Source organism: Rhineura floridana, chromosome 8, assembly GCF_030035675.1.
Source record: "Rhineura floridana isolate rRhiFlo1 chromosome 8, rRhiFlo1.hap2, whole genome shotgun sequence".
NCBI classification, from domain to species: Eukaryota; Metazoa; Chordata; class Lepidosauria; order Squamata; family Rhineuridae; genus Rhineura; species Rhineura floridana.
The window spans coordinates 39,859,180-40,003,358 of NC_084487.1; the positions used below are offsets into that span (position 1 = coordinate 39,859,180).

The 144,179-nt window shown below is 42.9% G+C and overlaps 1 protein-coding gene across 1 annotated transcript; it reads right to left on the minus strand.

Annotated features, from left to right (window-relative positions):
* Window positions 1-24,589: 24,589 nt before the first annotated feature.
* LOC133363303 (uncharacterized) lies at window positions 24,590-108,032 on the minus strand. Its single transcript, XM_061582708.1, has 6 exons — window positions 107,855-108,032; window positions 107,473-107,579; window positions 104,203-104,269; window positions 43,388-43,505; window positions 27,830-27,927; window positions 24,590-24,689 (listed from the first exon to the last, which is right to left on the minus strand). The coding sequence occupies exons 1-6, from the start codon at window positions 107,983-107,985 to the stop codon at window positions 24,590-24,592; spliced, it is 621 nt and encodes a 206-aa protein (XP_061438692.1). The 5' UTR covers window positions 107,986-108,032.
* Between the last annotated feature and the right edge of the window lie 36,147 nt (window positions 108,033-144,179).

Consider the following 144,179-nt stretch of genomic DNA (forward strand, 5'->3'; position numbering starts at 1 on the left):
TTCAAGCCAACTTCCATTCTGTCTTGCATCATTCTACAGAAGTGGATTCTTCTCTTTCTTTCCATTGCTTGTGGGTGGGTCATCACCTTGCCCTAATGTTGCATACTGCTAGGCATGGGTAGCAGGAGGGCAAATGTTCTTCTGACTGATCTTGGAGGTTTGTCCTTTGAAACTTCCTGGGGTCTAGCTATGGAAGAATATACAAAAATTGTGCAAAGCTGTACTTCCCAGTAATAGGCTTCTGAACACACACCATAAATGAGCTATTCTTATGTCTCGGTACATAACAGTACATCATTTAAAAAAATAGTATGTAATAGTACATCATAAAAACAATTAGGATTCATGCATGGTGCCCTTCTTAAGTACTGAAAGTGTATACTCCCACCATTCAAAGGTCTTCTGGTGTTTTTTCCTTCCCTCTTGGGAGGAAGATCCACACAAACTGGGTCTTCATGTACCCTTCTCCTTCATGATATTATATTACATTATATTTATGTACTGCTTAACTGATACAGAAAACATCTAAGTGATGTACAATAAATAAAAAATCACAATAAATCTAAGATAAATATAAAAACCGAAAATATAAGAAACTGGCCAATGACATAAAATACATCCAGCTGAAAAGGGCTATTGACACAAGGAAGTCTTTAAAAAACATCTAAAAGTAAGAAGTGTGGATGCTTGGCATTGAGAGAACATTCCACATTGCTGGATCAGCCATGCTCATAGATACCAGTCAGACCTCATCCACAAGGAGGACAGTTGACAGCAGTCCTCCAGCAGATCTTAGCGATCAAACAGAGATATAAAGGCTCAGGTGGCCCTTAAGTTGTTAAGGGTTTTATAAATTAATGCAAGTATCTTGAGCCTAGCCTGGCAGCATATGGGCTGCATATTATGCGCATGCACACTCCTCAGACATGTAAGGATTGCTAACCCAGTAAACATATAGCAAGTTCCATCTCAGCATCCATGATAGTAAAGCAGGTGCAATATCTAATTATTAGAATTTTGTGTATGTGTGTGTTGAGTCCCTTCTATTATTCCAGCCCTTCCATTCTCTCAAAATCAATGCATTAAACTTCAACAAGGCACCTCTTCTTTCTAATTAGACTTGAAGGTTTAGTTTCTGAAAGCAAATGGGATATTACTTTGTCATAATGGGGTTTCATTTTTATATTGCTGGGTTTGAAAGAAATTACAATAGAGAGGGGAAGGGGGAGAAAAAGAAAGTATGTCCCAAATGGTTAATGATCCTTGGCAAACAATCTGCCCCAAACCAGGAACGATTTCTTTTCAGTTCTGGCAATTGATCTATAATCATGTTCTGCTTCATTGGTGTTCTTGGCCCATCCCCACCTTTCCTTGTGGGGTTGCAAGTACATTTATGAAACTGTCTAATATTATTGCTCATCACATCTTCAAGCCATCAGGCAACGCTACTGTTAATTTCCAGTGGTGTATTCTGTTAGCAGTAGAGATAGGGATGCAACCAAGGTGAAAAATGTATGGATGAGATCTTCCTTATATCCCAGGGGGCTTTGCTCTGATAAGCAATAAAAATTGGAAGCAAGGAAGAGTTTCCAAGGGATTCTAAAGTACATGTCTTTCAAACATTCTTGATTGTAAGGAACATCCTGCTCTTCAGAGACATAGAAAGAATCAAAGTGAGTTCAGTTCTCATTTAATGTGAACTGACCAATTCACATTTCCTCAACCAATACATAGACTGAAACACAGTGATGCTTCAAAATATTGTGGCATGTATAAAAATGAATATATTAGAAAAAATGATGTACAAAACTACATTGTATTGGGGAAATTGATAGCAAAATTGTGTACAAAAATATGTGTCTTAGGAGAAATATGCACAAAAAATACAGGGCTGAGGAGAGAAGGGCAGGAGGGCAAAATTCCAGGGCCTGGACCTCTGGAGGGCTCGGGCCTCTGGGGGCCTGAACTGTGAATACAAACAAACAATACTTTACATTAATGTTTTTGGTACCTCATAGGCACTCTCTGGTCTGTGACTAGAACACGTTGGAACATGTCTGCATGTGTCTGACATTGTTTTAAGGCGAAATTAACATTATGGAGGAAAAATATGAGTTTGTTGCTAAAACTCAGCATATCAAAGTCTACTATAAGCCCCAGCATATAGTAATATGATTCAGACATGGCAAAGCACAACATACACCTTGAGAGTCTCAAGCTGAGACCTGAACTACTTAGCCCAGTAATGGGCCTCAGTTCAGTTTCCAGAATTACTAGGCTCCAGTAGTAGGCCCCGGTTTGCAGAATTACTAAACCTTAGTAGTAGGTCCCAGTTCAGTTTACAGAACTACTAGGCCCCAGTTCACAGAATTACTAGGCTTGAGTTCACCTTTGTTCAACAAGCATGTCCTACACCACACTGGCAGATAAAGAGAAAGCTAATACGTGGGAGTGTGTGTCACTTATTATTATTTGGTCTGTGACTAGAACATGTTGGAACATGTCTACATGTGTTTGACATTGTTTTAAGGCAAAATTATCATTATGGACTACAAATACAAGTCTAAAGCACAGAAGAGAAAAGTGAGAAAAATATGAAAAAGCAAAAAAAAAAAAAAAAGGACAGGCAAGTTTATTCAGCCAGGGCTTTGTTTCAAAATCATTATAAGGTGATGAGGGAGACAGTGAAAGCCAGTCATTGGATGCTCAAGCATTATTATTAGAAGAAAAAGCTAATGAGGATTCTGCTGAAGTAGAAGAACAGAGATGTAGTAGCACTGCTCAGGGTAAGGACAGATTTGTCTCATATTATGTTAAGTATTAACATATATTGGTTGTTATCTTAATACAGGAGGGTAAATATGACTTGATAGTGATAACTGAAACTTGGTGGGATGACTCCTATGACTGGACTACACCACTTGAAGGATATAACTTGCTCAAAAAGAACAGAAGGACTAGAAAGGGAGGCAGAGTGGCACTATATGTTCCTGTACAGAAATAAAGGAGGATGACCTTGGTAGTCCCATCTGGATTAACATAAATGGGGCAAGAAATAAAAGGAGCATGCTGATTGGAGCCTACTGCTGACCACCCAATCAAGGGAAACAAGGATTAAACTTTTGAAAAGCAAATTGTCAATGACTCAAGGAGGCATGATGTAATAGTAATGGCGGGCTTCAATTACCCTGATATCTCTTGGGAGACAAGTTCTGCCAAATATGGTCCCTCCAAGAAATTCCTGGCTTGTGTTGCTGCTTTCTCCTGCAGAAAATGGAGAAAGGACTTGATTCTATCCTTGACTTGATTCTAATCAATAGAGATGAATTAGTGGATAAAGTGACAGTTAGGGGAACTCTGGGGGAAAGTGACCATGCTATACTAGAGTTCTTGAATTTAAAGGAAGCAAAAGCTGAGAGTAGCCATAAGTGTATCCTGGACTTCCGGAAAGCCAATTTTAATATGTGCAGAACAATGTTAAGTAAAGTTCCACAGCAAGTGACCCTAATGAGAAAAAGAGTCCAAGATGGGTGGGAGTTTCTAAAAAAGGAAATTCTAAAGGCACAATTGCAAACAATTCCATCAAAGAAAAAAGGTGGAAGATAGCAGAAGAAGCCAATGTGGCTTCACAAAAAGCATAGAGATGATCTGAAAACAAAAAAGGGCAAAGCAAAAACAAAAAAGTGGTAGGAAGGTCAGGCCACTAAGGAAGAGTGCAGAGCGATAGCACAGAAGAGCAGGGATGGTGTCAGGAAGGCTAAAGCTGAGAATGAACTGAGGTTAGTGAGAGATGCTAAAATCAACAAAAAAGCTTTCTTCAGGTACATCCATTGTAAAAGACAGAGAAAAGAAATGGCAAAATAATAGATGACAAAGAGAAGGCAGAAGTGCTCAATTCCTACTTTGGCTCAGTCTTCTCCCAAAAGAGGGTCTATGACCCTCCTGACAAATGTGACGTTGAAGGGGCAGGACTGAAGCTTGAGTTTGATAGACAAATGGTTGAAGAATACCTAATCACTTTGAATGAGTTCAGATCTGCAGGGTCCAATGAACTGCATCCTAGACTATTAGGAACTAGCTGAAGAGCTCTCAGAACATCTATCTATTATCTTTGTGAAATTGTGGAGGATGGGTGAAGTGTCATGGATGACTGGGGGAGGACTAATGTTGTCCCTATCTTCAAAAAGGCCAGAAAGAAGGAACCTGGGCACTATAAACCAGTCAGCCTGACATCAATCCCTGGGAAAATTCTGGAGCAGATTATAAAGTGGTCAGTCGGTAAACAATGCAATGATTGAAAACAAACAAACAAACATTGAAAACAATGCAGTGATTACTTATCTCATTTTTTCTTTGAGTAACTAATGGAGAATTTTTATATATCCACACATATAAACATAGATATTAGAAGGTTTATGTTTATGAAATATAAGAAAATCACAAGGAACTAAGCAAAAGGCACACAGGCCTTTGAGACCCCTAAAATCCAGTCTCACAGAGGGGCAAGTGAAGTTCAGCCTGAACTTCTCAACTCATGAAATGAAGCAAACAGGCCTGTGTGTATGATTAACGTTTGATTAATGAGTATATTGTTTATGAGCAAGCACACATGTAGTGAGAATGTAACAAGTGCTGGATGTGCTGGTTAGATCTTCCAATGGTAAAGATGGATGGTTTTTGTTAATATTATGGGGAATTCATATATTCCTATTCTCATATGTTTCTTATATAGATATAAATATATAAGTTAGGAAAATATTCTAAGAGCTGTAGGAATTAGGAAAATCACAAAGAAGCAACAGGTATGTCTGCCTTGAACTTTTAACAACCCTGACTTTAGCAGTTACAGGTCCATGTATGATTAACATTTGATGGATGGTCATATTGCTTAAGGGAGTAGCTATGTCTCCCTAGCACCAATTGGACTGGGTAAGCTTGACCGATCAGGAGTGATGTAATGTAACGCATGGCAAAGCAACTTTAATATTATAAGGTCCTGTTTGGGAGTACCTAGTCTCAACTGGCCCCAAAACCATCAGTAAAGTGGAACAGCAGAATAGTAGTAACATCGGTCAAGGAGACAGGGGTATATCAGAAATATTAGTCAAGGGGACAGATTGACATTAGTCTAGAAGACAGTAGAACAATGGAATAGGAGATGTTTGCCAATTATGAATATACATGTGCTCATTTTAATAATGTTATCTGATTGGTTTAGAAATACTGCAGAAAGGCATAACCTTTATGTAATGTTTAGAGGATATTGTATGATTGGTGAAAGTATGTCACATGCTGCACTTAGTACTGTATAAAAGAGCCATGCAGACAGTGCCCCATTGCAGTCCTCACCAGGCACTCTGGGAGGCTGACCCTGTGTACGCTTGTAAAAAATAAAGGCCTACCTTTTTGCTTCAAGCCTGTGTCTTCAAATTTCTTCAAGGACCACCAGTTCTAGATCCCAAAATTCCCCGTCATAACCTCCCTGAGGGAATGCTGGGGACACAATATATCCCAATTTCAGCAAAGATTCTGACATATTGCCCCACAATATTCTGATTAGCAAGCTAGCTAAATGTGGGCTGGATGGAACATTAAGTGGATTCACAGTTGACTACAGAATCATACTCAAAGAGTACTTATCAATGGTTCCTTGTATAACTGGAGGGAGGCTCAGCCCTGGGCCCAATGCTCCTCAACATTTGTATTCATGGCTTAGATGAAGAGACGAAGGTAGTGCTTATCATATTTGCAGAAGATACAAAATTGGGAGTGATAGCTAATGCCCTAGAGCAGCCTTTCCCAACCGGTGTGCCTCCAGATGTTGTTGGACCACAATTCCCATCAGCCTCAGCCATTGGCAATGCTGTGTGTTTTTACTTCTTTTTATCCTTTGCTGTAAGCAAAACATTAACAACTCTCTTATGCCATGGGCTGTTCCAGGAAATGGGCATTGTAATCAAATGTAATTAAATGGTATTGTTGCCAGTGAATCAAGGTTAATATCAAGGTCTGCATTGTTTACTGCAATCGCTGAAACTCACCTTCAGATACATAAAGAAAAGCAACTGCAAACCATACTGGAACAAAGTGAATACTTTTTTTAAGGGAAATATTATATTGGCCAAAAATACATTCTAAAAAGCCCCTAAATTTATAGTTAACAGAAATAAATGAAATGTCTTCAAAATAAGCGTGCTTCCGACTATTGTTATTTTCAAGGGGGATTTAATTATGTATCAGCAAATTCAGGTTGCACAGTTAAACCTGATTAGGAAGTTTGCACAACAAATCTGCTTCCCCCAATGATCTGACTTTTTGTGATAAGGAAAGTGAAGGAAGAATGCACTGGAAAGTGTGGGATAATGCAATGCCCCCTAACTTATCACACACACAAAAAATCAGAATGAATGTTCAATATGTTGGAAGTGGGGCAAGAGCAACTCCTATTTTGTTCTTTGTGTTTCAGAAGGGAGATAGAGTTATGGTTCTCCGATGGCTAGGCTTAACTACCTTTACCTGAGATGCTCTGACTGATTTCCTTCCATCGCAGACTGATATGCTTAGGGAAGCTTATCTGCCCCTCCTCCTTCCATCCTTTCCTTCTTCTCTTCTTTGACTGTCCGAGAGAGAGGAGACAGCCCTTTGTCTCTGCTCTCTCCCTCCTGAGCCATGAGGGCAACTCCCAAACCTGGGTGTTGCGCCTCCAACTTAGTTAGTTAGTTAGAACTAGGTATACCTTTCCTAACAGCTATGTATTTCTATAAGTAAAGTAGCTTTTCTTATTTTACTAAATCTTAAGTCTCAGTGATCTCAATGCAGGGTAGAAGCCTGCTTTCTTAGGTAAACGCATACACTGGCGCACAACATCTCAGACCGTTGACAATCTCTGCTAATGTACAGATGTACATAACACAATAAAGAGCCAATATTGTCTAATCTCCCTGCAAACAAAACAGGGTGAATGCTCAACAAACAGGTAATCTGGAAGCATCCTAGCTTTCCAGTCTGTGAAACTATGGATACTGTAACAAAATATTAAACGTAACTGTCACTTCTCTCACTGGGACCTCCTCCAGCCAGTGATGTTGATCCTGGGAAGCACCTTTTGTGACCAAGTGGAGGTGGTGGTGAGAGACAAGGAATGACATCAACAGTGGTGGGGCCACTGAGCTGTGTTTCCTGAGCCCACCCCAAACCACCCTGAGCTATAGTATAGGCCTTTACCAATAACGTCTGAGTAGGATGGTGTGTGAGATTTAGATATTGAATGTCTTTAACTAGGCTAATTTAGTCACCTTTGGGCATGAAGGCATAGAAAATTGCACTGGGAGGGAAATAGTTTTTGTGAGCACGCTTAGGCACTTTTGAGGGTGAGGGACATTTCTCTAGGTCAGCCACTCAAGGCTATGGGACATGTGAGCTTGATCCAAAACATCTCAAGGTTAGCCAGCCATAGCCCACCTGACAGATATGTGGGGGCCAGGAAATTGTGGGTCAAGAAGGTAATGGGTCACCTTAGTGGTGTGGCTCAGGTAAACAGGCAATGACTCATAATGCCCCTTGCCCTGGTAGGGATTGGCTCATCCAAAACAGGAAATTTAGATTAGTTTCCCACACAGTTATTGTTCCTCTGATAATAAATAATAATAAATTAATAAATCCCTCTAATAAATTAATCTTTAATTAATAAAATGTGGCCTTACTTCAGTGTTTATTTAGCCTCTCACTTCCTCATTCTGGTCATTAATGAAGGATCTTCAGCAAGAGAATATCACAAGGTTTTGTAGGGATAGTAAGCTAGTTATCTGAAGGTGGCATAACTGGTGTTAGCAGACACTGAGATCTTGCCTTTTGAAGGCCAAGTGGAGAATGTGATGCCCTTCCCTGGCTCTCCCTGTCAGGTTCCTACCTGCGCGTGGCTATTGCCTGTCACTAGGCACCACCAGGGACTCCACCAGTCCGGACTGTCCTTTTTTATTGTTTCTCTCCCCGCTCTAGTACAGATCTCAACAGATCCCCCTGCTAGGCAACCACCAGTCACATCCTAATACTAGTATTCCCAGAGACTCTGAATACTGGTATTGTTATTCTCTTCACCGCTGCCACCATTTGTTACAGTTCCCCTTCAGCCTTGGTCATTACCTTACCCTCCCTTCTGGTCTGTGAAACCCCAGCCAAGGATCAGGCCTTTGGTAAACCAAATTAAGTATTTATTAAAGATAACAAAGCTAACAAGATTAACAAGATTTCTTCTTAAGGCACATAAGCATATGGTTTTACTCAATACTAATCCGAACTCCACCCCCCTCCTTCTCCACTCTCTCCTGGCAAACAACTCTCTAAACCCCACCAAGCAACTCACTCAGTTCACCTCCACTCTCACTCTTCCTTTTATACGTTCAGCTATTTTAAACACTCAGCCAATCATCTAGCATTCTACTGCCCATTCACTCCCCCTCCTCTTTCACTCCACTTACCATGTATCTTCTAAACAACAACACTTACCATATATACATTAATATAGGAACATCACATTTCCCCCCCCTTAAAACAACGGCAGAGTATTATTCCTGTTCCAGGATTTATACGTCGCGTTAACAAATAAAAGTCTCTATGGGGAAAATGTCTTTCTTTGTTCCTCCGTCTGGTCACGTCACTGCAGTCCCAGCCACTTGCCTGGAAAGTCCATTGGCCAGTACATTGTCCTTGCCTTTTATGAACGGGAAGTCCACTTGATAGTCCTGTAGGGCCCAGGACCACCTCTGCAGCATAGTGTTATGGTTTTTCATAGTCTGCAACCATAACAAGGCCCGATGATCCGTAGTCACTGTGAATCTTCGTCCCCACACGTATGGGCGCAACTTGTTCAGTCCCCACATGACTGCTAGGCACTCCTTCTGGACCGACGAATAGTTTTTCTCCCTCGGCGTCAGCTTGCGACTCAGGTACGCCACTGGATGTCTGGTGCCTTCTCTCTCCTGTAGCAAGACGACTCCCAGCGCGAGGTCCGATGCATCTGTAGCCACGATGAATGGTTTCTCATAGTCTGGTGCTATTAATATGGGTCCTTGGCACAAGGCTTGCTTCAGTAGATCAAAAGCCTTCTGACATTCATCCGTCCATACCACACGCTCAGAACACTTCTTCTTTGTTAATTCATGCAAGGGGGTTGCTATTTCCCCAAAATTTCTCACAAACTTCCTATAAAATCCAGCCACACCCAGAAATGCCCTTACTTGTTTTTTGGTTAAGGGGATCGGCCACGCTTGTATTGCCTCCACCTTGCTCCATAAGGGGGTGATTTTCCCACTCCCCACCTTATGTCCTAAATAGATTACTTCCTTTAGTCCAAACTGGCATTTCTTAGCTTTTATTGTGAGGCCTGCTTTTCTTAAGGCCTCCAATACTGTTGTCAGGTGTTGGACGTGCTCAGGCACCGACTTGCTAAAAATGGCCACGTCATCGCTATAGGCCACTGCAAAATCTGACATGCCTCGCAACACAGTATTGATTAGCCTCTGAAATGAACTTGGTGAGTTCCTTAGTCCCATGGGTAAGGTCACAAACTCATATAACCCATCTGGTGTACTGAAGGCAGTTTTGGCTCTGGATTGCTCGTCTAGTTCCATTTGCCAAAATCCTTTACAGAGATCTAGTGTAGAGATAATGGTTGCTGCCCCCAATAACTCTAACATTGCGTCTACCCTAGGCATAGGATACGCATCTGGGACAGTAATTTTATTGATTAGCCGATAATCAATGCAAAACCTGGTCGTTCCATCTTTTTTCGGAACCAGGACAATACTTGAGGCCCAGGGACTGATGGATTCCCTGATCACTCCTAATTCCAGCATATCTTCCACCTCCTTTTTGATCTCATTCAAAACTTTCCCATTCACACGGTACGGAACAGATTTGATTGGGGCATGATCTCCAGTATCAATGGAATGTATAACTATACTGGTTCGGCCAGGTTTGTTGCTAAAGAGATTCCTATAGGTTTCAAAACTCTCAGAATCTCTTCTTTTACTTCCTCCTTCACCTCCTCTGACCATTCCACTTGATCTACCCCTCCTTTGTCTTTGCTTTCCTGTACCAAATCTGGAAGTTCAGGCCCACTTCCCTCAGGGAATAAGGTAACTTGCAACACCTGTGCATCCCTGGTATGGTAAGGCTTCAACATATTTACATGAACCACTTTGCTTTTGTTTAATTGGTCTGTGGTGATTACATATGTCACTGTGTCAAGCCTTTCTCTGACGGTATATGGTCCTTCCCAGTTAGCCTGTAATTTGTCATGTTTCCTGGGTATGAACGCCATAACCATATCTCCCACATTATACACACGTTCCCTGGCTGTTCTGTCATACCAGTAACTTTGCTTCTGCTGAGCTTGACTGAGATTCTCTTTCACCACTTCCATCATTGATGTTAATTTATTGCGGAATTCCAATACAAAATCTACTACAGATGTTTTGTACTCTCCCAGGGTTCCTTCCCATGAATTTTTTAACAGTTCCAAAGGTCCCCTCACTTTTCTAGTGAACATGAGTTCAAAGGGTGAGAAGCCTGTTGACTCTTGAGGGACTTCTCTGTATGCAAATAAGAAGCATCCCAACCATTCATCCCAGTCTTGTGGGTGATCTTGTACATAGCTTCTTATCATGCCCTTCAAAACTCCATTAAATCTGGTTCTGTATTTGCTAGGTACTATCAATTGCTTCACTGGTTCACATTCATCCTTTCTCTCAGCAGGCATCCACAGTCTATATAAAATCCCATTCTCACACACAACTTGATTCCTCAGTTTGTCAGTGAAAGGAATCTGTTGGGTCAGGGCTTGTTCCTTTATTTGATTCAAACTGGTATCTTTATGCAGCTCTTCCCTGAATTGATCTGCTTCTTCCCCAGAGACCACTTGATACAGTTTGTCTCCTTCAGCAGGCCTGCTAGTGGTTGCTATGGTGACCTGAGCCTGGTTAACAGATTCCACCCTGTTTGTTTCAGCCCCCCTTAATATGGCTTCTTTTTCTCTGCCAATTTGCTGTCTGGTCACTACATATATCTTTCCTTGGGCTCCCATTACATCTCTTCCCGGTATTACTGGTTCTTGTTGCTGGGCATTAATGCCTACTTTATATCGGCCCTCTCGGCCTCTCCAAGTCATTTCCACCAGGGCCACAGGCAAACTTTCTGGTTGACCCCTCACTCCTTGGATAGTCACAGTTTCCTGAGGTAATATTACCTCAGATTTTATTAAATCTGGCCTCAGTAATGTCTGAGCGGCACCAGTATCAAGCAATGCCCAATAATTTGCCCCTTGTACACTCACTTCCTCTCTCAGACTTGAATCAAGGTCTGTTACTTCTGTCCAGTTTATCTGGCAGAACTGAACCTTTTTCACTGTTTCTAAAGCCTTGGGCTCTATTTTCACTGCCCTTGTCTGAGCAGGATTACTAATGGGGTTGGCAACCTCACATTGAAAACGTAGGTGCCCTGGTCTACCACATTTGTAGCATAATTTCTCCTCACTTTTAGGGTACACAGATCCACTCTGGGGTGTCCTGTGCCCTTCAGATTTTACTGGAGGACTCACTCGCTGTGGTACCACATCCCTTCTGCCAGCGTTATATGGTCTGGGTTTAAAATCTCTTGATGTTTTCCCCACCCAGCCAGTTCTGTTGGAGGCAAAGTGATCCGCCATCTCTGCGGCCTCCTGCACCGATGTAGGGGAACGGTCTTTGACCAGGAGCCTTATTTCTGGTGGTAACTGATGGTATAATTGATCCAATATCATGAGGTTTTTCACCTCCTCCACAGACTGAGCTTTTGCACTTGTCAGCCATTTCCCAAATATGTCCATCAGTTTTGCCCCCAGCTCCATGAAAGACCTCCCTGTCTGTATCTGGCAGTTTCTGAAAAGCTTTCTAAAATAATCAGGCCCCAGTCTGAATCTTTTAAACACTGCTTCTTTGAATTCAGCATAGGTGACGGGCCTGTCTGAGGGGAAATATTGGTATACCTCAGCCAATTCCCCTTTAATCAGGTTTGATAAATACTGCATGTACTGAATCTGAATCTGAATCTGAATATTTAGTCTGAATCCTCAGAGTGAAATTTCTCTCTATCAAATTTTAACTTTTCTACTTGTAATTCAGCATCCAATGCTCGTTGCTTCTCCCTCTCCTCAAACCCCATTCTCATTCTCTCAATTTCCAACTCCCTCTGTTTTTCCTTCTCTGCACCTTCCATCCTCAATCTCTCAGCTTCCAACTCCCTCTGCTTGTCTTTCCCATCAGCTTCCATCCTCAATCTCTCAGCTTCCATCTTCAACTTCTCTCTCAAGTACTCTATATAAGCGGGATTGCTTAAATATCCTTCTGGGGTCTCTTCTCTGACAGGTTGTTTTTGCTGGGCAGTTGCAAATCCTATAAGTGCTACCCTCAATTCATCTACCCTTTTACCCTCGAGAGGTAAATTGAATGTTATGCACTTCTCCACCAGCTCCTCTCTTTTCATTTTTATATATTCAGCCATGGTGTTTGAGTTCACTCACTCTTTGCCACACACTCTTTGCCAGTCACTCTCACAAGTAATCTTGTTTTGTTATTTCTGTTTGCCACACCACTGTTAAGGATTCTCTAGTATTCGTACCACTGCTACAGCCAACACCTGTGACGTAGTCTCCTTTGTTCATATCTGGATTCTCTGTTGTTCGTATCCCACCGCTACTGCCACCACCTGTGACGCCCTTCCCTGGCTGTCCCTGTCAGGTTCCTACCTGCGCGTGGCTACTGCCTGTCACTAGGCACCACCAGGGACTCCACCACTCCAGACTGTCCTTTTTTATTGTTTCTCTCCCTGCTCTAGCACAGATCTCAACAGATCCCCCTGCTAGGCAACCACCAGTCACGTCCCAATACTAGTATTCCCAGAGACTCTGAATACTGGTATTGTTATTCTCTTCACCGCTGCCACCATTTGTTACAGTTCCCCTTCAGCCTTGGTCATTACCTTACCCTCCCTTCTGGTCTGTGAAACCCCAGCCAAGGATCAGGCCTTTGGTAAACCAAATTAAGTATTTATTAAAGCTAACAAAGCTAACAAGATTAACAAGATTTCTTCTTAAGGCACATAAGCATATGGTTTTACTCAATACTAAGCTGAACTCCACCCCCCTCCTTCTCCACTCTCTCCTGGCAAACAACTCTCTAAACCCCACCAAGCAACCCACTCAGTTCACCTCCACTCTCACTCTTCCTTTTATACGTTCAGCCATTTTAAACACTCAGCCAATCATCTAGCATTCTACTGCCCATTCACTCCCCCTCCTCTTTCACTCCACTTACCATGTATCTTCTAAACAACAACACTTACCATATATACATTAATATAGGAACATCACAGAGAACTCTGCCACTTTTGCAATATAGAGGACCAGTCACATTTTGTCTTCTAGAATGATGAGTCAGGCTGGAAATAGTTGTATTGGAAACTGGGGAAAAGACATTGTATGGCAAGGAGATTAGGTGTCATTCCTCAAGATCCCATCATATGTCTTATTTGGGGTCATCAGGGGTGCATGAATTTTCCCCTCTAGAGCTATTGCTTATTTGAGGCCTCTGGCTGTTGAATCAGACAGGGGAACCATGAGCTAATTGTGAGTAGGGAGATGATGTTCAGATTTGCCAGCCCTCTGCTCTCCCTTGAAGGTGTGGGAATAGCATGACTCATTCAACGAGTATGCTTGTCCTTTGAGAAAAGAGTATGACTCATTTAGCAAAGTATGCTCTTATCTTTGAAGTCTTACAGAGAGAGGTTAGCTGATCTAGCACTAGGTGTGGCCATCGTATTGGTCTGCTAATTCACTTACTGCTTATAAGGCAAACAAGGCAGAGGCAAGCAGGATTCATTGGTTCATTTATCTTCTTCTTAGGAGGAGCTAAGAGAAGAGGAGAAAACCCCAGACTCAGAGTGTAGTCCTGCAGGCAGTGTTGAATCACCAAGGAGGACACACAACCAGGTTTGGGCTATGTTTGAAAGGGTTTTCCCATAGCCACTGAGACCTGATTTAAAGATGAGTATAAAATCATGCAGCATGACTATGTAATTGTTTTACAACCTGTCAGTTAATCTGGTTAATAGCCAAGATTCAAAATAACCTCTGCTCAGGCTTAGTTACCCTGGGGCAGAAAAGTAGTATGCAGTGCCTCTGGCCTGGCCTGGCCAAGTGTAATGTGAGAGTGCCTTGTACAGCACCCCTGCAGAGATAAATAAAGAAGTAGCTTTATCTATTGACAGCTTAATAGCTACAGCATGCACGTTGATGTAGTAAAGTGCTGTTCAGCTTTGCTAATGCTCTCCAAATGGAGTGACGGTGAAGTTTCAATGGCTGGAATAATCATAATGACTGCTGCTTAAGCATCATAATCTAAAGAACAAGCAGGAACTATTAAATCAGATTGTTTTCACTGGGACAATGTATGACTCTGTACAGGGATCACCAACCAGCTCACCAGCACCTCCTATGGTCCCTGTGAAAAGGCTCAGTAAATATCCCTTGAAAAATCCACAATGCATGAGATGGGGTGGCATACCATTTTGTGCTCCTGTCACTTTGTCTGTTTTTTAAAACATGTAGCAGCCATTTTGTGTTATGCCACACAGCCCACACATAGTAGCAGATGGCAGGCTGCAGTTGAGGAGTTTATCTGACCTCCTGGCAGGTGAGTCGCTGCTGCTTACTAGGGAGGGGCAAGGCAATGAAGAGGCAATGTGGGGCTCAGCCAGTGTGTCTGCACCATGTGACCTTTGCCTCCTCCTCCCTCTCCCGCTATCACAGGGGTGAATAATCTTTTTGGCTCCTTATTAGGATCCTTATTAGCATTGGCCTCACTGACCAAATTTGACAGGTGAGATGGGCTATCCTCCTGTCAATCACATGATGTGATTATGATATGACATGATTGATAGATCCCACCTAAGAGTTCCCAAGTGCCTGACCACCAGCTTATTTCTCCCTTTTGTTCCCACGCCACCGCCAGCACACTGCTGCCATTTGGGGAAGTGCAAAAAAAAAACAGGCATTGTAGAGACTTTCTTTGGCTCTGAGTGCCTGTTCCCTGAACAGATGTTTGTCCCCACTAAACAACTGATGAGCAGCAGTTGAATTCTGCTTAGAGAACAGGCATGCATAACCAAAGAAAGCTTATAAAATGTAGGGTTCTTTCCTCCAGGGGAGGGGAAAATAACCACTTTGCGAACCCTATGATCAGTGCTTCCAAAGGTCCTGAGCATGGGTTAAATCCTGCTGCATTGGCTGGAGACACCTGTTCCCTCTAGGGAGCAAGCACCTGCAGATGATGCAGAATGGAATCTTGCCCTGCCACTGATCAGATGATGTCACAAGCGATGTCAACTGATTGACATGTGGGCATGATTTGGGGGAAATGGCCTCACAGGCTAAATTGGACCTCCTGGATAGCTACGATTGGCCTGTGGGCTGGAGGTCCCCACCCCTGCCCTTCTGGTAAGCAGCCATGACTCTCCTGCCAGGAGGACAGGTAAACATCTCCTCCCATGCCATCATAACTGGCTGTGAATCCAGCTTGCTCCTCATTTCTTGTTCCTGCTTTTTCTTTAGCTGCAATGCTCTGGCTCAACTCCTAGTTCTTGGCTGATCTCGCATTGCTGCCTGAAATTCAGCCTCCTGGTTTAGAAGATAAACCATCCATTGCCGTTTTTAAATATATGACTCACATGACTTGACTTGGCAGAAAATTCTATTATTTTCACTGTTCCTAACTGCAAGAAAGGGAGCAGATGAGACGACTCACTAATTTTTAATCCAACTCATGAGTGATGCGTTCCTGCAGAGGTGGCAACTGTGGGGAAAAGCACTGACCTCTCCCCCTCCATTTCATCTGAGCAAGTCAAGCATGTCCTTACCATAAAGTTGCCCAAATGCACAAACAGCTGTCTGGCAGCAACACTGAGATCTTAACACCAGATAGCCCGGACACACCTTTTTTTTGGGGGGGGTGGCTATCTGAGAAATGTGAGATGGAATATCATTGACTGGGAGGTGACAGCTGCCAATCAAATGCACCATGAGTAAGAAGTCCTTGAAAAGGGAGTAGAAAGGCAGTTCTTTGTCATTAAGGGATCAGAAAACCAGCAACTGACCATCTAATGCTGTGTTACTCATGAGGAAACTAGGAGACTGCTTTCTAAGTAGCCAGGATAGATAGATTTGAGCTAAAATGTTCATTTTATATTCAATACTCTGCTTGATCCATTTGTCCTCTTGCTCTCCCTTTTTATCCTTAACAAACTTCACATAAGGTGGCTGTTGGGGTTCTGCGTGCATTGTTGCCAAACTTACAGGGTCATTGTAAACTCCACATGAGCCTCAGCCACTTGGTTCGTGCTGTAGAAGTATAGGATTGGAGTTGACAGAGAAAAGCAGGTTGCTCTGATCTCTCTGAGAGAGGACCCTGGGTGCTCGCTCTGGGCCCCTTGTAAGCTGAGTGGGACCTTGGCTGAGAAAAGCAAGTTTCTTTTGCCCTAGAGAGAGCAAGTAAACTGGATGCTATCTTGAGGTCCCCTTCTAAGTATTCATTTGTGACATCCCAGAATTCCCTCCTATCTGGGGGGGCTCTAGGTATAAGGGGGAGGGTGGTGGCAGTATTACTGGAATAGTTTGGAATGTGATTGGCCTGCTTTACAAGGGAGTTGTGCCAGGAAGGGTATAAGCAGGCACTTCCAAACTCCCCAGTTTTTTACAGGTATCACAACAGGAGCTTAAGAAAGAATATGAATGGGATACATTGGAAGTCTTTGGTAACGATTTATTTGCCCCTCCCCCCCAAAAAAAAGGGAGTAAGCCAGCATAGTAATCACCCTACTGATGTGACTTCCTGGCATTTCAGGAGTTTGTTCTGTTGTGGAAGGAATGACTCTAGTTGCTTTTACATGTTGCTGTTGTGATTTATGGCTAAAGTTTATATGGCTTACTTGACCCTGGAGATGTCTAAGGAAAATCCCTGAGCAACTCTTGTTCTAAATTTGCTATTGCCTTGGAGGGAAGTGGAGTTTTCTCTCATTTGGGAATTGACTTTGGACTATAGAGTGACATTGAGAGGTATTTATTTAGTTTGTTATTTACTATGTTTATAGAAGCCCACTCAATAGCATTCTTCCCTGGGTGACCCTCAAATATAAAATGATAAAATACCATTAAAATCACAATATCATAAAATAGCAACCTGCAGCCTAAAAAACCTCCAGCAGACAGAAAAGTAAGACCAGATGGCTTAAAACAAAAATATGTCACATACAAACAGTGGCTGAAAAGACTAAAATCATAGGATAAAGACCATCTTAATCTTACTCAGGGATAACTATAAAGAAGATACCAGGTGAGGCTCTCTGGGGAAGGCATTTCATAACTGAGGAGGCCATCTCCCTGGCAGCCACCCATCTCACTTTATTTGGTGGGAGCATCTGGAGCAGAACCTTTGAAGAGGATTTCAAAGTTTTGGTTATTCATCCAATGTCGAGAAGAAAATATCACATTGATGGTATTTGGGGTGTATTTTCTACACCAATGAGATGTCAAATGTATGTCTTGACCCCAGATAACATTTGTGTTTGTGGTGTCAGAAGTATGCTTGACAATGCCCAAACACCCAGAGGGAGAAAAACACTTATTCAGAGGAGGTAAAATACTTCTGGGCATTTAACTCCAGTGCACTTTGTTGACCTGTTCCTGACTGTTTTTCTATGAAAAAATGATGGGGTGTTTTTGCTACCACAGCCAGCTAACATTAGCTGGGGTAGTAAATACACCCCAATGCATTTCTGGGACATTTTATGTCCTAGGTGGTTTTTATTTATGTTTTTGTTTCCAAAAGAAAAATGGTAAGTAGTAACTGGCTGAAATTTGGGTATGTTGTATGGGTGACAATTTGTGACAATGTCATAGAAAGACTACTATTGAACAGCAAACATGATGGCCAGTTAAGCCAAATGTGCTAAATAATATGTATACAATGTACAATAGTGATTCAGATCATCAGCCCTGTGACAACCACAGATCTGCTTTTGCTAATATCTGTCAGGAGATGGAAATTACACACAGGGGGGAAATAGAGAGAGTTTGTCCATTCCTTTTCCAAAGCTAGATCGTCTCATTAAACATAATGAAGATACCATGACAGTCATCCACCTTTGTTCCTACCTCGTCCCCATCTATCTGACTCTCAGGAGAGAATCAGTCTGTATGTGAATGACTGTTCTGCCAAGTCCTTCCCTGATGTTTCTGTTGTTCAGGTCTCCTTGTAACTGTGATAGGCCTGGCCCAATCTTCCCTCAATTGTGGCTGCATCTGGCAAGAGTGTGGCTTCCCCCACTGTACATATTGTATAATCCCTCTCTCACTTAAAGAAACCTATCTCATAGATCAGCCTTTCCCAAACTGGTGTTCTCCATATGTTTTCAGTTACAACTCTCATCAGACTGAGCCAGTATGGCCAATGAGTTGGTGATAGTCCAAAGCATCTGGAGGGCACCAGGTTGGGGAAGGTTGCCACAGAAACATTGTACCCAGAGTCAAGTCCATGGGATTCCTTAGTGGAGGGAAGAGTGTCAATACATTTTGCAGCTTGAGGTGGGGCAACAAATGATGCCCTCATCCCATCAGGTTTAGAAACATCATACTAGGGGTGTGCATCAGATTCAGATGAATCCCAAACAGAAGTAGGCTGCTTTGGGCAGACTGGGGCTTTTTCCACATTGAAGCTGAATTTATTCAAAGCACCCTGAACTCACCCTGAAGAGTGGGGACTCTTGAAGTGCTTAAGGGTGCTTAAGAGATTCAGATGCTTAAAAAAATCTATAGACATACTTTCCCCCTTCTTGGCAGTAAAAATATAATAATAAATTAAATAACTAACCATTTGCTTCTAGGGAGGGAAGGACAGTAAAACGTATAATAAATTAAGTAACTATTTGCTTCTAAGGAAAGAAGAATATGTCATTATCAGTTCTAGTTTCTTATTTTTCCCAATCTTAAATTCAGTTCTCCACATTTCTGCAGCTGTTTGCAATTGTTTTTTTTAAAAATCCTCATGAAAATTATTCAGAATGTTAGTGCACATTTCTCCTAATAAACACATTTTATGCAGTTTTGACTAATGTACACATTTTTGCAAGCATTTTTTCCTAATATAATGCATTTTTAGGGCTATGCTTCCTATTTGACCAAGGCCCAAGGCCCGAGCCAAACAGAGCCTCTTTGGAGGCATTTGGGCCTCAGTTGAGTCGGGCTGAAATAGCCCTGGATTATTAGTGGTTGTGTACATCACCCCAGAGTGATCTGGAGATATCACGGGGCAGGGCACAGGGCAGGAAGAAGAGGCAGGCATGAACAGGAAGATGTTCAGACAGGAAAGGTACCTCTTTGCAGAAGAAGGTGGGTGCCTGCCTTTTCTGCCCAATCTCTCCTCCTTCCCGTCATGTCTCCCCAAATCCTCTTCACAAGTGGCTACGCTACATGCACGGAAGCCTCTTCCAAAGGAATAAAAGCACTAGGGACTCATCTTGCTTATCAGTTGATAAGCGGGAATAATTCATCCTGCATGGTGTCAATTGCTGCTCATACGTGGGTGGCTTTTCTGCATTCAGAGAATCTGCTCACGAAGCAGCAGTGACCAGCAATGCTCACAATGGAATTGTCCTGCTTACCAGCTGGTAAGCAGAACAGTTTCATCTTGCGCTGGCTGCACCCACCTGATCTCAGTTGGGGGGGAAGGAGACGCTACATCTCCTTCCCCCAACCATATCTTAATTAAAAAAAACCATAGCTCCACCTCCATGAATAACTTTGGGGATGGATCCAGGGCAGAGTGGGTGGTCCCATCTTCTGGATAGGGTTGATTGGCCCTCCTCAGGGCCCACAGATCAGGGCCATGAGGCAGATAGGGAGAGCTGTGCACAGCCCTAGCATTTTTGTATGTTATTTTCACTAATTTCATTTCTATGCACAATTTATCCCAATATATGCATTTTTGTAAATCTTACTTGGTAACCTGGTAGAAAAGCTATGTCACAAAATTCGGATTAAGTGCAAAATTCAAAGGATGGCTGTGTCTTGGTTCTCAAAATGTTTTGGAAAGTGTGAATTTCATAGATTTGCCTTTGAATGAGAACTGAGTTTCTCCCCCATCCCTGTTTGCTTCCTTTTCATTACACTCAAAACCCTGAGACTGATGTCTTACTCTGCCTAATGGAAGCCTAACTGGCTTTTCCCCAGTGGCTTGTTCCCTTGCTTCCTGAGGAAAGGCTGTAGTTAGTACAGCCCATGCAAAAGGTCCCAGTTTCAATTTCTGGCACCTCCAGGTAGGGATTGGAAAGACTTCTTGCTTGAGATCTTGGAGAGTCACTGCCTGTCAGTGAAGAGAGTACTGAGCTAGATGAACCAGTGGCTTGACTCAGGTCACATCCACACCATATATTTAAAAAATATTGATGTAGCTAACAGTCATGGCTTTCCCAAAGAATCCTGGGAACTGTAGTTTACCCCTCACACAGCTATAATTCTCAGCACCCTTAGCAAACTACAGTTCTCAGGACTGGTAAAGTGGTACCAGAGTGCTTTAAATGCATGATGTGGATGTGACCTCGGTATAAGGCAACTTACGTTCCTGTTTTGGTTGGTGGATCTGACACTTTGCTCTTTGTGTTATTTAAAGCCTCTCCCCACCCTAGTTCATACACATTTCTCCCAATAAGGAAGTGTATTTATTACATTTCAAATCTGGTCCTTCCTCCAAGGACTTCAAGGTGATGAATGCTTCTTCCTCTCTTCCCTTCTCTGATTTATCTTCACAACTTAATGTAACAGGCTGACAGAGAGAGTGAATTGTCCAAGGTCACATAGCAAGCTTTTTGATTGAGGATTTGAACCTGGGTCTTCCTGTACCTCATCGAACCCAGATTTTCCACACCTAGTGCCTTCCATATCTGTTGGACTACAACTCCCATCATTCTCAAGCCAGCATGGCCAATGTACCAGGGATGATGCAAGTTGTTGTCTAAAACATCTGGAGGGCACTGGGTTGGGGATGCCTGTTCTAACCATTATGATGCACTATCTCTTCAGTTGGCTTTCCCCTCCATCTCTCCTACACATGACATGATGCCTGGCTCCTGAGCACACAGCATTTCCTCTCCTATTTAGGTTCTATTGCCATCGCAAAGCCCCAGGCATTTGTAAACTTTGGATGAGTGTTCCATCTCAGTTTAATCTAAGGAATTCCCACATTCCTTGCTTGAGAAAGAGTATTCAATATGGAGTAGCTTCAATGGCACAGTCCAGATGGCTCTATGAAGTGTTTTTTTTATTATTATAATGCCATGTCCCACTGCAGAAATAGTTTTGCAGAGCATTCCAATGTTATTTGGCCCCAGAGATTATGAGGCATTTGCTTATGCTACTGTCACCTGCTCTGATATCCCCAGGACCACCTTCCTCTTCCCAGTGAATGGTTTGAACTATTAACAGATGGCTATTATGGGATCAGAAATGAACAGATCAGAAGTTCAGCAATCCTAAGGAGGGTACCAAATGGCCCCAGCAGGAATTTGTCAATTGAGCTTTAATTTCCATGCCTATCGTCACTTCCCAGGCTTCACATAAACTGGAGCCTCAGCAAACTTGCAGCAGGATGGGGCTATTGGATTCTGTTCTAAGGCTCAGCATGAATCTGCAAGAATATTAAGTTAATAGCAGTAGTTAACTATCAGCAACTGTTGTAATGAGTCAGTATGTAAGCAGTGGGTATTCACCCCACAGAAGAGGAAATGAGTTCAAGCGAATACAGATGTAACCTGCACTTTTTTTATACTCTAGGAGATGCTAATATTAGCTGGAAACACACCCATGAGAAATGTTGCTAGTTTAAATCCCTATTCAGGTCTACAGGGACTCGCATGATTAGGGGGAAAGGAGGGGTGTGCTCACTCTGTTGCATCCTCTGCCAACTTCCTCATCATGCAGCCCTAAGGTACCTCCATGCATTTCAGGGAGAAGGTCTGAAGCGGGCACCTGCTCTGCACAGATCAGCTCCCCACGTGACCTAGAACTCTGCACGATCAGGGTTCTAAACTGCATGGGGTGTTTAGCCATGTAGAACAGGCTTCTTGCTTTAGATATACATTGGAAGCTCTCTTATACTGAGTCAGGCAACTGATCCATCTGGCACAGTAATATCTACAGTGACTGTGAGGGGCTTTTCATGGTTTCAGAAAAGGGGCCATGCCAACACACCCTAGAAGAAGACTTGAGAGAGAAAGTATTGGTGAAAAAATAATATTTATTCAAGTATAACAATAGAAGATCTGCCAGTCAAATGATCAGCCACCTATGGGCAGGTGGGTCTGAATTAACATCCCTCCCCTGGACATATGAATGGCCGCATTCAGGGGCTACCCAGCCAAGATTGGGAGAAAATTCTTCTTCCTTGCTTGGGTATATGAACCCGACATGTGAACCAGAGCCCTGGTATCCAGATGCATATGCCAGGCCTAAGAGGCACTCCCAAGGACCTCCCAAGATGAAGGCTGTGGAAGGTCACTTGAGTATGTCCTTAACCCAATAATATCTCAGTTAAATTCTTAAATTCCCTTACCTGCCTGAACTGAATGCCAGACAAACCAAACATATAAATAACAACCCTTCTGTGTGGAGTAGGCCAAAAAAACAAAACGAAAAGGAGTCCCAAAGGCCAATCAGGGATTCAAAATATATATTCCTATTCAGCCCCTAGAAAGGGTGACTAGTAAAAACCAACACTGGAGAGAGAGGGGGAAAGCAAGGAGGGTGCTTCTATGAGAAGAATGCAAACAGGGTTACATAGCTGCTCAATCACCCCCTCACATTGGGGACTCATGCACAAATGCTTCATCTGACCCCTTCCTCTTGCAAGAGACCAACTTGTATGTTCTCCCAAAGGTGTGTGCATATATGTTTCAAATTCACCCCCGCTGAAGCAGCATTCCCAGTCCTACCCAGAGATGCTGGGAATTGAACCTGGGACCTTCTACATGCAAAGCAGTTGTTCTGCCACTGAGCTATGGAGCTTCCTGACCAACATATGGAAGGCAGTGACCTGGGCTGTTGGGAAGGTGACAAAGGGGGTGAGGCCAGTAAGTATAGCCTGCTCTTCCCCTCATACTATTTGAATTATATGAAGGGCTGAACGCCTGAATAGGGCTCCTCTTCTTCAGGTATTTTTCCTGAGGAGAAGTCTACAAAATTAACTTTAGGCATAATATCCTTGCATACTGAGACCTCGCTCCTCTAAGAAATGTTGTCTTTTCTTTTAATTCATTCACCACACCCCATGTCTACTTGTGGTGCAAATTTCTCCTTAAGATTTTTTAGAATTTTGGTGCCACCATGTTTAATTAACCTGAATCGTTTGCAGACAAGTTGCAAAACATTATTTTATTGAGTTCTAAGTGTGCTCATAAGAACATAATAAGAACATAAGAAGAGCCTGCTGGATCAGGCCAGTGGCCCATCTAGTCCAGCATCCTGTTCTCACAGTGGCCAACCAGACTACCAAGACTACCCTTAAGAAGCTGCATTCTGAGAGGTTCTTCCGTGAAACTTTCTGATCCATGATTTCCTGTTCTCTTTCCCAAGTGTTTGCCCTCTTTAGATCTCAAGTCTCTCCACTCAGGCCACATCCAACAATACACTGAAAGCACTATGATACCATGTTAACAGTCATGGCTTTCCCCAAAGAATCCTGGGAACTGTAGTTTGTTAAAGTTGCTGAGAGTTGTTCGGAGATTCCTGTTCCCCTCACAGATCTACAATTCCCAGAGGAAGAGGGATTGATTTGTACACAAACCTGTCAATTTCAACTTCTAGTTCTTATTTTCCAAACCTCAAATTCAGTTTGCCAAAACTTTGTATCAGTTTGAGAATGAGTTTGTAAAAAAAAGTCCCCATGAAAATTTTTCACCTTTTTATTGTGCATTTCTCCTAGTATACATATTATTTAGTATGCAATTTTGCCTCATATACACACTTTTGCACTTTCCCCTAATATAATGTATTTTTATGTATTTTCACTAATATTTGCATTGTTATGCACATTTCCCCCAATATACACATTTTTGTACACATCTGTGGGTTGAGTTGCACTGCAAAATTCAGAGATGTGCACATTTCAAAGGACAACTTGTGTATTTTCTTCTGAAGGTGAGAATTAGGTAGGTTCACATAAAAATGCAAGCCAAACTGAATTTTTCTCCCATTCCTACTGATGATACGGAGCTGATCCAACCACCGCACCTCATACACGAGTCCCAGTTTACCAAGTGAAGCAGTGGACAACTGTGAAACTACCATTTTACATTGTCTACAATGCCCTGTAGTGAACTGTCCTGGGGCATCATGGCAGGCAACCTGCAGCCAGTCACTGCAAATTGTGCTAACACTGCTGCTAACTTTGCTAGTAAGCCTCCTTGGAGAGGAGAGGGGCTGATGTTGGAGAGGACTCACCAGAATGCACTTTCATGGCAGCCCCATCACACTAGCTGTGATTGAATGATATCTTCCTTGGAGACAGGTGTCCAAAGCACATAATACCATGATTGCTGGAAGTTGTCGCTTGCTGAAAGACAAAATAAGCCAGACAAGGATTGAAAGAAAACAAGAAAGCATGAAAATTAGACATTCTCTTTCTCTTGTTTTCCCCAGCAGGAAATAATTGCTGGTCAGGCCCATGCAGGAGGAATGCAGTAATAATGAGCAGTGCTGTCAGCATAAGTGACTGCTATTTGCTGCTATTCCTTCTGTTCTGTTAACACAGGAGGGACATTTCTGAATGGTAAACATTACCATTACGATCATTATTTATTTCTGTGAGCTGCTTTCACTGCAAGCTGCAGATACTTGGGAGCCAAAAGAAGCAAAGAGTTACAAGCCTGCATACTAAGTGTGTGTATCGGAATGACAAGCTCTTTCAAAATTGTGCTGGCTGGCATCTCAGGACTTTTAGGAACAGCCTTCTTTCAACATGATATAGGTTGTGCTGAAGGGGGGGGGAGACAGATCATAGAACTCTGGTTTAGTATCTCAAGAATTAAGGCCATTCTTAAATTGGCTTCTTTTTTTATTCCAATTTTTTTTCTTGAGGGATATAGGAAGCTGTATTGTGCTAGGTCAGACTACTTGCCCATCTTGTCCTGAACTGTCTACTTTGACAGCATTTCTCCAGGGTCTCCAGCGGAAGTCTCTCATATCACCTGCTCCATTTAACTGTATATGCTAGGGAATAAATCCAAGGCCTTTTGCATGTAAACCATATGCTCTAAAACTGAGCTATGGTTCCTCCACAAGAGGATAGAAGCAGATGGCAGTGCCAGGGATTCAGAAGCCACTTCCCTCCAACTTTTAACAGACCTGAACCTAAATCCCCACTTCCTTTGCATAGTCATAATGTTGTGTGTCTTGGGACTCTCAAGGTTTGCTCAGAGTGGGCTTTCCCAATCAAAAAAGCTACTCACCATTAGGGATAGGAGAGGAATTCAATTTTGTTTGCATTTTCATGAAAAAAACTATCTAATCCACACTTCTCATACATGAATGAAAACATAGCTATCCTTCTTGCACTCAGGTCCTGCTTGCGGGCTTCCCCCAGGCACCTGGTTGGCCACTGTGAGAACAGGATGCTGGACTAGATGGGCCACTGGCCTGATCCAGCAGGCTCTTGTTATGTTCTTATGTTCTTATGTTCTGAATTTGGACTTCTCCATATTTTGCAGTGCAGTTCTCCAACCAAACAATGTGTACAAAAATGCATATTGTTATAGGATTGGGGGGCTGTCTGGCTGATGTATTTTGGTCCCCTTCCAGCCTGTGATTTTGAATCTGAATAGCTGAAGCTCCCACAGAGAAACCTCCTATACTGGTCAAGTTAGTTTCTTTGTTAAGTTAATGGATCTGTCAAGTACCTGATCTACATGCCTAAAGATTTGGTCAAGAAAAGATGTGTTGCCATAGGAACAACTGGGGTAGGCCTCTTCCCCCCCCATCCTAGCACCAAGCGATGCCTGTGTTTTTGAGACTGATGTGGGAGTGGGAGCTGGAAAGACACACACAGGCTTGCTGAATCCACAGCTATGGCTTTGGGAAGCCTCCCTAGAAACCTAAAGGGGAAGAAAGATCTGTTGAAATGTTAATGCTATGAGCCCCTTCCATCCTACATTCAGGTTGTATATATGTGTAAATAAAACCATATATCCTAAAGACACCATAGCCTCTGCTGACCTTCATTCTAAGGAAACAAACAATGGGTAAGTGTTGGACCCCCTGGAAGTCTTGCACCACTTGGAGACTGGCATGCACACAACTATATATTAGAGGAAATTGAGCATAAAAATGTATACGTTAGTGCAAATAATATACAAAAATGCATTATATTAGCGAGAACTGCATACAAAAATGTGTTTATTTGGAAAAATTTGCAGTAAAATGCTGACAAATTTTAATGTGGATATTTTTTTTAAAAAGTAATTCACAAATTGTTGTGAAAAGGTGGGAACTGAATTTAAGTTTGGGAAAAAATAGAAACTGAGAGAACCAAAACTGACAGATTAATCCATCCCTATTCACCATGCATATGTGGCCTTGAAATCCTCCATATTCACATATGTGCCGAGTATCACATAGCCTTGAGCATCTTTGTTCACACTTGAACTAGACCTGCTTGAGCAAATGTAGGCTGAGTTCTTGTCATTTGAGTATTTATGTAAACATCATTGGCACATCTGTGTAATATCAAAAGTTCTTTGTGAATCTCATTCCCCTTCCTCACCCATCTCCTTAGGCTCAAGCACACTTTTTAAGGGCAGGCAGAAAACAGAAAGTCCTTTGCACTTCTCCTTTTCTTCTAAACTTGCTCTTAAACCTAGAGACATAAGAACATAAGAAGAGCCTGCTAGATCAGGCCAATGACACATCTACGTCCAGCATCCTATTCTCACAGGGGCTAATCGGATGCTTATGGGAAGCCTGCAAGCAGGACCTGAGCACAAGAGCATTTCCCCTTCCTATTGTTATGAGTATAGGGGTTGGAATGGATGATTCCTGTGGGTCCCCTTTCCAGCCTCTGATTTGGAATCCTGTGCCTTGGAATGAGGAACTCTCTGCTGGTCAAATGAGTCTTTTGTTAACCAAATAGAGTGGCCAGGTAGGATAATGGGCCTATCAGTTGCCCAGCAACGGTGAATGGGCCAGGAAGACCCTTTTGTCATTGAAACTCTTCAGGAGAAGCTTCCCCACCCCTCCTGGAGCCTAAGAGAGTTTTGTGTTTGAGTATGTCTGAAGAATTGCTGGGGATTGGAGGAAGGCAGAGAGACTGGCTCTCTGCACCATGGCATTTGAGGTGTCTCCTGTAGCCCTGATGGAAAAGCTGGATATTGGACTGCTGATGCCTTGAACCCCCTCCATCTTAAGCTCAGGTTGGAATGTGTGTAAATAAATAAACCATATTTCATAAAGACACCACAGTCTCCGCTGACCGTCTTCCCAAAGGAAACCAAACCCCGGAGGAGCACAGGAACCCCAGAAATCTGACTGCTCGGAGATTGGGGAGGCGTGCAACACTATGGTTTCCAGCAACTGAGATTTCAAAGCATACTGCTTAAAACCTTGGAGATAGATGAGAGTCTAGTAGACCACTGTGCACTTTTTATCAGCATTTAACATCCATAAAACCTTCTTAAGTGGTTATCATGGTCTCAAAAGTACCTCTGTGAAGTGACGCCTTGGTGTGTCTCGTTATTTCTCCCTACTGACTTCCTTCCACACAAAGTGAGTTCTGTTGACATGTCAGTCAAGGCTTTCACCTATCAGTGATATGAGCAATACAACACAATCAGCTTGTGCGCCTGTTTCATACATCACCAACAACAATTGTGATTCAGAGGTCAAAAGGGAAGTAGCTGGCATTTTGAGGAAACTACTGTTAATAGATGCTGAGGAAAAATGCAAAAACTGTCTCCCAGTGCAAAGGATTACTTAAGGTATCTTTGTATCTTTGCAGCAAATAATCCTCAAATGACACATCAAACACCACTGAGTGACTGAAAAACAGGAGGTTTTGAAAGGTTATTTCACAGATCAACAACCAATCCCTAATTCATGGCAGCAAAATCAGCTCCCAGTGCTGATTTTCTCATATTGGATTGATTCATATGTTGCCCTCCCAATGAGAAGAGCAGAATCTTTGATTCTACATGTGAAGGATGTAAAGGGTAAATAAAGGATGCCTCAGGTCCCCGTAAGCATAGTTGTTCAGTTGAATATGAGGTACCTCCCTTCCCTTCTCTAAGAACCAAGGCTGCAATCTGATAATCCAGAGTGGACATTTCTTTCCTGGTAAGGGCCACAGCTTCTTGGGGATATATTTTTTTGGGGGGGGGGTCATGCTGGTGGGAGATAGGACACTCTCTTTTTGCACCACTTTTTCTCGCAGTCTCCCTCATTCCCCCCCTCCGCTGCCACCAGTGGTAGGTTGCTGGGGGAAGGACTGGCCATTTTTTTGCCAGAAGTCTGAACTGATTATTTGCAGAGGGCCTTCAAAATCAGGAAAGTTGTTCGCCCCTGTTATTCTCATTTGGAAGTTCATTCCATTATGTATTTATTAGGAGAAATTTGCATTAAATATGCTGAAGAATTTTCATGAGGATTTTTTTAAAAAAATAAAAAATGCAAATTGCTGCAGAAATGTGGAGAACCAAATTTGGAAGAATGAGAAACTGAGAGAATGAAAATTGACAGATCATTCCATCCCTACAGTGGAAAGAAGCAGCAGTAATTTTGACTGGATATTTCAGAGCTCCTTATTTTCTTTATTGATTTGCTGCGACTGGGAGTTAGCATATATGGGCTACATATCACCTCTTATTCCTTCACTCACATGGTAAGCAGTACAATGTAAAATGGCAATGGTTCATCTAGAAAAGCGTCCACAGCCCTCTGGTGTTTGAGAAACACACATGCTACTCAGAAGAGAAGTGTAGGTTTCCTGGGATACTAATGGAGCCAGATCTGTCCAAAATTGCCTTTGGGTGGATGAAAACCCAGTCATAAAGGTTGTACAGGTTCAGAAAATGCCCCAATTTCTTTGGCTGAGAAGGAAATAAATGCCCCTGGAAATAGGGATCTTTAATCTCCAAGGAGCAAAAAGTACAGGACCCAGTGCCTGCAGGAAGAGAACATCGCCGCCCAGGGAGGAGAGCCTGCTGCTGCTGTTGGATCACCACCTCCACCACCCTTCCCTGTGGGACTTCTGCCTGGCAGATGTGCATCTTGCAGGACCAGGCCCCAGGTACCCAGCCAGCTGTGACTGATTTCCACCACCTGTCCCTCTTTGGAGGGATACATAAGCCGGCTGGCTGAGGTGGCCTGGGTTTTTTTTTTTTGTGCTGGTTGTGGGTCATCCTTTTTTTTTCTTTTTTCCTTTTGGGGGGGTTGTTTTAAGGTTGGGTGCCTGCCTGAGTGGTGGAAGCCTACATTGGGGCATGTGTCAATCAAAGGGGAGTGATGGGGGAAGGGTGGGAGGCCAATGTATACCGAGGCTGGGCGGCAGATGCTGGTGGAAAGCTAGGGGCAGGTCACGTCAGGTAAGAGGAACTAGGGAGAGATGCATAATATCTGTCCCCTGTTCCGGGCCTGTCCAGAGCCAACAGACAGCTGGGGGATGCTTGACTCCATACTCTGGCCTTCGACTGCTGCTGTGCAATGCCAGGTCTGTTGCCCAAAAAACATCCCTCATCCATGATATGATATTGGATGAGGGCGCGGACCTGGCATGTATTACGGAAACCTGGCTGGATGAGGCTGCTGCTCCTATCCTTGCGGCCATGTGTCCAGCTGGGTTCTCGTATGCACAGCAGCCAAGGGTCGGTAGTCGGGGAGGGGGAGGGGCGGTTATTTACCGAAGGTCCCTGGTTCTCACCAGACCTCCTCTCTCTGAGACCAAGGTGGCAGACTGCATGTACTGGAGGTTGGGCCCAAAGGGCAGTCTAGGGATTCTGCTCGTGTACCGTCCACCCCGCTGCACGACGGACTCCCTGGCCGAGGTGCTGGAGGTGGTCTCGGCTGTGCGTGTACAGTCCCCAAACCTGCTGGTATTGGGGGACTTCAATGTACATTCAGAGGCCATCCTTACTGGGGCACCTCGGGACTTCATGGAAACCATGGCTTCCTGGGAGCTGCACCTTATTACAATGGGGCCCACCCATGTAGCCGGTAATGAACTCGACCTTGTGTTTGTCTCGGGAGAGGAGGGGAGTGATCTGAAAATTGGCGGTACATCCATCACCCCCTTGTCATGGTCAGACCACTACTTGGTGAGGATGGACTTTTCGGTGCCACAAACCCTCCGTGGGGGTGGAGGACCTATTAAGATGGTCCGCCCCAGGCATCTGATGGATCCTGATGGATTCCTGAATGCGCTTGGGGACTCTCTGGAGCATGCACACAGCCACTTGGCTGAGACCCTGGTGGAGGGGTAGAATGCCGCAATCGCTGGGGCATTAGACCGGGTGGCTCCGAAACGCCCTCTCCCCCTGAATAGAGCTCAGACGGCACCGTGGTTCACCCCACGGTTGCGAATTCTGAGGCGGGAGGTGAGACGGCTAGAGCGCCGGTGGCGGAAATCTCGCTCTGACGACGATTGGACACATGTTAGAGCTGCTGCGACAGCCTATCATGTGGCAATAAGGGCAGCAAAAAAAGATTTTTATGCTGCCTCTGTTGCATCTGCAGAGTGCTGTCCCAGGAGACTGTTCCAAGTGGTCTGGAGCCTGGTCAGTCCAGTTGCTCCAGAACCAATGGAACATGCTAAGGCCTCCTGTGATGAGTGTGCTAAACACTTTGCGGAGAAAATCGATCGTATTAAGAGTGCTATTCCGTGCACTGTGGACACAGTGAGCAAGCCAGAGGTGACCAGTGGTGCTCTGGTGGTGTGGGATCAGTTCCAGCTTCTTCCATCTGATGAAGTGGACAAGGTGCTTTCAACCTTAAAGCCAACCACTTGCTTACTCGATCCTTGTCCATAGTGGCTCATTATAAGCTGCAAAGATAGACTGGGTGAGGGGATCAAGATGGTGGGAAATCCATCTCTCGAAGAGGGAGTAATGCCATCAGCACTCAAGGAGGCAGTAATAAAACCAATCTTAAAGAAGCCCTCCTTGGATCCCCAAGATCTGAACAACTTTCGCCCAGTCTCAAATTTGCCATTCTTAGGCAAGGCGGTTGAGCGGGTGGTGGCAAAGCAGTTGCAAGCGCACTTGGAGGAAGCGGATTATCTGGATCCATTTCAATCGGGCTTCAGGCCTGGACATGGGACTGAAACAGCCTTGGTCGCCTTGGTAGATGATATGAGGAGGGCGTTGGATAGGGGCGAATGCACCTTCCTTGTCCTCCTTGATCTCTCAGCGGCTTTCGATACCGTTGACCACGTTATCCTCCTGGACCACCTGAAGAGGATAGGCATGGGGGCACTGTATTGCAGTGGTTCCATTCCTTCCTCTCTGGAAGATACCAAAGAGTGGCATTGGAGGATGAGGTCTCGGATCCTTGGCCTCTCACTGGTGGGGTGCCACAGGGTTCCATCCTCTCCCCAATGCTGTTCAACATCTATATAAAGCTGCTGGGGGCAATCATCAGGAGATTTGGGCTGCAATGTCATCAGTATGCGGATGACACGCAGCTCTATCTCTCATTTAAATCTTCACCGAGGTTGGCTGTAGAAACCCTGTCCAAGTGCCTGGAGTCGGTGAGTGGCTGGATGGGAAGGAATAAGCTGAAGCTGAACCCTGACAAAATCGAGGTACTGTTTGTGGGAGACAAGGGAAGGCTGGGGGATGTGGACCTGGTGCTCAATGGGGTATGATTGCCCCTGAAAGACCAGGTCCGCAGCCTGGGGGTCATTCTTGACTCCCAACTGTCCATGGAGGCTCAAGTCTCGGCTGTGAGCCGGGCGGCGCTGTATCAACTCCATCTGATACGGAGGCTGCGCCCCTACGTTCCCAACCATCTGCTCCCACCGGTGGTACATGCCCTGGTCACCTCTCGCCTAGACTACTGTAATGCGCTCTACGTGGGGTTACCCTTGAAAACAGTCTGGAAGCTGCAACTGGTACAGAATGCGGCGGCTCATCTGATTAAAGGCAGCCGCCGGCAAGATCACATCACTCCAGTGCTGAAGGAGTTGCACTGGCTACCGGTTGTTTACCGGGCCCAATTCAAGGTGTTGGTTTTGACCTTTAAAACCCTACACGGTTTTAGCCCAGTCTATCTGAAGGAGCGCCTCCAGCATCGTCAGGGATGCCGCTCAACAAGATCAGCCTCAGAAGACCTTCTCTCGATCCCACCGGTTAAAACAGCTAGACTGGTGAGGACTAGAGAGAGGGTTTTTTCAATAGTGGCCCCCACCCTGTGGAACTCTCTCCCAAATGATCTCCGCCATGCCCCTTCTATGATGAGCTTCCGCCGGGCCTTGAAGACCTGGCACTTCAGGCAGGCTTTTGGGGTGGGTTAGGTTTTTACTGTTATGGTTTTAAATTTTAACGTTTTAATGTATTGTTTTTTATCTTGTACGTCGCCCAGAGTGGCTGGACAACTAGCCAGATGGGCGACTGATAAATTTAATAAATAAATAAATAAACTGGCTGGTGGGCTGACAGAAGACATGACAGTGTTTTTAACTTCTCCTGCTCAAGCCAAAAGTTGCAAATGTTTTCCTGTCAGAAGCATTTCCCACACCTAACTAGGGTAAGCACACCTGCTATCTATGCTGGCAACACGGCAGAATGTAGAAGGGAGTGTGCATTTAAATCAGAGGTGAGGAACCTCAGGCTCAGGGGCGGAAGGTGGCCCTGTAGTCCTCCCTGTACAGCCCTCAAAACTGTCCCTCCTTGATTCTGCTTCGCCCCTTGAGTGGTTTTGCCTGGCTGGAATGTATTCCTGAACTCTGAGAATGTCTTATGTTTGTTTTAGGGATACCAGGTCTCTCTCACACTCACACTCACTCACACACACACACATTGCAAAGTGTTTATATTTTGCTAACCACTTAGCACAGATACCAATTTCCCCTTCATCTTCATGAATGCAACAAACAATTTTGACCAATGAATGCCTTTGCAGAGCAGAAACAACTGATAGTTGGAGCTTGATAAATAGCATCTTGTTAATATATTATTCTGGATCAAAATCTGACATTTTTGCAACAAAGAGGAAGACACAGCTTTTTACTTGAGGATCAGTAAAACTTACTGAATTTTTAAACATATAGGTGATGACTCCCATCAACTGAATTGCGTGAAACTTTGCATATCTGCTGGATATGAAGTACACTTACATATAAATATATAGTCCAATATAAGTGGAATGGCTATAGAAGCTTTTTTTAAAATGTAAATAGAGAGTGATCACCTATTTTCTGTGTTTCAAAGACTGGACAGTAAATATCATTTTTTATTATTTCAGGGAATGATAAGAACTGGCTAGTTCTAATACCTTGCAAATCTTGACAGGCACTTGAAGATTTTGAAACATTTCTTAATCCATTTCAGCTGCATTGTATTATGCATCAAGAAAAACTCCATTATCATCCAGATTTGACCTTTTAAATCTTAGTATTGACTAACTTAACTCCCATGGATTTCAGTGTGTCTTCTCTAAGTATGATTAAGTCTAGATCCAACCCTGTGAGTATATATTTGAATACTGACTATTTATATAAAATAAAAAAGAGTCTTATGGGTCCTTTAACTCAATTACTATGGCATAAGCTTTTATGGACTACAGTTCACTCCGCCAGCTCTGACAGCTCTGCTTGAGGGTTGCTGCAGATCTCAGTTGTGACCCTAGTTTAACCCATCATTTGTTTCTCTTTCTTATGGTCTGTGGGCACAAAACAGAGAATCCTCCTATTCAGAGGTGGATGCAGTGCCCCCTTCCCACACACATCTGTACTGAGCACACGGAAATGGAAAGAGAATAATCATGTCCTTTCCCAACTTCTGTTTCTGAGTTTCCCAGTGATCTTCTTTTGCAGGACTTTGACAGAGTGTGTCACATTAAATGAGAGGAGACAATGGAAATACAAAGTCTAATTTCCTTGAACCACTGTTTGCTTTGGCAATTAAGAGGATGGTGTTTTCTGGTGGATTCTGCTGCCTTGTCTAAATGCTCACCTCTTGGACTTCATAAAGTTTTTAAAAAAGGCTTTCTCAAGCAAGATGGATACAAAGCGTGTTTAACCAGAAATTCTATGCAGTTCAGTGGGATATTTCCTTTAGAAACCAAGCTTAAGACTGCAGCCTTACACTAGCATGGGCCTTCCAAATGGTATACCTCAGGGCCAAAACAATGTGTTTCCCCTCTAAATAACAGCAGTTGCAAGGGGAGTTTTTCTTGGTTTTTCATTTTTCCAGTCTCAAGCTCAGTGCTTCTCTTTTCCACATCAGTTTACATTTTTGAAAACTCCTCATAAAAATTCATCAGCATTTTAGTGTGAATTTATCCTAATACATGTTTGTATGCAATTTTGCCTAATATACACATTTCCTCTAATATAATGCATTTTGAATGTTAGCTTCAACTATCATTTCTGAAAGTGCAAATTAGATAGGTTCACCTTGAAATGTACTGTAAACTGAATTGCATTTGTGCATCACACACACAAACCCATTGTACTTGTATAAACATCACTACCTACTCTGTTTTCCTTCTCCCCACTCCACTTATTATTATTATTACAAAGGAAGGAGCCAAGGGAATTCTTCCTATAAGCAGCGAGAGCTGAAGGGTCTCATGATTCTACAGCAACACAGTGTTGACCAGTAGGCTCTTTATATCTTTATGCGCATATCACTACTAAATGTATATGCAAAATGCTTTTATATTCTGCTTTTATAGTCAGCCAAAGACTCACTTCAAAACATTGAGTTGCTAGTCCTTTCATTGTGTCTCTCTATGACTGAATGGTTGAATATACTTCCTAAAAAGGACAGTGGCAAAGAGATATAAATGTATTTTGGAATGTGGAGTGCTCTCAAAATCCCTGGAGATCTTCTTTTAATTTGGGGACATCAATGCCTGATATTTTGCACAGTTACATTTTGAGCATAGCTTGAAACATTCACATTGAAACTGATCAAATAAGCTCTCTCCTTGTCTGGCTGCCAGACTTAAAAAGGTGTGTGCGTGTGCATGCATGCATGCGCGTGTTTCAATAGCAACTCTTCTTTTTTTGCAAACTGCTTAGAGGTTTCTCACTATCAAGCACTATATAAATATTGCTAAATAAAACACATAATGAATAAATAAATAAATAAATGCTGATCCCTGGGTAGGTTACAGCAAAATACTGACCTAAACAATGCAGATCAGCCCCAATCATGTTTCTGTAAGCACATTTTTAAAAGCACAGGCAGCATTTCTAAAAGCAGTCCATAATACAGCAAGGTGATACATTCAAATAACAAGTCATAATATGAAAAATAATAGAATAACACAGTTTGAAGGGGCCTATAAGTACATTAAGTCCACCCCCCACCTCAATGCAGGAATCCAACCTAAAATGTACCTGACAGGTGGCTGTCCAGCTGCCTCTTGAATTCCTCCAGTGTTGGAGAGCCCACCACGTCCCTAAGTTATTGGTTCCATTATTTTATCACTCTAACAGGAAGTTTTTCCTGATGTTCAGCTGAAATCTGGCTTCCTGTAACTCGAGCCTGTTATTCTGTGTCCTGCACTCTGGGATGATTGAGAAGAGATTCTGGCCCTCCTCTGAGTGACAATCTTGAAGAATGCTTTCATATCTCCCCTTAGTCTTCTCGTCTCAAGGCTAAACATGCTCAGTTGTTTCAATCTCTCCTCATAGGTTTTTGTTTCCAGTCCCCTAATCATCCTTATTGCCCTTCTCTGAACCCACTCCAGTTTGTCTACATCCTTCTTAATGTGTGGTATCCAGAACTGGACACAGTACTCAAGATGAGGCCTAACCAGTGCCAAATACTTCACTCAGTTTGGAAACTATACTTCTGTTAATGCATCCTAAAATAGAATTTGCTTTTTTTGTAGCCACATCACACTGTTGGCTCATATTCAGCTTGTGATCAACAACAATTCCAAGATCCTTTTGTCTATCAATCTCAAGCTGCAATCCTACCCCTTCAACTTCACATTTGCCAGGATGGTCATAGACCCTCTTTTGGGAGAAGACTGAGTCAAAGTAGGAATCATAGAATCATAGAATAGTAGAGTTGGAAGGGGCCTATAAGGCCATCAAGTCCAACCCCTTGCTCAATGCAGAAATCCAAATCAAAGCATTCCTGACAGATGGCTGTCCAGCTGCCTCTTGAATGCCTCCAGTGTTGGACAGCCCACTACCTCTCTAGGTAATTGGTTCCATTGTCGTATGGCTCTAACAGTTAGGAAGTTTTTCCTGATGTTCAGTCGAAATCTGGCTTCCTGCAACTTGAGCCCATTATTCCGTGTCCTGCACTCTGCGATGACTGAGAAGAGATCCCGGCCCTCCTCTGTATGACAACCTTTCATGTACTTGAAGAGCGCTATCATATCTCCCCTCAGTCTTTTCTTCTCCAGGCTAAACATGCCCAGTTCTTTCAGTCTCTCCTCATAGGGTTTGGTTTCCAGTCCCCTGATCATCCTTGTTGCCCTCCTCTGAACCTGTTTCAGTTTGTCTCCATCCTTCTTGAAGTGCGGATACCAGAACTGGATGCAGTATTCAAGATGAGGCCGAACCAGTGCTGAATAGAGGGGAACTAATACTTCACACGATTTGGAAACTATACTTCTGTTAATGCAGCCTAATATAGCATTTATTTTATTTATTTTATTTTTATTTATTTGTCTTTTTTGCAGCCACATCACACTGTTGGCTCATATTTAGCTTGTGATCAATGACAATTCCAAGATCCTTCTCACATGTCATATTGCTGAGCCAAGTATCCCCCATCTTATAACTCTGCATTTGTTTTCTTTTTCCTGAGTGTAGAACTTTGCATTTATCCCTGTTGAATTTCATTCTGTTGTTTTCAGCCGAATGCTGCAGCCTATCAAGGAATTGAAGACTTCTGCCTTTTCTTTGTCATCTCTTAACATTTTGTTCTCCTCATTGAGTAGCTGTACCACCATTTCTTTTCTCTGTCTTTTACCATGCATGCACCTGAAGAAAGTTTTTTTGTTACTCTTAATATCCCTCGCTAACCTCAGCTCATTATCAGCTTTAGCCTTCCTGATGCCATCCCTGCAATTCCATGCTACCTATCTATACTCTTCCTTTGTAGCCTGGCCTTTCTTCCACTTCCTATATGTGTCCTTTTTTGTTTTCAGGTCATCTCTATGCTTTTTATGAAGCCACCTTGGCTTCTTCTGCTGTTTTCTCCCTTTTTTCCTTGATGGAATTTGCCATTGAGCTTTTAGAATTTCATTTTTCAGAAACTCCCACCCATCTTGGACTCCTTTTCTCATTATTATTGTTGTTGTTGTTGTTGATGATGATGGTGATGATGTTTTTATTACATTTGTATACCGACCCATAGCTAAAGCTCTCATTAGGGTCGCTTGCCACGGAACCTTACTTACCATTGTTCTGAGTTTATTAAAACCGGCTTTCCTGAAGTCCAGGATACGTGTATGGCTATTTTCAGCTTTTGCTTCCTTTAAAATCAACTCAGGTATAACATGGTCACTTTCCCCTAGAGTTCCTGTAACTGCCACTTCATCCACTAAGACATCTCTGTTGGTTGGAATCATGTCAGGGATAGCTGATCCTCTAGTTGCTTCCTTCACTTTCTGTAGGAGAGTTATTTGTAACTAGGGATGGAAAGATCTGTCTGTTTCGGTTCTCTCAGTTTCTCATTTTTCCAATGTTAAACTCAGTTCTCTACATTTCTACAGTGATCTGCAATTTTAAAAAAAACAAATCCTCATGAAAATTCTCCACCATTTTAGTGCAAATTTCTCCAAATAAACACATTTTAGTAGACAGTTTTGACAAAGCTACACATTTTTGCAAGCCATTTCTCATCATTTCATGCCTTTTTGCATGTTATTTTCACTCATGTATTCTTTTAATGCACACTTTCCCCTAATATATGCATTGTTGTAAATGTTGGTTAGTTGGTGAACTGCATCCCAAAATTCTAATAAATGCAAATTTCGAAGGATGGCTGTGTTTTGGTTCTCATACTGTTTTGGAAATTGTGAATTTGATAAAGTCTGCTTGAAATGTGAACTGAATTGAAATTCTCACCCATCCCTATTTGTAACACAAGTCAGGACTTTCTTGGAGGGGGCATGCTTGGCAGAATTGTCTCCGGACAGAAGCGCCCCATTACTACTACATGATGATTACTACATCATGCCTCCTCAAAACATTGGCAATTTGTTTTCAAAAGTTTCATCCTTGTCTTCTCCTTGATTGGCTGGTTGGTAGTAGACTTCAACCACCATTTTCCTTTTATTTTAATTTTTTGTCTAAATTTTGTTTTTAAATATGTTTTCATATTGTATTGTACCCACACCTGTATTTTAATCTGTTTTTATCTTGTTGTACACCGCCCTGAGAGCTTGTCGCTAAAGGGCGGTCTAAAAGTGCAATAAATAAATAAATAAATAAATAAATTCTTTGCCCTATTCATTTTGATCCAGATGCTCTCAGTGAAGCTATCAAGCTCATCCTCCTGTATTTCTGTGCAGGGATATATATATTTAACATGTAATGTGACTCTGTCCCCCTTTCTATTCTTTTTGAACAAGTTATATCCTTCAATTGCTGTATTCCAGTCATGGGAGTCATTCCACCAAGTTTCAGTTATACCTATCAATACATATTTACTCTCCTGTATTATAAGTTCAAGTTCATCCTGTTTCTTTCCCATACTCTGGGCATTAGTATACAGACATCAAAGACCATGTGATTTATGGTCTGGATTCCCTCCTACATTTTTATGAAGACTATTATTGGGCTTCATTAATGTCATTCTCTCAGTTCCTGTGCATACGCCGTCAGTCGTTACCTTCAAGTTTACATGTCCCTCCCTTATAGAATTCAATTTAAAGCCCTCCTGATGAAGTTCTCTATGCTGTAGCCAAACACATTCTTCCCAGTCCTTGTGAGGTGCAACCCATCACTTGCCAGTGGTCCATCTTCCAGGAAGTGTAGCCCATGGTCCCATAATCCAAATCTCTTGTGTCAGCACCACCTTTGTAGCTAGTCATTTACCCAGAGTATTTTTCTTTCCCTTACTACTCCTGTTCCAGATACTAGAAGGATGGATGAGAAGGCTATCTGGGCCCCAAAGTCCTTGAGTTTCCTTCTCAGAGCTTCCAAGTCTGCCGTCATTTCTTCATAGCTCCACTTGGCAGTATCATTCACTCCCACATGGCTGAGAAGAAAGGGATATGTGTCAGTTGGCTTTATGAGTGATGGCAAACCTTTCATCACATTTCTAATTCATCTTCCAGGGAGACAGCATACCTGCTGAGTCCATGGGTCTTCTTGGAATACTTAGATGTCAATCACACACAGTAGGGAGTCTCCCACTACTACTACCCTTTTCTTCTTGTTGTGGGGCTTGGTTTCATTGCTTCTGCTTGACTGAGCTCCAGCCTCTTGTTCGCTGTTGTGTGGGGTCTCCTTTGATTCCTTCTCGATAGACTGAACTCCAGTCTCATCTTTAAGTGCCTGAAAGCAGTTTGATAGTTCTACGGATGCAGGGTGTCTTCTAGCTCTTCGTCTCATAACACAGGTGAAAAGGTATACTTTTAGCCAATACTGAAGACCACGAAGTTGGTGCCATATCTTCTTCTGAGGGGAAGGAATTCCAGCCATGGGGTGTCCCTACAAAGAAGGCTCCTCACTGTTTGCCCTCACAGTTAGCCTGTGATGGAGTGATTTACCTGGGCTAATAAGACTATTTTCCCACCCCCTCTTTTAATAAACTTTATTTTTTTATTTTTTTATTTAATTACATTTCTAAACCGCCCTATAGCAACAAGCTCTCAGGGCGGTGTACAACAAGATAAAACCATAATTAAAATACAAGCAAGTGTAGATTATAAAACATATTAAAAACAAAATTAAAATACAACTAAAAATAAAAAATACAATAAAATTAAATTTAAGATTAACATTAAATTAAGGTTAAAATGCCTGGGCAAAGAGGTAGGTTTTTACCTGGCGCCGAAAGGATAACAAAGAAGGCGCCAGGCGTATCTCATCTGGGAGGGCATTCCATAATTCGGGGGGCACCACTGAAAAGGCCCTAGATCTAGTTGCTGATCTCCGGGCCTCCTTATGAGTTGGGACCTGGAGAAGGGCCTTAGCTGTCGAGCGCAGTGAACGGGTAGGTACATAGCGGGAGAGGCGTTCCATCAGATATTGCGGTCCAATGCCGTTAAGGGCTTTATAGGTAAGAACCAACACTTTGAATCTGGCCCGGAAACATATTGGTAGCCAGTGCAGTTGGGCCAGAATAGGTGTTATATGGTCGAATTTCTTCATCCCAGTAAGAACTCTGGCCGCAGCATTCTGCACTAGCTGAAGTTTCCGAATCGTCTTCAAAGGTAACCCTACATAGAGTGCATTACAGTAATCCAATCTAGAGGTTACCAGAGCGTGAATAACTGAGGCAAGGTTCTCCCTGTCCAGATAGGGTCGTACTTGGGCTACCAGCCGAAGCTGGTAGAACGCATTCCGTGCCACCGAGGCTACCTGAGCCTCAAGTGACAGGAGCGGATCTAATAAAACCCCCAAACTACGGACCTGCTCCTTTAGGGGGAGTGTAACCCCATCCAGGGCAGGTCTGACATCAACCATCTGGGTAGAGTGCCCCCCCACCAACAGCATCTCAGTCTTGTCAGGATTGAGTTTCAGTTTATTGGCTCTCATCCAGTCCATTATCGCGGCCAGGCAGCGGTTCAGTACATCGACAGCCTCACCTGAGGAAGATGAAAAGGAGAAGTAGAGTTGCGTATCATCAGCATATTGCTGAAAACGCACTCCAAAACTCCTGATGACCTCACCCAGAGGCTTCATATAGATATTAAAGAGCATGGGGGACAGAACTGAACCCTGCGGGACCCCATATTGGAGTACCCAGGGACTCGAGTAGTGCTCCCCAAGCATAACCTTCTGGAGACGATTCCCAAGATAGGAACGCAGCCACCGCCAAGCAGTGCCTCCAATTCCTAAATCCGTGAGTCGCCCCAGAAGGATACCATGGTCGATGGTATCAAAAGCCGCCGAGAGATCAAGGAGAACCAACAGAGTTACACTCCCTCTGTCTTTCTCCCGACAGAGGTCATCATACAGGGCGACCAAGGCCGTTTCTGTACCAAACCCTGGCCGAAAGCCCGATTGACATGGATCCAGATAATCAGTTTCATCCAAGAGAGCCTGGAGTTGGTGAGCAACCATGCGCTCTAGAACCTTGCCCAGAAACTATGAAAAAAAATGAAATGGACTGCCTTCAAGTCGATTCCAACTTATGGCGACCCTATGAACAGGGTTTTCATGGTAAGCAGTATTCAGAAGGAGTTTACCATTGCCTTCCTCTGAGGCTGAGAGGCAGTGACTGGCCCAAGGTCACCCAGTGAGCTTCATGGTTGTGTGGGGATTTGAACCCTGGTCTCCCAGGTTGTAGACCAGTACCTTAACCACTACACCACACGGGCTCTCTTAATGAACTATATCACAACATTAAAAGTGTGGACAACATTTTATATAAAATGTTAATTAAAATAATTTGCTGAATATTTTAGTATTATAGATGGGGGGATAATGCTGTACTGAACCTCCACCTCCCATTAAAACTTGGAGTGGATTCCACTGCCTCACTGACATGGAGCCACCAGCAGCCACTGATGTCTGCTGTAAAGCTGTAAAGGATGGGTGGGGAATCTTTTTCATCATGAAGGCCACATTCCCCTCTGGGCAACTTTCTGGAGGCCACATGGTATTGGTGGACAGGGCCAGAGGCAAAAGTAGGCAGAACAATTGATGTAAACTTTACCTTTTGTACAGTAGTTTACTTTCTACACACGCACACACACACATACACACACCATCCGTCTGTCCGTCCGTCCGTCCGTCCGTCCCTCCATCCATCCGTCCGTCCCTCCATCCATCCATCCAGGGAAGCAAGAGGTGTCATCGGAGTTCCAGCCAGAGAAAAACACTTAAGGAGGATATGACTAGGGAGGTGGCTGGGGGTAGGTTGTGGCCTAGGAATAATCCTGGGGGCCAGATTGAGGGGGCTGGAGGGCTGCATTAAATCACTGGGTCAAAGGTTTCATATCCTTGCTGTAAAGGAAGAAAAATAAAGAAATGAAGAGCCCACCACTCAACTACCTTGGTTTTTTTGTTTTTTAGGTAAGGACAAGAAAGTTTTTAAAAATAAAGAATAAGTAAAAGAGTCTAAAGTTAGAAGCTTTTAACACCTGTGAGAAATCTCACTGAAGTTTTCATACTCAACTCTGTGTTTGCAGGACATTTCTTTTCTCCCTTCCCCCATGCAAATGTGAGGGGATAAAAATATTAGCTGAGGTTTAGACTTTTTTTAAGCTTCAAGACTTCTCCAATTTGAAACTCTCTCACACTCTCTGCATATCTATGGATCAAGAATGACTCATCTCTGTTTCTGCACATCTCCCACTTCCAGCAGCTAGCACTTCTTGAAAAGCTCATGCACATGCTATATTTAAAGAAAATAGGTTGCAATTAAGCAAAGTTATTAATCACCATTGTGATTCACTATAATGAGGGTAATTTGAGTATTCATTTTTTTCTCCCCAAAAGCATTAAGACTGTAACTTCGGCAGAGTCTAACTGATGCTCCAATCCAATCTTACACTTACTGTAGAAGAAATCCAAGATTTCAAAAGAAGAGGTCAGAACGTTTAGCAGTGAACCCTTTGTTTTTGGTTGCTTCACAGCACTCATACATTTCTCTGTCGTTCGTTTCCATGTCAGAAACTAGCTTGTTTGGGAACAGAACTATTCGGCCTCAACTGTCATCTACACCAGCTAATTCATTAGGCTATAGGAGAGGGAGTGAGATAGGACTGCAGGGCCTCCCTTATCAGCTTTGCTGAAGACCAGCACCTTTTGTTTGTTTATTTATTATTTGTACTTATAGCCTGCCCTTCACCAACTGACCACAGAGAACCCAATTAAAATTTGTACATTAAAATCATAAAATAAAACCACCAAAAAACAACCAATATCAGAGAAATACAACAGCAGCAACACCTCCACACCACCATAGGCCTGGATAAAGACAATGGTGGTGCATGCAAGACACAACTCAGATGTGATGTCATTTTGGCTCCTCCTCTCCTTGCACTCATTCCATTCCAGCTCATCATTGCAAGAAGTCTGTAACAAAGAAACAAAGTCCAGGTTTTCTTTTTTCGTCCTCCCTCCTGTAACACAAGATCTCATGCTGTGATGAAATCTGTCCTCCAGTTTCTCTAAGTTTTTTCCACCCTGCCAAAGGGGATTGCATTTTTTCTGTCTCATTCTCAGGGCACTTTAGAATTGCTTTAGAATCTTTAGAATTTAAGTGCATGGGGGGGTCTTGAACTTACTTTATCATTTCAAAGTGGGTAAGGGCGCTGAATGTGCTATTCTTTCCAGTAAACATTTCTCCAGCATTCTGCAGCCTCCCTGGGTGCCCACATTTCATGATCTGGAGATGTTCTTTAAGTCTTTCCCACATTTTAATTGAAGAGTGGGCACTTGGGCAAGCTGCAGAATGCAGACCACTGGTGAGATGATTTGTAGAATGAAAGAAAGGACACTCACAAACACTCCTTGGCTACCTCAAAAGAGAAATAAACACGGAAAAAATTCTGCAGCCCACCCATAAGAATTACAATGAAATCTTATCTTCCCTTTGTTAATGTTTGAATGCAATTTATTTTCTCATAATTGGTAGTGAATGGTTGAAAAAAATGCAGAATTTTTCAGCTCTGTACTAACAAAACCTTGTACAGCCCCAAGGGGATGCTAATGGCTGAAGCATTGTCTTCCAAAGGCAACTGCAGAAAGATGTTGTTTTAGCAGGGAGCTAGAGACAACTGAATCCTTATATAGGCTGCTGAAGGCTAGTGTGGGATTGGCTCTGCTTCCTTGAAGGAACTGTCTGGGTAGTTAAAGGTCCTCACCATATTTAGACGTCTGACTTCTGTGAGGCTGAGGACATAGAGGTACTGCAGGGGACGCATCCTCTGTGTCAGAGGATGATGACACCTTCCTCTCCCTGATGAAACCATCTGAACATCCTTAAGAGAACCTTCCATCATGCACTGCAAGTCATGCAGATCATGGGTCATGACATACAATTCATAATGCTTCTGAAAATCAGTGACTGGGGAACAAGAGTGGGACAGTTGTCCTCATGTCCTGCTTTTGGGATTCCAACAGGCATCTGATTGGCCATAGTGGGAAACAGGATGCTGAACAAGACAAGCATTTGGCCTGATCCAGCAGGGCTCTTCTTATGTGTGTCTATGAATTGTTAGCATCAGAATCATGTAAATTTGTAAATAACATTTTTTTTTAAGTTTTGAAGTTTTCACCTATTTATAATGAACACCTTCCTTAATTAAATAAACACCTCATGTAACAAAGATAGATTTATGGATTAGTTTGTGTAGGGCTTTGTGAAAGCTGAGTATAACAGAAAATTAATTAAAAACACCTTCAACTAAATGACTGTGGTGTGTGAGCTCCTAAATATTAGTAAACAAAAATAACTAATAGTAAACAACGAACAAAGTGTAAAATAAAAGAGCTTAAGAGAGAGATAAATAGCTGCAGTGTCCTTTTAAACATTATCTTCATTAATTTTATATCTCACATCATGTAAACAACAGCTGAAGAACCAGAGTTAGGGCACAATCCAGACCAAATAAGGTACTTTCAGGCTACATTGTTTTTAGTGGGAGAGTGGTCCTCAGCATGTGCTTCCCTTTTCCATTGAAATCAATAATCCATTTTTAACTAGTTGCTGGAAAGATTTTCCTATCCCGCAATCTTGGGTGCACATTTTAGAGTATAATTAGAGGCAACAGAGGACGTGGTGCATATCCAGGGCACTTGCAGCCTTCAGTGATGACAGGGGAATACACAACTTTCCTTCTTAATGTATTCATCATTCTTCCTGTTTTTTCCTTGGGACTCTTCATTCAATGAAGTGGTTGGAAAAGAAGCAACAAAATTTTTCAGCTCTGAAAATGATAGGATTTGCTACATTGGTTTACAGCAGAGGTGCACAGCAAAGAACATAAAGAAAGCCTGCTGGATCATGTCAAAGGCCCATCTTGTCCTTGGTTCTGTGCACTCTGTTCTCACAGTAGCCACTCACATGCCCATGCAGAGGCCACAAGCAGAACCTAGCAGAACCTGTGCACAACAGCACTCTTCCCGTCTGTGATTTGCAGCAACTGGGTATTCAGAGGCATACTGCCTCCAATGGTGGAGGTAGAACATAATATTCATAGCTAGTAGCCATTGATAGCCCTATCCTCCATGAATTTGTCTAATCCTCTTTTAAAGCCATCCACTTTGGTGGCCATCACTTCCTTTTACATGAATGAATTCCATAATTTAATTATACACTGTGTAAAGAAGTACTTTATTTTTTCTGTCCTGAATCTTCCAATATTCATCTTCATTGGACTGCACATGCTTAGTAGTACCAATCGTAGTAGTACCAAATTGCAGTATCAGCTGCAAAAGAAAACCAGAAGAGGGAGGAATGGAATTGAGTGTCTCGAACAGCCTTTCCCAAGCAGTGTGCCTCCAGATGTTGTTGGACCACAATTCCCATCTTTCCTGACCATTGGCAATGCTGGCTGGGGCTGATGGGAGTTGTGGTCCAACAGCATCTGGAGGCACACTGCTTGGGAAAGGCTGGTCTAGAAGAAGTAAATGAATGGTGATGGCTTTGTCATCTAGGGATGCTTCTAAATGCTGCTGATCAGCTGCATTTAGAGAGACTACCTAAGAATGATGCTCCCACTCCTCAGTGGGGCAAATTTGCCACACACACCTTTTTTGGAAGAGGAGTTGAGTTGGTCTCTCCCAGGGGAAGAAGGCCTTGGAGAGTTCACAGGCTGGAGTGGCCAATAGGAAGGGGTCAATCAGGCTGCTATTTAAACCTCCTCCATTTCCTTCTCTTTTACAGTGCCCACCCTTCCTCCCTCTATAGTATTTTTTTTTAACTAGGCACCCTTTCTGGGAGCTGAGTAGGAATTTTGGGGGAACCCCTGATTGGCCCTTGGTGCTCTTCTTTTTGCCTACTTCACTCTGTAGGGTTCTTCGATTTTGTCTTGATGTATGCACTTATTTGGTCTGTTTGACATTCAGTGCAGGAAGATAAGAGAATGTATGCACTTAATTGACAGGCACCCCAAGGCATCATTGGGTTACAGACACTCTTGAGTCACCTTCCATAGCCTTTGGTTTGGGGGTCGCTGGGGCTGCCCTTTAGGTCTGGTGTGCACACCTTAGTGAATGCTGAACAGCGGTACTAGGGTGTGCATGTTGGGTTCACATACCCAAGGCTCACTTAGCAGGGAAGGAAAATTTTCTCACAATCTTTGACTGCAGAGCCACAGAATGAGGCTGCTTACATGTCCAGGGGAGTGAAGGGATGCTTCCTTCATACACATTCATTCAAACCCATCGGCCCATACTTATATATTTTGGTTATTGTTTGGCAGATATTTTATTGTTGTATCTGAATAAATATGACATTTCCATCATTACTCTGTTTCACAATGTGTTGTGTTGGCAAAGAAACCATAGGAAAGCTGCCTTATATTAAGCCAGACCTTTGGTCCATCCAGCTGAGATTCATCTACACTGATGTATGTATTCTAACATACCTGGCCACATATCTCAATCCTGGACATTTGATTAGCTACATCCTAGATGTGTGTAGGAATTCTAGTTCACTAAGGCATACACTTCTTTTTTATGTGAAACTCCATTCAGAATGGTTTCCACTGAATACTGATATGTTTCAGATGCAATTAAGGAAGATCATTTAGCACATTATCTGTGATAAATGAGAGCTTTAGATTACTAATGACTTTGTATGAACAATTGGGCTTTGGTAGGGATGTTGCATAATTAAGGTTTTAACCAGGTTTTCTTTATTTTAAACCCTATTTTTTTCAAAGTCCCAATTATCACCTTAATTTAACATGAAGCCACTGCAATGATACTCATCAGCAGGGACAGATAAAAAAAGTTTAAACATTTTCTTCTCTTCCAATGCTCTGAAAGGGTGTATCTATTTCAGCTGTTTATTTTTGGCCAGGTCTGAAAAAAGTTGAAGGAGTCTCTGGAATGCAGAGTTTGAAATTTAAGGCATATTTGAAAAATCCCTCTATCACATTTTTGTCATGCTATAGCCCAAGGATAGTTTGCCCTAGAAATTTCAAGTGTGACTTATTCAAGGGATTTTCTTTACTTAAGGAATAGGACTCCTGGTTGTTGTTTTTTTCTGGGGGGGGGTATTATTAGCTGCTGTGCTAGAGAAACATGAATTGTCACCTGTTGAGATTCAGCATACCTTATTACTCTTGCCACAGCTACAATGGAGTTTACTAGGCTTGAAATGATAGGCTAGTGCAGAATTTTTATAGATTTTTGAAGGATCACTGGTGATTCCCCCTCCCCACCCGAGGACTCCCCTGCTTTTACATACTGCTGCCTGTCAAACAAGCCTTTTGCCTGTGTTTACAATACGCTGTTTTTTTTAAAAAAAAATCTGCTGACTTTCCATTTGGCACACGCTTCTTAATGGCATATTCTATTCATTATTGGCTTAGAATCTGTTCTTCTGCTTCTCCATGGTCTCCAGTTTATCAGGTGCTACTTGATTCTTTTATGTCTACTTGGAAAAGACAGCTAATTGGTAAAATCGGTACTGTTGGTTTGTCCCCTTCTTTTCTCGTGTCCTTGGACCCAGTGCAAGCTAAATCCATCATTAAACAGAGAATAAAAGATATGGATGACCAAGTGCTACATGCTTAGCAAATGGGCCTGGTTCACCACACTCACTGGGCCTGACGTGGTCTGCCTCTAACCAATGTATGCCATACTTCTGCTTTTTTAACAATACTTGTATAGAAAAGCTATTCTGCTGGCACATTTTTACATTTTACCTTCAAAGATGTTAGAGGGCAGATTTGCTAAATTCCCAATTAAGGATAGGTGCTGTCCGTATATTCAACTGGAACTTGAAACAGTTTCCCATTTTTTTTTAACTGTAGATTTTATCAAGGGACCATATAATCTACCCCTTATGAGGCAGTTTCCCGGTTGATTCCTAGAGACTCTTCTGAGAATTTTTCTTGAGGGATACAAACAATTTATTACCAAACAGGTAGCAATATTTCTGAATGTAGTAATATCTCTTAGACATTCAATGATTGTTAGCTTTTATATCCTCACCTTTGCTGTTTTGATTTTGTGATTATGTATTTATCGAGTTGTGTACTCTCTAATGGTTGGTTGACCACAATAAAATGTTGTTGTTAATTCCAATAGTGCAGGGACAGGGAGCCTGTGGCCCTCCAGATGTTGCTGGATTGCATCTGAAATAAGGTGAACTGAATTTAAGACTGGGAAAATGAGATGGAGAGAAACCACCACTGACAGATTCATTCATCCATAGTAACTAGTGGCCATGAGTGGACGAGACGCTAGGAGGACCTGCAGTTTCAGGGCCCAAGAATGATTTGCCTACAGGGAAAAAGTGTTATGCATATGCATTCCACCATGGCATTCACCAATGTATATGAAGAATTAATTCCCCTAGAGCTTGTGAACACTGTACAGAGGATGGGCCACCCTATGCACACTTTTTCTGAATGCAATGCAACCACCAAAGCTGAGCTTACTTTCTAGTATATATGCATAAGGGATTAGGCTACAAGCAACATTGATTTCCTTCAGGTTATGTCCCAACAGTATAACATAAATCATATTATATTGCAGTACCAGCAAACATTTGTTCAATATGCCAACATTAAAATGACGGTAATTGAAGGAGCTGGAGTTTTTATAAAGTGACTGTGTGGCCTGCATCCTGATGCTAGTATGGAGTCCCTCAGAATCTGGAAGCAGAACAACAAATGATCTATGACATGCAGCATTCAGTATCCCCCTAAATTATTTATCTGATGGTACTTTAAACCTAAGGATTGAGCCATTAGGATCTTCTTGTTGCAGTTACAGAAACTGATAGTCCATTACAAGCTTTTTTTTTGACAGTTTGAGTGACGCTGAGAAGAATTTTATGGGACAGGCTTAAGACTGTTTGAATTACTTTGGCGGGCCTGTTCAAACAATACATATTACTAACTATTTTGCATTCACCACAATGCCCTGTACCTAGTTATACAGTCACAAGAGTCGCTGTATACTATAGCCAGCATGGATTTTTTACATTCCACAGTGTTAAATTGAAAATACCCCCCATACAATTCTGCTGCTTCCCATAAGCTCATTTCAAAAGAAAACTTCACAAAATGTATAGTCCTGAATTCAGAACCGCTTGCTTAACACACTCTTAAGTTTGCATGGTGATACACAAAACAGTCAGACAGAATCGAAAGTTCAAAGTTTAAAACAAGAGAAAAAATGCAGAGCCCTGTTGGATTTTTTTCTGTCAGTGGTCTCATAATTTCTTGCAATTAATTAAATCAGCCATGTTCACAGAGTATCTGTAATCCTATTACTGACCTTGCCCCATACTCTGACCCTCATCTTCTGCAGTTTGAAAGTTAAAAAAAATCATGGCTGATTTTTAATTTATTTAAGAAATTTAACATTGAATAGTGTTGGGCATGCTCAGTAAGTACCAACTGTCAGTGTTCTAAAAGAAGTCTCACAGATGGTTGGCTTGGCTTATCCAAGTGGGTGTGGGCTTGGCCACACCCACACCAGACCTTTATTTCACTTTTGACAGTCATGGATTTCCCCAAAGAATCCTGAGAAGTGTAGTTTGTGAAGGGTGCTGAGAGTTGTTAGTTATTCCCCGACAGAGCTCCAGTGGCCAGAGTGGTTTAGCAGTCACAGCCTCTCTTCTGGGAATTACAGCTCTGTGAGGGGAATAGTGCCTCTCCTAGCAACTCTCAACATCCTTCACTAACTATACTTCCCAAGATTCTTTGAGGAAATCCATAACAGCCTAAAGTGAAATAAATATCAGGTGTGGATGTGGCCACTGACAGCTTTGATTTAAATTTGGGTGGGAGCCAACCCAGTGCTGCTGGTGGTGCATTTGCTCCACACCACCCTCCTCCAGCCTCACCCCCCCACCTCTCCCTCCCAGTAAGCAGCAGTGACTCACCAGCCAGGAGGTGAGACAAGTGCCTCTTCCCCACATTATCCACTACTGATGGCAAGTGTCTCTAAATTCAAAGATATTGGGTTATATCCAATGTTTATTTATTTATTTATTTATTAAATTTATATCCCTCCTTATGGCCAAAAGGCCCTCAAGGCAGCTTACAAAAACATGAATATAACACATCATAAAGCATAAATGCAATAATGCAATTCTCAAAATTAAATAACAAACAACATTATTAAAGAAAAGAAAAAACATTTAAATGTGTCACAATAAGAGAACCAAACACTTTATAAAAAGGCCTAGATAAAAATCTTCAATTTCCCAGCAAATAAGTAGCATTTTTATTTTTAACATATAAATATACACAGTATATAAGTAGCCAAACAATAATAATAAACAACAAACTAATGAGAACATCTCAATAAATATACAATTAAACAATCCCCACACACTTCACAACAGTGTTTAACAAAAATATGCTATAGTCCAAATAACAGCAAAAATGAATCTCCAAAATTAAACCTTGACCCCCAAAACAACTAAAAAACAACTAACCCCAATAGTCTATAGACATCCCGAGCAGCTGGTTCACACACACATACACACACACGGTCTCTAGCCCCTTCAGCAGTTGCTGCTTTTGTAGCTGGAGAGAGACAGGGCCCCACCCTTCCAGGCCAGATGGAAATCAGCCAGAAATGCAGGGAGCAGATCTTGCAGAAACTCACACAGGTAGATGGTCTCTGGCCCCTTCAGCAGTTGCTGCTTTTGTAGCCGGAGAGAGACAGGGCCCTGCCCTTCCAAGCCAGGTGGAAATCAGCCAGAAATGCAGGGAGCAGGTCTTGCAGAAACTCACACAGGTAGATGGTCTCTGGCCTCTTCAGCAGTTGCTGCTTTTGTAGCTGGAGAGAGACAGGGCCCCACCCTTCCAGGCCAGGTGGAAATCAGCCAGAAATGCAGGGAGCAGGTCTTGCAGAAACTCACACAGGTAGATGTTATTTCTACTCAGAGTAGACCATTGGCCATGACTAACTTCAGTTCTTTAATTTCAGTGGGTCTACTCTGAGCATATCTTAGTTGGATGCAGCCCATTATATCTCTGATCACCTGGTTTACTCATTACATATGTGCATGTGAAAATACACCAGGAGATGAATAAGACCTGTTTGCCCAAACTGGTCCTGTGTTTCCCTGCTTTCAAGATTATTTTTTATTCTTTGTTATTGTTCTTCACTTGTACACCACCATCAATGTACATGATTAGGGCTGCCACATTGCAGATTGGAGAATCCCCCTCCTTTACATTTACATCTGCTGACGTTTAAATCTGCTGTTGATTCAGGAGATAAGACACCCATGATGGCCTCTCCTGGCTTCAGTCCTACTTGGTAGAGGAGGGTGAAGACAAGAAGAAAATAGTAACCCGATTCTCTAAGGTTGCCAGCTGGCGCTCCTACACTGTGCTTAAGCTGGAAGACCTTCTTTCACAGACAATTCTAATGAATTCCAGTCTCCAACAAACACAACAAAGCTCTGTGGAAAATCTCTATGTTTCTTCCTTATCTGGAAGAAATTTTTCCCAGTCAAAAAAGCCCTTCTGACTGGTTTTAAAACTGAAAAAGTTTCATCTAAGACGGGAGCCCGTCTTAGAGGCAGCACAGGCGGAGCGATCCTCCTGGGAAGTCCCAAGCACTGTCAGTATTCATAAATGAACAAAAAAAGACCTCTGCCCCAAGGAGCTTGCAAACTAAATGCCACAGAGGGAGAGATGACATAGGCTATGGGGGAAAGGGAGAAATAAGTGTTACGAAGAAAAGAGAAATGAGGTAAGGTGACCACTTATACATCACCAAGAAAGAGGACACAGAGTTTCATAAAATTTACATGCACTAAATTGTATGTACAGATGCATATTTAGAAATAATTGCTATAATTAGAAATACAGCAGATCTCACCACAGCGGAGAAGAATGTGATGAGATGACCTGTGTGCCTGCTTAGTCTGCTGTCCGGGTGCTAAGTGTTGGTGGGCAACTTGTCCTCACTTCTTAAGGTTTTTTTTTATCTTTCTTGATCTTTAAACCAGGCTTGGACCAGACAGACTTTCAAATAGATGTCTTCAAATAGGGACTGTCCTCTGACAGCTGTAGAAAGAGAGGACTCACCTCTGTAAAGTAGCACATTTGGCCACCGTAAATGAGAGTGTTAAGGGTGAGGGATGCAAATGAATCCAATTTCATGTGAATAAGCTTCAGTTCATCCCCAGCCCCACCCTCACCCTGAATTTGAGGTTGTTTATGAAAAAACCAATGTAACAGGACAAACTAAATGTTAGAGCACAGTAGACACGTAACAGAAAGCATTTGCAGGAGCTGTAAGGGGAAGAATATTGAGTCTGCTTAATCCTTTCCCCTTTGGGTATTCTTCCACTCAGAATTGCTCCTCCCAGGCTGCTGTTCCATCTACAGAGAAAAAGACATTAACTTTTTTTTCCCCAGCCATGAGTGAAAAATCAGTTTTGGGGAGAGGCTGTGATTTTGATCAGAAAAACTGCTGGAGGTAAAGCATTAAGTGGCTCCTCATCCCACCCTTCCTCTGCTCAGTTGTACAGCCTACTATGACTGCTTTTCATTTTTTTTTAAGAGTCAGGAAACTGATACAGGTATCTGCTGTGTAGTATCTAGCTTGTCCCTTGGCCACAGTTTTCAGTGCTTATATGCTAAAAACATCGTTCTCACATTTGGTGGGGGCACGTTGGCCTCCACACACACCCTTTCATAAGAAGAGGACTCCGGAGTTAGTCTCCCAAGAGGGAGGGGTTGTCTGGAGGCACGTGGGGGCTGTAGGACCAATTGGAAAGGGGCTGAACATGGTGTAAAAACCAGTTATGTCCCAAACTCAGCCTCTTTGCTCTTTTGTTGTGCCCAGCCCTGCTCCGCCATATGGGCTTTGCCAGTTGCCAATTGGGGCTGAGTAGGATTTTTTTGGTGGGATTCTGATTTCAGCTCCCTCTCGTTTTGCCTACTTCATACTGTGGGGATTTAATTTGATTGGGTTTTGGGGTGGTGAAGTTAGCTTGTCTCAGTGGCATGGAGTTTGGGCAGGTGAAGAAGGTGGAGGGTAAACAACAGGCATACTGGGGCATTCTTGGGCTAAGGGCACCCTTTAGGGAACCGCCAATAGTGACCTGACTTGCGCATTGGGGTGAATGCCAGGATGGTGGGGCAAGGATGCGGAGGTTGGGTACACACCCAAGGAGGGAGGAATTTGCTTCCTCATCCTTGGCTGGGGAGCCACAGCTGATGGCTGTTTACATGCCCAGGGGATTGGAGGGATGCTTCCCTAACAGACAGAGTTTAATCCTCACCTGCCTGAGCAGTCTGAATTTGGTTAATTGGGTTAACTGGATTGCAGTTTCTCCAAAACGTTTGTTATATTTTAATAAATATAACATCACTCTGATCTTATGTCTCATGAGTCTTCTTTGTGGGTGTGGTGGCAAAAAGAAAATATCGCGCTAATGCTAAACTTTTGTATACAGTTGCTTAATTAAGCACTCCCCCCCAATAGTATGATGCGACATTGATTTGCCTGTAACATGGTTCTACAAGACCAATGTTGGTTTGCAGATGGACAGCTTCAGCTTCCTGAACATGCTTGAACAACAACAACAACAACAAAAACAATACACACCATCCAATGCCCTATCAACAGGAAGTACTGTTTGAAGCTGCTACCTGATAATTATCAATCCATTCACACTTCACTCTATTTAATGTCAATTGATATTAAACAAGAGGTACAGCACAGAATTAGTGCAGAATTGTCGGATAAGTAGAACCTGCTGCTTCAAAGACACCTTCTTGAATGTTCAGACTAAAACCCAGAGCGCATTCACTGCCCCACTGATATTGGAGCCGCTAGTCTCCACTGGTAAAAACTGTTTCACCAGAGTGGGAAGAAAATGTTGGGAGAGTTTGGTTGCGACTGACAAGTCAGGCTTGTAACCAGAAGAAATTATTTCACCCAGAACAGAAATCCCTTTCAGTTCTCCGCCCACAATTTAAAAGTGCCTATAACAAAAGGCCTTGTACCTCATTGTCTGCAATGTGGCAGTTTTCTTACCCATCAACATCTGTCTCATGTCTACAGTTTTCAGACCAGTTGCCCTCAATATACTGCAGGAGAATAAGTAACTCTTTTTTTACGCACCACCAAACTGTAACAGCCGCACTTGAGGAAAACCACTGAGCCCAGTTGGACAGCCAATGAAGTGCCTTGCATTGAGGCAGGCTGTTTTCCAAGCTGCCAAATCACAGTCCAAACCAAATTGCTCACCCAATCATAACTTTTTCCCTCCTGGGAAGCCCTGTTCATGCATTCACCTGAACATGTGAGGGATTAAAATAGGAAGGGGGCATCAAGCCCTGCACCCCAATACCCCTGGTTGTGCAGGCTCCTGTTCAGACCTTTAGGTCTGAGGAGGGTTCCTATGCTTGGTTGAACTCACTTAGAAACCTCCCCAGGAACCCTGATAAGAGAGGGGTGCTGACTGTAGGGAGTTTCTAAGAGTTTCAACTGACCATGCTTAGAAATGCTGTTCAGACTTTTGCTCTACATACATAAAGGTGTGAAGACGATCCTACATGCCTGGGGTTGTTGAGGGTGGGGCCTGCAATTGTGCCCTGTCCACTCCATGTTTTAAGCTGTCACTTGTGCAGGTGAACACCTGGGTGGGTCTTCAGTCTCTTTACTTTCCATGCCATTGATTTATTATGGGGCTGTTTTTTTAATTTTCCTCCTTTCAGTCTCCCCCAACCCCCAACCCCCGCCGGTAGATTTTTTGTACACTGGTTACACAGAGACTCCCAATACATATAAGATAATTGCATGGCTTTGTCTAAATAAGCGTAAGCACCGGAAGACTCAAATATGCAGTACATAGTAAGAGTGTGTGCTAGGGATGGAAAGATCTGTCAGTTTCGTTCTCTCCATTTCTCATTTTTCCAATCTTAAATTCAGTTCTCCAGATTTCGGCAGCATATGTGGAATTTTTTTTAAAAAAAATCCTCATGAAAATTCCCCAGCATTTTATTGTGAATTTCTACTAATAAACACAATTTTGTAGGCAGTTTTGATTAATGTACACATTTTTTAAGCAATCGCTAGTCATATAATACATTTTTGTACGTTATTTTCACTCATACCTTCATCTTTATGCACACTTTCCCCTAACATATTCATTTGTGTAAATGCTGGTTGGTTAGCAAACTGCACTGCAAAATCTGTGAATTTCGGTTCTCATATTGTTTCAGAAAGTGCAAATTTGATAGATTCAGCTCAAAATGTAAACTGAATTGAATTTCTCACCATCCCTATGTATACACAGGCCCTAAGACTCACCTTGTACCTTGTGCTTTTTTAAAAAAATCAGATCTGTTTCTGAGTTGCTGTGCTCTTCCAGCTTCTATATGTGATTTGGATTCTAAGCCATTCTTTGTAAAATGAAACTCTGCGTTCTCCAGTCTAAAGCCACTGGGAGTGCTGGACTGGTGGAGCCAAAGCACCACACAGCACTGACCTTGTTGCTGCCTCACTCCTCTCCCTCCCAGGAATTCCCACTGGGCTAGACACGCCTGAGCGCTTTATAATGTGTACATGTACACTGACAATGTAGATGGGGAAAGTTGCAAATGAATCAAACTGTACATGTTCCAATGCCAAAATTAATTTTGGAAATTACCATTATTAAACAGAAATGCAGTTAAACTGGAATGCAGGAGAATTTCAGAAAACTAGCATGGCAGTTTGCAGAGTATGAGAGATCTGGTCCCCACCCAGAGGAACTTATAATCTAAAATTCAATATAGGAGAAAGAACAGAGGGGGGGGAGGTCAGGGATAAACAGGGAAGCAGTAAGCCGTTGTCTCAGCTACACATGCTTAGGCTGAGTTACAGCAGCGCATGGGAACTAGCAGGACATGCAGCATGGTGATATGGTGCTGCAGAGCCATTCTCTCAACACCAGCATCATTACCACTTACCAGGATGGTGTGGAGGTAGGGAATGGCAGTGACAAGGTCAGGGCTGTGTGGGTTGCACCAGCAGAGCCAGTCTGATGCTCCCGCTGACACACCCATGCAGCCTAGGCCTTGCTTCCTCCTGGCACTGCCTCTACCCTGGTAAGCGACAGTGATGCCAGTGTAAAGAAGGTGGCTCCTCAGCCCCACCCACCATGTCCGCTGTTCCTGGGAACTAGGGGGTTGTGCCAAGGTCTTCTCAGAAAAGGTGGATCTGAACAAAGAAAGATATGAATGAAATAAGCAAATATTCTGGGAGGCAGTTCTAAGAAAATGGGGCAGTAAAGGAGAAATCCCTCGTTGGAACTGAAATCCCAGTAAATGGCTAGGGGTACTTGAACAGCCTTCCTTCTTCAGAGCCACAAGTACTGGTCCAGAAACAAGCTGTCCATCTGAATTTATATGCTAGGTTTTGATGCAATAGACAAGGGTGAACAATGGCCCGCAAAGTGTTTGATGAAGGAAAAAGGGTGAGACAGGCAGAAGTAAACAGAAAGAGATGTACAGAAGTGGAGAAAATGGCTAGGCACTAACATTATCTATTTATAGCTACTGAAGGCTGTTGCAGTCATAAACAGTTCAGCTTTTGCTCTGTGACAATTAGATTTTGAGATAGCCAGACACCAGTAATAACGAGCAGGTGTGCGTGGAAGGCATCTCAGAGCACAGCTAAATGATTTGTGATTTTATGAAACCATAATCCTCTTTGAAATCTCATTGCAGCAGCAAGGAAAACACAGACACACATTTTTTTCTGAAGACAATCGAATTCTGCTTCATTCCCTTAACCCATGTGGAGTTGTGGAGAGGGAGCTTACTATTACAATAAACACATACAATGCTTGATACCTTGAAGGATGTCACCGCCTGACAGCAATCAAAGTTCATTGTCAGACCAAATTAGGCAAAAACTGCCATGTTGGTGGAAAGAGGCAGAAAAGCGTGCACAATGTTAAAACACCTGAAGTGAAACAGACTCCCTTCTTTTTGTTTGCCCCCGCCTCCTGATGACCTCTATTTATGAAGCCTGAAGACACAACTGTGTTGATAGCCATTAGCAGGGACTGGAAATATATTCCAGCTTGCAAATTCCAGATTTCTTTGTTCCATCCGTAGATACTGGATATTATGGAAACTCCAGATTGGGGAGTGGGAAGCAACAGAATCCCGCAGAGCATAGAAAAGGTTTCTCACTGAATCCTTCTTTTCAGCCCCACCACAAAAACCATATGTACTAGATCCTTGAGGAGTCAAAAGTTTCCTTTGTCTCACATCACACAGTTATGAATAATTACTGAATGGGTAGAAAATTTAGGTTACATGCAGATTTTGTGTTTTCAGTGCCTGCTAAAGACTTCTTTGTTTTGGCAAGCCTACCCGAGCAAATAATTTTAGCATGCAACTTTACCATGTAATTTTAATATGTATAATTGTTTTTAAATTGCTGATTTTTATAATTTTATAAAATTTTATGTCAACTTGTTTTTAATGTTTTCTTTTATCAGTATGTGTGTGTTTTGAATGATTTCTTTTTTTTGTGAATGGTCCCCTATATCAGTGAGTACAATAATCAGAAAATAAATAGGGAAGTGTTTGTATACATACATACATACATACATACATACATATATATATAAGTCTCCGTTAATGAAGTGTTTACATCATATTTGGTAGGGATCTGAACCCCACCAGAAGTCCTCACAAATGTATCCTTTTTAGGGAATTTTGAGAATTACGTTTATATATATTTTAGGTGATTAACGGAATCCTTATAGGGATCCAGAGCAAGCTTGAGTAAAGTTCTGTTTGTTGCTTTCAAAACTGTCATATATATATATATATATAATAACACCACAATAGTACTGTCTATTACTTGCCATAACCAAATAAAGATATTATATCTAATAAGTGTGACTTAGGGCAGAATCGTCCTGGTGTTTACACCAGGCTGAGGGGAATCAGGATGCAGCATATGTCCAGGGGAGGAGGGAGGGTGTCGGCGCAGCTGGGCTGCACTATCACAAAGCCCCACCCAGGTGTAGCCACAGCACAGCTGGGGAACTCTTTTGCCACCTGTTGTGCAGTTGATTGTTCGCCAGCAACCCGTGGCCGTTGCAATGCCCCCAAAAGGGGCATTCCAGTAGGGTGTCAGGGTGGAAATGAAGGGAGGGGGACTTACGCTGCATCCTGGCCCCGTTCACCTCCATCCTGTGGCCCCCGGTCCCGGCAGATGCTACGCCGGGAAAAAGGGTGGCAGAAAGAAACATGCATTTTGTTTCCTTCTGACAAGGCCTGCTGGCTCAGCAAGTGTCCTCCCCTCCCCAGCAATCCTGAACTGCAGTAGGATGTGGTGGCCTTTCCTCTGGCTCCACTCCTGCCAGCCTCCTCTGTGTTGGATTGCTCTGCCTGTGTTTATTGAAAATATTCAATAAATATTCAATAAAAATATTCAATAAACTATATGGTTCAACCAGAGCAGATGTGGATGTTAAAATGACACATTTAGAGCAAGAAGCACAACTTCCTCAGTGCCAAAATCTATTTCAGATATTATGGTGCTTACCAAGAAGAACAAAAAGGGATAGAATGTTTCCAGCTTCATGAGTAAAACTATGACATCCAATTTTCAATTGACCAGAAATGGGTATATGTCATGCCCCCCTCAGAGGACTCATCTGAGGAGGAACAGGAATGGGAGACCGCAGACCCAAGAGAGGGGACAAGCAGGGAGACAGCCCAGGACCCTTCGCCAGACCAGGGACAAGCCCCTGAGGGAGCCCGCCTGACAGTGTCAGGAAGCGACCAGGAGGCTGCCCCTTCCCCAGCAGAGAGAAGACACCAACAGGTGTTGCAGCAATGAAGGCAATCAGTGTGATTAAGGAGCAGGAGAGCTCGCAAGAACACAGGCTGATTGTAAGCACCTGGGCCTTGTAAGCCTGATTGTATGCCTGACCAAACGCAGAGTATAAAAGACTGGAAGGAAAGGGAGACTCCTTGCTAGAGTCAATGTCAATCCTTGCTGCAGACATTACTCCAGCTCTCCTGTTGACCCATACCTTTGGGCCCTGCCCTGCCTGATTGGAATCTCTTGGTTTATGAACATTGGACTACCTTAAGGACACGACTCTCTATATTCTCCTTCGGCACTTCTCAAATGGCAGATTTATGGTCTGGCCTGCGGCTGGTATCTGTTAATTAGTGACTCACCTCTGTGCACCCCTGCGTTTGACAGTATATGTGGTGGAATTCTGGCTATTGTGGTGGTGGGAGGTAAATTCTGCTCATCATAGAGGCTGGTGGCCAATATTTTCACTCATTACACTCTTCCAAGTGATGTTACATCATCTTGTACATCATTTGGAGAGGCATTATTGGAAAAAAATGGTGGCTCCCCCAGCTCCGGCTTGGAGTCCTCATTTTCCCATAATGGCCCACAGAACAACACTATATCTAGCCGTCTGCCCTATGGGTTATCCATGTGAACATTTACAAGTAGATTTTGAAGCTGGCTGGTACCTTGATCTTCCTAGTAACCATGTTCCAGGCATTTAGGGACACTTGATTGACGTCATCTTTCCATCTATACATCTTACAGCATGTGAGCTTCTTCCATATTCTTTGCCTGAAGAACTGTGGTTAGAATTCTTGAGCAGCAGATGAAATCTGTTTAAAACACCCAGAGGCAGCTTCAGTCAGGCATGAAGGGAAGTTGAGCAATGGAAGGAAATACTGTAAAAGAAGGGAGACTCTCAGCTGTTTTCCACAGTTCTCTTCTGTCAGCTCAGCTGTCAGTTCACCCAATTATGGAGAGAAGCTTTATTTGGGGGGCACACTGTGATTGCTTTCATAAGGGCTCCCAGTTGCTCTCTGAAGGAAGAAGACTACAGCCAGGTTAACTCAGCTGCCAGAGACCTCATTTGGAGCATGTGTAAGGAAAAGAGCATTAGGCAGACAGATACAGTAACACTTAAGCAGCAACCAATTCAAGCCCACTTCTTCCAAGGCCTCATGTTTTCAGAGGTGTAATTCCAAATTTCAGGGGTTGAAAGTTAAAGAGGTTGCCATGGGAGGAAAAGATTCTCAACAAGGTTTAAAAACCTGCTCTTCAAGATGGCATTGCAAACAAACAAACACACCCTGTCCACTTAAAGACCTTTGCTGTGGTTATTTTTTAATACCTCTTCATACCTACAGCAGCAGAAGTGGTTTGCCAGGTAGCCAGTAGAGTAATGGCAAATTCAGAATTTCCCCAACACAGAGTCCCTTCATGTTAGTCAAAGCAATGCCCCCTCCTTTTTTTTTTTGATGCCGGGTGGAGAATGAGATCCTTGTTAGTACCTTCTCCCACAACAACAGACATCCCTAGGAGCCAATAAGCATGAAATAGTGTTAGCTATTGAGATGGGTATTCTCAGTAGCTGGCTCACCTCCTTTCACTCTGATTGGTTCAAGGAAGCATGTTAGAAGACTCTTCTCAGTAGGTAACCTGCTCCCCTTTCATGCTGATTGGCTTGTAAGATCCTGGAGACAGAGGGGCCCTGCTGGAACTCTGCTCCCAGAAAAATAAGAGCTCTTAGACCCCGAGACTCTAATGACTACATTCCTGTAGGTAAGGCAGAACTACTACACTACCTGGCAGGTGGGTTGCTGTTGCTTACTAGGAGGGAGAGAGGTGAGGTGGCAGGGAGATTGGCATGGTGCAGGAGTACTGGATTGGCTCCAATGGTGCATTTGCACCATGCCAATATCCTTGCCACCTCACCTCATGTTTGCATCCACCCCCCCTTGGGTAGGAGATGAAGGTGGTTTGACCCAAGGGGAGGGACATTGTCCACTTGGCCATTCAGGGATCGGGGGGAGTTGTGTTTAAAAGCCAGTTCCACTCCCAATTCCTCCTCTTCGCATCTTTTGGCTCTGCAAGAGGAGGTTGCTGCTTGGCAGCCCTGCCTTTAGGCTAACATCGAAGCCTTTTTTGGCAGTGGCAGGCAGTGAGGCAGCTGGGAGCGAGTCAGCCTCAGGTCTTCTGGTGGCAGCTTCCCCTTGTGCTCCCGCTGAGGTGCCAGGCATGCCAGCATGTGGCTAGAGGGTTTTCCCTGCTAGCCCTGCCTTTTGATTACTGGGGCCACATATCTGCCGGCCCGAGGGGCTTTTGCAGCAGCAGCAGCACCCACCTCTCAGGGGCTCTAGCCTTGTCGGGCCCAGTTGTGTGACCTGCAGTCTGGTTGTGGCATGCATTCACTACCCCCTGCTTTCCTGGTTAGACTCCTTTCTCCTCAACACAGAGAGCTGGCCTTCCAGTGCTTGGGCCTTGTACAGCTTCTCCTTTGGGCTCTGATCTTCGCCAGGACACAGCTGTTTGGCTGAGTATTGTGGTGGGGGTGGGAGCAGTGCAGGTGGCTTGGAGTCCATTCACCTTCCCTCTTAGTCTGGCCTACTCTCTTTCTCAGCCCATCTGGGCCTTTTTGGGGGGTTCTTAGTAGTGCTGATTCCCTTGTTTCCCTCCTTGTGGGTAGCTTTCCCCCTGCCAGATTGAAACCCTCCAAATATTACCATAGTTGGTCTATGGTTTTATCCTCACTATTATCATTATTATTCCAACTCTAGGATGCACACCTTAATGTGGTGAGGGAGTCTGAGAGTGTCGAAGAAGCTGACAGCAATGCCGTCAGGAGTCTAGACCAAGAGACTAGACTCCTAGCAGGGTCACCCAAGACAGAATGGTCAAAGCTGAGACACCAGACTAAGATGCATCCAGGCTCAGAGGAAGGCAATGGTAAACCACCTCCGAGGATTTAGAAAGGGAAGAGGCACCAGAGACCATATTGCAAACTTACATTGGATAATGGAACGTGAGGTGAAAGCTGCTCTTAAAATACTTGGAAGAAACAAATCACCAGGAACAGATGGCATACCAAAAGAGTTGCTACAAGCTACTGAGACTGAATCTGTCCAAAATTTGACAAAAATCTGTCAAGAAATATGGAAAACTAAACAATGGCCCACAGACTGGAAGTGTTCAATATACATCCCAATTCCAAAAAAAGAGATCCCATGGAATGCAGTAATTACCGAACTATTGCCTTAATATCCCATGCAAGTAAAGTAATGCTCAAGATCCTACAACAAAGGCTCTTACCATATATGGAGCAAGAAATGCCAGATGCCCAAATTGGATTCAGAAAGGGAAGAGGCACTAGAGATCATATTGCAAACGTATGTTGGATAATGGAACAGACTAAGGAATTTCAGAAGAAAATCACCCTGTGATTTATTGATTACAGCAAAGCTTTTGATTATGTAGATCATGAAAAACTATGGAATGCTTTAAAAGAAATGGGGGTGCCACAGCATCTGATTGCCCTGATACACAACCTATACTCTGGACAAGAGGCTACTGCAAGGACAGAATATGGAGAAAACAATTGGTTCCCAATCGGAATTGCTGTGAGACAGGGATGCATTTTATCACCCGATTTGTTTAATCTATATGCAGAACATGTTATACGGAAAGCAGGATTGGACCAAGATGAAGGAGGTGTGAAAATTGGAGGGAGAAATACCAATAATTTAAGATATGCAGATGATACCATACTACTAGCAGAAACCAGTAATGAACGTTAAGAAGACTAAAGTAATGACAACAGAAGATTTATATAACTTTAAAGTTGACAATGAGGACATTGAACTTGTCAAGGATTATTAATACCTTGGCACAGTCATTAACCAAAATGGAGACAATAGTCAAGCTATGAGAGAACTAGAAAAGGTCCTCAAGTGCAAGGTGTATCACTGAACACTAAAGTCAGGATCATTCAGACCATGGTATTCGTGATCTCTATGTATGGATGTGAAAGTTGGAAATTGTTACCTTCCTCGTAAGAAGGCAAAACAAAAGGAGGTTTTCAAACAAGGGGCTAAATGCCCTCTGAAACAGCCCCTTTTGTCTGACGAAGATTTGGGGGTGGTTCGGTCTCTTGTGGCTAGAATTGAGGCACTGGAATGGGAACACCAGACTCCAGCAGTCCCTAGGGTGGGTCCCAGCTCCAGGGCACCTGCTAAGAAGTCTCCCAAGTTGGCATCCAAGGCTAATCTTATGTGCAATCTTGTTGCTGAGGTTGCCTTGTTGGAGGAAGGCTCAGCCAATAGGCCCTCAGTAGGTCAGCCCAACAGCAGCGCCCACAAGTTCCTCCGTGGAGGCTCCTCTGAGTCCTGCCAATGGTGTACAAGTAACACAAATGGCTCCTTCATTGAGTGGATCTCAAGTCCTGTCAAATGCCAGGGCTCCAGTCATGACTGCATTGGATATTTCAGTGACCACAGTGCTGGCTTCCACATCTGCCTTTTCTGGATAAGTCTACTCCTGCTCTTACTATACTTTTTCATGTGCCTGCTGCCCCATCTGCCACCCAGCCAGGGCATGCCAGTTCTGGGCTCCCTCTGATGCCAGGCATGGTAGCCCAGAACGTAGTTTACATGGGTGGTGTTCTAGTTCCTTTGCAGCCTCAGCTCCCTTGGACATCTGTGGCTGCAGCCCCTTGACAAAGAGGCAGCTAAGAAGAGGAAGGATGATCACATTTGGCCTAATTGGCTCAATGATTATACAGTGTATATGGGGCTAATGACACAAGCTTACCCATTCAGGTTTTTATCTATGATAAAGTACCAGGACATTATAGGGCCTTCTGCAACTTCTCAGGCACAGCATGGTTGTGGTATGATGAGAATTTCAGGCAAAGGGCAGTACTTGACCCTGCCATGTGTTGGGACATCGAGCATCAGGGTCTGTGGTTGCGTTGCTTGACCCCTGCTAGCCCCACTGTTGGGGACCGGTCTGATAGTGGCCATCTTTTGGTGTAGGCGCAGATATCGCCCCCTGGCTCAGGCCAGGGACTGCAGTAGATTCAATCCCAGCAGGTCAGGCTGCTGCACCTTCCACACTTGCCGGTTTAGGCACACATGTACACATGTTGCAGGCGGGCTTGGCAGTCTAAACAGACAAGTGGGGACCAGCCTCGACCAAACCATGGCTCAGGTAGCAGGAGAGTTCTGTCAGAAAGCCCGTAGCCCTGTAAAGCGCCCCCCCAGCAAGGCTATTGAAATGCTACCCAGACCATGAGGTGGCTGCCTATCTATGGTCAGGGTTGCAGGATCCCCAGACTAGGGCTCTGTGAGGGAGTTGGCTAATGGGGTCTCAGCCAAATTGGCCAAGGAAATAGCGGCGGACCAGAACTCCGGCCCTTATGTCAGTTCTCCCCCTCCCTGAGCTCCTGGTTTCTCCTCTTGGCGTTGTGCCCAGGAAGCAGCCGGGGGAATACTGTCTCATCCATAACTTGTGCTTTCCTAAAGAGGGGTCAGTGAATGATGGTATTCCATAGGAAAGAGCTTCTGTGAGATACAAATCATTTGATGAGGCAGTTAGGGTTGTTCACCAGGGTGGGCAGGGGGCGTTGTTGGCAAAGTGCGCCATTAAGTCAGCCTTTCACCTGCTCCCAGTTCACTCATTGGATGTCGACCTCTTGGGCTTCAAATTCCAGGGCAAGTTTTACGTTGATAGGGCAATGCCCATGGGATGTTTTATCTCTTGCTCTGCCTTTGAGGCTTTTAGTACCTTCCTTGAATGGGCACTGAGGGTCAGGTCTGGCTCCTACTTCACAGCTCATTACTTGGATGACTTTTTGTTTGTTGGGCCAGCGGGCTGTTCCCAGTGTTGCACAGAAGAGCTGGGTGTTCATTTACCCCCTGAAAAGTCCGAAGGACCCACCACTTCTCTGGCATTCTTGTCTCCATGGCTGATGGTCTGCCCCATTATACGTCAGCTGTCAGGATCAGAAAGATGCTGGAAGGTTGGGCATATACTGGTCCGGCCATGCCTGACAGACGAAGGCCATTTACACCTGATGTGCTTCTACTGCTGTTGCCCGCATTCTGCACACTGTGCTCCTCTGCAAAGGAGGTGTTGTTTTTTTAAATTCTCACTGCATTTTATGGGGCTTTGCACCCCAGTGAGCTGTTAGCAAGTTGCAGGAATGATCTGTCTCACAGTGCCCTATGTCTTGAGGATTGTGTTATATTGGATTGCTCAGTCCAGCTATTGCTATATAGATCAAAAAGCTGATCAAAAGGGCAAAGTGAAGTTGATTTTTGGGCTTGTGCCCTTTGCTGGAATTATGCCCAGGAACAGCCACGCAGGCCTATCTATCTTCCAGGCCAGTGGGGCCAGGTTATTTATTTGTTCACCATGACAGGTCTGCCTTGACTAAGTTCCAGTATTGGTCTGTGTTACGGAAAGCCTTGTTGGCTTGTGGATGAGATCCTATGGTTTATGGACTCTACTCTTTCCGGATTGGGGCAGCTACTGCCTCGGCTCTCATGGGCCTTCCCCCGGAGAATATATAGGCTATAGGCAGATGGCGATCTGCAGCTTTCAAGGCCTATGTTAGGTTTAAGGTTGTTGTACCTTGTTATTGTATCTTTTTGTTTCTGCAGGTTTGTCTGGCCTTCTGGTTCCAGCACATATGGTCCTGGTATGGACATTCAATCCTTTTTTGGGCTTATCAATGGGCCAGTTCTTCCCCTGTTGGGAAGCAGTTGCTGCATTTCGCTTGGGCTATGGTGCAGTGGGAAACCACGTGGGGGGGAATGACGTGTAGACGCAAAACAGTTGTGTGTGTCACAAGGAATCTGCATGCACAAATGACGGTTTATCAAGAGCTTGGAGATTCATTATTATTTATATAAATATATCTTGTAGATTTCATTAAGATTTGGGCCAGTCTTTTGGAGTTATCACATTTGGGCTTGTTTGCAGTTGTGTTAATCTTCATTTGCAAATGCTGATTAGTGCCGTAAAACTCTTGCTGTTTACAGCAAAATGTCTTCTGCTTCTCTCTTCTTCCTGTCAGGGAGACTCAGGGAGGGAGGATTTTCAAAGCTGGAAGCAGCAGCCAGAAGGAAGCTAAAAGCAGGCCTGCTTAAATCAGGGCATGGGGCAGGATGGTGGAAACAGTGGAATGGATTACAGAACACTGGGTGGGAAAAGGACTATGGAAATTCAGGTGTTAAAAATGCTGTGGAATCACTGAGATATGAATGATATGCCATGACAAGGATCAGCCTTGTCCCTCCAGCTACTCTTGCAACATTGTTTCTGAACAATGAGCCTCATAATATTGGCCAGCATCATATTCCACTGTCATTTACACTGGCTAATAAGTGCCTTACTGGTTTTGACCAGAAAGGGTAAGGCTATCAACACCTACTAGCCATGGTGGTGATGTCCTACTTCCTCTGTTGGATGCAGTATGCCTATGAATACTAGTTGCTGGGGACTGAGTACCCTGAGGCCCTTTTCAGGTGAATAGTGATCCCAGAGACTTGTGTGCAGGGCTATGAGACCTTGTGGGGCAGGGTGTGGGTCACTTTTGAGGTTAACCTGTGTCACTCACCTGGAGTTGTGGGGCTTTGGGGAGGGACTGAATCAGGAAGACCTCCCTCCTCACATGAAGGGGTGTAGCAGGGAGAAAGAGCTGGAAGCATAGCCAGCTTGACTCCCTGCAGGGTAGGCTCACCCAGGCATGACAGGCTTAGGAGCCTGAGAGAAGTTGATGGATTTCCCACACATGATTTTACTTCCCTTATGCAGTTTGCAGGTTAGAGGTTTTATAAGTCTTGAGTTTGTATTTTCTTGTTCTTAAAGATGTAGTTAATAAAGTGACCCTGCTTTACGCCATATATGTGACTTGCCTATTTATATCTGGTCTACTGGTGCCAAACTCAATGGCATTTACTTTTGTAAAGACATGGATAGGATTGCACTGTTTGTGACATCAATGTGAATTGAACAGAAGACAAGATGATGGTTTATTAAAGGGTCTCACTTGTAAGTTGCCCCACACCTGCAAAGAAGACTCATGAGACAAAATCTGGATTTAATGTTATATTTTAAAATATAACAGCTTGCAAATCTGTAAGAATTTATATATATCCAATTATCCAAATTAGAACCTATGGGCAGGTGAGGCATTAAACTATTTCTGGTAGGGAATCACCCCTGGGCAATAACCGTAGCTCCCTAACCAAGGATGTGGAATAACTCACTCACTCCTTGCTAAGTAAACCTTGGGTATGGATCCCTCATGCACACCTTAGCCTATTGTGCTCACGTTCACCCCAATGCACATGATGGGCCACAAGGGTCACCCCTCAGTTCCCCGAGATCTGAAGGCCTGACAGACCCTGAAGGGTACCCTTACCCAATACTACCTCAGTATACCTTAATATTTTCCCTCCACATTCCTCACCTGCCCACACTCAGTGCCAAAGTAGGCAAGCAACCACACCACTCCCTAAAGCCAAATGAATTCACTAAATTAAAGGTAAAGGTGTCCCCGCACTTGTAGTGCGAGTCATGTCCGACTCTTAGGGTGAGATCTTGTGACGTTTACTAGGCAGACCATATATATGGGGTGGGATTGCCAGTTCTGTCCCCGGCCTTTCTTTACCTCCCAGCATATGCCGGGTACTCATTTTACCGACCACAGATGGATGGAAGGCTGAGTGGACCTCGACCCCTTTTACCAGAGATTCGACTTCCTCCTTTCGTTGGAATCGAACTCCGGCCGTGAGCAGAGCTTCGGCTGCATAACCGCCGCTTACCACTCTAATAGGCAAAAAAAAACCTTTGTGGTTTAAGAACGTCCCTATAGCCAACAAATATTTATATCAAACTTTAAAAAGTAGGGAAATTGGGCAGCTACAGTGAATGCACTAGGGGAGCAGGAGACCAGATCTCCTCTCTGAGATATTGTACTACCCTACAAATTTGTTAAAATGCAAACACAATTTGGGTTGGTCTTTCACAGTCCAATCCACTTCCTGTGTAGCCTGGAAGAATTTCAAGAGGAGGGAGGGAAGGAGGGCTGGAATGGGCAGGGGAAGAGGAAGAAGGAAGAGGGGAGGGGAAGAAGAAGGGAGGAGGAAGGGAGAGGAAAGGGGAAGGAGGGAAAAGGAGGGGAAGGAGGGGAAAGGCAGGTCTGAGCATTTGCATACTTATTGAGTTCAATGGGATTTACTCCCATGCAATCATGCTTAAGATAAGTAAAACTGACCAAGGGGGAGGAGGGGGAGGGAAGGATGAAGGATGGGGAGGGGGAAGGAGAGGATTCGAAGAGGATGAGGATGGGGAAGGAAGGACAAAGGAAGGGGGAGGGAAGGAGCAAATGGGAGGTGATGGGAGGGAGGAGGGGAGGACAGGTTTGATTATTTGTATGCTTATTGAGTTCAATGGGATTTACTCCTGTACAGTCATACTTAAGATAGATAAAACTGAACATGGGGAAGGAGGAGGGGGAGGGGAGGGGAAGGAGGAGGACGGGGAAGCAGAAAATTGGAAGGGGAGGGGGAAGCAGGGGCAAAAAAAGCGGATAGGAGGGAGGAGGAGGGGAGGGCAGGTTTGATCATTTGCATGCTTTTTGAGTTCAATGAGATGTACAATCATGCTTAGGATAGGTGAAACTGACCTGACAGAGGGGCAGGGAGGGGAGAAGGAGGGCAGGAAGGGGAGGGGGGAAGGGGGAGGAGAGGAGATTGAATGGGTGGGCATTGGGCAGAGGGGAAGCCCCTTTCCTTTCCAAAATGAAAACTTTGTGAACTGTATCATTCTTTCCCCCCCAACTTTTTTATTCTACAGCAGGCACACATAGACTCCAACCCAAATGTAAACCAAAGCTGTACCTGGCCACATCCACACAAGACCTTTATTCCACTTTGGAGAGTCATGACTTCCCCCAAAGAATTCTGGGAAGTGTAGTTAGTGAAGGTTACTGAGAGTTGCTAGGAGATGCTTTGTTACCCTCACAGAGCTTCAATCAGAGAGGTTGACTATTAAACCACTCAGGCCACTAGAGCTCCGTCAAGGAAATAGGAGTCTCCTCTCAGCACCCTTCACAAACTACACTTTCCAGTATTCTTTGGGGGAAGCCATGACTGTCTAAAGTGAAATAAAGGTGTGTCATGGGTGTGGCCCCCTGATTAGGCAAGCCAAGCAGCTGTGAGTCTGGCTTTTAGAACACTGACAGTTGGTTCTTAGTGAGCATGCCCAGCCTTATCAGTGACTCTCGATCCACTCTGACCGTTTTGTGTATCGCCATGAAAATTTAGAGGGTTGTTAAGCAATCATTTCTGAGTTTAGGACTATAAGTTTTGTAAGGTTTTGTTTTGAAATGAGCTTACAGGAAGCATCAGAATGGCATGGGGGATATTTTCAATTTAACATTGAGGAATGCAAAAAATATATGCTGACAATAGTATACAGCCACTCTCATGGGTGTATAATTAAACCCAACAGTATGAAATAGGCAAAATGGGAAAGGCACCAACCACTGGGGGCCAACCAAAAAAGTCTTACTTGACCCCTTAAGAGAAGACCAGCATACCTACACTGCATGTAGGGAGGAAAGGAAGGTCAAAATTGCAGAGATGAGATTTGAGGGGCAGAGAGAACTTTTAAACCCTGCACAAACCTCCTCAGGCTGTGGGGCATCATGTGCCCCTCCCACTTGCCCTGCCCTTCAGGAATCACCCTCCGAAGTCCCCTTTGCAAAAAGGTAGGGATGAGGGCAAACCTGGCCCTTCCTTATAGTGGGAACATCATTCCTATTACCCTACTGCCAAGGCAAGGTGTATGTGTTTGTAAGGTGTATGAACATTTTGCTAACATCATAGACATACACACTAGAGTTGCCAGGTTCTTGGCCTGAGACTGATCCTGTATCTTTAGGAGAAGAGAAAGTCAGCCAAGTGCAGGTGTTCTTGCAACTCTGTAATGAGAAAAACCACAAGGTGGAATTCTCCCTTCCCCCTGCACAAAAAGATACAGAAGACTGTGTCGTCCTTCCCTGGTTCTCCCTGTCAGGTTCCCACCTGCTTGTGGCTACTGCCTTTCACTAGGCACCACCAGGGATACCACCAGTCCGGACTGTCCTTTATATGGTTTCTCACTCCGCTCTAGCACAGATCTCACTAGATCCCCCTGCTAGGCAGCACCACCAGTCATGTCCTATAACCAATACTCCCAGAGACTTTGCCTGAGTCTCTCTCTAGCTGGTTACTTTTGTGACTGTGTGCTTATGCTGTTCCCAACCCCCTTGTATCTTTATAGATAATGCATACAACTCTGGGTTGCTCTGGATACTTGAATTGTTATTATTCCTCCCTTCACCGCTGCCACCATTAGATACTGTTTTTGTTCAGCCTTGGTAATTACCTTGCCCTCCCTTCTGGTATGTATATCCCCCAGCCAAGGATCAGGCCTTTAGTAAACCAAATAAGTATTTATTAAATATCAGAAATAACAAGATTAGTTTTAGAATGTTTCACAAGCGTATGGTTTCATCTATTCCTGTTTTGTACTTGACTTATTATTAATCAGAACTCCAACTCCCTCTTTCTCCACACTCCTGACCTCCACCCTCAAACACCTCTTTCTCCACCCTCCCAACATCCACCACCAAACACCTTCTTCTCCACCCTACTAACATCCACCACCAAACACCTTCTTCTCCACCCTACTAACATCCACCCTCAAACACCTCTTTCTCCACACTCCCAACATCCACCCAGATTCAACTGTCATTCTTCCATTTATACTCCCTGCCACTCAAACGCTCAGCCAATCATCCAGCATTCTACTGCTCATGTACTCCCCCCTCCTCTTTCACTCCACTTACCATATGTCTTCTATATAAACAGCACTTACCATATTTACCCTACAAGCAGGAACATCACAAAGACCTCTTGGAGGCCAGGCCTGGCAACCAAGAGGTCTTCTGTATCTTTAAAAGTTGGTCTATGGGGCAGTGCACCTGCTAGCTCCCACCCTACTTATGGCTTTGTTCAGCTATTTGTCTAATTCTTAATTAAAGTCATGTAACAACTATATCTTGTTACAGTGATTTTTTAATTTATTTTTATTTATTTATTTATTAAAATTTATATCCTGCCCTTCCTCCCAGTAAGAACTCAGGGTGGCAAACAAGAACCCTAAAAACACTCTAAAACATCTTTAAAAACAAACTTTAAAGTATATTAAAACAAAACATCTTTAAAAACATTTTTTTAAAAAGCCTTAAAAACATCTTAAAAAGTGATTCCAACACACATGCAGACTGCGATAAGGTCTCTACTTAAAAGTTCCATAAGTATGAAGTTGTCATTCCTTTTAGTCCTCAGCACTGGAAATCATTTTTTCTGGCTGACCCCAAGTTCTCACATAACATGAATTCTATTCACTCTTGATCCAAAACTTATATTGTTATAAACCATTATCAAGTTCCATCTCTAGCTGCATTCCATTGCATGTAATTAACAGTCACAAAAAGAGATTCACATTTCCATCTGCATCAAATGCAAGTATCATATTCACTGGAAACTAAGTGGGCATCATAACTCACACCTGCATCCAGAAGGATGCCTATGTCAGCCCCACATGTGTTTCCCTCTTGCTGGATGGTATGCTAGTTTCTATGGGTCGCATCCAAGTAAGCTATACTCAGAGTAAACTCATTAAAATCTCTGGACATAAGTTAACAAGTCCATTGATTTCAGTTGGTTTATTCTGAGTATGACTTGGTCAAATACTGACTTGATAGGAATAGACACAAAACGGAGCACAAGAAAATCAGTGAGGAACCACCTGGATCTTCCTGGAATTCTTGGCTCTGTATTTCATGCTTACAAAAATCGAGAATGAGATGTAGCAGAATTACAGGTCATTAACAAATTTGACACTAGTGTTTGCTTTAAATCAGGATTAGGTTATCTCCCTACGAAAAGTGATTTTCCTGAATGTGACGTTAACAGCTATTTTTCAGCACTCGTGCTTTGAAGTTCCAAGAAATGCAGATTATGTTCACATTCTTAATTGTATCTCTGCTATTCTGGTTGCCCACCTGATGTTTCCAGTATTTTTTGGTCTCAAATTGTTATTCTGAGTTTCCCTACACTGCCGCTTTAGGAGAAAGCAAATGGTGGGCTGTCTGAAGTCACTCTGAGCTCTGGAGCTAAAGATGGGGAAGAAATTCAATTCAGTTTGCATTTTAGGCTGAATCTATTAAACCTGCAGTTTCAGAAACAATATGAGAACCAAAACACAACGATCCTTCAAAATTCACACATATTTGAAATTTGCAATGCAATTGCCCAAACAAAGAATGTTTACAAAAATGCATATATAAGGGGGAAAGTGCATAAAAATACATTTCTTGGTGAAAATTTTTACATACAAAAATACATTATATTAGGAGAAAACTGGCAAAACAGCATACAAAAATCTCTGTGCTAGGAGAAATTCTCACTAAAATGCTGAAGAATTTTCATAAGGATTTTTTTTAAAAAAAAAATAGCAAATAGCTACAGAATTGTGGATAACTGAATTTAAGACTGGAAAAATGAGAAACTAAGAGAACTGAAATTGAATCCTTCCATCTCTGCTTGGAAGGCATCATACTCTTGGAAATACTTGGTTTGAAGTCTTGAGTGGCTCACCACAAAAGCAAAGATGTCCCTATCCAAAGGTTACTAGCTCGGCTCCTGCAGGCAAGATGTCCCAAATTATGCTACACCAGAAAAGTGGGGCAGATAAGAACATCAGCAAGGAGCCAGGACACCTCCATGCAAAAATGCCAGATTCTCAATTTGAAGGTGAACGCTGTCTATCATTAACTATAAGAACATAAGAAGAGACTTGCTGGATCATACCAAAGACCCATCTAGTCTGTTGCAACAATGCACATCTCTTGTGCATGCTTTGCTGCAGGGATAGCCAGTGTGATGCCCTTCAGATGCTGTTGGACTCCGCCTGCCATTATCCCCTTATTGTTGGCCATGGTTGCTGGAGCTGATTGGAGTTGGAGGACATAATATTTGCTACACCTACTTTACCATATGGTTGGTATTTTCATTTATATCATGGACACATACCTGATAGCAGCCATGATATTGCTATCAGGTATGTTCCGGGTCCCTTCCTTTTGTGAGCCCAGCAGAATGGGGGTGGAGTGGTGAGATTGCAGAGGAGGAGAAGGACTTTTAATGGGATGATGGTTCCAGCATCAGGCAAACTGGTGTTCAGGACTCTGAAAGCTCTCTCATCATGGACAGTGACAACTCTGCCCCTATACCTGCGGTTACATGCGAGGATGCTCAACCCATTCAGGCAGTTGCCATTCCACCCAACGATCATCCTCTTCTCATGCCTGCTTTGCCACTGCTCTGATGGGGAGGGTCCTGCTGAGACAGAGCAGCCACCCTGGCCTCGTACACAGAGATGGTTGTGCCGGCAAATTCAATGTGCCCCATGGCCCCTCTGAGGAGGAGCATTCATGTGCATGGACATTCTCAACAGTGATACTCAGTTCACACAAGTAGGATGCCCCCCTATCCTTACTCAAGCAGGGTGATGGGGCATGACTAGTTGCGGCGACATCTTAGCACAGCATAGTCATGTCTACTTACTCCTAGTAAAGATGCTGAATTCTGTGTTACCTGTAAGCTGATTCATGAAGCTCTCTGAACTGAAACTTTTTATTAAACCTACTAAAGAAAAGCACACCTCATTTGTGTCTGACTTCAGTGGGTCTGACTTCAGCAGGCCACGTCCCTATCTACCTCTGCCACTAAGAACTTCTTTTGGCTCAGGCCAAAGGCCTATCTAGTCAAACATCCTGTTTTCATAGTGGCCAATCAGAAGCCTGGGGGAACCCAAAAGCAGAACTCAAGTACTCTTGTGACTCTCAAAATCAGTATACAGAAGTATATTGCCTCTGACAGCGGAGGGTGACTGCAATGGCTTGTAGTCATTGATACCCTTATCATCCATGAATTTGTCTAACCCTCTTTTAAAACCATCCAAGTTGGTTTCCATTACTACATTTTCCCAGTGCAATTAGGGTTGCTCTCCAAATTCTCATCTGAATTCCTTGACAGCTTTTGAAGTTCCAGCTTATTTGGCCTTGCTTACAAAATGGAAGCAGTGCTTTAAGAATCCTCCATCATTCTATTTTCTGGATGTATCAAGGACAGCAGTGCATGAGGAGGACAGAGAGGAAGTGACGTCCTCCTGAAGGTGGTGGAGCTATGCTCACAAGGATGGGCTGAGGCAGCAGAGAGGTTGAGGTGGTGGCAGCCCTGCAGGTGTTAAGAAACATAGGAAACTGACACATCCTGAATCCATCTAGCTCAGTATTATCAAAACGGACTGGCTGCCACCATCAGTCTGCAGCTTCCCCAACTTCACCATCACCTCACCCTGTCACATGCATGCCCTGCAGTGCTGATGCCGGGAGGACACAACTGCAATTTTGCCTCTCCTCACATGTTGCTGCTGATATCAGCAGGAGGGTTTTTGCAGTGCTTCATCATCAGTAATGTAGAAGGGGAAAATGAAAAGAAACTTAAAATTCAGTCGCAGAATTCATTTCAGAAATTCTCCTAGTTAAATCACAATCCAAAAGCAACGAAACTCAGGCCGAAGCAACAGTAAAGGAAAAGATTATTCTCATCAGCTCATCCCTAAATTTGACAAGACTTTCCACTTTGGCTGCTGGTGTCTAATTTTCATCGGCCTTGGCCAGCAGAACCAGTGATCAGGGGTAATTTGAGATACAGTCCAGCCATGCTGAGAGGGCCACAGATTCCCCATCCCTGTAGTAATAGGCTTTGAAAGGTCAGGAAAAAATGCTCAAATATGTGAGTAATTAGATTCAAAGATGGTGGACACTGCTAGCATAACAGCTCTAACACACACTAGTTCTTCTTTTCTCGTTGTTAAATGAAGCTTTACATTTCCCTGTTGGTTAAGTAGGATCTTGCTGGAAAGCTGTAACACTATTAGCAGACTGATAGAATGAATCAGCCTTTGGTCTGGCATGTTAAAGATTTAAAATTCTAGCTTCTGCGATGGCATAATCTGATCTCTCTGTTAGCTCATGTATTTGTGACAGAGAGGAACAGCAAACTGGAAAATGGACAAGGAAGAATGACACATAGCCTGACCCTATGTAGTCTGATCCTATGCATGTTTACTGAAGAGTAAATTCTGCTCTGTTCAAAAGCCTTACTCACAGGTAAGTGGGCATAAAATATACTAAATCAGGTGTGGGGAGCCTGTGGCCCTCCAGATGTTTCTGAACTACAATTCCCACCATCCCTGGGCATTGACTATGCCTGCTGGGCTGATGGGAGTTATAGTTCAGCAACATCTGGAAGGCCAACGTTTCCCCACACCTATACTAAATGATTTATTAGTTGCCTTACACTAAAAGAAGTCTCAAGGTGACTTATGGCAGAAAATACAAATGGCAAAATTATATAAAAATAAAGCAAAATAAAACAATAAAAGTGACCTTGCAATAATTCCTCAAACGGTTAAAAAAACCCACAACAGTAGCATGATCACCATTAGCTAACCAACAAAACATAAACCACAAAGCAATAGAGAGAAGAAATTACCATGTCTGGGGGAAGAGGAGAGTATTTGTCTGGTGCTGAAAAGACATTAGTGTCAGCAGCAGATGAATCTCCCTGCATTTGGACATGCAACAAAATCCTACATATGCTTACTCAGAAGTCAGTCTCACTGAGCGAATGGGATCTACTTCCAGGTAGGTGTGAATAGCCAGGATGGGGAACCGTTTTCCACCCAAAGGCCACATTCCCATATAGGCAGCCTTCTAGGGACCACATGTCAGTGGTAAGTAGGGACAGAGACTAAAAGTAGGTGGGTCAACAGATATAACTCGTATCTTTGCTATATCCTAACCATGAAAATACAAGAAGATTCTATCTCCCCATCCCACATCTCTCTCTCCTCCATCCAGAGGCCTCATAGCAGTTTAAGAGCACATTCCAGCCAGGCTAAAGCACTCAAGGAGGGCATAGAGCGGGACTGAAGAGGGGGGTGGCCTGGTGAAAGATCTTAGGACAAGACGGAGATGCCTGGAAGGGCATATTTGGCCAGAGGTCAGGAATGGTTTATATAACTGCTAGTTGCCTTCAAGTAAAATCCTTCAGAGAACATTCTCAAGAGGAAGGGATTTCTCTGCACAACTATAGGGCCAATTTGCAAGTTAACACTGTTTACATGGTAATAAATCCTAGAGGTCTTGTGTTAAATTAGACTAGTAGTGATGGAGCACACTCTATGAGCAAGAGCCCCAGCTGATATAGCAGAAGGTTTACTGATAGAATGTCAGCAGGGATGTGAGGACTATCCAGTATTGTACAGAATGTCACATGTATTACTGTAGGCCTGCTGGATGAAAGTCATGGGTGTGTGCTCACTGGCCCTCAGAAAGCAATCATTTTCTTGAGGCCCAGGTAGACCTAGAGAACTGTGAAGGCTGGTGACTCTAATGTCAGTGAGGCAGTGACTCCGCATCAGCTTCAGCACCTTGGACAGCTCCTTAAAAGTTTGGACTAACACCTGGAACGGATTCACTGTTCCACTAACATCGCAGCCACTATCCTCCACTGCTGGAGAAGCTAAGAGAGTCAGAGAAGTTGGTGGATGAACCCTTCAGGAATATGACCGTAGTTTCCCATTCCCAGGGTAACAGCTCCTTCACTGGTTGGCCACTCTGAGAACAAGATGCTGTACTAGATAGGACTTTGATCTGATTCAGCAGGGCTCTTTTTTATGTTCTTAGCACCTCTGACAAACGTGTTTGTTTTATTAGAACTCTTTTCTACTTCCAGAAAAATGCCTCAGATGTTTCTCTGAAGCAGGAATGTCCCAACATCCCTCAACATTTCCCTTTGGGCAAATTCCAGAGGCAGTGCTAGTACCAAGTTCTTAGCAACCCTGTTGACAGGATGGAGTTTCTCCAACAGCCCTGGGGTAGATGACACCCACAACACAGCCTCATAACCAAAATGAATACTCTCTATGGATCAGGCAGAGGTATGCTGATCCTTCCTCAAAAAAGTTCTCTTGTGCTGTCGATAATGTTGGTTAATTCCTCTGATGTTTCCCATGAAGAACATCAGTGACAATTGTAATAGACATTTGAGAAGCATATGCAAACATGCTTCCTCAAAAGTGAAGGATGCACATATCTACAATTTGATACATGCCACTTTAAGATATTTTTTAACCTGATCTTTTCTTGGTGACTGCTTCTGATATTCTCTCTCTTTCTCTCACACACATACACGCATATTATTATTGTTTGGTCTTGCTTTGGTAGTGGCTAGATCTTAGCTGTTATGGAGACAGTGTAAATGTAGGAAGCTGCCTTATACCCAATTAGAACATTTGTCTGTCAGTCCCTGTGTTGTCTATGGACTGACAGCAACTTTCCATGGTCTCAGACAGAGGCCTTCCATGTCACCTGCTACCTGATCCTTGGGACCTTCTACATGCAGATCATGTACTCTGCACCCGAGCTACTGCATTTTAATGCTTGTTAGGCTTTATTGATTTCATGGTAGGTGTTTGTATCCCTAGTGTAATGTGTCTCCATCTGTCCCAAAGCTTCCCCTGCACCACATGCTGTTTCTGAGTGAAGGTGTCTCCCCTGGCCTTTTCCAGTCTGGAAATAAAATGTGGTTCTCCTTACACATCCTGCTTTAGCTTGTGACCAATCATTCTTCCCCTAATGTCTCCACAAGGCATTAGGTTTTTCCCTCTGCATTTGCCACATCCTTGTGTAGCTCTTATTTTATATATATATAGGAGCCCCTGTGCCTGGGTGAGAGAGTTATTGTGCTATGCAGCCAGCAACATATTTTCTTCTCAAGTATTGCCATTCATCAAAGTCAATAAAAAGTCAACTCTCCCTGACCTAAATGGCTCTTTGTAGCTCTGCTGAGATCTCATCGGGACCAGGGGCCTTGCATCTTTTTCTTTTTATCTAATGATTCTGCCATTGTCTTCTGTGTGGTCTCCTTCACTGCTCTCTGCTTTGGGGAAATTTCTTCCAATTCCACTCTGTCATTTTCAACATTCAGCAGGTGATGAAATTATCTTTCCAATAGCTTGTATCTCTTCTGTCTCACACAAACACAGACACCCACGCACACTTCTTAATTACTGGCATTCTTATAGGTCTTTGGTCTGTAAACTATTTGTTTTATCACTTCTTACATGCCATTTATTCTGGTGTAAACTCAGTAGTTTAATAGCATTGTCACTCTCTTCCATCCTTCCTCAGGATTCCCTCTTTTTCCAGGGCACCTGCTGGTTGGTTTGCCTGTGCTACAAAGTACAGAAGTGAATACTAGCATCAGGCAATCTTTGTCAGTTGCTCAAGGGGCAAGAAAACCTATTGCACAACTAGTCCAAATTTTTAAATAAAATAAAATAGAATGCAAGAAGATGTTTAATCAAGGGAAGCACAGAAAAGAGGCAATGATATTTCAGAAACAAAATCATAGATATTCCTAAGTACAATTGTCTGTTGTTAAAGAACACAAGCTGGTAGCCATCCAGTTGGTGTCCCTCCATGGTCAGAAGGCTGCCATTGGAATAGGGAAACAGGCTTTTTTGTGAGTGATTTCCCCTCTCCCCTTCAGTCCCTGCACCTTCCCCCATATGATCTTAACCATCCAGAACAGATTTGAGGGGGCTGAAGAGGCACTGCTGAAACATGCTTCCCTCTCCATCCATAGCCTGCAGAGAACCTATAAATAGTGGGAAGAATATTGAGAAACCTGCAGTCCCAATATGGATGGATTTACTGAGCAGTGAAAGGCAGAAAGCACTCATGAGCACGTAGTGATCATATCGTTGCTGGTACACACAATGTCAGAATGATAGACAGAACACCAGGAACCACAGATGAGGAAGCTAAGAAAGGGAATTTATATAGGCTCAGTTCAGATTATCTGTACCAGTTCATAACTCACAAAGCCTTCCTTTGCTGCCCATCCCCTTTTCCCTTCATACTTTATTCCTGGCTCGCATTAAATCAGAGTTCCCTAATACATCAGAACTAGGGAACTAATCAGGCTAAGAAGTTGGGATCCATGGCTTAATATCCTGGTTAGTTGGCCAAAGTTCCCCATATAACAGGGATATAACAGGGAACTGTGGTTTAATGTGAGCCAGATATTAAGCACTGAAGTTGGTGTACAAGGGAAGGGATGAGAGAGGAGAGTGTGAGTCTGACACACATTCTTGGTTTCATAAACAATAGTTGATGAATCTAGAAAGGCCATCTAGACCCAGTCAATATGTGATCACCACCACAAGGAGTGGCCCCATTTTCTCCTCTCTCACTTTGAATGTTCTTGGCTATATGATAACACTTGGATGAACTCTCATGTATGAAAGATTGGTGATTGTCAATAAAATAAAAAGTTTGGCAGAACAATGACATACTTCTGAGTGAATTTCCAGATTACCCACCCGATATGAACCAGAATCCAAAGATCTAGTTTAGGAAAGCTACAGGATGTGCATAACTTTGAGCAACAGACCCTTGTGTTATTTCATAAACTACTGTTGAGACTCCCTTCAGTTTCAAACGCTTTGTAAAGAAAATAAGATTATTTGAGCTGCTCATGCACTTTGATTGTCTCAACAAGAAGGGTTCTATAAGGCTGAGATAAAAGATTGTTCCACCACAATTAGAGTGACAGAAAACTACAACCATGCATTCTATTCCACAGAGGCCCAGAGACTCACTCTGTGAAACCATAAATAGGGACTTAATTCTTATATGCTCTCTCTTGCTCTCCAGTACCCTTTAGCATTCCCAGCAAAACAATATTTTTCCAACAACAGCATCTGATAAGTCGGTTGGATATTTGGCCTCTAACTGTAACACACAATCAGTACACTGGGGAATCTAGGTAGAGAAGAGGGTTTGCATAGTCAGCAGTCTGACTGCTTAAAACAACCAATCTAGCTTGACCTTACTCTGATGGAGATGTTACCTGAAGGAGGAGTAATGAAGGGAAATGAAACTGCTTTGCAAAGTTCCCCAGAGTAGGACTGTGGGAAGTGTTTGCATATTTTTTTTCAAGAAAATATTAACAGCAGGGTCCTCTTCCCCCCTCCCTTAAGCTCCCCTTATGAGTAATAACTTAGAAGAAGTTATAACTAACAATCCAAAATTAAACTTGGTAAATATGCTGAGGAGTAATCCTCAGAGAAACCTTATCTCTCCTGAATATACAAGCACACCATCTTTGCCTGATGTCAATTACTGTTCTACATCTATTCAATTTGCTCTTGTACAGACAATATTGTCTTCTATAAGGAATGGTAAAGTGCCATACATATTTCAGTAAACACCATTCTGAATCAACAGAACTGGCTTCAGTGTGCAATTCACAACATAATAATGCTGAAATTTAATATCATTTTGGGATAGTAATTAAGCCTAGCAAAGCACACATTCTATTCAGTTGCATAGTACTACTTAATAAGTACAGTCTTCCTTCTGTTATGAGTGCATGCTGTTGAAGTGTTTTGAATTTATACCAAATGCCAGAGCCAATTAATTGTAAAGGGTTTGCCCTGCCCCCTTACCTTCAACACACCCTGTTGAAAGTCTTAACTAGGGATGGGGAAACTGTGGGGCCCCCAGATGTTGCTGGATTCCAACTCCCATCATCCCTGACCATTGACTGTGGTGGCCATGGATAATGGGATTTGGAATTCCACAACAATTGGAGGGCCACAGGTTCCCCAAATCCTGGTCTAAACATAATAAATAAAAGCAGTTCAGAATGCTCAAAGTACTAGCTGAGTAATCCTTACAAGAACACTGTTTCATAGATCAGTATATTTATTGCCATATTGCAAATGGACAAACTGAGGCTAAGGCAAGGTGCTACTGCACCTGTTTCAATAATAACAATAACAATAAAACCCATCTAGAAATAAGACTAATCTGCCCTTCTCTAGTTGTGGGATGGGTTGCCTTAGTATAATGTGAGGTGGCCAAGGGTTACTTCTTTCCCTTTTTTCAGTTTTAAAAAAGTCACATCTGCTCATAGCAAGCAGTGCAATACCATTCCTTCCTCTCTGAATTTTTGGAGGGCTGGGCTGGAAGAACGTCCCTGGGACATGGCACCTTCATGGATATTCTTCCAGACTAACTTACAAGAAAACACAGTCAGGAAGGAATGGTTCTGCATGGAGAACTTTGTCACTTCTCACTACGAGCAGGTTTCCCATGCCCCCAGGAAATGTAGCAGGGAATTAATGGTGCCATGTGGAGAGCTACAGTGCCTGCTATGAGTGGGTTTTAGGAGTTTTTACAACTAAAAAAGGGGGAAGATATTCTTGTTCACCTCATATAACACTTAAATAAGGCAACCCTGAATATTTCTTAGACACCAACCCCAACTTTGGAGAGGGCCAGGGACATTTCACCCATCACCCCACATGAATTGCTGAATTTGAGCTGATGCCAAAATATCAACATAACTATATTCAAGTTCAGCTCTCTGTTTCCATCTGAGTGAAGCAGAGGGTAAGCCCATACTCAGAGGCTACAGCAAGCAGTGTATTGAAGAACCATAACTCAGTACATGTCTTGCATGCAGAAGGTCCCAGGTTCACTCCCTGGTATCTATAGTTAGGAAAAGGATCAGGTAGGAGAATAGGACTCTGCTGAAGAGCAGCTTTCAGTCATCCTTGCATCCATGGCCCCTGAAGTGTTAAAACATCTATCCCCTAATGACAAATGTTCCCTTTTGGAGCAAGGTACTCCAGAAGGTGAGTGACAGTCCATGCTTGTGGGATACTGAATATCTGGATCCATTTCAGTCTGGCTTTAGGCCAGGTCATGGCACTGAAACTGCCTTAGCTGCCCTGGTTGCTGACATTTGTCAGGAAAGATGGGGGAGTGCAACCCTGCTGATTCCTCTTGATCTCTCAGTGGCTTTTGATACCATTGACCATAGTATCCTTTTGGAGTGGCTCAGGGAGGTGGGGGTTGGGGCACTGTACTCCATTGGTTCTGCTCCTACCTCCAGGGATGTTTCCATAAATTAGTTATGGGAGGCTACTGTCTGACACCATGGGAGCTTTCTTGTGATATCCTGCAGGGTTCCATCTTGTCCCCCATGCTATTTAACATCTATTGAAGCTGCTGGCAGTTTTGGAGTTTTGGAATGAAGTGTCACCAATATGCGAGTGACACTCACCTCTATCCCTCTGTTCCATCTGAACTGAAAGAGGCGGTTGAGGTGTTAAACAGGTTTTTGGAGACAGTGATGGGCTGGACACGGGCCAAAAAAACCTGAAACTGAATCCTGAAAAGATAGCAGGGTTATGTTTTCCATGTTCTTGAGTCTATGAGGTGGGAAAACAGCCTGTTCTGGGTGGGGTTGCACTCCACTAGAAAGAGTTTGGTTCATTGCCTGAGGGTACTCCTGGATCCAACATTGAAACTTGAGGCTGAGGTGGCCTTGGTGGCTAGGAGTGCCTATTTCAAGTTCTAGCTGATTTGCCAGCTACAACCCCTTCTGGACAGAGATGACTTGTCCACAGTACTCCACATTCTGGTAAATTCCAGGCTAGATTATTGCAATGTGCTCTACATGAGGCTTGGAAACTTCAGCTGGTCTAAAATGCAGCAGCCAGATTACTGGCTGGAGTTGCTTTTTGGTAACCCTCTTCTGAAACAGTTGCATTGGTTGCCAGTTCATTTCTGAGCCCAATTTAAGGTGTTCAAGCTAGCGCTTAAAGTCCTACATGACTTAGGTCCCAAATATTTGAGAGACCACCTCCTTCCCTACAGACCCTACTGGTTGTTATGATCAGCAGAGGGGGCATTCTTGGTACTTCCACCAACCTGTTTTAGTTGGTTTTACAGTATCCTTTAATTTTAAACTGTTGAAACCTGCCTTGGGGCCTGCTGGTGAAGGGTAGGTGGTGGTGGTGGTGGTAACAACAACAACAACTAAATAAATAAATAAACTAACCTAGTATAAGGCAGGAGTAAGGCCAGGTATTCAAGAATTATGTTGTGATGCTAGGAGGTGAGTGATAATCAGTGGTGTAGTGGCAAATTTTGAAGTGCAGGTTCAGGTCCCTGATCAGGCATCTGACATGGTTGCAACCCAATGCATATTAACTAGTGAACTTAACTGTGGTTACTTCTGACTGCATAGGTTCAACTTGTAAAACATGTGAGCTTTAATGAAAGATCTACAGTCTGTTGAAATGCAACCTTTAGCTTTTAATGCAAACAATCCTGCAAAGAACTGTTAGTATTTAAATACCTAGCATTAAATAGGATCTCCATCAAAGGATAGAAATATCCAGATTCTGCTTATTTCCCTCCTTCTCTGACTTCCTCAGTGCTAATTTGTCACAGACAATAGGAAGACATGAAAGCCTCATGATCACCTCATTAATTTGCCAGAGCAAGGAACTCTGTCAATTACCATGAAGTTCTGGCAGATTCCATCACTGCTCCTACTCTGATTAAAAAAACAAAAGTCCTGAAGCTGCATTCTCCCCACTCCCAGTTCCTGAAGATAAAGGACAGAATGCTTATGTGACATATTTTACTCAGCATCTGGGAAGCTAACCCTCTCTCATAATATTAGAATAGAAGACCTGGGGAAACCAAAGAGCATTTATTCTGTTAATGAACACCCCCCATGCATTGAAGCTGAACCTCTGCAGCAAAAAGTCTGCTCTATTTGTGTAGACTCCCCACATTATGTAAACCCTTATCTCAGAGGGTTCTAAATTGTGTGGGAAGCCAACATGAGTAGAGCTGACTCTCCACTGCAGAGGTTCAGCCCCAATGTGATGAGGCTATGCCTTCAGAAACATAACAGAGGGGATGGAGACGAACAAGTCCCTGCTCTCTCACTCTTCCCCTCCATCCTCAATAAAGTGATGTGGAATGCCTGAAGGGAAATAACTGAATAATATCATCTTCTTTATGAAGATAATACTGTGCCTTAAATGAAGCATTGTTCACCAATAAACCAAATGATTCATTTGAGGTACAATTTGTGTGTTTTTAATCACTGTCGTCCAACCTGTTTCATTACCCTTAGCTCACTGGTGTACCACGGTGTAAACTGGGCTCCACAATGCTGGAGAGGGCACTAGGGGCAATTGTGACAAGGGCTTCGACAGGGTCACCTGCTCTATCTACTGGGAACTCCCCCACAGCATTCAGGAATCTAGTGGATTCCATTAGTCTCCAGGGGTGGACCATCTTAATCTGTTCATCACCCCTACAGGGGAGGATCAGAGCCATAAGTCTAAACTTCACCAGGAGGTGGTCTGACCATGACAATGAGGTGACATCCATCCCCCCCCCATTTCCAGACCACCCCTTCCTCCATCTAGAGCAAAAACCAAGTTAAGGGTGTGCCCTGCCCTATGCATCGGGCTAGTGACAAGTTGAGTCAGCCCCATGGTCATCATGTAGACCATGAAGTCCCGAGCTGGAACACCAGAGGCAGCCTCAGCGTGGACACTGAAATCACCCAGGACTATCGCTCTGGGGTCCTCCAATACCACAGCTGAGACTAACGTTCCTGCATTTTTGTACGGGCGGGTTTGCCGCCACCCTATTTCTGGGAAGACTCGGGAAGGTTCAAGAAAAATTTGTAATTGGTCAGGTGGGGCATCTTGACCAATTGAGAATAGGGATCGAACAGCTATATATTGCCTGCTCCTCCCTAAATACGCGCCTTTTTTGCCTTGCGGCACCCACCCACCCCTCCCTTGTCAGTATGGGCTCTGCTAGTTGCCTGAGGGGGCTGAGTAGGAATTTTTTTTGGAGATTCTGATTTCAGAATGTCTTTGGTTTTGCCTACTCCATACTGCTTGGGTTTGATTCAATTGGCTTGCCTGGGGGGGGGGTCGTGGTGATTCCGGTTTGGCTGGCGTCGAATTCGGGCAGGTGAGGTAATTGGGGTTAAAATTGAGGTGGATGAGGCATTTTGGTAAAGGGCACACCCTGGTGAAACATCAAGGCGTAATGTCTGGTGTGGATCTGGGGAGTGTCCATGTGGGACTGGCTTGCGCATCATGGTGAACGCCTGTACGGCGGGGCCAGGATGCGGAGGTTGGAACCACATACCTGACTCCAATTGCAAGGAGGGATAAGTTTTCCCACATCCTTGAATGGGGAGTTGCAGTACGATGTGACTGACTTGCCTCCTGGTTTGGAGGGTCTATACCCTCATAGATAGGTTGAGCCTCACCTGCCCGAAGTATTTGATATTCATTAATTGGCTGATTTGAATTTGATTGATTATGTGTTATATTTTAATAAATATAACATTTCTCCATATATGTGTCATGAGTCTTCTTTGGTGTGGTGGCAAAGCCTCCACCAGCTCAGTCAGAGAAGCTGCTGGGCAGCAGGGTGGACGGTACACCAGCAGCAACCCTAGTTTACTGTCTTCTTGGTTCAGCGCCAGGTGCAAGCCCTCAAAACTACCTCCTAGACAGAGTGGTTTCCTGGTGACAGAGATGGAAGTTCTGTAGACCACAGCAACCCCTCCCCCCTGTCCCTGCAACCTGTGCTGGTGTTGCACTGAGTATCCAAGTGGGCAAAGCTGGATCAGATCAAGTCCTCCCAGCTCACCCACCCAGGTCTTGGTAATGCACACCAAATCGACACCTTCATCCATGACCAAATCATGGATGAGTGTAGTCTTATTGTGTACTGATCTGGTGTTAAACAACAGCACACACAGGCCAGTGGGCACAGTAGATGAGCAACGAGGAACCCCTCCATGAGAGGAGTGGCAGCAAGGAACAAGGTGTAGATAGCCTTGCCCTCTTCTTCTATGGTAGTTCACCACCTCCCCATGGCTGTACGTCCCTCTGTTGATGATCACTGAAAATGGGGTGGCATCACCCATGTTCCTCCTTACTAAGACTCCTCCTAAACACCTGATATGGACCCAACAAGAGCCCACCAACAAAACCCACCTGAACCAGTTATCCCAGTAGGCCTCTGCAAGAATTGGGTACAGTCAGACCCACTCAATATCTTTCACACAGGGCACATCTACTCCCCCTCTATCTCACACCCAGGGAGGGCCAGCCTTCTGTCAGTTACAGACTCTCACTCTGAAGCAGGGTTGCCAGGTTCATGGCCTGAGACTGATCCTGTATCTTTAGGTGTCGTATCCAGGATGGGACTCAGGAACCAGGCCAGTTGGTGAAAGCAATTCAGTCTTTATTAAAGTAATATCCAGACACAAACTACGTCTTCTCATGAAGTTGCACTACAAAACATATCCTGCGACATACAAGAGAGTTGACAGAACAAGGAGTCACTATCTCTCCTGTCTTTTAAGAAGGGGGAAAACGGGCGCGAATTCTCTCACTCCGCCTCAATGTGCTCTCATCCACCGCCCTCCTCTCCTCCCTCCTTTGCCTTCGCTTTAGCTGTCTTCTGGTACGCGGGGAAGGGGGAAGCACGGCCCCCTCCCCTTCTGAAGACTCTGACTCAGGTATGGGGGAAAGCAGGGGGGCGTCTGGTGGTTTCTCTTTGCTTTTCCCTGACTCAGGAGGCCCTCCCTCCTTCTCTAACTGCTCTGAACTCGAGGGAGGAGGATGCGTGGGATCTTCAAGGGCAGGGCCGGTGGTCTGTGAGACTTTCAAGCCCTTTGCTGCTAGACAGTTCTATCTCTGGGATTTCCTCCCCCTCCTCTCCTGCTTCTTCTTCACATGACTCTGGCCAAACGATTCCCTCTCCCTCCTCATCTTCTGAAACCTCAGGGCCCCAATCCTGCATCCTGACATTAGGAGAAGAGAAAGTTAGCCAAGTGCAGGTGTTCTTGCAACTCTGTAATGGGAAAAACCACAAGGTGGAATTCTCCCTTCTCCCTGCACAACTTTTAAAGATACAGAAGACCTCTTGGTTGCCAGGCCCTTGTGGTTTTTCCCATTACAGAGTTGCAAGAACACCTGCACTTGGCTGACTTTCTCTTCTCCTAAAGATACAGGATCAGTCTCAGGCCATGAACTTGGCAACCCTCCTCTGAAGGCATCTGGTGACTTTGTCATATCGTTCAGTTCACTGCACAGACTCTCACCCTGCACAGGAACTACAAGTGTGCCATATACCCTCCCCACCACCAATCTCCTCCAGAGTGGTTTTTAAAAAAATAAAAGGGGTAGCTCCCTCACCCTCGGGACTCCCCAAGTGGTGACCCTACTGGCGGCAGATCCTCCGCCTAAGGGCAGCCAGGCTTTTATGCCCCCTGACACAGCCAGGAGCTGATCCAAGAGACTGCAAGATTGATTGCAGCCTCTCTCAGAGTTAGGGTCAGGCAGGGGGTCCCAGTCCTTACAGCACTTAGACTCCTGCTCTCCTCTCTGTCTCACTGGCTTGCTACTGAACAAAATCAAACCCTGGTTGGAGGATCCAAATAACATTGGCCAGGAATCGGTAGGGTCAGCACTAATGTTGATTGGATCTCCAAACTAGCACACAGCTTGTTGTTGTTAGGATTGGAGTCAGGGGTTGGCATTCTTGGGCAGCTCCAGAAGGGTCCATCACTGATTTCTGGCCCACCATTAGTATTGCTCTTCACTGCTATTGCCATTCACTCACTGATTTGCCAGCCTGCTCAGATGGGCAAGTGACCACAATGGTGTGGAGCAACAGCCATTGCTTAGCTGCCTGCCTTCTGCTTCTGGCTGGTGGTAAGGATTGGATGTGTGCTTGGCTCATTTCCCACAGTTGCTTGGAGGAGATGGGAGGTGAGAGAACAGGTGGAGGCTGCTGATCTTCACTACTGAACCCTACCCATTTTGTTCATCTACCAGTTTGCTGAGCTGGTGAGCAGGCAGTGACAGAAGCAATGGCAATGAGGAGGACAAGTTGTCACTATCTGCTTGCTTGTCGGCTAGATTTCTTGGCAAAGAAATGGGCAGTGGCAAGCAGGAGAAGCCATTGCTACAAATGATAGCAAGAGTGCAGAGCCCACCAAGAACAGCTTGCCAACATGGAATCAACTCTGTGTAGTAAATATGAGTCTGAATGATGTGAAGGAATTGCCTTACTGGAAGGAGTTGGGAACTGTACAAAGCTATTTCTTAAGACTGCTGTTTATGTCACAACCTTGTGTTCCAGCTTCTCTTTGACGAGCAGATTCTAGGATGGCTTTGCCAGATATTAGAGTTTTCATATGATAAAATTTAATTAAGCTGTTATGTTGCAAGAAAGAAAGAAAGAAACTGAGAGAACAGTGGAGTGCTTTGAGCTGAGAAGAATGTGGGCCAGAGTCCCAAAGGTCAGTGTTCGGTGAGGCCATAAGCTTGGGTGTGCACAGTACCATTTTTTCCTTTGAATGACAGCCTTGTGGGTCATATTGCTTTTGAGACACCTCTGTGTTTCAAAGGTGGTTTCATATGGCTAATATTTGTTTGTTTGTTGTTTTAAGAGTTGCTGCTGCTGATGACAATGGCAAACAGAGCACATATACATTAGCCCATTCATTCTCATTCAGGGTTTGAAATAAAAGCTGCAATAGGAATTGATCCAAATGGGTCACATTTTGTATCAAAGTCTGTCTTGAAATCAGTAATGTTTCCAGAAGATTATTTTTCTCCAAATCAATATTTATTCATCAGATGGGCTGGAATAAAACAATTTTCTACTACTGAGCATCCTTTCTTCAAATTAGCTTGTTCTTTGGCTTTTGGAACTAAGCTACCAGCCTGCTCTTCACAACACAGCAAAAGGAATTTAAAATCACATTATATGCACTCAACAACATTAAGAAATGATAATTTGCTGTATCTTTAATTTTAAAAGTGATCCGTTCCTCTTTATTTGAGAAATAATTTCACTGTATCCTTGTTTGCTGCAATATTTATTGTCCTCATTTCATTCCTCCTTAAGGTCTTAGAGTGCTTTGTTTTATTCACATTGTCTTGAAAAACTTACTACTAATCCTATTCTTGAATCCCCTTCAGACAGGTTTTTGTAATTTACTTCCATGGAAATAGCTTTTGCTAAAATATCTAATGATTTATTTGTGGCTAAAACTTCATTCTGTTCTCATTCTTCTTGGTCTTTGTGCAGGAGTTGACAAAGTCAATCATTCTCTTTGTTCTTTGTTCTTTTCACACAATGCTGCGTTTAGGGAAGTGGTCCCTCCTTGGTTTCTTCGTCTTTTCAATAGCACTTTTTATGTTTCTGTTAATGGCCATCTGTCTTCCCAGTTTCCATTGTTTGTTGGTGTTCCACAAGCCTCAGACTTGGGCCCTTTGTTCTCCCACTTGCCAGCTGATATACTCTGTTAATATGAATTACTATATTTCTGCTAAAGATATTCACACTTGTTTTTCTGTCCCAGTATTATCATCTTCTACCCTTCTTCACATTGGTAATACCTTAACTGCAAGGGCAATCTCATCTGGAATGTCACATCTTGAACTTGAAGTTCGCATAGCAAAGCAAGCTGCCTTATATCGAGTCAAATCATTGGTCCAGCTAGTTCCATTTGGTCTACAGTGACTGGCAGCAGCTTCCAGGATTTCTGGCAGAGTTCTCTGCAGATATCAGGGATTGAACCTGGGACCATCTGAATGCACAGCAGATGCTCCACCGCTGAGCCATGGCACTTCCCCAAGCTGAACATGATCACATTTACTAAAATATCTTCTCCTGGTATCCTGGTTACAATTTTGTTGTTATTATTATGTGCCTTCAAGTGGATTATGATTTATGGCGACACTATGAATTAGCGACCTCCAAGAACATCTGTCATGAACCACCCTGTTCAGATCTTGTAAGTTCAGGTCTGTGGCTTCCTTTTTGGAATTGATCCATCTCTTGTTTGGCCTTCCTCTTTTTCTACTCCCTTCTGGTTTTCCCAGCATTATGGTCTTTTCTAGTGAATCATGTCTTCTCATTATGTGTCCAAAGCATGATAATCTCAGCTTCATCATTTTATCTTCTAGTAGTTCTGGTTTAATTTGTTCTAACACCCAATTACAGTATTTGCTTTTTTTGCAGTCCATGGTATCCACAAAGCTCTCCTCCCACACCACATTTCAAATGAGTTGATTTTTCTCTTATCTGCTTTTTTCACTGTCCAACTTTCACATCCATACATAGAGATTGGGAATACCTCCAAAATCCATTTGTTCCAAGACCTTAAACAAAAATTTCCAATTCAAATTGTCAAATGCTTTCTCAGCATCTAAAAAGATCAAAGCTGCTTGTTTATCATTTCATTGTTCTAAGTATTCCAACACATTCAAAACATTCCTGACATTGTCACGTAATTGTCTTTTAGGTAGAAACCCCGCTTGATCTTCCTGAATAAATTATTGCAATATTATTTTCATTCTTTCTGCCAAAATCGTTGTAAAAATTTTATATTCATTATTCAATAAAGATATCGGCCGATAATTTTTTGTTTTGGTTAGGTCCTGCTCCTCTTTAGGTATTAATGTTATATTGGCATTTTTCCAACTGTCCGGTATCTTCCCCTCTTGCAAAATAGAATTCATTGTATACTGTAAAGGTAATAAGAGTTCCTCCTCCAAACATTTGTAATACACTGCTGATAGTCCATCCGGTCCTGGCGCCTTTCCTAATTTAATTTTACTTATAGCTTCAGATATTTCTCTTGACGTAATAGGACCATTAATAGCTTGTCTCTGAAAATCTGTAATTTTAGGCAAATTCTGTTTAACTATATACTCTTCTATTTTTTCAGATGGAATTTCCTGACACTTGTACAAAGTTGAATAATATTGATGAAAAACCCTTTGGATTTTTACATTGTCTGTCAACATCTCATCTCCTTCTTGTATCTTTAAAATAAGATTTTTTTGTCGTTCTTTTCTTAATTTATATGCTAACCATTTCCCCGGTTTATTTGCAAATTCAAAAGTCCTTTGTTTAGCAAAATTTAATTTCCTTTCAATTTCTCTGTCAACATTGACACTTGTTTCTGTAACATTTTAATTTGATTTACAATAGAAACTTTAGTTGGATTCTTTTTCAATTCTTCCTCTTTTTGTTTTATTTCTTCCAAGATTAATTGCATTTTCTGTTGTTTCTTCTTTTTTAATTCAGAATTACATTTAATAAAATATCCCCTCATAAATGCTTTACTTGTATCCCAAACAATATTTTCATCTGTTCCTTTATGTAAATTGTGTTCAAAAAACTCTTTTAATTTCTTCTTACATTCTTGCACTATTTTATCATTCTGTAATAAAGAGTCATTTAGTCTCCATCTAAATCCAAGATTTTTTTTTTTGAAAGTCAATATCACTGGATTGTGATCCGAAAAGGTTTTTGGTAATATATCCATTTTGGAAATGTCTTTCACTAGGTTTTTAGACATCCAAATCATATCAATCCTCGAGAATGTTTTATGTCTTTCTGAAAAATAAGTAAATTCCTTTGCATTGTCATTTATATATCTCCAAGCATCCACCAATTCTAGATTTTCCATCAATTCAAAACAAATCTTCGGTAATTTACCCTGTGTTTCTTTAATTTTTTTCTCAGAAAGTCTGTCCATTTTTGGTAAAATTACTCCATTCCAATCACCCATAACACACCAATGATCATATGAAAACTCTGACAATTTTTCCATAAGTCTTGTGTAAAACCTTGTTTTATCTTCATTGGGGGCATAAATGCCCACTATCAAAATTTTTGTACCCTGTAAAGTAATTTCAACCCCCACAAATCTACCACTATCGTCCAATAATATCAATTTAGGAAACAATTGTGGATTAATATAAAGAACAACACCATTTTTTTTTTGATCCAGCCGAAATAAATTCTTCACCCAAATTTTTACAAATCAAATATTTGGAATCTTTCTTCTTGATATGAATTTCTTGTAAACAAATTATATCCAATTTTAATTTTTTCAAATAATGAAACACTTTCTTTCTCTTCTGCGACGTATTGGCTCCATTTATATTCCAAGTTAGATATTTGTAATCCATCTTTAAGCATATATTTTAAAAAGTACCTGATGCTCCCTTTAATCCATCATCTTCCTTTCCCTCCTCTTCATGTTCCTGTTGACTTTGTTTCTCAGGAATTATATCCATGTCTTTGAATTTATCTTCTTCCATGTCTTTTGATGCTTTTCTCAGAAAGTCCCTTGCTTTTTGAACAGTATTCAATCGATATTTTTGTTGTCTGAATGTAAAAATTTTGGAGATAATTTTATAAAATGGATTAGATCTATTTATACATCTCAGAAGGCACAGATAATTGTTAATGGGGGGTTAACGGACTCATGTGAAATACAAAAGGGTACAAGACAGGGATGTCCATTATCTCCTCTTTTATTTATCTTGGTCTTGGAAGTACTGCTTAGAGATATAAGGCAAGATAAAAGGATCTCGGGAATAAAGATAAAAAAAGAGGAATACAAATTGAGAGCATTTGCTGATGATTTGATAATTGTATTAGAAAACCCTTTGGAAGGAATTAATGTATTGATGGACAAATTAAAAGAATTTGGACCGTTAGCAGGATTTAAGATCAACAATCAAAAAACAAAGATGTTGGTGAAAAAATTATCTTCAAGGGAACAAAAAGAGTTGATGGACAAGACAGATTTTAAAATAGAGGAAAAGTTGAAATATTTAGGTATTATTATGACAAATAAAAATTCAAAGTTGTTTCATAACAATTATGAAAAACTATGGACAGAGATTAAGAAAGACTTGTTAAGATGGGATAAATTACAATTGTCATTAATGGGCAGAATATCCGTGATAAAAATGAATGTATTGCCGAGAATGATGTTTTTGTTTCAAACAATACCTGTAATATCCTCTGATTTACCTTTTAAACAATGGCAAAAAGATATTTCTAAATTTGTTTGGCAGGGAAAAAAACCAAGAGTTAAATTTAAATTATTACAAGATGCCAAAGAAAGAGGAGGACTGGGATTACCAAATTTGAGACTTTATTATGCTGCCTGTTGTTTAGTCTGGATAAAGGAATGGTTATTATTGAGGACTAAAAGACTATTGGATTTGGAGGGCCATAATCTGAAGTGGGAATGGCATGGATATCTATGGTATGAGAAAGTAAAAGTTAATGTGGATTTTAATAATCATTTTATAAGACGTCCTCTGTTGAAAATATGGAATAGATATAAACCAAGGTTTTACTCGAAAATACCATTATGTGTCTCAAGTCAAGAAGCATTTTATAGAAGAGAAATGGCTGGAAAAGAGAAATGGTTAACTTATCAAGAACTTTTAGAAAATGTACATGGAGAATATATAATGAAAGAGAGAGAACAACTGATAAAGGAAGGATATAGTTCTCAATGGTTTGCCTATTTACAATTGTTAGAGAGATATAAAATGGATAAGAAAATGTATGGGTTTGAAATAAGTAAATCTGATTTTGAAATAGGTTTGTGTACAAATGATGAAAATATAATTGCGAAAATGTATAAACTCTTGCTGAAAATGGATATGGAAGAAGAACAAGTAAAAGAGTGTATGGTAAAGTGGGCAAAAAACTTTGGTTATAATATACAAATGGATCAATGGGAAAATATGTGGAAAAAAGGCTTGAGATTTACATTATGCTATAATCTTAAAGAAAATTTCTATAAAATGATGTATCGTTCCTACATGACTCCAGAAAAGTTGTCAAAAATGTATAGTAATGTTTCTAATGTTTGTTGGAAATGTAAACAACAAGAAGGATCATTTTATCATATGTGGTGGTTGTGTAAACAAGCAAAATTATTTTGGGCACAGATAGGTAGGATGATGCAAAAAATTCTAAAGATAAATATACAGTCAAAACCAGAATTTTTTTTATTGGGTTTTATGGATAAACAAATAGAAAAGAAATATGGAAGAATAATATTATATATGATTACGGCAGCAAGATTATTATATGCACAAAAGTGGAAAATGGAATCAACACCAACAACGGAAGAATGGCTATTGAAATTAATGGACTTAGTAGAGATGGATAAATTGACATGTTTACTTAGAGAAAAATCGACAGATACATTTCTTAAGGAATGGAAGCCTCTCTTAGACTTTTTGTTGAAAGATAAAAATGAAATGATGATAATGGGATTTGACGATTAATTAAGATAGATTATGGAGAAAAGTGATTTTGTATGTATTAAGGGACAGGTTTGATATATATTATATATTTATAGCTGATCTGTGACAAGTCGGAAGTCAATTTTTTATTTTTTTTTTATTTTTTTTATTGTGTTATGTTTTTGATTTTGTTTTGTTTGTTTTATGAAAATTAGAATAAAAAAATTATTGTAAAAAAAAAGAGATTGGGAATACCATGGTCTGAATGATCCTGACTTAACTGCTTCTTTTACTGATTGCAATCTTGGTTTGTGCTTGATTCTGCTCAATCTTTTCATCTGCACACATTACTGCAAAAGTCCTTTTGTGTGTGTTTTTGACCAATGCTGCAAAACTTCAGTCTGTTCTTTCTTTTGATTAGCTGAGCCTTCATATTGCACCCAGACCCAGGGTACAAAGATGAAATACATTCTTTGGGTTTAATAAAGAGCCACAACTTCAATAAGGACATCATATTAAGGGGTCAGTAATAGGATGATTTACTGGTCTCAGGCATTAAACACATGAGGGGGGCAGTGGGGATGAGCACACTAGCTCTTCCCCCTCTCCATCACCGTTTTTGATACCTTCTAACTCATGGAAGGTGACAGTCTGAGTAGGCAGCGTTTAGCATCTGGAGAGCTTTAGAATACTGATTATGCAGGGTTCTACTCTACTTGGGGAGTCTCCATGGATCCATGCTCCTGTTGTTGTGTCGGTACAGCCCTGCCCTCAGTGCTGCCCCGCCCTACCCTCAGTGCTGCCCTGCCCTGCTTCATCCCCATCCAGGTAAGTTTAATTATGCCAGTGATGGGAATATGGCTCCACAGATCTGCCCCGCACCATTCACTAATGTTGATACATGATCAGAAAACAGAGATAGGAAACAGCCAGTTGGAACGAGTGAGGACTGAAATTAAGAAGAGAAAGATGAGAAGCTGGGAGACTAGCAAGGAGAACATAATCACCCCAATATTTCCTCTTCTTTAAATGCCTTCAGTATGATTCTGTGTTGCATTTTCTTATATCAACTCTCCAGCTGTTCTGGATTTGGGTTCAGAATCCAATGCCTTACCCCTTCCTTTCGGAGTGGCTGATTTTGCAATTTAAACCTGTAGGCAGGGAGTTGTCTTTCACCCCTGTGCTCTATTGACTCCACTGACTCCCAATTTGTTTCTGGGCCCAATTCAAAGTGCTGCTTCTGACCTTTAAAGCCCTGAACAGCCTTGGACCAATATAATGGAAGGACTGCTTATGCCTATATGTACCTGCCTGTGATTTAAGATCAGCTGCCTCTGGTCTCCTCTGCTTGCCTGGAATGAAAGATGTTAGACTGACATGCATGCGTGAGAGAGTCTTTTCAGTTGTGGCCCCCAAGCTTTGGAATACCCTATCCCAAGAAGCCCACTCTGTTCCCTCCCTGATGGTTTTCCAGAGACTTCTGAAAACCATCTTGTTCTGGAGAGCCTTTAGGAGGGACTGAAGGTAGAGCCTGAAACTGATTTTATTCCACCCCCTTTTTAGTTTTTACTTCTTTAGTCCCTTTTAATATCACTCCCCTATTTTTCTCAACTTTATTTTATGTATCTTTACCTATTTAAATGTTTTTGTGTTTTTATTATGAGCTGCCCTGAGTGCCCTACTGTAGGGTAGAAGGGCAGGATAGAAATCTTTTAAATAAATAAATAAATAGTAGTACAGTATCTAGGATTTAGGCACTTTAGATATAAATGAAGTGTAACATTACAACATTATATACTCTTAAATGTATACTAAGCCCTATTGCCCAAAATGGGGTTGGGAAAGTTCCAGTATTGTTAATTTCAGAAAACAGTACAGTATTGCAAAATGCCCATCCACATTAGTTTTCTCAGGTTCAAAGGTATCCCATATTACTGTATAGGCTCTTGACTAACCTTAACATTGCCAGAAAGAAGAATACATTATCTGAGTAAGCCACAAGCCCAGTAGCTGTGCACACCCTGGACATAATGTATCAGAGTGACTTGGCTGAGGTGGGGTGGAGGGAGGCCCAGGTCACCTCGTGCCTTCAGTGCTGAGTAGGGTTGCCAGGCTCAGGGCCTGAGACTGATCCTGTATCTTTAGGAGAAGAGAAAGTCAGCCAAGTGCAGGTGTTCTGGCAACTCTGTAATGGGAAAAACCACAAGGTGGAATTCTCCCTTCCTCCTGCACAACTTTTAAAGATACAGAAGACCTCTTGGGGTAAAAAAATCTTTATGAAAACTGTCCAGCATTTTAGTGTGATTTCTTCCTAATAAATACATTTTTGTAGAGAGTTTTGAGTAATGTACACATTTGTGCAAGCAATTTCTCATCATATAATGCATTTTTGCATGTTATTTTCACATATATTCCTTTGTGTGCACACTTTCCCCTAATATTTGTAAACATTGCTTGTTTGTAAACATTGGTTGGTTGGCAAACTTGTTTTGGAAAGTGCAGATTTGATAAATTCAGCTTGAACATTAACTGAATCAAAAATCTCACCCATCCTTAGTGGAACGTTCCACTAGTTTCTCTGCCCACAAATAGGGCGGAGAATTTTAAGATGCCATTTTTTAGCAGCTCTACTGAAAACATTTCCACCACCATCACAGAGTCAGAGTCAATTAAGGATCTACAGTGAAGCATCTCAGAGATGGCCAGCCAGCACCTGCTTAAATACCTCCAGTGAAGGAGATCACACCACCTTCCAAGGCAGTCTGTTCTACTATCATCTTTTCAGCAGTCCCATGTAGGTGAGGGATATTCAGCTAGGACCTGGGAGACCAGGGTTCAAATCCCCACTCAACCATGAAACTCGCTGGGTGACCTTGGGCCAGTCACTGCCTCTCACCCTAACCTACCTCATAGGGTTGTTATGGGGATTAAATGAGGAGGGGAGACAATCATGTACACCACCTTGAGCTCCTTAGAGAAAATGTGGGATATAAATGCAATAAATAAATAAATAATATAATAAATAAATAATATGGATCTCAAAGGGCTGCTTCTGACAACACTCTCTTCTGGTATCTGGCCTGGAGATGGTCTTTCTTCACAATAAAGCTGCATTCTACATTATGGGAAACCCTGATACCTTGGATGTTGCTGAACAGCAGGAGTAGAGAACCTTTTCCAACCGGAGAGCTGCATTCCTTTGTGGACAACCCTCTAGGGGCCACATCCCAGTGGTGGATAGTGGTGATGTCACAGCCGGAGGGGAAAGTGGGTAAAGCAATGGATGGAACTCGTTTCATCCACACATAAGTCAAAGGGTTCTATGTGTAGTGGTTAAAGTGATGGACTACGACCTGGGAGACCAGGGTTCGAATCCCCACACAGCCATGAAGCTCACTGGGTGACTTTGGGCCAGTCACTGCCTCTTAGCCTCAGAATACAGCTTACCATGAAAACCCTATTCATAGGGTCACCATAAGTCAGAATCGACTTGAAGGCAGTCCATTTTATTTTTTCATATCCCCAGTCCAGGCAATCAAGGGGCATTGATATAGTTCAAGGAAACTTTCCAGCTAAGGAAAAGCTGCAGTGCTAGGTTTAGCTAGGAGTGTGGCCTGGGGAGAGGTTGGGGCCTGGAGAGAGTAGCAAGGGCCTAATAAAGAAGGCTGAAGAGCCACATTCAGCCCCTGCGCCTGAGGTTGCCCACCATTTTGTACAGGAAGCTGCAATCTCATTCAGTGCATCAGTATCATCAATGGAGAGGTGACATCACAGCAGGATAGGAACAGAACATGCTGACAGCCAAGGGCTGTTGGCCAGGCCAGCTGTTGGGTATTCAATATTTATAGTTGGCATGACAAGAGTGAACTACAGTAACTCCTAGGAGCAGGCATCAGTGTAGGATTTTGGTCCTCCTTTTGCCGTCTGTCTTTATACAGCCAGATGAGGAAATAGCTATTTGAGGCACACAAGCAAAGGCTTAAACAGTGGTACATGACTTGAAGCCATCCCAATTTTGTGCTATTACCAGTCCTGCTAAGTGGCCTTTATTGTCATTGAGTGGTGCCAGGCTTATATTTAATTTGCTCAAAGAGATATCCTGATTAAACTGATTTCATGATTGAATTACAAGCGATTTGTGCTGAAATATACTGTGCTACAGTATGGCTTTCTTGACTGTTTGTTGACTCCCGGGTTCCTGATGTCACAGCCAATCTTCATTGAAACCCTTACAATCTATTTCTCTTTTAAAATCTCTGCAAAGACCATTGTTTCCCTTTGTCTGCATTTGTCTTTGTTCCCCAAAGCTATTTTTATACCAGAGCCCAGCCTTCATCGTGTAAATTAATATGTGAATTAAGAACAGAATGCCTCTAATCAGGTGCAAAATGCCTTTCCCTAACAAAAGAGCAGTCGTGGCCTCTGCACAGTTTTGCACTGTTTGCAGGTGACTGCTGTCACCACCAAATGAAGGTTGAATAGGGCAGAAAATCTATATAGTCACCATTTGACATGACTGCACAAAAGCAAGGCTGAAAAGTCACCTCCACCAACATGAAGCTACCTGGATGCAGAGATCAGGCAGAGCAATCCAAACTATAGGAAGCCTGTGTTAGTTATACCAGGGCAAACTATGCCAGTGAAATTGAGTGGCCTTGTCAAAGTTGGTCCATGGGGAAATAAAGTTGACACAGGGGTCCAGTTCCTATTCCCCACTCCTAGACTAGATGAACTCCAATATGCCTTCCAATTCTATGATCTTCAGGTGAGTGCCATTTGCACACACATCTTTCCAACATCTGAAGCAAAGAAGGTGCAGATGAGTAATCGGGCCTTTTCAGGAACAGTCTCCAGACTGTAGAATTATTTCCCCCTGGGAAGTTTGATCCTTGGTATGTTGGAGTATGTTCAGGCAGAAGGTGTCCTATTGGAGCACACTGTTTATAATTTGGTGTTGATTTGCTACCTGTTCTTTGTTGGTTTCTCGATTTTTGCTGGATTTTGCTTTGCCTGTTGATTGTTATGATGAGATTGTTGTTGGTTTTGTTATACTACTGTAAGCCACTCTGTGGGTCACTTTTATCAAAGATGCAGGATGGAAATAAACTTAATAACAAATAAACAATAATTGGTCTGGGTGGTGCTAGTATATAACCACTGGAAGTAAGAACATAAGTAGAGCCTTGCTGGATCTGACAGGACATTTGTTCAATAGCACTCTCCCTGCTTATTATCACCAGCAACTGATATTCAACAAGCTTATTGCCTCTACTACTGTAATACTTGGAAATAGAAATGGACTGCCTTCAAGTCGATCCCGACTTTTAGCGACACTATGAATAGGGTGTTCATGGTAAGCAGTATTCAGTGGGGGGTTACCATTGCCTCCCTCTGAGGCTAGTCCTCCCCAGCTGGCGAGGGCCTGCTCAGCTTGCCACAGCTGCACAAGCCAGCCCCTTCCTTGTCCGCAACTGCCACTGGGGGGCAACTGGGCTCTTTGGGACTATGCAGTTTGCCCACAGCTGCACAGGTGGCAGGGCACATAACCCCTGAGCCACTCACTGTGGGGGTGATTTTTTGCTGGCCCTTGACACCCAGGAGACACGAGCGGGTATTTGAACTCACAGACTCTGGACTCCCAGCCAGGCTCTCCTCCCCACTGTGCTATACTGTAATACTTGAAAAAATGAAATGAACTGCCTTCAAGTTGATTCTGACTTATGGGCAACCCTATGAATAGGGTTTTCATGGTAAGCGGTATTCAGAGGGGGTTTACCATTGCCTTCCTCCAAGGCTGAGAGGCAGTGACTGGCCCAAGGTCACCCAGGGAGCTCCATGGCTGTGTGGGGATTTGAACCCTGGTCTCCCAGGTCATAGTCTAACACCTTAACCACTACACCATGCTGGCTCTCACTGTAATACTTAGTAGCATATTACATATACAAAGAAACATCTGGATGATAGCCATTATGATAAGGAGCCATTTTCATCTTCATCAGGAGAACCATTTAGGTCACAAGCATCTTTTAGCAGCAAAGGCGGACATGGCAAAACCTAAGATTATATTATATTAATAACAGTGAGCTGAATTTCTGAAAGCACAAGAGAGTTGATTAGTGTTAAATATAACGGTACAACTTACTGATTCTTTTAGAATCAAGAATGACTTCTGATAATTATTTAGGTCCCTAAAAAGACACATGTCTGACTTTCTTATTTCTCTCTCCATTTTGTTCAGCTAAATTCAGTATCCTCCTTTGGAGATCAATCAATTCCAAGTCTGATATAAGGATGCCATGATGAATCTGCCCTATGTTGCTACTTTCTGATCTTATTATTATTTATTACTACTGCTATTATATGTCACTTTTTTCACAAAAGTGACCCAAAGTAACTTAAAAAATAATGCAAACATTAAAGCCGAGTATACAACCAAACCAGAATGAGAACCTAAAAATGTAAAAAGGCAAGTCTAACACAGCTTACCCCACTAAAAGAGGCCATAAATACCCCAAACCCCACAGATTAAGGGTAAACAAATTGCATGAAAAGAAACGTCTTTGCCTGGCACCTAAACATAGATAGTGTTGGCTCCAAGGATGTCTCCCTGGGAAGAGCATTCCACAGGCAGGGAATTACCACTGAAAAGGGCTGTTCTTATGTTGCCACCCTCCACACCTTCCTCAGAAAGGGCACATGGAGATATGGTTACTGTTCTTGGAAATGTACCAATGCCATGCCAAACGAGCAGCTCAATATGTTTCTTTTTTGTGTGGTTTGAGTGTTTTCCAGATTGTGATGAACATCAAGAGGTAATGGTAATCTCACAACAAGCCAAGTTGGCTTCAATTACAGCTGAACAAAAACAAATGGCCTCCCAAAATTCTCCTTGCTGTTTCGAGGCATCAAAAATTGATGGAACATTTTGCCAAATATCTAACCATTTTTCTCAGAAGATCCTCTTCTGTGAAATTTCAGCTTAATTAATGTTGAATGAAATTATGTAGTTAGTAACTCTGCACGCACACAAAAAGCATCACACATTCTTTCCAACCATTCATCAAAAATTAATGAGAAAAGAAACTGCATTCAGAAATTATCAAATGGAAGAGAAAATGTTGGTGGAATTCTCCTGGGTGGGGTGCAAGGTTTTTGTTGCTCTTACCTTACGTTTGCAATGGCACATGGGTATTTGTCAGTGTCCTTTGGTTCGCTCCACAAATAACCTCACCTGTGGTCTGCACTCTGCAGCTTTATTAGGAACATAGGAAGCTGCCAATCCGATCATTGGTCCATCTAGGTCAGTATTGTCTGCACTGACAAGCAGTGGATCTCCAGGGTCTCAGTCAGGGGACATTCCCAGCACTATCTGGAGATGCCAGGGATTGAACTTGGGGCCTTCTGCATGCAAGGCAGATACTCTGCTACTGAACTATGGCCCTTCCCTTGCACACCCACCTTGCCTGACAACCGCATGGCATTCTCAGCTGGGCTTTCTTGTAAGCTTAAGACTTCCTACTGTGTGCCTGGCAGATGGTTATCATTTTTTTAAAAAAAATTAAGTGTTTTTTCCTTTTAAAGAAATCAGTGTAGGAAGTTTTTTTTTTTTTAAGGTAAAAGGAAGTAAAAACAAAATCAGTGAGCGCACCAATCTTAGGCATTTAATAGCCAGCCCCCCTGGCTCCTCATACTTCAATCACAGACCAGGGGAACACATCATCCTGTTCCACATTACTGTTTCTGATCAAAAAGTATTCTCTTAATTTAACTACTAAATCTTGAGTAGCACTTTGATTTAGCAGTATGAAATTATATATCCACCAAAATTTACTCCTTTGTGATTTCTCAGTTATCCACTCCAATGAAATCAAGGCATGGTCTGCATATTTTTAGACTTCAATTTCCACTCTAGAAGTTAATTTATTCAGGAGATATTAAGAATAAGTCTGTTCTGGAATAGGAATTGTAGGGATAAAAGATGTAACTCCTCTCCATTGGGTGAAAATGTCTCCAGGCATCCATTATACATTTGAGTTTTAGATTTTTTCAAAAATATTTTAGGTAATATCACACCTCTGTCACCCATGTCAGTTGATCTATCAAACTTGGGGTTTAACCCCCCCATTCAAATATTACCCTACAAAGATCTATTTATCCATATTAGCACTGATAATTTCATTAATTTTCTTAAAACATTTTTTGTTATTATTGGGCACATAAATGCACCCTAATAAATATTCTTTCCCAAGGTGCTGTCCTATTCCAAAGACAAATTGGCCATCTGGGTCCCTAACCATTCACAGAAATGAAATGGTGATGGTTTTAGTAATAATGATAGCTAAATCCTTCTTTTTATTTCTTGAACAAGCAGAAAATACTTCTCCTAATTTTGAATTTTCTATATTTCTCCCCTTTCCTAATGTAAGTCTCTTTTACATTAATAATATTTTTCTTTCTTAAATTTGTTCCCTTTAATAGGGGAGTTTAACCCCTTAACATTCAATGACACAATTTTTATTCTGTTCATTATATTTAATTATACAGATGTTCATACAAATATATATTTCTGCAAAAAGGGGGTCTCTATCTGATCAGGAGGCACAGGCAGCTGGGGAGGCAGCAGAGCACTGAACAAATGTTTACTTCTTGTTATCATCATTTATTTGATTTATATACTGGTTATATTTTAACAGAAATCTCTAAGTGGATTACACACCCCAACAAAAAGAATCAATATAAGAAACGCAATACAAATCTATGTTCAAAACCAGCTGATATTACTATTTCTGTTATTATTAATTCCGCATTTTAAATAACATAATTAAACATTAAACATTTCTGAACAATGTACGTAAGTAAAACTAAGAACCACAAAAGGAAAAAGCTTTTTGTGACTCCCTTTAGTCCTCGCTTTGTATTGGTAACACAGCCATATTTTCCTTGAAGGTCTGAGACTATTTAAACTAGTTGTTTAAATATTAAGGTTTCATTCATGTTTATGGATATGGATATTATTTATGTATTTTGCTTTGTAAATTAATTTGATATGTTTTTATTGTACCTTGTATATTCTATTGTAAACCACTTTGAGATCTTTTAGATAGTAAGCGGTCTATAAATGGAAATAATAATAATAATAGTAATAATAAAGCAAATTATATAAAAACCATCAAATTACATGATACAACAAAATATAGCATAATCACAGTATATATCATAAAAATCACATTACTATTTATTAGTAATATATATTTATATATATATCCCACCCTTCCTCCCAATAGGAGCCCAGAAACACACATCAAAATATAGTGACCAGAATCACTCATATTCACACTGCACAAACTGATGTAAGCATACCTCCCCCATGCACAATCATTCAACACTCACACTCTCATAACCAGCCATATGGCTTCATCCACTCAATCCAATAATCAAGTACAGGAAAACAAGTCTATTAAATATAACAATTCAATAGCAATACAAAAGAATGAAATAGCATTCATTTCACCCCATCTCTCACCTGGGACAATGCAAACACCATTTTCCCACCTCTCACCCAGGGAAACTAAGCTCACCCCCAACAACAGCGACTTACCCTGTAGGGGTTCTGGTGCAGCCACCAGCACATCTGATGTTCATAACCTCACAGGGAACATCCCAAGCTGGTCAGACAAAAGTAAAGGAAAACAATCTCCATTACAGAAACACATATATTCGTACGGAGGTACATAAAACCAATGTCACAGAGAAAGACAGAACAAAAATAGAAAGAAAACAGAAGTTTCAGCTCAGGTGCTACAATGGGTTGGTGCAAATTGGGAGCATGGAGTTTTTCTTGATCTCCTTGTAAGCCCTGGTCAGCAGTGTTAGATGCAGTTTCATCCTGTGACTACAACCTTTTAATTTCAAGTCATACAGTCATCCGACTTCATGATGGCCATCCAGGGGAAAAAAACTTTGTATATGTACAGCCTCTCACTGGCACCAAATGAGCAATGTTCTTTGGCATGCCTTGGGCTTCTACAACTAAATATCCTCTTGTTGGGCCACACCTCTGAGAGTTGCAGGTGGAAATAATCCTGCCTGCAAGCAGACTAACAGCAGGCAGGCAGGCAAAACCGGGTAGGCACTCACTAGGGAATGGCTTTACTGCCTAGTTCCAATCCACTTGTATTCTGATAGTCCATCATTCGATCCCGATCTGCTCTTTTTTTGTTCCCACTTGCTTTGGTGCTTGCCAATTCAATCCGCAGGTATTTTTTTGGTTGCAAAAAAAATTGTGTAATTTTTAATTAATTAATTTATTATTTGATTTATCCCTCCCTTCCTCCCAGCAGGAGCCCGGGGCAGCAAACCAAAGCACTGAAAACACTTTAAACATCATAAAAACAGACTTTAAAATACATTAAAACAAAATATCTTTAAATACATTTTTTTAAAAAGCTTTCAAAACTTTTTTTAAAAAAGGTTAAAAACATTGGTTGTTTTTTTTAAAAAAAGTTTTAAAAACATACTAAAAAGAAATTCCAACACAGAAACAGACTCGGATAAGGTCTCAACTTAAAAGGATTGTTGAAAGAGAAAGGTCTTCAATAGGCGCCGAAAGGATAACAAAGATGGCGCCTATCTAATATTTAAGGGGAGGGAATTCCACAGGGTAGGTGCCGCCACACTAATGGTCTGTTTCCTATGTTATGCGGAACAGACCTCCTGATAAGATGGTATCTGCAGGAGGCCCTCACCTGCAGAGTACAGTGATTGACTGGGTATATAAGGGTGTATATAATTTTTAATGTAAATACCTATGTAAAAGTTCATGGTGTTCCATGTGGTTTATTTTTTCCTATTTATCACACCTACATACTGTTACAAATGCATCAACAGAGGAAATTATGAAGATAATTACATAAAATCGGGGAGAAATTGAAAAAAAATCTGTGTGCCAATTACAGAAGTGGCTGGCTGCAAAAAGTCTGCAAAAAACTGATCCACAATTGCACCCAAAAACCCATGGATGGGAAAACTGAAAAGATCATACACCAAATATTATACAACAAACGTTTGAAATTGTCTAACAGTTCAACGGAATCTGTTTAAGCTTATGGTCCAGACAATGTGGGTTTTGATAGCCTGTGTTGTATTCACTAACCATCTTTCCTACTTACCTACTGTTTTGCCAACAGGCAAGAAAATTCAAGAGATTCCAGAGGAAATGAACACACAAGCAGGGGGGGGGGAATCTACAATGCTTTAACTGAAAGATTTAGTGTTTTATTCAAGACAAGACACTTAAACAGATAAAAGCAGCTCTTGGGTGCCATTGTTATCTTACGTCTCCTTTCTGTTGTCCGAGAGTCCTAGATAAGAATGGAGAAATCCCAGTTGGCCACCCACTTACACAGCACCACACCAAGAGTCTGTGTTGAAGCCCCAAGCAGGAGTTAGGGACCCTTATTTATACCCAAAAGAGCCCCTGGACTTGGGTGCAGGTTTGTACCTGTGACTTTAACTAGCTCTACCTGTGGGGATATTTTTTTAATGTAGGTCTCATGCTTCTGCCTTTGTTTATCAATTCTGTTGCTCAGTGTCCTTGCTTTGTAGCAGCCTGAGTCATTGCAGCTGCCTTTGAAGGCCAAATTCCCAGCATTTAGCAGTGTGTGTGAAAACATCTTCCCTAATGATCTGTTGGCATCCACTATCTAGTTTGCCAATTAAGAGCCTCTCTTACCTCATCTGTGTTAAATAAACAAAGCTTCTCAGACTTATGTACTATCATATTCTACATAGGCCAGGTGAGAAAGCATGCCCAAGGCCCACCTGGCTGAGATGCAGGAGTGTGGGACAAGAGCATGGGACAGGGGAATTGAGCATGGCACACTAATCTCCTCTTACATCCAGATGTCTTGCAAAAATATGTTTCCATACACCTACCTACTACTTATTTATTGATTGATAAGATTGCTAAACAGGCAGAACAATCACTTCCTTCACTAACTTAATGCCCTTCAGATGTTGGATGGCCAGGTGGGCAAAATCCCTATCCCTCTTCATGTAAATTATCAAGCATTAAGAAAGTAACCTCACTTAACAATTAATTTTTTTGAGGGAGGAAGAATCTTAAAGGATGACATTGCAAAAAAAAAATCATTTAATATGATCTCCTTCATTGATCATCAATGGGATGGGGTGGGGTAGGAAGAAATTGCCAAATGCATGTTATTAACCTAGAGATCAATACTCACTTTTGATGACCTTATTTGGAGTGTTTTTGGTGTTTGCTTTTCAAAGCCAAATAGGTCATGAAACTTCTCCTCTTAAAACAAAGCATGGGAGTTGAATATCTCTGGAATTTGACATTCCCCAAATAGTGAGGTTTTGCTTGTTTTAAACAATCACATCTTTACTACAATGGTTACTTTGTAACCATTAACAGTATCAATACTGGGCAGACACTACCCAGACATGCAGCACAATCCTCTATGCCTGTCTACTCAGAAGTAAGCCCCACTTACACCCAGATAATTGCAATAGGAAATTCCTCCTCATCAGTACTAATCCTTCTCTCTCATTTTATTTTTTAGGGGGGGAGCCAGCATACAAAATAACAGGTTTCATTCAACTTTGGAACTATGATTTTTTTAAAAAGCCAGAGCGGGGGAAGAGATACTTCAGCAGGGATGTTTGAAATCACTGGCTGCTATCTCTTTCCAGCCTGTTTTCTCTCTCCCCTTTTGCAATGATGTGCTCACTCACACCTTCCTTTTTGTCAACATTTTGAAGGCTGCTTGTCCCCCTCATGTTCAATGCTATAAGTTGATGCAGCAGTGTTTAAAAAGCCCATTTTAAAGTGGTTTGCTCTGCTTACAAGAGTAATTTCCTCCATTAGTATCCAAACTCAGTTGCAGCTGCTTATCTTGAATCTTCAGACCCCTGCTGGTTGCTGCTTTTTTAATTTCCTCGGTGGAGGCCTGCCTGCAGGAAGGAGAGGTATTTAGCATGTTGAGGACACTTGCAATGCCCACACTTTTCAATGGTGGGTGGCTACACTGCAGAGCAATCATTTCTATCCAGGCACTGCAAGGCAGTCAACCTGTTCAATGTGCTCAATGCATCTTCTCCCTCCAGACAGATATTTGTCAGATAAAATCCCAGAGGGGGGGGTGGAGGGGAGAGGAAAGAAAGAAAGACAAGCTGTTTCTCCCTTTCTCCCTCTTAGCTGGCCCCAAGTGTTATTCCCCTTGTTGCACCTTCCTGAGGCTGTGTTGGCCTTGTTGAGGCTGGAAGGCTTGTTCAGCAGTAGCAGAATTTCAGAGGCAGGGGCTCCATGGCTGGCAAGTTGAGGAGCCGGCAGAGCAGGGAGGCAGCTGCAGCCTCCCATGGCTCTTCTCGGCTGCCTATCCACCACTTCCCGTCATGGTGTAGTTTGCAGTGCCACCTGTGTGTGGTCAATCAAACTACGGCCAAGTAAACTGCATGATGCAAACATTTTTAGGTATATGGGAAGACAAATAACAACCCCCACAACCTTTATCCCCATTGGAGTCACAGGTGATATAAGTGAACCTCCTGATGAAATACTGTGTAATGTAATACTATGATTTCATGTTGCAGTCACCCTTTGAAGCTCCTTTGTTTAAGGATGGCTTTTTCAAGATCATCAATAGAGTATCCTGGGTTGTTGTGATGTCCCCCCACTTTTTTTTTAATATGTCTCTTTCTGATGTTTTGTGTGCATTCATCCTTTTGCATAGAGAATAGCCTGTTTGCCCTATGTAGAGCGCAGAAGGGCATTGCTGGCAGATGATGGCATATATTACATTAGAAGATGAGCAGATGAAAGAACTATTGTCATGGTAGACATTATTAAGTCTTGTAATAGTGTTGCTAGAGTAGACACGATGTTCTTCTTATTGTGTTGAGTCTCATTGCCTTGGAAAATGCACCATAAAAACGAGCACAGTATCATTCTTTGTTTTCTTATAAAGGGGAATTGGCAAATATAAATAAATAATAAATATTTTACCTATACTTTCACTATGCATTTATATGTCAGCATTTCCTCAATTGCTTTGAGAGGACTGTTTTTTGCTGTCATATAATTAAGATCTCAATAGGCCACTCTCATCAGAGAATAATATCCATTAATATCCATTACTTTACTCAAACAAGGTTATTTAAGTGGGACAGCAAAGTGTATTGATTTTGAATGTTTGCTTTGGGGGTATGTTGTCATGAACATACCAAAAAAAGCAATAAAAGGCAGAAGCTCTATAAAGAGACTGAATACATATAGGTCAGGATTCAGCACAAAAATATGCGTGTTTGAGCCCTATTGATTTCAGTAGGTCAAACTGTGCAATGGATTGTAGCCTCAGTCTGCACACAGTGAGCACAGTGATCAAGATGTTATGGTAAAATTAATGTTAACTGTCTAGAAGATGACAGCTATAATATGAGATGATGAGAAAAGGATAGTACTGTTGTAAAGGCTGCCAAAAGTTTCACAGCTTGATGAAAGTATAAGCAATAGTGTCAACAACTCACTTGTAAGAAATAATATCTGGAGATGGACATGTTTTTAAAGGCTATAATCCTATATATACTTACTAGGAGTAAGACCCATCAACAATGGAGATACATTTAGGATTGTGATGTTAAGCACTCAGGAAGCTGCCTTATACCAGGCCAAGACTGTTTATCCACCAACAGGGCTGGCCCCAGGCATGCCAGGGCCGTTGGGCACCAGCCTACCATGGGACCTGGCACCCGCACGCATGCACGCCCCACCTACCTATCAGGTGAGAGAGCGGGTAGGCAGGCAAGTGAGCTAGTGGGCAGGGGGAACGGTGGGCAAGCGAGTCAGCGAGTGGGGGGAGAAGGTGAGCAAGCAGGTGGGGAGAGGGCAAGTGGGGGAGCCGGCGGGGATGGAGGGCGAGCGAGGGAGAGGGACGGGGAAATGAGTGAGCAGGCACAGGCAGGCTGGTGAGCAAGGGAGGGGAGGGGGAGAATGAGAGAGTGGGAGCAGGTGGGCCGGTGAGCGGGCGGGCAGCTTCCTCCCTGAAATCCTCAGTAGGAAGCCTGCCGCAGAAGGGGAGTGGTACTCCCCCACCATAACAAGGGGCCCTTCAGGGGCCCCTGTAGGACACAGGGCCCTCGGCCAGGGCCCCACCTGACTGCCCTTTGGAGCTGGCCGTGTTCACAAAGCCCCATATAGTCCTCTCTGACTGGCTTTGGCTCTCCAGGATCTCAAACAGAGATCTTTCTTACCACCTGCCACCTGATCCTTTTGACAACTATACACTTGTTTCACAAGAGACCATCATAAAAAATATTACATATACAGATTGACCCAACAGGCAAAGCAATGTAAATGACTGTCTCATTCATGTCAAGTAGCAGAATAAGGTCATCCTTAATTTAATCCAAAGACAGAGCTAGAATAATACAGCTTCTCAAGTTCATTTCCCTTCATGGTTACCATGCACAAAAATCTGCAGGAGCCTTCTCCAATCTGGTGCTTTCCAGAAGTTTTGGCCTACAACTCCCATCAGTCTCAACCAGCATGGCCAATGGTCAGGTATGTTGGGAATTGTAGTCACGGGGGTGGGAACGCCTGATCTCCTGTAAGGTGCCTTGAGGATCATTTGCTCCCAAGGTGGCTCTAAATAAATAAATGGTACTACCTCCCCTATTTCACAGAGAGAACTGCCAAGAACTGTTAATTAGCCTGTGTAGCTACAGAAACAAGAGGAAGAACAGGCCAGTCCATCTACCACTTGCTATTGGATGACAACAAGTTTATGTCTCCTCCCTTGCTGCAAAGAAAAGGGGAAAACAAACATCTTTATAAAATGTTGTTCCTCTTTTTGGCTGGTCTCTTCTCGTTCCCTTTGGTGTCTAGTCTTTCAGATCAGGGTGGGGAACAATTTATTTATTTATTTATAAGCATATTTGTATACCTCTATTTCATTTCAAAAAACCTCAAAGCAGTTTACAACACACACATAAATGCATTATAAAAGTGCAGTAAGAACAAGGTCACCTATTGCTAAGAGACATCTTCTTAACTGCCTGCATAAGACTGGTGGAACAGAAAGGTTTTCAGCAGGCGTTTAATGGTTAAAACAGAAGGCGCCAGAGCATTCCAGAGAACGAGAGGATAACAGTGTAGGTTCAGTTTTGTGTAAATATTAAATGAGCCTCACCAACTCGGGGGATGACCAAGGCCACTCCTGCAAATGATCTCAGTGATCGAGCTGGGATAGAAAGTTTCAGGCAGTCCCTAATTTTTTCAGCCCAAAGGCCGCACTCCCTTCTGGATAACCTTCTGCAGGCCACATGCCAATGGAGGCGAAAGTGGGAGAACAATACATAGGAATCTTACCTTTGTACAGCAGACCAGTTTCTTTTCATACACCCATTCATCTCTGACCTCCACCTAGGCAAGCAAGAAGCATTTTCAGAGCTCAAGCAGTTGCTCAGTGGCAAATTCAGAAGCGCAGGGTCCCTTCTTGTTAGTCACAGCCACACATCCTCCTCCCTTTTCTGCTGTGGGGTTGAGAATGAGATCCTTGTTAATGCCTTCTCCCACAACAACAGACACTCCTAGGAGCCAATAAGCAGGAAAGAGGAGAATGTCAGCTACGGAGAAGAGTCTTCTCTGTGGCTGACTCACCTCATTTCACTCTGTTTGGCTCTAATCAGCAAGAAAAAAAATAAGGAAATGTGTTAGAGGACACTTCTCAATGGCTAACACACTCCCCTTTCATGCTGATTGTCTTGTAGCATGCTGGAGATATAGGGACCCTGCAGGGACCCTGCTCCTAAAAAAGTAAAATCCCCCCGAGCTCCTGGACAACTATACCCCTGAGCTCAAGGATATGTTCTAGCCAGGCAAAAACACTGAAGGAAGGTGCAAAGCAGGGCCGGTGAGGCATGTGGTTTGGAAGGCCTAGAGGACAACACTGGGCCACTGGGCCTGAGGTTCTGCATCCTCGCTCTACCAATTGGAAAGGATATGTCTGTGTTTTGGGGTTTTTTTATGTATCAGTTGGCCTAACACCATTTTAAACATTTAACAAAAGGTCCTATGTCTGTGTCCTCTCTATCTGACAGAGGACCAACTTGGTCTAACATGAAGCTATTTTGAAGCTAACTAAAATATCTCCAGATAAAAAGTGCATGCTGCCAGGCGCTCTCTCTCTCTCTCTTTCTCTTTCTCTCTCCACTCCTTCAATTACTATCCCCACTGCCATGTTTACCTAATTTTACCTGTTAAACATTGGAGAGTATAATATATCTGTCAGTGGCTAAACCCTTGGCTGAAAGGCACAGTGCATGCTCGGCTTGGGTGTTTGTGTGAAAGCATGCACAGGCCCATGGGAGAATGAGTGGGTTGGCTTTGTGCACACAGGTTATTAAACTCTGCATTGGTTTTCTCCCTATTTAAACAGCATTTTCATCACTGTTTAATGAATGAATTTAGCAGCCAGCATTGTGCAGATGACATTTTTATATGCTGTGTGTCTGCTTCAATCTTATTTATTGTGCTTATCTTGTCTCCTCTGCTGTGGTCATTATTCACAGTTGGGTGACTCTCCACTGTTGGCAAAACCAGAGTCAATCAATGAATGCAGACCATTCCTTTTTCATCTGTTCCTCTTCCCTTTCAGCATCTTTGGCTGTCTTTGTACAAGGGAGGAAGAGATGGGGTATGCCTTCAGAGATTGGAACTGGGGCAAATAATCAGCAGAATTAGAGGGATTTCTTCTTGAAGACCGAGGACTGAAGCAAATACTTCTGTTAATGTTAAATGAAACAGGATGGGGTTTGAAATAACAAAGGGGAAAAACTCCAAATATATGTCCTTGTTCATCTGAGGGCATAGGAAGCAATCAGCTCGTTCTTTGTTATGAAGTGACTGAAATATTTGCAGAGATAGAGATTAAAGTTGTGCATGAATTACGCTGCTTTTTAAAAAATCCCAAGGAATGCTCATTCAGATGCATGCTCCAGTTTTTAATGAAGTTTCTGTTTCTTACTTAGTTTTGACAGCTGGGCCCGCTAGACCAGAGGGAATACAGATGACACGGGCAAGCTCACGTGAAAAGGTCTCCTGGGTAGAAATGTACTCTACATTTCCCTAAAGCTCATCATTTTGCTGTACTTGTGCTTAAGGATGGAAGAGGGATACACCCTACTAGGATTCCAAAGCAGATTCACCTGATCCAGTTGGATCATGACCCAGATCAGAGAATCCACAGTTCAGTGGATTTCATTATAAGAACATAAGAAGAGCCTGCTGGATCAGGCCAGTGGACCATCTAGTCCAGCATCCTGTTCTCACAGTGGCCAACCAGGTGCCTGGGGGAAGCCCGCAAGCAGGACCCGAGTGCAAGAACACTCTCCCCTCCTGAGGCTTCAAGCAACTGGTTTTCAGAAGCATGCTGCCTCTGACTAGGGTGGCAGAGCACAGCCATCATGGCTAGTAGCCATTGATAGCCCTGTCCTCCATGAATTTGTCTAATCTTCTTTTAAAGCCATCCAAGCTGCTGGCCATTACTGCGTCTTGTGGGAGCAAATTCCATAGTTTAACTATGCGCTGAGTAAAGAAGTACTTCCTTTTGTCTGTCCTGAATCTTCCAACATTCAGCTTCTTTGAATGTTCACGAGCTCTAGTATTATGAGAGAGAGAGAAAAACTTTTCTCTATCCACTTTCTCAATGCCATGCATAATTTTATACACTTCTATCATGTCTCCTCTGACCCGCCTTTTCTCTAAACTAAAAAGCCCCAAATGCTGCAACCTTTCCTCATAAGGGAGTCGCTCCATCCCCTTGATCATTCTGGTTGCCCTCTTCTGAACCTTTTCCAACTCTATAATATCCTCTTTGAGATGACGCAACCAGAACTGTACACAGTATTCCAAATGCGGCCGCACCATAGATTTATACAACGGCATTATGATATCGGCTGTTTTATTTTCAATACCTTTCCTAATTATCGCTAGCATGGAATTTGCGTTTTTCACAGCTGCCGCACACTGGGTCGACATTTTCATTGTGCTGTCCACTACAACCCGAGGTCTGTCTCCTGGTCGGTCACCGCCAGTTCAGACCCCATGAGCGTATATGTGAAATTAAGATTTTTTGCTCCATGAGATAGTATGAAGGCTGCAGACTGCCTCTCTTCTTCTCTCCATTCCCAGCCATGTTTTTTTCCTAAATTTCCCCCTGGGAGCAATGAAACTTGCTTTGTGTGCATGACAGTGCACAGCGGGAAGGAGCACACTCATTGCACAGGCTGTGAGCAGATGGATACATTACTCCAGAAGTTTTAAAGGAAACAAATTGGGAGAGGGTACAGAGGTAGTGTGTAGCTCTTGGGTCATCATTTAGTACTTTCAAATGCTTTTTAAATGTGTGTTTCTGGGGCTGTATTCAGATGGTGGTTTAGTCCATTTTCCCAAAGTTCTCTTACCTGTTAATTTAACCATTTTATTTGATCTTTCTTTCACATGATGTAAAAGTCACTTCTGAAAATCTAATGGAATATAGTGCAAGTTTGTCACTCATTTCTGTGTTAATTGCTTCCAGAAAAAATCTATTTGCAACCCCATTAACCTCGAATACCGTGGGAGTAAAATAATGAAATTTGGAGCAGGTTAAGGTGTTGGACTGCGACCTGGGAGACCAGGATTCGAATCCCCACACAGCCATGAAGCTCACTAGGTGACCTTGGGCCAGTCACTGCCTCTCAGCCTCAGAGGAAGGCAATGGTAAACCCCCTCTGAATACCGCTTACCATGAAAACCCTATTCATAGGGTCGCCATAAGTCAGGATCGACTTGAAGGCAGTACATCATCATCATCATACTGGCATACAGTTCTTTCCCACCTTTTTCATGGGGGAAGTACGGGGAAACAGAAGGGTGCATGTGCTTAAAGGGTGGAGGAGTAGCAACATGTCCAATGATGTTCAATGTTGTGTTACACCATGCTCACTGGTGTGAATGAAATTTAGTGCCAGTTGACAGTATACTGGTCAAAGAGCCACCATTTCATAATACAGCATGTACCGCAGTGTGAAAGAAATGCTAGAAATCAGGACAGAAGTGCTACCATTATAATCAGTAAAACTAACACAATAAACCCCATATCTGAATGCAGCCTGGGTGTATTTTTAAGGAGCTTCCATTAAATATCCACCTGGAAACTTAGTCCGCTCCCGTCTGAAAACTGACACCCTTGATTTTAATGGTAAAGGCTTTCAAGTAACAATGAGGAAGAAATTTGGTTCAGTAAGGGTGCTTTCACACTGCACTTTATTCCGTTATTCTGATCATTTCTTACCTGGTAATTGGCTCATTATATTTGAGCTTTCACATGACATACCGGGTAGCTCCGGAATTCTGGTGGAATGTAGTACAAGTATAGCGCTAATTTCCACAATAAATGATACCAGAAATAATCGCGGGAGTTTTTCACTAGCTGCAGCTGCTCATGTGACAGGCATCCCAGCATGCAGTGCATTCCCACCCTTTAGTTGCGTGGTTTGGGTTTTTTTGCCTGATGAATGCTTTACCGGTATTCTGGCATTGGTGCAGATAGCAGCAGCATTTCCCACACACACCCCTGTCTTGATACAACTAAAACAATTTAAAAAGTCAGATCCTAAAGGAGAGGGCTTTCATGGCGACAGGAGGAGATCTTAGACCTCCTACACAGTGAGGAACAGTGTGCATGGGTGAGGGACGAAAACAAGCTGTGTGAAAGACAGTTGCACAAAATGCCAGTATATTGGCTGAAAAAGCTGCTGTTCCTTAACGGAAGAGGTACTGCAGTGTGAAAGGGATAATAGAAATGGGGACAGAAGCGCTACCTTTTTAATCCGTTAAACTAACGCAATCAGCCCCATGTGTGAAAGCAGCCTTAGTACTTAAAGGCAAACTTCCTGAGTTCACATCTTCTGAAACAATATGCCACCTGAAACATAGCCATCCTTCAGCATTTCCACTTCTGTGAATTTTGCCATGCCAAGTAATGTGTACGAAATGCATATGCTAGGATACAGTGTGCATATAAATGCATATATTAGTGAAAATAACATACAACAATGTCTTGTATTAGGGGGCAACGCTTTGCAAATGTGTAAATAGGTTAGGAGAACTTACACCAAGTTTCTGATGAATTATATCAGCACTTTTTAAAAAATACATTAATAAATTTATTATTTCTTTATTTATTATTTGATTGATATCCTGCCCTTCCTCCCAGCAGGAGCCCATCGCAAACTGATGTGGAAATGTGCAGAACGGAACTTAAGGTTGGAAAAATAAGAAACTGAGAGAAACCAAAATTGACATCCCCACTTCCAAGCAAAGAGTATGGTCTCTAGAGTGGTGCAGCCTGTGTAAAAAACAGGAGCAGCATTTCTCAGTTGGCTCCCCTCTTGCCCCTGAAGCAGCTGTTTTATGGGGCTGCATACACACTATAAGTTTAAAGCCCCCCCACACATCCCAAATCCTGGTAACTGCCATTTACCCTGCAAGAGCTACAATTCCTAGCACCTTTAACAAATTACTGTTCCCAGGATTCTTTGGGAGGGATGCACTTTATACGCATGGTGTGTATGCAGCCCAGGACTTCTCTCCATGTGAACCCAACACCCTGCAAGGCACTTGAATGCCTTCCACACAAATAAAAACAAACAAGGTTCAAACCTCAAGGCTGTTGGGGGTTAAAAACCTGTTTTTTTTAAATTATTTTTACGTTCTGCTTTCTGAGCAAGTCCCATAACAAACTCAGCCCTCTGAGACTCCCACCGTGACACTATCTGTTGGTAACAGACTCACTCAATACTTTGGGGTATTTGACAGTGATACATACAGAGCTTGGAAAAGTTATTTTTTTTGAACTACAACTCCCATCAGCCCAATCCAGTAGCCATGCTGGCTGGGGCTGATGAGAGTTGTAGTTTAAAAAAGTAACTTTTCCAAGCTCTGGATGGTGGAATAAGGGGTTCATGTTGGAGATGCATCCCTACTATGAGGTGTTTGAGCTGATACGAGACAAAAGTTCTGCCTGTAGGATGAAAGTGGCGGTCAAACAGCTTCTTCTGCAGGACTCAACTCCCCCCATTCCACTGACTCACCATCTCTCTGATATGTAAGAAAATACCGAGTCTTATACTGAGTCAGACCCATTGGTCCATCTAGCTCAGAACTGTCTGCACAGACTGGCAGCAGCTCTCCAAGGTTTCAGGTGGGGAGTCTTTCCCAGCCCTATCTGGAGATGCTGGGGATTGAACCTGGGACCTTCTGCATGCAAAACAGATGTTTTACCACTGAGCTGCAGCGGTTGCCCTTTACCAACTTCCTGCAGTCACAGGAGGATGAGGGGTCCACCTTTCTTGCATCTTTATCTGCAGCTCGATTATAGTCCCTCAGCTTGATCTGCAGGGCTTGAGCATGGCCTTTGAAGCCTCTTCAGGCCATGCTCAAGCCCTGCAGATCAAGCTGAGGGATGCACCGAAGGAAACAGACACAGGAACATCTGAACCTGCCCTATACTGAATCAGACCTACGTAGCTCAGTAATGTCTACATTGACTAGGGATTGAAAGATCTGCCAATTTTGCTTCTCTCAGTTTCTCATTTTTCCAATCTTAAATTCAGTTCTCCACATTTCTACGTTTGCATTTCATTTTTTTAGAAAAAAGATTCTCATAAAAATTCTCCAGCATTTTAGTGTGAATTTCTCCTAATAAATACAACTTTCTAAGCAGTTTTGACTAATGTACACATTTTTGCAAGCAATGTTTTGTCATATAATACATTTTGGCATGTTATATATTCATTTTTATGCACACTTTCCCCTAATATATGCATTTTGGTAAACTGCATTGCAAAATCCGAATAAGTGCAAACTCCAAAGTCTGGCTGTGTTTCAGTTCTAGTATTGTTTCAGAAAGTGCCAATTTGATCTATTCGGCCCATTCCTAACACTGGCTGGCTGCGGCTTTCCTGAATTTCAGACAGGAGCCTCTCCCAGTCCTAGAGTGCTCAGGGATTGAACCTGGGACCTTCTGCATGCAAAGCGGATACTCTACCTGTGAGCTACAGTCCTTCCGCAGGCAGGCAACGATGGCACACCACATTGCGCTTTGCTTCTCTAGAGCTATTTTCTCTCAGCCCTGTTGCTTCATTGATTTTATTTTCCTGCTTAAGCAGGAAACCAAGCTGTCCCCTTTGCCTCCTGCTCCTTCGATTTAAAAATAAGCACCCTGCACTCGATCCTGACCCTCGTTCTGATTGCTCGGCCCCTCTTGTTCCCCACCCATGGTGGCTTTTCTTTAGGCCCTCATCTTGTTTATGATTTATGAAGCTTTCACTCTATTGCATTTAACAGGCTCGGTACAGAAAGAAGAAAGCTTTCAGCTGGGAGGCAAAATGGGGAAAGCAATGGTTCATGCTGTTCTTAATGTAATTTAAAGGAGAGCTTCACGTTATGAAAGCCAGAAAATGAAACAAGGCTAGGGTGACAGCCTGAGAGAGGCTGTAAGCCCCCTCTCCCTAGCTGCCCCCAAATTCTTCCCAGAAGAGAACATTAGGCGCAGTGACAACATAGATGGATTTCCCCTCCAGCCACTGTGGAGGACCTGCCTCTCCAAATACTGGGAATTGCATTTGTACCGCCACAGAGACCTCTAATAGGGTCTCAAGAGGCAAAACTACCCTGTGTAATTGTTTTCCTTTGTGTTATAGTAGCAGTAAAACTGATGGTGGGATTTCTGAATATCTTATCTGAGAAGTCTGGCCAAACCTCATCAGGTCTGTTTGATGAAGTAACAGTCAAATAATGTATAGATATGGATTTCCAGGGAAGGAGCATAAAGTTCCACCTGCATTTCCCACTGGGATCCACAGCCACACAATCTCCCATTCTCTTTCTCTCTCTCTCCATCTCAGACACACACATCTGCCTGTCAGCTGCCTATCAGAGTATGTGCACATCACTTAGCAGTCAATAGAATGAACTCTGGGCAGGATCATGGGCACTCCTACATAAGGACAAGTAAATCTGTCAGTTTGGGTTTCTCATTTTTCCACTTTAACTTCAGTTCTAAACATATCCTCCTCAACAGTTTGGAATTACTATTTTTTTTTTAAATGTCCTCATGAAAATTCAGCAGCAAATTTCTCCCATATATTTTCCACCACACTGAGAAGGAAGACACACAGAAGACACGAGAGACATAACACTGGAACAATGTTACATTTATTAAAATATAACAAATTTTGTAGAACCTGCACACCAAATCATCCAAATTAACCAAATTCAAACTGTGCAGGCAGGTGATAATTGAACTACCTCTGGTATGGAAAGATCCCTGTAATTCAGCTTCAGGCAGTGGCTCTCCAACCAAGAATGGGGAAGTAAATCCTCCCTCTTTGCTAGTTGAGTCTTGGGTGAACAGCGTCCAACCTGTGCATCTGGGCCCCGCTGTACTGGCTTTCACCCAAATGCACACAACAGGTCACAAGGCCACCCCCCAGGTCACCCCAGGCATAAAGCACTGGCAGCTCCCCAAGGGGTGAACTTAATCTAATAGTGCCTCAGGATACAATCTTGTTTACCCCTCTACACCTTCCTCACATGCCTGAACTCCACAGCAACAGGCAAGCTAACCACACCGCTCCAAAAGCTGATTGAATCACACCCTGGCAACACGAAGTAGGCAAAACAGGAAGGATCGGAAAAGATAGTCCAACAAAAAAAAATCCAACTCAGCCCCTAAACGACAACTGGCAAAGCCCATACTACATAGGAAGGGAAGGTGGGTGCAGAAAAACAGCAAAGAGGATGAGTTGGGGGTGGAGCTGGCTTTTAAGCCATGTTCTCACCCCTTCCTGATTGAGCTTCCAGCCTACATGGAAACCCCTCAACTCCTCCCTTCAGGAGACAAACCTCCCGAGTCCTCCTTCCTAAGGCAGGGGTGGAGGCAAATGTGCCCCTGAAGAAGGCGGGAGCAACATTGTATGCAATTTTACAATGTTTGCCTACATATTTTTGCAAAACATTTTTCCTACTATAATGCATTTTTGTGTGTTCACTAATATATGCATTTTATCCACACTTTAACATATGCATTTTTGTACACAATACTTGGCTGGAGAACTGAATTGAAAAATTTGGAGAAATGCAAATTTTGAAGGATGGCTGTGTTTCGTTTCATGTAATTTTTCAGCAAGTGCAAATTAGGTAGCTTCACCTTTAAATGTTCAGTGAATCATAATTCTCCCCCATCCTCTGCAGCTATAGTTTATTTATTAGTTTCACTTAGTTTTTATTTAGTTTTATTGGGCACCTGTTCACAGAATTGGGGATATTCCCAGACAATATGGCCCATACTCTCCTTTTAGTCTTTGACGTTTGCTTTCTCCTACACCAGCCTAGGTATACCCTTCACAGACTCAACATCCAACCCTTTAACTTAAACCACTTATTTCACGAATGGTCTCCTTCTGTTTCCTGATGGCCGTTTTGCTTGTTACATAATAGCACTAAAACAGAAGTGCAAGAGGCATGACTGGAGAGGGGGGGGAGAGAGAGAGAGGGAGAGAGAGAGAGAGAATGCTGTATGGGATTTTGCTGCTCACCAGTCTCTGACCAGTCTCCAATTCACAGGACAACTTCCATACCGGAAGTTCCGATCTACATCCATGCTAGAACTGCCTTTAGTATCTGGGGAACATTCCTACACTAAATGCCCCAACCTTACTTTTAATGAACAGTAATAAAACAAAATAACAAATCAAAAATTTAAATAACCACAAAATATAGTCCTAACACAGAGCAAGAGTGAACGCAGAACAAAAAATAAAACTTTCTACAAGTAGTAATGTTGCAAATCCTAAAACACTTAAAATAAAGCTAAATTATTGTTGCATTCAACTAAATGCTACTTAGAACAGACCCACTGAAATTAATATATCTAAGTTAGTGATATCTATTAACTCTGATGGGTCTACTCTGAGTAGAACTAGCGTTGAACACTGCCCTTTGTTTTCATTTGTTTATTAAATTTATCTCCCACTCTTCCTCCCAAAGGAGGCCAGGATGGCAAACACTAAAAAGTTAAAACAATACAAAAACAAAACAAAATCATAGTTTAAACATTTAAAAAACAACTCAACTAGAAACATTTGCAAACAAAACCAAACATCCAACAACATTAAAAACAATCACATATCCTTACAGCTGATAATTTCCAGGCTGCCAGGAATAGTATCTTTCAGACATCAAATGCCAGAATCTTTTTAATTGCTCCTGAATGTTAATAATGAAGGAGAAAGAGGCACCTTGCCAGAGAGGGCATTACACAAACAGGGAGCTGCCATCAAGAAGGCCCTGTCATGGGTGAACGCCAATTGGCCGGTGGTGACACCATCAACAGGGCTTCCCCGGATGATCAGAATCCCCACCCCACCAATTTTGCCACCTTGCTCACAGGTTGTGAACCTGGGGAGGGTCATTTCAGCAATTTTCAGAAGGGGCACAAAAGAATGGAAAGATTGCAGTGAACTTACTGCTGATAGAATCTTAGTAACTACTGTCCCACCCCAGGTTTTAGAATGAGGGTAGGAAGTGTGGAGGATAGGACTATTAATGGCTGCTAGACATGTGACTATTTCGTGTGGAAATGATAAGAGTGTTAGTGTAAATTTTATGCCCCTCAAAAGAGCATTCCACTCACTCCTCCCCCTCAAAAATGGTTATTTAGAAAGTTCCCAAATAAAGATTAAGGATTAAAATGCCTACCCAACCATAATTCACTTTAATTAGTTCACAAAGGTGACAAAAATATTTAAATGAGGTTTAATTAAAAAGACTGAAGAGATGATTTCATGAAAGTGAAGCGTAATCTCCAGGAATTAAGACAGCCGGAACAAGCCAATCAGGAAGGCAAAAGGTAGTTTGGCACTAATTAATAATAATAGTAATATCTCATTTCTGTCCAAATGGCTTGCAAAATGTATACTTCACAAGCATTAATCACAGCACACGGGATTGGCACAAATACATCCTATATTATTTTGCAACCCACTTTTGTTTTCTGCCCCAAGTATCACTGCCATGTGGACTCCTGAAGATTGCCTAGAAGGGAATGTGGCCCTCAGACTTAAAAAGATTCTCTGGCCCTGATATAGACATAGCCTATCATGAAGATTATAGCTTTCTGAATGCCAGCTATCATGTTCTGCTATGCTGTGACTGAAGAGGCAGATAGAGATCCAGGTATGACTCTCTGGATACCCATAAGACCATGAACATAGCTAGCCATGGGCCAGTAGCACTGGCTGCCCATTTGCTACTGGGCCAAGTTCAAGGTTCTTGTTTTGGTGTACAAAGCCCTATCCAGCTCAGGACCAGGATACCTGAAACACCGTCTTACCCCTTATATACCCAGTCGATCACTGTGCTCTGCAGGTGAGGGCCTCCTGCAGATACCATCTTATCAGGAGGTTCATTCTGCACAATATAGGACATGGACCTTTAGTGTGGCAGCACCTACCCTGTGGAATCCCCTCCCCTTGAATATTAGGCAGGCGCCATCTCTGCTATCCTTTCAGTGCCTTTTGAAGACTTTCCTCTTTCAGCAAGCCTTTTAGGTTGAGACCTATCCCAGTCTGCGTCTGTGTTAGAATTGCTTAATATGTTTTTAATAAAGTTTTTAAACCTTTTTAAACGTTTTTTAAAATGTTTTTAACGATGTTTTGTTTTAACGTATTTTAAGATCTGTTTTTATGATGTGTTAAAGTGTTTTTAGCGCTTTGTTTGCCGCCCTGGGCTCCTGCTGGGAGGAAAGCCGGGATACAAATGAAATAATAACTAACTAACTAACTAACTAAATAAATAAATAAGAGGGCCTGTGCCCCAAATCAGTTACTCAAGACCACCTCATTCTCAGGAAACATGGGCACCCAGGAAGGCCGCAGAGTGCAGACTGCTGGAGTGATGATTTGTAGAATGGAAGAAGAAACACCCACAAACACCCCTCAGGCACCTTGAAAAAAAATATAAGCACCAGAAAAAACCTCCACCCCACCCCTGAGAATTTTACTGAAGTTTTGTCTTTCCTTTCCTAATTTTTAGATGCGATTTGTTCTATTATGTAGGAAATTGTTTGTCTGTTTGCTATGCATTGGGACACCTCTATATCGTAAACAAACTTTGCACGAGAAGTCCTGAGATCAAGCATGCAATTGGACACCATTTTAAATCAAGATGGTGGACAGAACCTTTCAAAACTGCACTGATATTAACCACCGATTTCAGAACTTAGTTTCTTAGAATTCCCGAGCAATGCCAAGTAAAAGGCTGCAGCTGCTAGTTTCTTATACATTGATGGAGAAAGGTAAGAAGAAAATACCAATGCAGGAGACATGTTCAGCACAGCAGTAGTATACAGAGCTATAAGAAGGCAGTAGTCTGCTGCAGCCACCTTGCATAATGAAGCATTGAGACCTGATCAAAAACATCCTATCACTTGTGAAAAATTCCCATCGTCTTGCATAGGCTTTGAATAGTGGGGCAGGGGGCAGGCAGCAGTCAAAGTAAATTGATCTTATTTATATTGTTCTGGCCTCTTTTCAATTGCTTTATTTGATTTGCCTACAAGTTCTTGCTCATACTTTATGTTGTGCAGGTGATAGTCAGCATGGCATTACACTTATTTCCTCTGCTAGGACACCATGCCTCTCCTTTTGGATTCTGCTGTAGTGATTCCATTGAGTCATTAAAGGTCGAAGTGAAGTGAATCCAGTTTTCCCTATGGCTACATACTATACATTGAAAGAACATTATTTCCCCCAAAGAATCCTGGCGATTGTAGCTCTATGAGTGGTAAACTACAGTACCCATGACTTCACAGTATCCCATGAAATAATATGCTTTCAACATGCTTCAAATATATGGTGTGTACACAGCCTATGTATTATTCACATAATTTTGTGACAATCTTGTTTGCTTCATTATTATATTCCTTGATAATTGCAAAATATACTTACCAGGCTGGCACCACTTTGGTGTCCCTCTCCCCATTAGGTTTACCAGTGGTGGCCAGAGATTCTTTATTTTTAAAAATGTTTTTACTAGTAGTATTTATAATAATAGGGCTTAGCTGAAAGGGAAGATGTTCACAAACGTTTTTATTAGCATTGAAATCTGGTGGTTGTATTGAAAAATGATGTAGTGGTGGGGAGAGGTTTGAAAAATGTATCAAACTGGCCAGAAAAGGGTTGTTTGTTTGTTTAAAAAAAAACAACCTTCCAAAGCTTCAGGACCTGCCTGCTGCAGCTCAGATCACATCTAACCTGAGGCACTTTGAATTTGGAAAAGATCTGAATATCTCTGAAGTGGACTGCTTTGGATCGGATTTGTGCTTCATTTGAGCCTTTTGCACAAACTTGAGTCATGACATCCCATACTCTATATGATCCCTAATTGGCTGAGATTGCATTAAGCAGGAAAAAGAAACCCTAATCCAGAAGCAGAAGCAGTTAATGCAAACAACACCAGTAAACAGGATCAGAAAAAGTGAGCATTCTCTTAAAGGTTTTTTTTTTTTTAAAGAAATAAATACTTCTCCCCCTCCTCATCCAACTGAAGCCAATACTTTCTACTTGAAAGCTGAGTTGGAAAACATTCAATGCAGCTTTTGACTAATTTCACTTTATGTTGCTGATGGTTATTCTACTCTCATCTTTATTTCATTCTTTTTAAACTGTCATCCACTCTGATTTTAAGATTCCTTTGGAGTGTCAGTAAATAATCTTAACAGTAGTGCTAAACAATATTGTTACATCAAAACTCATATGATGGGACAGAACTTTTAAGAAATCACAGCAAAAAGGCAAAGTACAAAAGGCAAATTGTGGTCAAAGCAGGACGCTTTAAGCTGCAAGACCATAAGAACCTAAGGACAGCCTTCTGGATCGGGCCAGTGGCCCATCTAGTCCCACATCCTGTTCTCACAGTGACCAACAAAATGTTTGTGGGAAACCCGTAAGTGTGATCTGAGTGCAATAGATAAATATATTTGTTTTCATTCTTTAGTGGTAGCACTCTATGGGAAGTTTGCCAATGACCCCATTATTGTAACATAACATACAGTTTATTTTGTGCATAGTATGCTTGAATCTTAAATAATATTACTAGAATAAGAACAGTGAAGATTATTTGAGCAACAATAGCAATAAAGAGATTATTTAAATACTTTAAACAGATTATTTAAAGTAGTAGGAATAATCTGCTCTAGCATAAATGGGAAGGGTGCCAGACAACCAATGTTTTACTGGTTGAATCAGAAAAACTATGGCAAGTCAGTTAAGTCCATTATTAGACAGGAAGGTCTGAAAAGAAGCACTTACACTTGCACTGCACATGGAGGGATAGGTCTGAAAAGGCATAGGCTGGAAAGCTGAAGAAGGGCAGGAAACTATCTAGGAAAGAGTGGCACATTCTTGGTCACTGTGCATCCCCTGACTTCCTGACTCAGTAGATTCATCTCCCTGTTCTCACTGGGTGCAAGTACCCTGCAATTCCCTTCATTGCCCAGCAGCTATGGAACTGAACTATGAAGTATGAAGGCCATTATCTGTTCCCCAATGAGCACAGTTTGAGACTCCTAGTGCTTGACAGATGACCACAGTGGTACTAGATTTGCATTCTTGTGCTTAAAAAAAAAAAGGAACAAAACACCCCCTCTTTTCTTTTCAAAACAGTCATAAACATGGCAAGCAAGAGGCCTGCTGTGTTTTACAAAGCAGAAGCCACTTCATTTCCTCCTCTCTGCCCGAAACACCCCCTGAGGAAATGGGGTTTACAGAGTGACATAAACACAACCCCATGTGGCATTTCCTGCAGCAGCTTTGGAAACACCATCAAAAGTGGACCCTTGTAAGACTCTCAGTTACCTCCAAAGATTTTGTCAAAAGATAGCAACTTTTTCAGTGAATTCTCATACATCTTGGCTGAGGCCAAAATAACTGACCAGAGTCCTTTCTTGTGCATAGGAGCTCTCTTTCCCCAAATGTGTGGAAATCATGCTGCTGATTGGGAAGATTAAGTGTGATAAGAGCCATAAGGATGGAGGAGAAATTTAATTTTGTTTGCATTTTATTGGGAAACTACCTAATTTACATTTCTCTGACCAACATGCAAACCAAAAGACAGCTCTCCAAAGAAATTTGCGCTTCTCCAAATTTTGTGGTGCAGTTTTCCAACCAAATAATATGTACAAGCATGCATATATTGGAGAAAATGTACATAACATGCATATATTAGTGAAAATGACTTACAAAAATGCATTATATTAAGGGAAAGTGCTTGCAAAAATATGCACATTAGTCAAACACACACAAAAATGGGTTTATTAGGAGAAATTTGAGCAAAAATGCTGAATTTTATTGAGGATTTGTTTTTAAAAAAATCACAAAATGCTGCAGAAATGTGGAGAACTGGATTGAAGATGGGGAAAATGAAAACAGAGAACCGAAATTGACCAATTTGTCCATCCATAGTGAGGAAGCATTTGGTTGGGGACAATTGCAGCAGACGCAGGGCCATACTGTGAGGGGTGGGGCTATCCTATGCAGGCCCCTATGAATGATGATGATGATGACGATGATTTGATTTATATCCTGCCCTTCCTCCCAGCAGGAGCCCAGGGCAGCAAACAAAGCACTAAAAACATTAAAACATCATAAAAACAAACTTTAAAACACATTAAAACAAAACATCTTCAAAAACGTTACTTTAAAAAAGCTATCAAAACATCTTCTAAGATTAAAAACATTTTTTTTAAAAAAGTTTAAAAACATATTAAAAAGCAATTCCAACACAGACACAGACTGGGATAGGTCTCAAGTTACAAGTCTTGTTGAAAGAGGAAAGTCTTCAATAGGCGCTGAAAAGATAACAGAGATGGCACCTTTCTAATATTTAAGGGGAGGGAATTCCACAGGGTAGGTGCTGCCACACTAAAGGTCCATTTCCTATGTTGTGCGGAATGGACCTCCTGATAAGATGCAGGAGGCCCTCACCTGCAGAGTGCAGTGATCACCTGGGTATATAAGGGATAAGATGGTCTTTCAGGTATCCTGGTCCAAAGCTGTATAGGGCTTTGCACACCAAAATGAGAATCTTGAACTTGGCCCGGTAGCAAATGGGCAGCCAGTGCAATTCTTTCAGCAGCAGGGTGACATGTTGGCGATATCCTGCCCCAGTGAGCAGTCTCACAGCTGCATTTTGCACTGTTGAGCCTCCGCTTCCCCACGAGGACCAGGGAGGGGGGGAGATGTGAGTTCCAGGTTTCCCAGCTGTCAGAAGGCACGGAAGACCAAGGAATTGTTGAGTCTGAGCAAGACCTTGGGAGGGGGAGTGACTCCGGGCCAGTTCCCATGGATGGCGTGGTCTCGGAAGTGGAGAGCGCGCCGCCCCCAGACAGGTCAGAGGAGCCGTTGGAAGATGTTCCAGAGGGGGCATTGACTCCCCCTTTACCAAGCGGTTCTCGGGATGCCTCAAGACCGTCACCGCCCCCTGACCTTGAGCCGGTTGCTAAGGAGACGGTTCTTTCAGATGAGCTGTTGGAAGCACACACCCCATCACCCTGCTCTCGACGCCACGAGAAGCGGACAAGACGGAGGCAGGACTTGCGAAGGAGCCAGAGATTACGATCTAAAACTTTCCCTACTTAAGACTGCAGCTTTCTGGGTGGAGTTGCTGAGTCAACTTTCTTCACATGTTGCAGAGCATGTCTAGGGTGCAGTTAGGGAATTCTAGTGAGTTAGCTTAGAGATTTCTATGAAGCGTACCACTTTTGATGTATCCATTACTTTAATAAAACAAGATTTAATTGCACCTGCATCTCAGCCTCATGAATCTCACTCTAAACAGGACATGCACCAGCTGCAACTTCCAGACCAACCTCAAGGGCAGCCCCGCATAGAGCGCTTTACTGTAATCCAGCCTGGAGGTTACCAGTACATGGACAACATGGTCAGGCTATCCTGGTCCAGAAATGGCAGCAGCTGTCTTACCAGCCAAAGCTGGTAAAAGGCACTCCTAGCCAGGGAGGTCACCTGGGCCTCTAGCAACAAAGATGGATCCCAGACTACGGACCTGCTCTTTCAGAGGGAGTATGACCCCATCCAAAGCAGGCAACTCACCAATTATCTGAACTTGGGAACCACCAACCCACAGTGCCTCCGTCTTGCTAGGATTCAGACTCATTATTGGCCCTCATCCAGCCCACCACCGAGTCTAGGCAGCGGTCAAGGGCTTGCACAGCCTCTCCTGAGTCACATGTTATGGAGAAATAGAACTGGGTATCGTCAGCATACTGTTGACACCTCACCCCAAATCTCCTGATGACCTCTCCCAAGGTCTTCATATAGATGTTAAACAGCATGGGGGACAAGATGGTACCCTGCGGCACCCCACAGCCCCGAAAGACAGTCACCCAATGCTATTCTCTGAGAATGACCTTGGAGATAGGATCAGAACCACTGTAAAACAGTGCCTCCAATACCCATCTCACCAAGTCGGCCCAGAAGGATACTATGGTCAATGCTATCAAAAGCCGCTGAGAAATCAAGTAAGAATAACAGGGTCACATTCCCCCTGTCCTTCTCCTAATAAAAGTCATCCTTCAAGGCGACCAAGGCCGATTCAGTCCCATAACCAGGCCTGAACCCAGACTGGGATGGGTCAAGATAATCTGTTTCATCCAAGAGTACCTGCAATTGCTGCGCCACAACCCTCTCCATCACCTTCCCTAAAAAGGGGGTATTTGCGACTGGTCAGTAGTTGTCACAAACCAGTGGGTCCAGGGTGGGCTTTTTCAGGAGTGGTTGGATCACCACCTCTTTCAAGGTGGTTGGAACCACTTCCTTCCGCAATGATGTGTTGACCACACCCTGGATCCACTCTGTCAAACCCCCTTGGCAAGCTTTAATAAGCCAAGAAGGGCAAGAATCCCTCCACATGCTCTTTCCATGCATGGAGGAGTTGTATGAACCTATGTGATCTCTACAGATGTGAAGGACCAGAAAAGAGCACAAAAATGGGAGAGGGTTTCTTTTATTTTGTTTGTTTGTTTATTTATTTATTATATTTATATACCACCCCATAGCCAAAGCTCTCTTGGCGGTTTACAAAAATTAAAAACATTGAACATTAAAAAGAAATATACAATTTTAAAAACCATACACTGTTTAAAATCATGAAGCACAGATAAACCAGGTAAAAGACCTGGGGTCAGTGCTCAGCACATGCTCTTAGAATGCCTGGGAGAGTCTGGGAAAGTCTTGATCTGGTGCCAAAAAGATAACAATGCTGGCGCCAGTTGAACTTCATTGGGGAGATCATTTTTTCAATTTTTCAGAAACAAATTTTCCATTTCCTCCCCAGCCCTTCACATCTCTAGTGACCTCCCCCATGTGACAGTTCCTCATCTATTTGAAGATATATCACCTCCCAGTTGTCTCTTCTCCTGGCTAAACATACGTAGCTCCTTAAAATGTTCCTTAAACTATTTCAAAATGGAGTTGGCCATATGTTACCACAAACATATGCTGCAGATAAATGGGTATCAGGAAAGGCAATCTCTGATGAATGGCTGATCATACCACGGACCTCCTCTCTGATGATTGTTCAGGGATATAATGAATTCCTAAATTCCATGCCAAAGAAGCCTCTTTCCCCTGCTGCTTTTTTCCTCCATGCTGTCTTGTGGAAAGCAGATTCTGCCACGTGAACTTGTGTATTCACCCCAGGCTTTGATTCATTATGAGCAGTCCCAGAGGAAAGCTTTGACAGATGAATGTCAAGTTACACAAATAAGCCTTGAAGATCTCTTCCTTCCCCCAAATGTCCTCACATATTTATAACAACTGTTTTGATTGATATCATGTTTAAGTCTTGTATCTTCATTATCTGAAAGTCAGTGAATAGAGAATAAGACTGGCTCGGTCCTGCCTTAGCTACAGAGTCTGTGGCCTCAAGGCAGCTTGAACTATGATTTCCCCCCACCCCAGCCCCTGCTTTCTGTGTGTAATGCATTAGATAGGAGAGAAATTCATTCAGTTCACATTTTAATGAGCACCTACCAAATTTGCACTTCCTGAACAAATACACAGACCTGAACACAGCTCTTCTTTTATATTCAGTCCTCTTATATTTCTCCATATCATCTGAATCAGGAGAGGCTGCAAATGCTCTGGATTGGTGTCTGAATGCTGTAGTGGACTGGATGACGGCCAATAAGCTGTGCTTGAATCCTGGGAAGATGCAGGCTCTTTGAGTAGGTGGTTCCCATGTCTGGCAGATAGGCAGGTTACCTGTTCTGGATGGGGTCTCCCTCCCTCTGAAGGATAAGGTCCATAGCCTAGGGGTACTCCTGGATTCATCTGTCACTAGAGGCCCAAGTATTCACTGTGGCTAGGAGTGCCTTTTACCAGCTTTGTCTGGTTTGTCAGCTATGGCCATTCCAAGACAGGGATAGCCTTGACCTCTGTAGTCCATGCATTGGTAATCTCAAGGCTGGATTACTGCAATGTGCTCTATGTGGGGCTGCCCTTGACCCTGGTTTGGGCTTGTCAAAAATGTGACAGGCAGATTGCTGATGGGAGCACATGGCCAACAACATGTGACACAACTTTTAAAACTTCTGCACTGGCTGCCCATCCACTACTGAGCCAGGTTCAAGGTTCTTGTATTAATTTACAAAGTCCTGAACAACTTAGGTCCAGGGTATTTTAGGATTGCCTGAACCCTTATATCCCAGCTCAATCACTGAAATAATCTGTAGGAGTGGCTTTGGTCATCCCTCAAATTGGTGAGGCTTACTTGACATCAACATGAAATCAAGCCTTCAGTGTCATTGGCCCAGACCTCCCGAATGCTCTGCCAACAGAAATTCAGCAGGCGCCTTCTGGTTTAACTTTTAAGCACCTGCTGAAAACCTTTCTGTTTCACCAGGCTTATGCAGGAAATTAAAAGCTTTTTTTTCCCCTCACAACACTTGACCTTTGTTTTCATTGTATTTTAATGTTTTTTTTATTCTATGGTGGTTGTTTTTTTAATGTGTTGTAAACCGCTTTGATGTTTTGAACAAAATAGCAGTAAACAAATATATTTTTATAAATAAATAAAATAAAATTTTGCACTTCTGTGAATTTTGCAATGCAGTTCTCCACCCAAAGCATGTATACAAAAATATGCTGGGAAAAAACGTAGAAAAAACCTTCTGCTAAGGAAAATTACTTGTAAAAATGCATACACTAGGCGACATTATGCACAACAGTGTGTATATTAGAAATGCTCACAAAAATGTGCATGAATTTTCATGAGGATTTGATGAAAACAAATCCCAAAGGTATGCAGAAATGGGGCACAGTGGAGTGGAAAAATGAGAAACTGAGAGAAACCAAAATTGACAAGTTTGCTCATCTCTAGAAATGTATCCCCACATGTAGAAAGGTAAATGTAGGGCTGAGCCAAAATTACTCACCATGTTTCAGCAGTGTCCGAAACCAGATTCCTGTTCCCTGATATATATATTTTTGCAATCATTCAAAAAAACTTCACCTATTCATTTGCATTGCCCTTTCTTGCTTTCTCTTACCAATGACATTAGTTGCCCCCAGTAATGTTGTCACAGAGCCATTTGCATTACCCTTTTGTTATGTCTTACCAAACTCATTTGTTGCCCTCATTGATTATCATTTATTTTTAGACTCTTAACTTAATGGCCTACACATGCACGCACATACACTAATGTGTATCATTTCACTTTCTTCAAAAATAAGGCATATTTGGGGGCTCTCCTCATTTATTAAGTGGGGCCTTGGGATTTTTCTGTACCAAAGTCCTACCCTTCTCACTGTCAATTAATGTCATTTGGCTTCAGTGAGGAACACAGGAACATAGAAAACTGCCTTACATTGAGTGAAATGATTGGTCTATCTAGCTCAGTATTATCTACGCTGACTGGCAGGGACTTCCCAAGGTTTGGGGCAGGGTGTTTTTCCTAAACCTTCCTAGAGATGCCAGAGATTGAACATGGGACCTTCTGCATGCAAACCAGATGATCCACCACTGAGGATTCCCCAAAGATTGCATCATCATGTATCCGAAGCTCAGTGACTCTCATGACACAATTATTCACAGCCATCTTCCAAGCTCTCTGGCACTCCCTTTTCTGAGTTACTCTCTTGGTTACCACTCAGACCTAGGTCATAACAATGGGGATGTATGGAATCAGAGGGAGCTGTTCGTCTCAGATGAGAAATGAGCATGTAGGTTGTTTATAGTAACAAGTGGAACTAGAACCTCTAAGTATAAATAGTTTCCAGGGAATTGGCTGAATATAGCAATGAGTTTGGAGTTCTGGGGATATATCAATACATGTTTCCAAAACTCTGAGGGACACCAATGTTTCTTTTAATAACTGAGATTCTAAGGTATTTAAATGCTCCACCAGATGGCACATTTGCAGAATTACAGACTACAAGCTGTAGAATCAGATAGAAAATCATGGAATAAGAACTGTCTTACTTATTATTATTAGTGATAAAAATGACTCAACATTTTTTTGGGGCACTGAGCTCCTGAGGGATCATTCCTCAGTTCAGGTAGGAAGGGCCATAGCTCAGTGGCAGGAAATCTGCTTTGCATGCAGAAGGTCCCAGGTTCAGTCCCCAACATCTCCAGGAATGGGTGGGAGAGAATCCTACCTGAAACCTTGAAGAGACACTGCCAGTCAGTGTAAGCAATACTGAGCTAGATGGACCAAGGGCCTGCCTTGGTCTAAGCCAGCTTTTTATGCATGCAGCAATCCCCAGACATTAGATGCTCCCTGTTGAGTCCCACACTGTGGAACGTATACAGTATTATTACCAGATCTGTCTCTCAAGTACAATTGATTTCCTAACTATGCCTTACTGACATGGATGAAGAGGCACAGCATTTCCCCTCTAGAAGCAGAAGTGTGTGTGTGTGTGTGTGTGTGTGCATGCGTGTGTAATCTTTGTGTTGGGAATGGCTGAAAGACTATAGACCCCAAGAGAATGAAATAATCCTGGGCTGATTTAAACATTAAGCAGCAGAGTGGATCATCTTGTGTTTGTTTCATAAGCACTTAATCCCCACCCCCTCAAAATAGCAAACAAAGAAACAAAACAAAAAAACCCCAAAGATAAATAAAATATTTTTAAAGGATCACTTAACAGGCATATTGCTGGCAATTGAAAGTCAGCCACTGGTGGCAAACATCCACTTTAGGATGCTAATTTTTAAACTAATGAAGTCTTGCTGAACATAAAAAAGGCATTAGGCATCTATTAAAGCATGAAGGGGGGAAGCAGCTAAATGCAAGACGTTGCTATGTCTTTATTCTTTCTCTCACAACTACTCTAAAGTGTTGGGGTGCTATAGAAGAACCAATTACAGGCCAATCTGCATGACAGCCATTGGGCCCAGGGTAGGCACATGAAGTTCTTTGGCATGGTGTCTCCCTGCCTGTGGGCAGCCAGTCAAATGCAACAACAATCATGTACAAAATACAACTTTTTTTGCACAGCACCACAAGTACTTTTTAAAGGGACATTTCCAGTGGATCAAAGACTTATAGAGCTGGAAGGGACCTTGGAGGCCATCTCCACGAACTAGAGGGAGCCCCAGCTGACAAAGCATCAAGGCGAGTTAAGCAGCAGAGCGAAAAGAGGGTAAGTAGCTCCCATTTATTCCATTATTTAATTGAAGTAAAACAGCTCAGAGCAATAAGTAATAAGAGTAACCCAAGGTCACCCTGAGCTAGGAGCCAAATCCTGAAAGAACCTATATCTTAGGATGCAGATCCTAGGAGAAGGAAGCCTATAGAAAGCTAGTTTTCAACACCACCCTAGCAGGAAAGCTTCAGGGGACACTGTAAACAAGGCTAAATTCCAGTCGGAGAGAAGGGGAAAAAGGAAACTCCACCGATACATACAGGGAGAGAGTCAGCTCAGTCCTTGCTAAAAAGGGCAGCTTTAGCCTTCCTGAAACACAACCACAAGCTCTGTTTCCCTAGGTTAAAGAAAGGTCAGGCTGTTCTAGGTGGGAAAACAACAAACAAAAAAGACTTGCCTGGAAGTCGCAGCCCCTTGCTTAGATTAAAAGCAGCCAAAAGCTTAAACAGCCCCGCCCCTCACTCAGGAAGGAAGCCTGCCTTCCTGCCTTCAAAGGAAGGAAGCCTGAGATAATCCTAAAGAGTTAAGCCCCAGGTGATAGTTGAGCCATCAGCCTCAAGTAACACATCATTGTCTGGCAGCAGTAGCTGGGAGGAACCAGCCACACATATAAAGTCAGAGCACCCTAGTGAGGGAGCCTGCTCCAAGAGCTAGCATCAAGGCCCCAGCTGACAAAGTGTCAAGGTGAGTTAAGCAGCAGAGCGAGTTCGGCAGCAGGGTGAGGAGCCCAGGGCCCCCCCACTCTGCCCGTCTGTTCCCTAACCTCAACTAAACCGCAGTCTCCAACCCATTGACGTAATAAACCTTAAACAAAACTATGCAGGTAAGAAGCCAGCAGGGGTGTGGGGGCTTTCCAGTGTTTTGCACCGCCTGCAGCATGTATGACTATCTGCCTGTTGGACAGAAGTCGTAGGTGTGCTCTCGGTGCAATGAGCTCCTGGATCTCCGGGAACGACTTCATTTCCTTGAGGCCAAAGTAGCGGACCTGGAAAAGCGGACAGAGGCAGAGAGGTGTGTGGAGGAGGTCTTCAGGGATGTTATAGCTGTGTCCCACTCCAACGATGATAGCTCTCCTGCTATCATGGACAACGATGGTCTCGGGGAAGGAGAGCATCCAGCTGAGGAAGAGGGAAACGATCCCTCAGAAGGGACCCATTCCTTGGGGGATGAGCAGCTATCCTCTCGTGCCGAGGATATATCTCCAGGGGGTGGAGGGATCCTTGTAGTGGGTGATTCGATCATTAGGAACATAGACAGTGGGGTGTGTGATGGGCATGTAGACCGCAAGGTGTTTTGCCTGCCTGGTGCGAAGGTTGCGGATATCACCCGTCATTTAGATAGTTTGGTAGACATTGCTGGGGAGGAGTCAATGGTCGTGGTGCACGTTGGCACCAACGACATGGGGAAATGCAGCCGTGAGGTCCTGGAAGCAAAATTTAGGTTGCTAGGTAGGATGCTGAAAGCCAGGACCTCCAAGGTGGCTTTCTCTGAAATGCTACCGGTTCCACGCACAGGACCAGCCAGACAGGCCCAGCTTTGCAGTCTCAATGCGTGGATGAGACGATGGTGTCGGGTGGAAGGGTTTGGATTTGTTAGGCACTGGGGAACATTTTGGGACAAGCCGGGCCTGTACAAAAGGGACGGGCTTCACTTGAACCAGAATGGAACCAGACTGCTGGCACTTAAAATTAAAAAGGTAGCAGAGCAGCTTTTAAACTGACTGAGGGGGGAAACCCGACAGGAGCTGAGGAAGGTCCGGTTCGGAATAAACCTCCCCCCTGGGATAAAAACCAAAGAAATTATGAAATTTTAAAAGGGGTAGGCCTAGAAGTAGGCATTGTGAGAGCAGGGGCACAGGATATAAATTCAGAAGAGCAAAATTACCACAGGCCAAACCACAAGTGCCAAAGACACTTGAAGAGAGACACTGCTTACAAGTGCCTGTACGCTAATGCTAGGAGCCTCCGAACCAAGATGGGAGAACTGGAGTGCTTGGTCTTAGAGGAGAGCATTGATATAGTGAGCATAACGGAGACTTGGTGGAATGGAGAAAACCAGTGGGATACGGTTATCCCTGGATATAAACTATATCGGAAGGACAGGGCAGGACGTATTGGTGGTGGAGTTGCTCTATACGTGAAAGAAGGCATTGAATCCAGCAAGCTCGAAACCCCAAAAGAGGCGGACTCCTCCACAGAATCGTTGTGGGTGGTGATACCATGCCCCAGGAGGGACTTAATACTGGGAACGATCTATCGTCCCCCTGATCAAAATGCTCAGGGAGACCTTGAGATGAGATATGAAATTGAGGAAGCATCCAAACTAGGAAATGTGGTAGTAATGGGTGACTTCAACTACCCGGACATAGACTGGCCGCATATGTGTTCCAGTCATGACAAAGAAGCAAAGTTTCTAGATATTCTAAATGACTATTCCCTAGATGAGTTGGTCATGGAACCGACCAGAGGGATGGCAACCCTGGACTTAATCCTCAGTGGGGACCGGCACCTGGTGTGAGATGTAAGTGTTGTTGAACCGATTGGGAGCAGTGACCACAGTGCTATTAAATTAAACATACATGTAACTGGCCAATTGCCAAGAAAATCCAACACGGTCACATTTGACTTCAAAAGAGGAAACTTCACAAAAATGAGGGGATTGGTAAAAAGAAAGCTGAAAAACAAAGCCCAGAGGGTCACATCACTCGAAAATGCTTGGAAGTTGTATAAAAACACTATATTAGAAGCTCAACTGGAGTGCATACCGCAGATCAGAAAAGGTACCGCCAGGGCCAAGAAGATGCCAGCATGGTTAACGAGCAAAGTCAAGGAAGCTCTTAGAGGCAAAAAGTCTTCCTTCAGAAAATGGAAGTTTTGTCTGAATGAAGAAAATAAAAAAGAACACAAACTCTGGCAAAAGAAATGCAAGAAGACAATAAGGGATGCTAAAAAAGAATTTGAGGAGCACATTGCTAAGAACATAAAAACCAACAACAAAATTCTATAAATACATTCAAAGCAGGAGACCATCTAGGGAGGCGATTGGACCCTTGGATGATAAGGGAGTCAAAGGTGATAAGGAGATTGCAGAGAAGCTAAATGAATTCTTTGCATCTGTCTTCACAGTGGAAGATATAGGGCAGATCCCTGAACCTGAACTAACATTTGCAGGAAGGGATTCTGAGGAACTGAGACAAATAGTGGTAACGAGAGAGGAAGTTCTAAGCTTAATGGACAATATAAAAACTGACAAATCACCGGGCCCGGATGGCATCCACCCGAGAGTTCTCAAAGAACTCAAAGGTGAAATTGCTGATCTGCTAACTAAAATATGTAACTTGTCCCTTGGGTCCTCCTCCGTGCCTGAGGACTGGAAAGTGGCAAATGTAACGCCAATCTTCAAAAAGGGATCCAGAGGGGATCCCGGAAATTACAGGCCAGTTAGCTTAACTTCTGTCCCTGGAAAACTGGTGGAAAGTATTATTAAAGCTAGATTAACTAAGCACATAGAAGAACAAGCCTTGCTGAAGCAGAGCCAGCATGGCTTCTGCAAGGGAAAGTCCTGTCTCAGTAACTTATTAGAATTCTTTGAGAGTGTCAACAAGCATATAGATAGAGGTGATCCAGTGGACATAGTGTACGTAGACTTTCAAAAAGCTTTTGACAAGGTACCTCACCAAAGACTTCTGAGGAAGCTTAGCAGTCATGGAATAAGAGGAGAGGTCCTCTTGTGGATAAGGAATTGGTTGAGAAGCAGAAAGCAGAGAGTAGGAATAAATGGACAGTTCTCCCAATGGAGGGCTGTAGAAAGTGGAGTCCCTCAAGGATCGGTATTGGGACCTGTACTTTTCAACTTGTTCATTAATGACCTAGAATTAGGAGTGAGCAGTGAAGCGGCCAAGTTTGCTGACGACACTAAATTGTTCAGGGTTGTTAAAACAAAAAGGGATTGTGAAGAGCTCCAAAAAGACCTCTCCAAACTGAGTGAATGGGCAGATAAATGGCAAATGCAATTCAATATAAACAAGTGTAAAATTATGCATATTGGAGCAAAAAATCTTAATTTCACATATACGCTCATGGGGTCTGAACTGGTGGTGACTGACCAGGAGACAGACCTCAGGGTTGTAGTGGACAGCACGATGAAAATGTCGACCCAGTGTGCGGCAGCTGTGAAAAAGGCAAATTCCATGCTAGGGATAATTAGGAAAGGTATTGAAAATAAAACAGCCGATATCATAATGCCGTTGTATAAATCTATGGTGCGGCCGCATTTGGAATACTGTGTACAGTTCTGGTCACCTCATCTCAAAAAGGATATTATAGAGTTGGAAAAGGTTCAGAAGAGGGCAACCAGAATGATCAAGGGGATGGAGCGACTCCCTTACATGGAAAGGTTGCAGCATTTGGGGCTTTTTAGTTTAGAGAAAAGGCAGGTCAGAGGGGACATGATAGAAGTGTATAAAATTATGCATGGCATTGAGAAAGTGGATAGAGGAAAGTTCTTCTCCCTCTCTCATAATACTGGAACTCGTGGACATTCAAAGAAGCTGAATGTTGGAAGATTCAGGACAGACAAAAGGAAGTACTTCTTTACTCAGCGCATAGTTAAACTATGGAATTTGCTCCCACAAGATGCAGTAATGGCCACCAGCTTGGATGGCTTTAAAAGAAGATTAGACAAATTCATGGAGGACAGGGCTATCAATGGCTACTAGCTGTGATGGCTGTGCTGTGCCACCCTAGTCAGAGGCAGCATGCTTCTGAAAACCAGTTGCCGGAAGCCTCAGGAGGGGAGAGTGTTCTTGCACTCGGGTCCTGCTTGCGGGCTTCCCCCAGGCACCTGGTTGGCCACTGTGAGAACAGGATGCTGGACTAGATGGGCCACTGGCCTGATCCAGCAGGCTCTTCTTATGTTCTTATGTTCTGGTCAAACTCTATGCTGAATGCAGGATACAGCTACAGCATCCCAGACAGATTTAGCCTCTGCTTAAACACCTGTCAAAAAGGACAACTCACCCCCTCCTGAGGCAGTCTGTTCCACTGTTGAACAGCCTTTACCATTAGGAAGTTTCTCCTACTGTTTACTATTAGAAACCTTCTCCCCTGCAATTCCCATCCCATAGTTCTACTCCTGCCCTCTGGAGCAACAGAGATCTGTTCTATCTTCTTTTGGTATGATAGCGCTTCAGATTTTTGCAGCTATGACATTCTCCCTTACTCTTATCTTCTTCAGATTAAACATACCCAATTTCAACCGAAGGATAGGAGGGGTGCAACCCTGTTACTCTTAAACTTGCGGCTTTTGATACCATTTACCATGGTATTCTTCTGGGCCGACTTGGTGAGATGGGTATTGGAGGCACTGTTTTACAGTGGTTCCAATCCTATCTCCAAGTTTGTTTTCAGAGAATAGCATTGGGCGACTGTCTTTCGGCTCCCTGTCAGTTGTGCTGTGGGAGCGGTGATAGAAGATTTGGGGTGAGGTGTCAGCAGTACACTGACAATACCCAGCTCTATTTTGCCATAACATCTGAATTGGCAGACATCCAGGGCCCCAATTCAGCAGAATGAGGAAATGCAGTAAGGCTTGATTACCACTTTTTGAAATGGAAATGGACTGCCTTCAAGTCGATCCTGACTTATGGCAATCCTATGAATAGGGATTTCATGGTAAGCAGTATTCAGAGGGGGTTTACCATTGCCTCCCTCTGAGGCTAGTCCTCCCCAGCTGGCTAGGCCTGCTCAGCTTGCCACAGCTGCACAAGCCAGCCCCTTCCTTGTCCGCAACTGCCAGCTGGGGGCAACTGGGCTCCTTGGGACTATGCAGCTTGCCCACGCTGCACAGGTGGCAGGGCATGTAACCCCTGAGCCACTCACTGTGGGGGTGACCTTTAGCTGGCCCTTGACACCCAGGAGACACGAGCGGGGGTTTGAACTCACACTGGACACCAGCCAGGCTCTCCTCCCCACTGTGCTATACCAGCTGTCACCACTTTTTGAAGTGAATAATACATATTGCCATCTAAAGAGGGCCCCCTTAAGGCCATTTGACATAACATAAAGTACTTCTTCACACATTGTATAGTTCAGTTGTGTAACTCGCTCCCAGAGGAGGCAGTGATAGCCACTAACTCAGTGGGCTTTAAAAAAGGATTAGACAAATTCACGGAGGATAAGGCTATCAAAGGCTACTAGCCATGATGGCTATGATCTGCCTCCATGGTCAGAAGCAGTATGCTTCTGAATACCAGTTGCTGGAAATTGCAGGAGGGGAAAGTGCTCTTGTGCTGCTTGTGGGCTTGCCATGGGCATTTGGTTGGCCAGTGTGAGAACAGGATGCTGGACTAGACGGGCCACTGGCCTAATCCAGCACGCTTTTATGTTTTTAAGTGAAGTAATACACATTGCCACCTAAAGAGGGAGCTTCCACAAGACCATTAAGTCCAGAATCTAAAATGTCTTAAGGGCATCACTGCCAGCAATGCCTCTGTGGTTGACCTGTTTTAGTAGTTAGGCAGCAACCTTTTCACTTGCAGGGAACTATTGTGACAGGTTTAAACTAGTGTCACACACACAAACAATCATATTTTTTTCAACCATTCTCCATAAATTAATGAGGAAAGAAATTAAATTCAAAAATTTCAAAGGGGAGAGAACATTTTGATGAAATTCTCAATAGTGGAGTGCAGGGGGTTTGTTGGACTTACCTTACTTTTGAGGTGGCTGAGTGGTCTTTGTGAGTGTCTTTTCTTTGATTCTACATATCATCTCCCCAGTGTTCTGAACTGTGCAGTCTCCCCAGATGCTTCAATTAAAACACAGTGGAAAACATCATGAGATGAATCCTCCCATGGAGCTTTTTCAGATCAAGAGGTGTGGTCAGGCAAGGAGGCTGCAGAGTGCTGAAGAAATGTCTACTGGAAAGAAAAACACATACACTACTCTTGGCTACCTCACAATGATAAGGCAAGCTCAAAACCCAACACTGACAAAAATTCTAGTAAATTTTTAAGAAATTCTCAACTGCCCTGCAGATGAGGCAGAAAAATGGAAGCCTCTTTTGCCAAGGAAGAATTGTTTTGAAAAAACTGGAAGACAGATTTCAGCACAGCACTAGACTAAGCAGAACCAGCTCATTGAGTGGGGTGGGGTGTAGCTGCTGCTTACCAGGAAGGGGAGTACTGAGGCAGTGGGGAGGATGCTATAGTACAAACACACTGACAAGAGTTCCAGAGTGGATCTCCAATGCATCTGCATCATGCCAACCTCCCTGCTGTCTCACCGCTTCCCAGTGCTACAGCAACCCATGTTGGGAAGCTAGCATAGCGGCTCCACCCCACCTGGCAAGCCGATTCTGCTTTGACTAGTGCTGTGCTGAGATCAGTTATGCTAAATACTCCTAGTCAGGAGTAGTATTGTTAGTTGTGGTTCTGCAGTTGCTATCCCCAGCTCAGAAATATGCCTTAGGTAGCATCAGGGGTGAAATGTGTAGACTTGCAGGGGACTGGGGAAGAAAAACTGTGCCCTTTGCCCAGTGTCATCAGGATGTAGAGTTATTTTATACTCAGTTCCTTGCAGGCATTGGAAACTGGTGGCTCCTATGTCATTGGAACAGTGAATCCACTCTGAGCTGTAGGCTGACCTTTCGGTGAGCTGTCCCAGATGCTGAAAGCTTTCAGCACCTTCCAGCACCTTGGACAGCTCCTTGAAAATTCAGACTAAAGCTCAGAGCAGATTCTCTACCACACTGACATCAGAGCCAGCAGTCTCCACTGCTTGCATGACACCAGAGAGCTTTACAGATATGTGTCCCAACCCTACATGGGGAACTGCTGCACAGCACACATTTGTCTGGGTGACATAATCCCAGCCTTGTTTTCATTGTCTTCAGTCGTACTTCTTGCCTGTGTTTAGGGGTGAGAAGCAATGAATTGGAGTGAGCCTCTTCTTTGAACAGATAATAATCAGCACTAGTGAAGACAATTTGACTGGTGTGAGGAAAATGCATGCACCTCTTTGCAGGCAGGACTCCTCCTGATGTATTGGGGGGTGACTGCTAACAATTTTATGCTGTTATTTAAAGGAGCACATTGCCACATTTCCCTTATGACTTAATTGAATGTGGAACCTGGTATGCACCATTAATTGAGATCTCTCAGCCATAGGTGCAACATATGTATAGAACTATATAATATTTTTGTAAGCCGTTATGTCATTATACATGGGGATGGGGCACGGTGGCAGGATGGCAGGCAAACAAGGCAAGGAGTGAGGGAAACAAAGATAGCAAAAGGACAACAGTGAGTGTGGGGGCAAGCATTTTGCATTTTGGGACTTGCCTGGGAGTAGGGGCATTTTGGGACTTGTCTGGGGGTAGGGGGCCTTTTGGGAGTTGCTGGGGGGTGGGGGAGCCTTGCACTGCTCCACTCCTCTCCCATCCAGATAAGCAGCAATGCTGGTGTCAGGATGGCAGATCTGCAGCACACACACACACACACACACCTTCTGCACCGAAGACCCCCACCATCAGTACAAAATGACAATAGCCCCCCCATACTGTTGTTCCCAGCACTGTGGCAGAAGGGGGTGTCAGACTCTATGCCAGTGGTCATCACTTGCAACCTATAGCAGCAAATTCCACACAAGAGTTATGTAAGAATATGGGGGGGGTGCCACTTGTCAGTGCTTGCTGTCAAAGTAGTTGCTTAAGTGATATGACTACCACCACTGGCCCCTTAAGGGCTTTCCTTCACTTTTGGTTTCTCCATCTTGCCATTGTACATACCTTTTGGTGCAATGCTTGCATAAAGCTTGCTTTTTGAACTTTCCACTCAGTCCTGCTTCCACAGATGGATGCTAGCGTGGCACTCAAATTGCCATTATGAAGATTTATTTTCATAACTGCATAAGGGTTCTGCAAATTTTATGGTAATTTCCCCCTAGTGCTAACATTTAGCTTGATACTCTAGGAATTTTTAAATGTGTGTACATCTCTAAGGAGATTTAAGTGAGCAAAGTAGATGGGGTCATACATATATTCCTTTGTCAAAGTCAGATTGTGTTCTTGAATGTATCCCCAAATTCTGTTTTGCCTATCATATTGCTGCTTCTCTTGAGAAAAGACTGTAAAGGCTAATAAATTGTACTGAGTGACAAATCAAGTAGTTCTTTTTATGACCTTGGGCCAGTCACTGCCTCTCAGCCTCATGAACACCCTATTCATAGGGTCACCATAAGTCGGAATTGACTTGAAGGCAGTACATTTACATTTAAGGGTTTATATACGCACCACCAACACTGAGTTCTCCATGAACCCCATCAGTGTGGTGTAGCGGTTAAGGTGTTGGACTACGAACTGGGAGACCAGGATTCGAATCCCCACACAGCCATGAAGCTCACTGGGTGACCTTGGGCCAGTCACTGCCTCTCAGCCTCAGAGGAAGGCAATGGTAAACCCCCTCTGAATACTGCTTACCTTGAAAACCCTATTCATAGGGTCACCATAAGTCAGAATTGACTTGAAGGCAGTCCATTTCCATTTCATCAAAGTCTATTTTTGAAGATTCCCCAACTTTCGTAAAATAGCCAGCTACGCAATGTGCTGACTGCTGTTAGAAAACGGGAACTCAGAAACTGCTGTGCATGCAGAGTGTAAGGCAGGGATGAGGATCCTGTAACCCTCTAGATGTTGGACTACAACTCCCATCATCCCTGATAATTGGCTATGCTGACTGGGGTGATGGGAGTTGGATTCCAACAACATCTGCATATCGAGAGGAGGAGACAAGATGGCGCTGTAGGAGGATACGTCTTCAGGAGCTCCGTATTACTGCTTACTAAGGACCTATCTACCATCTAATTGTGGCTATCTTCAGTAGGACTGTATATCTGTATATTTTCTCTGTCCACAATTAACCTTGAGCAACTCACCAGCTGTCTTTGGAGGAGTTCTATCATACGCCATTAGCTGCTCTCTCCCTCTTTCATCTTGCACGCTCTGGCTGCCTGCCTGCCACGGAGGGCTTACTAAGTAAGCTGTCATTGCGAACTGTAAACGAGCAATGAACAATGAATAACGAGCACTTATATGTATGACTGGGCATTGCTATTAGCAAAAGCCTTCAGGATTATCTGTCTTATCAGGTCATTTTATGGCAGCCTCTCCTTTTATCATGGCGGACTGTAAATCTGCATTCTGCTCTTTACCTTAAAGACATACCACACATTTCATCACTGTGATTACCTGCTTGCTTGCTCCTGACGGGAACTCAAAACGATACTCCGGCAGCTATCCTGCAGTATGGTCCTTACCAGGAAAAACTGTAAAGATCTGGGCATTGTTCCCTCGCTCGGGCTTGAGCTCAACCCATGCGAGGGTCGGACTAAGCAATCGAAAAGAACTCATTTCTACTCCTCAAAGGAGGCAAACCCCCAAGAAATGACAGATAATGAAATGAAAGATAAGGAACCAGCTGTTGAAAGCATTCAGCAACCAAACCTAATAATGGATTGGTCACTGAGCAACATTCCAGGCAGCCACTTTGACATCTGCAATCCACTCACTATAAATCTGGCTCAAGAGATAGCTTGGGCAGAGAACAGGACTCTGCAACGAACAGCTAGAATTTCTCTGGATGGGGATAATCTCATCCAAATCGAATGACCTACAAATCAACCTTTAGAAGCCTATGAATGTGTGGACAGTAAAATGAATGGCAGCTCAAACCACTCCAACCAAACTGAACTTGGCAAGGAACTAAATGACTCAAACAAGAAT

What these genes read in the sequence shown, in the direction of transcription:
- LOC133363303 (XM_061582708.1), bottom strand. Translation starts at nt 107,985, where the DNA reads ATGGGAGGCTGCAGCTGCCTCCCTGCTCTGCCGGCTCCTCAACTTGCC. An exon ending in GCCAACACAGCCTCAGGAAG is followed by an intron (nt 107,580 to 107,854) that starts GTGCAACAAGGG and finishes TCCTTCCTGCAG; the next exon opens with GCAGGCCTCCACCGAGGAAA. An exon ending in TAATGGAGGAAATTACTCTT is followed by an intron (nt 104,270 to 107,472) that starts GTAAGCAGAGCA and finishes TTGTCTGACCAG; the next exon opens with CTTGGGATGTTCCCTGTGAG.